The following is a 144,179-nucleotide window of genomic DNA, read 5'->3' as shown; positions in this document are numbered from 1 at the left end:
TAAAGTCATCCTTCTGTCTGGGATGACTGTCAAAAGCATGCTCTTTCTCAAATACCCTGTCCAATTTCAACCACAGGGCAGGTGAATCCATTCCCACTGAGAAGCAGTCAACAGGAAACAAAGGTGGTACTCCATGACCTCTAACAGGTCCCAATCTTCTGAGTCTCCATTCACCGAGCTGACTCTTCCTGAAACAATTGAGAGCATCTGTGAAATGGGCACCATTAGTTAGTTACTGACTTTGATTGCCAGTTATCTCTGTACTGATGTTTCAGGGAAGGAAGCAAGAAGGCTGCAAGCTTGTACTCTGTGCTCCAGACCTGGACAGGGTGGGAAAGAAACACTCAATAGAGGCAGTAAAGCTTCAGTATCATTGGCGTGGTCTGCAAGTGTAAAGCATTGGGAAAGACAGGACTATGGGATGGAGATGATAATTTACATGCGACAGTCAGGAAACTCACTAGTTCAATGTGATGGTTGGTTACTTCTAGAGTTTTAGAACATCCGACCTGATGTCTCCAGAAACTGATGGAAGACGACAACAACAAAAAGCATGAAATCTCAAATTAGGAGTAAAGTGATTGTTCACAATTCTAATTTGAACACTGAGACAAGGGAAGCAGGATGTTCCCTACAAGACTGAGAACATCCTAGTCTTTATAATGGCACCATGAATCAATAAGCAGAGAAAAAAACTTCTTGTTATTGTTGTTTGATTACAGGATGTCAGCCCTGGCAGTTCTGGAACTCGCTTTGTAGACCAGGCTGGCCATGAATTCAGAGAGATTGCCTCTGCCTCTCAAGTGCTGGGTTTAAAGTTGTACAGAACCTTGCGTGATTGAAGTTGAGTTAAGATCATCAGCACAAACCGGGTGTTGGTGGCCCGTGCCCTTAATTCCAGCACTCAAAGAGAATTCCTATGAGTTCAAGACTGCCTGGTCTACAGAGACAGTTCCAAGACCGCCAGGGCTACAGAGAAACCCTGTCATGTGTTGAAAAACAAACAAACAAACAAAAAAACAGAAAACAAAACAAAACAAAAAAAAGTAAAGAAAGAAAGAAAAAGAGGAAGAGATCAGCCCAGAGTCGAATAAATTTGAATGACTGACACCTGCCACATCTAGCCATTAAATCTTCCTTGAGTTCAAGGTCAAACTGAACAGAGTCTACAAACAGACTCAAATAATGACTTAATCAACAAAACCTCCTGCCTGCTTGTTACCCAGCAAAATCTCTTCCAGGCCAAGGCAGGATTGAGTAGGAAATCCTAATCTAAAAATAAATAATAAATAAAAAATAAATAAAATGAAAATCAATCCACAAACTGAAAGAAATATAAGTGATCCATGGCCATGAACACAGCTCTAGACTCTGCAGCCTGCAGGAGATAGGATGTCTTGATGGAGCAAAGGGATCTGAACACTGAATAACAGATTTTCAGTTCCCAGCAGAGGTAGGTAGTGACTCCAAAACTCCAGGATCCAAGCCTCAGGGCTTCTTTCGCAGCTTTGACCCTTATATACCTTTCCACAGAACCCTCCCCTTTGTATCCTCACTCTCCCAGCAGTACTCTGCAGTCTGTACAATTGAAGCTCTGCCCACTTCTTTCGGGATTTAGATGGTGTCTGGATGTATTGGATGAGATCCCCACGCATGAAAAGAACTAAGACTAGAGCCATATTTACATGCTCATTCAATTTGTTTTTGTTTGTTTTGAGACAGGGCCTCACTGTGTAGCTCTGGCTGTCCTGGAGCTCACTATGTACCAGACTGACTTGAACTCTGAAATCCTACAGCCTCTGGCTTTGGAGTACTGTAATTAAGGGTGCTCACCACCATGCCTGGAAAGTTGTAAGGCTTTAAAAGTATAAAAATAGCTGGGGAATAAATAAATGAATATAAAAATAGCTGGGCATTGGTGTCTCAGGCCTAGAATCCCTGAAATCCAAGTTCAAGCCCAACTTGTTCTACAGAATGAGTTCAGAATGGTGAGGGCTACACAGTGAAACTGTGTCTCAAAAAACCAATACTTGTGTGTGTGTGTGTGTGTGTGTGTGTGTGTTGTGTAACCAAAAGAGAAATCTTAAACTTATCAAAGATATTGTGTGCAGGCATAGAGGGGTTTGGTGGAAGACCAGGCAGGGAGGAGGTTGTGGGGCAGAGGTAGGCAGGGAGATGGAGCCTTGGCTTCTCCATCAATGGAAGGTGATTCAGATGGGATCAGCTCAGCACACAGCCTGGAGGATGGAAAATGAAGAAGGGGACCTGGCGTTGGTGGAGGAGGTCTTTAATCCCAGCACTCCAGAGGTAGAGGCAGGTGGATCTCTGTGAATCCGAGGCTGGCCTGTTCTACAAGAGTTAGTTCCAGGACAGACTCCAAAGCTATAGAAAAACTTTGTAGCAAAAAAACAAAAATAATAGTAATAAATAAATAAATAAAATGAATAATGGGAGCCAAGGCTCACATCAAGAGAAAAGGGGTGGGGAACTTCCTGACTAGGATGTTTTGAGGTGTACTAGTGGGAAAGCCATGGGGGGTCCCCAAATAACTATTCCAGTATTGTGGGAAAGCAGAAAACAAGAAGGAGGCAACTGGGGGAGGTCAGAGTAAGAACTCAGTGGGTGACTTAGATTTTTGCAAGTGCCATAATGAAAGTCCTAAGTTGGAAAGCTAACGTGAAATGCCAATGCTGATTTCTTGTTTGCAATAGTTTTAAAGATTCGTAGATTTTTATTTGATATATATGAACATTTGCCTGCACCTACATCACATCCGTGTATAAAAGGAGGCCAGAAGAGGGCACTAGATACCCTGGACCAGAGATACTGGGAACTGAATCTGAATCCTCTGGAACAAGTGCTTTTAGCCTTTGAGCCATATCTCCAGCTCCTTAATCCAGATTTTTTTTTTAAAAAAAAATAAAGTATAAGTTAGGTTTTCTATATTATTCTTGTGTGTACCTGCATTTAAACATCTCCTGACGCACCATAAGCATAGGGAGAAAACTTGAGGTCAGGTGACGAGAAAGACACAGTCAGTGACTTCAACTACAGAGCCTTCTAGAGATGTTCCCCACGGTTTGTGCCTTTCAATCATCATATTTAGGTGTGGGGTGCCTAAAATGGTCCTGGGTAACTGGAAAGATGAGGGCGAGACTATAGTGGCAGCAGAGCCCACCAGGTCCTGACCAGTCTGGACAGCACCATGAGAACACACCTCAAAACAGGAAGCAAAGGCTGGCATGAGGCTGGGCTGGTACAGTGGGTGTGCAGCCTGTACCTGCCTGGAGATTGATCCTAGATGCTTCTTAAAACTCTGTCTCCTGAGTCCTGGGATTAAAGGTCTGTGCCACTGTTCCCTAGCCTCTATAGGGTTAGCTTTGCATTCATTTATTCAGGCAAACTTTACATATTAAAATACAAATAAAATAGCACTGCATTCACCTTCCAAGCCTAAACAACCACACTCATCGCAAATCCAAACGTCAACATTTGTTTCCCTGTTCATTGTTCCTATATTTCACACTAATGACTTGTTAATAGTTTTAATCTAGAGAGAATAAAAGAATGTTCTCAGTGTCACCTGGGTAGCTGTCATTCGGGAGATTGGCTGGGGATGGACTGGGTTCCTATGAAGTCATTGAGTCAATTGGACCTGTTTGGAGGCCAATGAAATCAGCAGATGAGTGCAGCCTCCATCGCTGTAGCTGGCACCAGTGACTCCTGTGAAACCCTAAGAGCACACGAGTCACAGGTGCCCTAATCAACCACTGCCTTCCAATCCCAGGATTTGAGGGATCGTATTTCTTAATTCCCACCTGCTCATTCTCATGGACTTCTATACCACAACTTAAAACCCCGAGACAGATATTGGGGTTCAAGCTGAAGATAGGAAAAGCAAAGCAGCCAAGCTAATGGAGAGTTCTTACCTCTACCAAGGCTCAGACAAATAAAGGGGTGATCCTATCATCAGCATGACTGCAGACTGCAATGCTCCCCATCAAACCTCAGATTGCAATCAGCTCTTGTCTCCTCCTGCCTTATATACCTCTCTCCACCCAGCCATTTCACTCCTGTCTCCACCTCCCTAGTGCTGGGATTAAAGCCTGTGACTCCCATGTGCTGGGAACAGCTTCCTGGGAGGACTATTTCTCTTGTTAGACAGATTCAATTTCATGTAGCCCAGGGTGGTCTTGCATCCTGACACTAAAGGTGTATGCCACCACTCCCTGGTCTCTAATACCTTATTTCTGCACTCTGATCTTTTGGTAAACTTTATATATTAAAACACAAATAAAATATCACTGTAGAAGTTATAGTCCATAGAAAAGATGGAATCCAATGTACTATCATTAAGAGACGATTGTTAGGGGTGTGGCCAAACCAGGAGCCCATTAATGACACCTGAGCATCCAAGAGAATTGATGGAGCATTCCTAACATGTGGCCACAGCATCCAGAGTGGTGACTGGGAAAGGCTTTGTCTACTCTTAGGTTTAGACAGAAGAGTAATTTTGTGGAATGTTGGGATGACTCAGTGGGTAAGGATTTGCCACATAAGACCAAAGACCTTAGTATGATCTTCAGAAATTCCTGTGGAAGGAAAAAACAGACCCTTGAAAGCCATCCTCTGAGGCCAGACATGTTAGCAAGCACCTTTATTCCTAGCACTCTGGAGGCCAGCCTGGTCTCATAGTGAGTTCCAAAAGAAAATCAGCCTCTGACATTTGCGTGATCACCACTGCACACCTTGAAGGGCCATCTAGACTCCATGTGAATGAGCAGAGTGGGGATTCGGTAATCTGACCCCTCATCTCTTGAGACTAGAAATGTGGTCACTTATGATTCCCTAAAGGGACACAGTCTATCCTTAGCCAATGTCCAAGGATAACAGTAGCCCGAGGTGGCGCTCAGAACATCCTTTTGTCTCTCCATGTTTAAACTATTAACAAGATGTTTGACTCATAAACAGAAATAAAATTTTAAAAAATTAAGTAGAATTTTGGATTTAAGACGGGTATGGATTTTAGACTTGAAGGAACAAACAAGATCTGGTGTTCAAAGCCAGCAGGATAGGGAGGCTCAGGCAAGTGTGGATCACATATGACCCAGCACTGCATTGTAACGGCGTAAATGAATGCAGACAGAGTGTAAAAATATATATATAGCTTTAATGTAGAAATAGACTTACAGAACCACCGTTCCCGCGGAGACCAGGAAAGCAGAAGCGAGCGCTTGGAGCTTGCTCGCCAAATTTATAGGCAGACATTAGCCCGAGGCAAACACGCCCCTTAAGGGGCGGGACTTATCCCTACATCTCCCCTTTTTGTCTAAATAAGACAGAACTAAACCAAATACAACTACATACAATAACAACAAATAATAAATACAACAAACAATATTGAGAACAAAAGCTTTGCTAAACATTCTATCTCAAGAAGTCCAAATAATGTAAAGAGTAACTACAATTATATAATCTTCAACTCAGTCAAAGATCTGAGAAGGGAATAAACACTACTCAACAAACGAGATATATCCAAAATGTGCAACAATTGACAGAGACAACTGACTACCTGGGCAATCACCCAAAGTCTCATTTGCAACGTTGAGTCAACCAATTTTGGCTAAGGCCTAACATAACTGACATACCATTATTAAAGGCAAGGAACTTTTCAAAACTATCTTACCCTGTCTTGGCAGGATATGACAGTCCTGTTTTATCCATTGATGCACGCTCTGTATCTGTGTCAGTGGTTGAGGTATGGGCATTTCTTTGCCCAAAGGCCAGTTCTGCCAAATAGAAAGGCTCCAGATGGAGTGTTTTTGGTGCTCAACATTCTCTCGGGAATAGAGCGGTGTTGCCAGGAGCAATTGTGTCTCACTATCACGAAACTCTGAGTTAGATTAAAGGCCATTTTCTACAGCTCTTTGAAGAGGTTGAAGATTATCTATCTATACTGAGTATAATCTCTATATATCTAAAGAACCTGATTAGTCTAATTATAAATGACAAACTTAGATGACAATTAGTCTATATAATTCTCAATATCTATCTAACTTAAAGAATAAGACAATAAACGACTGTGAAACAAATGAGGACAATGACCTCCAAATATAAACAATGTACAAATATACATTGCAGTAGGTAAATATATATCAATACACAAATATTATATAAGTATCTTAATCAGAGGTAGAAATGTACACTGCAATATGGTAAATATATACAATATATATATCAATACAATATATGTCAATACATAAAAATGTTTTAAACAGAGGTAGAAACATGCATGCGTACAATAGTCCATATAATTTAACTTTGTTTCATTATACAAGAATTGATACCAATATATTTGTCTAAAAGCAGTAACTCACAATTATAAATCTATTATCCCATCATTCCCTCTTTTTTTTTTCAAAATGATCCCTGAGCTTATAAAATTCCTCCCCCAACCCTCAATCATATACTAATTATAATCAACCCCTAAATGATGTCCCTAAACCCAAGGGCAAACTTTACTGGGAGAGGGGACGTCGTTCTCTAGAATTACTTCCAGCTGTCATAGGGGCGACGTTCTTTCTGGGGGATCCTGTGAAAGTAAAATGATGGTTAAATTTCAAGATAATGTCTTTTAAAATTGCAAATAGTCTCTGAGTATTTTCGTGCAGGTCTGGCCAAAATGTTGTATAAGATGTGCACCATTTCAGCTAACCAAGTTGGAACTGTCTTGTGCAGCTGGTACCCAAAGTAGGTCTTGTAGTAGCGCTATCAGTATCATGACGTCATATCAACCAGGTGGAGTTGTTGTTATGGGGCCCCATCTTCTTCCTGGAAACTTCAAATGTCACTTCAGGAAAAACTCATTGTTCATTATGAAAAACTTAAACATTAATCATATAGACATATATAGACATATATATATATATATTCAATGAAAGACATGATAGATATATTCAATGAAAAGTATGATAGATATGAAGAAAAGCAAAGATGTTTTCTAAACTCATATTTCTTTCTGTCCCATATCATGGCTCTTGACATGAGACAGAAACTCCAGAAACTCTGGGTTTTTCTCTTACTAACAGGCTTGGAATTGGAGAGGGACTGAGCCAGAGTCCAACTTCAAAACCAGCTTTATAAATTTAGAAATATGGTTTAATATTACTTACACAACCCATTCAGTTGTCTTGATATTTCCTATTGGGCAGGTATTTTTCCATCTGTCAGTATCCAAACATCCAGGGTCCCTTGAATTTCTCAAAGATGAGTGTTTTCCTGTGGAGATAAGAACAGAACCCTGCCCCCATTCTATATGTTTTTCTTACCACCTGTATGAATATCATCGTTGTGGATGAGTTGTCATTTCTCCTTTCCAAGAGGTTTCTCCTCTTCAAATCGAAACTTTATTAATTTTGATGGTATCCACAATTTTTCTTCTCCTGTGGAAACAAGAGCAAAACCCCTTCCCCAACGTAGCACATCTCCTGGCTTCCACTGAGAGGTCAGCACATCTTTGAAATAAATCGGTTGATTTAGTTCAGCAGACTTTTCCATTATCCAATGTCTTTCTGCTGCTGTCGTTCCTTTCTCATTAGCGTTAAGAAAATTCAAGGTTAATAAAGCATTATGTAATCTATTTCTGGGGGTATTTTCAGTCCCTTTCTGTTTGTTCAGCATATCCTTTATAGTACGATTTGATCTTTCTATAACTGCCTGACCTGTAGGATTATTTGGTATACCTGTAATGTGTTTTATATTATAATAATCAAAAAAGCGTTTCATTTTCTTAGATACATATGCTGGACCATTATCTGTCTTTATTTGCGCAGGTATACCCATGATGGCCATAACTTCCAATAAATGTGTGATTACTGAATCAGCCTTTTCTGAGCTCAGGGCAGTAGCCCATTGAAAACCTGAATACGTGTCTATGGTGTGGTGTACATATTTTAATTTGCCAAATTCTGCAAAGTGGAACACATCCATCTGCCAGATTTCATTCCTTTGGGTGCCCTTTGGATTAGCCCCTGAAGGCAGTGGCGTTTGGTTATAGAAAGAGCAAGTAGGGCATTTCTTTACAATCTCCTTAGCTTGTTGCCATGTAATTGAAAACTCTTTCTTCAAACCTTTGCTATTAACATGATGTTTTTTATGAAATTCAGAGGCTTGTAGCACACTACCAATCAATAATTGATCAATTTCTGCATTACCTTGTGCTAGAGGACCTGGCAGACCCGTATGGGATCGGATGTGTGTTATGTACATAGGGCAAAGCCTGTTCCTGATCAAATCTTGAACCTGGAGGAACAATGAGGTTAGTTCAGTATCATCAGGTATAAATTCAGCAGTTTCAATATGTAAAATAACTCTTTCTGCGTATTGTGAATCTGTAACTATATTAATAGGTTCTTTAAAATCCCTTAGCACCATAAGAATGGCATATAATTCCGCCTTCTGGACAGAAGTATATGGACTTTGTTCCACCTTATCCAAGTCTTCTGATTTGTAACCTGCCTTCCCTGATTTATTGGCATCAGTATAGAATGTACGGGCTCCAGTTATTGGAGCATCACGGACGATTCGAGGAAGAATCCAAGAAGTTCTCTTTATGAAGTTAAGCCGCTTGCTTTCTGGATAGTTGTTATTAATGTCTCCCAAAAAATTAGCACAAGCTCTTTGCCATGGTTCATTATCTTCCCATAATTTCTTTAGTTCATCAGCAGTGAAAGGCACTATAATTTCTGCTGGGTCTATGCCTGCTAGTTGCCGAAGTCTCAGCTTGCCTTTTATAATTAACTCAGAGACTTTTTCCACATAAGTTTTCAGTTTCTTACTTGATTTATGTGGTAAAAAGATCCATTCCAAAATAATATCATCTCTCTGCATTAAAATTCCTGTAGGAGAAATTTTTGATGGTAGTATGACGAGAATACAATCGAGCTCTGGATTCACCCTGTCCACATGTGCCTGTTGTAATTTTTCCTCAATCATTGTCAGTTCCTTTTCTGCTTCAGCTGTTAATTCTCTGGGACTGTTTAAATCTTTATCACCATCCAAGGTTTTGTTCAAATGAATTATTAGATCAGGTGTTATTCCAATAGCTGGTCGTAGACTGGAAATATCTCCTAACAGTCTTTGAAAGTCATTAAGAGTCCGTAGGCAATCTCTCCTAATTTGTGCTTTTTGTGTCTTAATTTTTTGCAAACCTATTTTATAACCTAAATAATTAACAGAATCTCCCTTCTGAATCTTTTCAGGAGCGATTTGCAATCCCCATTTAGGTATAAGTATCTTTATTTCTTCAAACAGTCTGTTCAAGGTATCCATGTTTGAATCGGATAACAAGATGTCGTCCATGTAATGGTATACTATAGATTTGGGAAATTTCTTGTGTATTATTTGCAATGGTTGGTTCACAAAATATTGGCACAGGGAGGGGCTATTTAACATACCCTGGTGGAGGACGGTCCAGTGGTACCTCCTCGAAGGTTGAGAATTGTTATAAGTAGGCACTGTGAAGGCAAATTTTTCTCTATCTTCTTTTTGCAAAGGTATAGTGAAAAAACAATCCTTTAAATCAATAACTATGAGAGGCCATCCTTTTGGTAATAAAGAGGGCAAAGGAATTCCAGATTGCAGAGGGCCCATAGGTTGAATAACCTTGTTGATGGCCCTGAGATCTGTCACCATTCTCCTTTTACCTGTTTTTTTCTTAACCACAAATACAGGAGAATTCCAAGGGCTGGTAGATTCTTCTATATGTCCAGCATCTAATTGTTCTTGTACCAGCTGTTCTAAAGCCTGTAACTTTTCCTCAGCTAAAGGCCATTGCTTTGTCCATATTGGTTTCTCAGTCAACCATTTTAGAGGCAAGGCTGTTGGTATCTCTGAAGGGACATCAATTGCTTGTTCTTTTACAGCCCGAATGGCCGGTTTTCTCAGTTTGTAATATCTTTTAATATTATTCTCAGAAATATAGGCTCTAGATTTAGCAGGAATGTTAATTTCAGTATTCCATTGTTGTAATAGGTCACGACCCCATAAATTCATTGCAATATTGGCTACATATGGCTTTAATTTTCCTATTTGTCCCTCTGGCCCTATACATTCAACCCATCTCGTGCTCTGCCTTACTCGAGATAGGGTTCCAATTCCCAGGAGCTGAACATTTACATTTTGAAGAGGCCAATACGGATGCCAAGATTCTGGGGTAATGATACTTACATCAGCACCTGTGTCCAGCAGGCCAGTAATAAAAATGCCATTTACACACACTCTCAGTTTAGGTCTTTGATCATTTATAGAAGTTTGCCAAAACACACGTAACTTATCTTTCTGATCATTATTGCTTGTAACAGTAGGCATGGGGCTTCCTAATTGTCCTGATGAGGCACGTTCTCTGCAGAAACTGGATATGACTGAACCATGTTTGCCATGGGGGCCTTTGAGGCCCCCCCTCTCACGTTTCCCGGCTGTATCAGGTTGCCTTGTCTATCTCTTGTAGACCTGCATTCATTCGTCCAATGTCTGCCCTTTCCACATCTTCTACATAAACCTGAAGGCTGAGTCCTCCTATTTCTGTTATTTCTAGAAGATGCATTATTATTATTATTTCTGAAAATGCATTATTATTATTATTATTATTATTTCTGAAAATCCGTTGTTTACAATTCCTTTTAATATGACCCATTTTTCCACAATTAAAACATTTGGTATTCTGGTGTCTCCTTTTACCATTGGAAATTGCTTCTTCTACCCATGCTTCAGTGCCATAATCAAATGTATCAACATTGAGTGTATGCAAGACCCATTCTTCCAACGGTGCTGATCTGAGCTTTAAAGGACCCAAAATCCTTTTGCATTCCACATTTGCATTTTCATAAGGCAAAGACTCAATCATTATACGTCTTGCTTCTGGGTCAGATATTCCTATTTGTACAGCCTTAGTTAATCTTTGTAAAAAGTCACTAAAGGGTTCTCTCTGACCCTGTTTAACTCTGACAAATGATTCCATTCTCTGTCCTGGGTCTTGTACCCTGTCCCAAGCCCTTAAGGCTGCTGTAGTACACATGGAGAGTGTGTTTTCATCCAAATTAGCTTGTTCCTGAGGATCAGAAAAGAGCCCTTCACCTAGAATTTGATCTAGGGAAATGTCAATTCCCTTCCCTTTTTCCTGCTGTTCTAAGAGTCTAGCCTCTTGCCTGAATAAGCATTTCCATTTCAATTGCGGTCCACTCTCCAGTACTGCAGAGCTCAGCTGGAGCCAGTCCAAGGGGGTTGCTCTGCTTGTCGTGGCCCAAGATTTTAGCATCTCTTTAACAAAAGAGGCTTGCATCCCAAAAGTCATGACAGCCTGTTTTATTTCCTTGAGATCATTCATACGCACAGGCTCCCATGTATCCTCCTTGATGACCCTAGGGTTTTTGGAACCAATCACCTTCTCTGTTGTTATTACGGGAAAGGCAGGTAGAGCTGTAGGTAGAGCTTTGTGGAAATTGTCCCGGAGAGACTTACCCACAGATGTAGTTAAAATTTTCCTTTCTACCCTTTGCTCTTCTTCATCAGAATTTAGAAATTCCTCAATCTTTTCAATTCTATTCACCATTGCCTTCTGCAATGTCTGAATCTCCTGTCCAGAATTATGTTCCAAAGCCTTCATTGAGGATTCTAATGTATGAAGTTTGTCCGTTAGAGATAACATCTCATCTTTAGACATAATTTTTATGGCATAAACCGTGCCTTCTTGTATTGACAATCTTTCCGTCAATCTGTCATAAGCTTTAGACAAAATCCGATTGTCACATTCAGCAGTTTTGATTCTCTCAGTTAATGTTTCATTTCCTACAGAAAGGGACTGAATCTTATGGTCCAGATCAGCTGTTCCCTCTTCCATAGTAATGAATTTCTCCTTAACATCAGCCTGAAGAACTTCAACCTGATTCTTGAGAAGATTGTTATCAGCCTGGAGAACTTCAAACTGATTCTCGAAAAGATTGTTATCAGTCTGGAGAACTTCAACCTGATTCTTGAGAAGATTGTTATCAGCCTGGAGAACTTCAAACTGATTCTTGAGAAGATTGTTGTCATTCTCAATTGTTTTTAAGCGTTCAATCTCTACCTTAAGAATCCTGGATTCGTCTCGTAAAGACTTTATCATATTTCTATTATCAAACCATTTGGTGCCAATGAAAACTACGAATCCCAGAAGGATCCATATATGTGGGGTGACAGACACCTCTTGTAAAATCTCCCACATGGTACAATTAAAAAAATCATTAAATTCTTGAACAGTAATGTGTTCAGACATTTTATTTATAAAAGAAATTTTTTTTTACCTGCAATGATCGGTTCCTGCCAGTGGTGGTCTCTGTGTTTTTGGAGCCTGTCCTAGAACTAGCTCTTGTAGACCAGGCTGGCCTTGAACTCACAGAGATCCGCCTGTCTCTGCCTCCCAAGTGCTGGGATTGAAGGCGTGCACTACCAAGGCCTGGCAGGCCTCAAACTCACAGAGATCTGCCTGCCTCTGCTTCCCAAGTGCTGGGATTAAAGGCGTGCTCTACCACTGCCTGGCCGGCCTCAAACTTGTGATCCTCCTGCCTCTGCCTCCTTCAGCAAATCCTACCGGCGTGGGCCACCACAACCGGCCAAGTCACGTTGTAACAGACCAAATCTGACGCTGTGGCAGCTTTTGTTGCAAAACCGCAATTACTTGAGCTTCTGCTAATTCAGGCAGTGGGGTTCCGCTGCAAAACTTAGCCAAGGCAGGCAGAATGGGCCTGTGTCGCCGAGTGTGTCTCGGACTCGGCACTGGGGCCGGAGTCAGGAACTGAAAAACAGCACCGGGGAGGGTGCTGTGTTAGCTAGCGGGCTACCCGCTTGAGTCGGGGGCAAAATAGCCCGACGTTGGACGCCAAAATGTAACGGTGTAAATGAATGCAGACAGAGTGTAAAAATATATATATAGCTTTAATGTAGAAATAGACTTACAGAACCACCGTTCCCGCGGAGACCAGGAAAGCAGAAGCAAGCACTCGGAGCTTGCTCGCCAAATTTATAGGCAGACATTAGCCCGAGGCAAACACGCCCCTTAAGGGGCGGGACTTATCCCTACACTGCATGCTAATTTTAAATTGTGCACGTGTTTGAATGCAAAGGTGTGTGCATCAGTGTAGGTGCCAGCAGAGGCCAGAAGAGGATGTAAGGTCTGCCTAGAGAGGGACGTTCAGAGAGTTAGTTGCCAGTGCTCAACCTCAGTGTTAAGAACCGAACTCGGGTCCTCTAAAGTGCAATTAGTGCCCTTAACAATTGAGTGATCAGTCCCTCCAGCTCTAGGATTTACTTATTTAAAATGTGATATCATCAAATTGAAAATGCTTTGAAAATGTGTTAATAACAGGTTCATCTGGTTTTGCCAGGTCCCTATCTTTGAATAAAATAAATTGGGGTTGGTTGCAATAGCCAATGCCTGTAACATCAGCATCTGGAAGCTAAAAGCAGGAGGATCAGGATTCCCAGGACAGCATCAGCTGCATAAGGATTAGGAAGACAGCCTGAATACATGAAATCTGACCTAATAAAGCAAACCAAACAATAATTTAAGACTATGTGTGGCTCCCTTGTTGGACTACTTGCCTAGCATGCAGGAAGCCCTGGGTCTGGTCTGCAGCAAAAAGCACAGTGTAATGAACTGGGAATGGGGGTGAAATCCCGGCACACGGCCCCGAAGCAGCAAGATCAGAAGTTGAAGGCACTGAGGGCAACACAGTGAGCTTGAGATCATCCTAGGAAACAGCAGACACATGCTCAGATCAGAAAAGGGGAAGCTCTAGAGAGAAGGCTGCCTGGTTAAGAGCACTGGCTACTCTTGCAGACTACCAGGGTTCAGGAGCAGCACCCTCGTGGTGACTCACACCATCTGTAACTCCACTCAGTTCCAGGGGTGCCTGACACTGTGTTCTAGGCTCTTCTGGCACTGCACTCAAGGGGTTCTCAGGCATACATGGGGGCAAACACTCACACACTTACGATGAAAATAAATATTTAAAAAATGAAAATTTAAGGACTTTTATAATATAGATGTAACTATTGTAATCTGCTGGCCTGTTCTGTTACCTGGGTAACCTGTCCCTTTAAGAGACAAGCTCTGCCAACTCCCAACCTACTCCCCTTACAATCAGGCAAGGGAATCTCTCTCTCTCTCTCTCTCTCTCTCTCTCTCTCTCTCTCTCTCTCTGGTAAGGCAGATTCTGCCTCTCTCTCTTTCCCTCTCTTTTCCCATTCCCCTGCTTTCTGCTTCCCTTACTCCCTTATAAGCCAGTAAGTAAACTCAATACCCCATCTGTCTCTGTAGGGCAAATCTATCTTTCAGTCTCCTGCTGAGGCCTCAGGTCATGAGACTCAACAAGGCATCAGTGACCCCCCTCTGCCCCTCCTGGGACCAGTCTCGGGTCACTCACTGATTTTTTTATGAATGATAACAGTAATACAACCATGGTACTTCACAATGAAAGAAGTGCTGCCTTGTGTGGACATCAGTATCCATCTAAACCTCCCATATTCCCTTCCTTGTTCCATTTTAAATTCATGGTCTTTTATTAATTGCTGTTACATGCATACATGTAAATGTGTATACTATTTATTCTGAAGTATAACCTGCTCTGACAGTATATTACTCATATGTATGTTTTCAGGGCTGACTCTTCTGTACTGAATAACCAATTGGTGTGTCCTCCTTGCCTTGGATTGCCTAACTCTCCATTCTAAGTATTCCTTAGGGCTTTGTGTAGAGTTGAGGCCCTCAATTTATTCCTTTGGTGACTTTGGCATGTCTATTATTCTTGCACAGCTCATCTTTAGGCGATCTTGTTCGTGAGACTTCAATGTGTAACTTTTGATATTTTTAGGAGACACAGTCTCACAGTTAACTTTCTAGCCCTCTGTCCATCACAGTCTTTCTACCCCAGCTTCCACAATTCTTCCCTAGCCTTAAGTGCTGGAATAAATTTTACATGTGACAGCTGGGTCTCAACTAAACACAGATGCATTTTAAATAATTGGAAATATATTGTAAATGGATGTCTAGTACTCACAGCATGTTCCTATGCCTCTTAGTGGACTCTGTCAGTGTTGATGTAACATAACATAATTATATCAAATGCCAGATAATATATCATGAGACCTTCATCAGGGAGGTAGTGATGCACACACTTATTGTAATGGCCTGGTAGCTTCCCCTCTTCTCCTCTCTCTCTCTCTCTCTCTCTCTCTCTCTCTCTCTCTCTCTCTCTCTGTGTGTGTGTGTGTCTCTGCTCTTCTCCCTTCTCCCCTTTCACCCTTTCCCTTCCCATTCCATAACCCACTAAATAAATACTCACTCTGCATGGTGTGCCTATCCATCTCTGTCTCTCATCTGCCGTGGCTGCTCTCACCCACCCAGTCCCACCTTCCTAGGACCCATAGAGGCCTTTCGTGGTGGGAACTTGTTTCCCCTTGTGGCGTGCCTGGTGCTGCCTTTTGGGGAACTTCAGCTCAGCATTAAACCATTATATTTATAATAGCAATTGAGAGGCAGAGGCAGGTGGATCTCTATGAGTTTGAAACCAACCTGGTCTGCAAAGCAATGCAGTATATACAAAGTTGTTACCCAGAGAGATGCTGTCTTGGAAAACAAAAGCAAAGCAAAACAAAGACAAACAAACAAACCAGATGATGGAGCCAGCAACATGGGCCAGAGCTGGCCAGGGAGGATGAATTCCACAGGAGCAGGAGCAGAGTCAGACCAGGGATGCATGTGGAAGCAAGACTGGGCCAGCAACCTAGGCAGGAGCGGGCACAGGAAGCAACTGCTGAGCAAGGAGGCCTGATCCAGAAGACCGCTGCAGGTACATGCATGAATCTGGGACCTTTATGGGAGTAGACCTGAGTCAGCACCCCTGCAGGTCCAAGCATGAGTCTGGGACCTCCTTGGAAGTGGCCTGAGCCAAGGGCTCTTAGGGCCTGGTCATCAGTCTGTGACCTCAGAGGGAGTAGGCCTGAGCCAGGTCCTCTTCAATTCCAGGCACACATGAGTCTTGGATCTCTGAGGGAGTGGATGAGAGCCAGGGAGCTTAACAGGACCAACCCCAAGCCAGGTACCTCTGCAGGAGTGAAGACAGACAAGGGACATTTACAGAAACAGGTCTGAGCAAGCAACCTGGTTCGCACAGGTCTGAGGCAGCAAACTCCATGGGAGTGGAGGAAAGCTCTGGAGTGCTGAGCGACCTCCAGGAACACAGAGTGACCAATGGTAACTAGGACTGTGGCACTGACTGTACCATGAGGAACAACCATCTGAGCCTCGGATCCACTGGCACTTAGAAGATTAATCACCAGAGTAACAGACAGCCCCAACCACACCAACTAGAGGAAAAAAAAAGAGTAGAGAAGGTAAGAACACATGCAACACCAAAAAGAACAACACGACACCAGTAAAATCTAGTGACCCAACAACAAGACTTGAAAAACCAAATATAGATGAAACAGAATTAAATGACATAAAAAAATAACTGCAGAAGAATGCTTGAGACACTTAAAGAGGAAATGAGAAATTTCCTCAAAGAAATAGAGGAAAAGACAAACAAAAAATGGAAAATATCAACAAATCTCTTAAAGAAAACTAAGAAAAAGCAATCAAACATATGAAAGAAATTATTCAAGCCTTGAAAACTGAAATAGAGACAATAAAGAAAACACAAACTGAGGGAATTATAGAAACAGAACTAATTAGAAAATGATCAGGAACCACAAATACAAGTATAAACAACAGAGTAAAAGAGATGGAAGAAGAATCTCCAATGCTAAAGACACAATAGAGAAAATAGACTCATCAGTCAAAGAAAACATTAAATCTAGCAAAAGCTTAACACAATTTATCCAGAAAATATGGGACAACACAAAATGACCATACCTAAGAATAATAGGTATAGAAGAAGGAGAAGTTCAACTCAAAAGCATAGAAAATATATTTAACAAAATCATAAATGAAAACTTTCCCAACCTAAAGAATGATATACCTATAAATATATAAGAAGCTACAGAATACCAAAGAGACTGTATCCAAAAAAGTTCCCTTGCCACAGAATAAACAAAACACTACACATACAGAATAAAGAAAGAATATTAAGAGCTGCAAAGAGAGAGACTGCTGAGCGTCGAGATGTGAATGCGGGACATTCAAGGGAGTAGACCTAAACCAATACCCCGGTGGGCCTGGGCAAGAGTCTAGGACCTCCCAGGAACTAGGCTGGAGCCAGGACCTGTGTCAGCCTGGGTGTGAGTGAACCTGGAACCTCTGAGGAAATAGGCAGGAACCAGAGATCTCAGTGGGGCCAGACATGAGTCAGGGACCTCAGAGAAAGTAGGCCTGAGCAGGGTCCTCTGTGGGTTCAAGCATTGGTTTGGGACATCAAAGGAAATAGACAGGAACCTGGGACCCGTGTGGGTCCCAGAGTGAGTCTGAGAACTCTGAGGAAGTAAGCAGGTCCTCTGTGGGTTCGGGTACACCCGAGCCTGGAACCTCCCAGGCAGTAGACTGGAACCAGAAATCTTTCCGGGTCCAATTCCAACCCAGGGACTTCTGTAGGAGGGAATCCAGACCAGGATAAGCAGATACAGGTCAAAGCAGGTAACCTAAGTGAAAGTTGCCCTGAGGCAAGGAACTCCCTCTTGGGCAACTAATTCCACAGGAGTGGAACTGAAAGAGACTCCTAGGATGGAGAGGGCCTGAGGAAACAAGCTCCACCAGGAGCAGAAGCTACGAGCAAATCCATCAACAGGAGACAACCCAGTCTTGGGACACTGGCAGACTAGGATTGAGCCAACAACGTTACTCAAAGTCTGCAACCTCCACCGGAACTGGAGTGGGACTGAACCTAAGGCAAAAGAACAAGCTTCACATGGAGCAAAAGACAGGAACAAACCCAGTTCCGGGACACAGGTGGATCATGATTGAATCAGCGACCAGATCCAGAGTCAGCGATCTCCACCAGAACAGGTCCAACTCCAAGCCAGGGACTTCTGCAAGAGGAGATCCAGACCAAGATTTATAGAAACATATGAAAGCCAGCAGCCTAGGCCAAAGTAGGCCTGAGATAGCAAACTCCAAGGGAGCAGACCAAAGCACAGGAGCACTCATCTACCTCCAGGAACAGGAATAACCAATGGGGTAACTTGAACTGCGACACTGACTGTACCACAACGAACAACCATCTGAGCTTTGGATTCACTGGCACCTAGAAGATTATTCAACAGAATGTCAGACAGCCCCAAACACACCTAGTAGAGGAAAAGATGAGTAGAAAAGGGAAGGTCACATGCTACACCACAAAGAGCAACACAATACCAGAAAAAGCTAAAGACCCTATGAAAGTAAGACCTGAACAACCAAATATGTGTGAACCAAAAGAAAATGATCTAAAAAATAACCTCAAGAGTTTGTTTGAAATTCTTAAAGATGAATTGAGAAATTACCTTAAAGAAATGGAGGAAAAAACAAACAAAAAAATTGGAAGATATCGGCAAATCACTTAAAGAAAACAAAGAAAAGGAACTCAAACATATAAAAGAAACTATTCAGGACTTGAAAACTGAGATAGAAAAAATAAATAAAATATAAATTGAAGGGATTATGGAAACAGAAATCATGAGAAAAAGATCAGAAACCACAAATGCAAGTATGAACAACAGAATAAAAGAAATGGAAGGGAGAATCTCAAGCACTGAAGATAAAATAGAGGAAATAGACTCATCGGTTAAAGAAAACATTAAATCTAACAAGAGCTTAAGCCAAAATATCCATGAAATATGGGACAACATAAAAAGGCCAAATCTTGGAATAATAGGTATAGAAGAAGGAGAAGTTCAACTCAAAAGCACAGAAAATTTATTTAACAAAATCATAGGAGAAAACTTTCCCTACCTAAAGAAAGATAGGCCTATGAAGAAACAAGAAGATTACAGAACACAAAATAGATTGGATCAAAAAAAATTCTCTCACTACATAATAATAAAACACTAAACATACAGAGTAAAGAATGAAAATTAAGAGCTGCAAAAGAAAAAAGGCCAAGTAACATATAAAGGTAAACTTATCAGAATTACAGCTGACTTCTCAGTGTAGACAATGATAGCCAGAAGGCCATGGTCAAGCAGTATGCAGACATTAAGAGACCACAGATGCCAGCCCAGACTACTATACCCAGCAAAACTGTCGATCACCATAGAAGGACAAAATCAGATAGTCCATGACAAATCTAGATTTTAGCAATACTTAGCCACAAACCCAGCTCTACACAAAATACTAGAAGGAAAACTCCAACCCAAGGAAGATGGCTACAGCAACAAAAACACAAACAATTGATGATCTCACTATAGCAAATCCCGAAGAAGAAAAAACATGCACAAATTAACATCACCAACTAAATGAACAGGAGACAACAACCACTGGTCATCAATATCCCTTACTGTAAATGGACTCAACTCACCCATAAAAAGGCACAGGATAACAGTTTGGACATGAAAACTGAATCCATCCTTCTTCTGCATACAAAGAAACCACATCTCAACCTCAAAGACAGACATTGTCTCAGAGTAAAAGGTTGGGAAAAAATATACCAATCAAATGGACCTAAGAAACAAGCGGGTGTAGCTATCCTAATATCTAACAAAATAGACTTCAAGCTAAAATCAGTCAAAAGAGACAAAGAAGGACATTTCATATGAGTCACAGGAAAAAAATCCATCAAGAGGAAATTTCAATACTGAACATCTATGCCCCAAATAGAGGGCACCCTCATATGTAAAAGAAACACTTCTAAAGTTTAAATCATATATTAAACCTCACACACTAATAATGGGAGACTTCAACACTCTCCTCTCACCACTGGACAGGTCAATCAGACAAAAAATGAAGGTAAATAAGGGAACGAACAGATGTTATGACTCAAATGGACGGAAGAGACGTCTACAGAATATTCCATCCAAACAGAAAAGAATATACCTTCTTCTCAGCACCCCATGGAACCTTCTCAAAAATTGACCACATACTCGGTAACAAAACAAACCTCAACAAATACAAAAAATTGGAATAACCCAATGCACCTTATCAGACCACCATACTTTAAAACTAGAAGTCAACAGCAATACCAATTCCAGAAAACCCACAAACACATGGAAAGTAAACAGTGCTCACCTGAATCATCAATGGGCCAAGGAAGAAATAGAGGGGGAAATTAAAGACTTTTTAAAATTCAATGAAAATGACCACACAACATACCCAAATTTATGGGACACAATAAAAGCAGTGATAAGAGGCAAGTTCATAGCACTAAATGCCTACATAAAGAAGCTGGAAAAAAATCCCACACTAGTGAATTAATAGAACATTTGAAAACTTTAGTACAAAAAGAGGCAAATTCACCCAAGAGAACTAGACAGCAGGAAATAATAAAATTGAGAGTTGAAATCAACAAAATAGAAACAAGAAAACAATACAAAGAATCAACAAGACAAGGAGTTTGTTCTTAAAGAAAATCAACAAAATAGTCCTACCTTTATCCAAACTTACCAAAAGGCAAAGAGAGAATATTCAAATTAACAAAATCAGAAATAAAAAGGGGGACATAACAACAGACACAGAGGAAATATAGAGGATCATCAGGTCATATTTCAAAAACCTGTACTGCACAAATTTAAAGGAAAACTTAAAGGAAATGGACAACTTTCTGTATAAATATCACTTACCAAAATTAAATCAAGACCAGATAGGCAAATTAAAAAGACCTATAACTACTAAAGAAATAGAAACCGTCATCAAAAGTCTCCCAACCCCCCCCCCCAAAAAAAAGTCCAGGACCAGATGGTTTCAGCTTCTATAAGACTTTCAAAGAACTAATACCAACACTCCTCAACGTATTCCACACAATAGAAACAGAAGGAACATTGCCAAACTCTTTTTATGAGGCTACAATTACCCTGATACCCAAACCACAGAAAGACAAATACTAAGAGAGAGAATTATAGACCAATCCCACATGAACATTGAGGCAAAAATACTAAATAAAATACTAGAAAATCAAATCGAATCCAAGAACACATCAGAACCATCATCCACCATGACCAAGTCTGCTTCATCCCACAGATGCAGGGGTGGTTCAACATATAAAAATCTGTCAACGTAATCCATCATATAAACAAGCTGAAAAATAAAAGCCACATGATCATCTCATTGCATGCCAAAAAAGCATTTGACAAAATACAACAACCCTTCATGATAAAGGTCTTGGAGAGAGCAGGGATACAAGCAACAGATCTAAACATAATAAAGACAATATACAGCACAGCCAACGGCAAAGATCAAACTAAATGGAGAAAAACTCCCAGAGATTTCACTGAAATCAGGAACAAGACAAGGTTGTCCACTCTCTCCAAATCTATTCAATATAGTTCTTAAGGTCCCAGCTAAAGCAATAAGACACCAAAGGGAGACCAAGGGGATACAAATTGCAAAAGAAGAAGTCAAACTCTCACTGTTTGCTGATGATATGATAGTTTACATAAGTGATCCCAAAAATTCTACCAAGGAACTTCTACTTCTACAGCTCATAAACACTTTCCACAATGTAGCAGGATACAAGATTAACTCAAAAAAAATCAGTAGCCCTCCTGTACACAGATGATAAAAGGGTTGGGGAAGAAATCAGAGAATCAACATCCTTATCAAAAGCCACAAATAGCAGAAAATATCTCAGAGTAACTCTAACCAATTAAGTGGAAGACTTGTATGATGAGAACTTTAAATCTTTAAAGAAAGGAATTGAAGAAGACAACACAAAGTGGAAAGACCTCCCATGCTCTTGGGTAGGCAGAATTAACATAGTAAAAACAGCAATCTACTGATTTAACGCAATGCCCATCAAAATCCCAGAAAAATTCTTCAAAGACCTCGAAAGAATGGAACTCAACTTCATTTGGAAAGGCAAAAAACCCAGCATAGCCACAACAATCCTGTACAATAAAAGAACTTCTGGAGGCATCACCATCCCTGACTTCAAATTCTACTACAGAGCTACAGTACTGAAAACAGCCTGCTATTGGCATAAGAACAGACAGGAAGACCAATGGAACCGAATTGAAGAACCGGATATCAATCCAGACATCTTCGAACACCTGGTTTTTGACAAGGAAACAAAAAAATATCAAATGAATAAAAAAACATATTTAACAGGTGGTGCTGGCATAACTGGATGTCAACATGTAGAAAAATGAAAATAGACCCATATTTATCACCATGCACAAAACTCAAGTCCAAATGGATCAAAGACCTCAACATAAAGCCAGCCACACTGAACCTTATAGAAGAGCAATTGAGAAGTACACTTGAAAGCATTGGCACAGGGAACTACTTCCTAAATGTAACCCCAGAAGCACAGACACTGAGAGAAACAATTAATAAATGGGACCTCCTGAAACTGAAAATCTCTATAAAACAAAGGACATGGTCAACAAGACAAAATGACAGCCTACAGAATGGGAAAAGATTTTCACTAACCCCACATCAGACAGAGGTCCGATCTCCAAAATATACAAAGAACTCTAAAGAAATTGGACACCAAAAGATCACATAATACAATAAAAAAAATGGAGTATAGACCTAAACAGAGACTTCTCAACAAAGGAATCTAAAATGGCTGAAAACACTTACAGAAATGTTCAACATCCTTAGTCATCAGAGAAATGCAAATTAAAACAACTCTGAAGGGTCCATCTTATACTTGTAAGAATGGCCAAAATCAAAAACACTGATGACAACTTATGCTGGAGAGGTTGTGGGGAAAAGGGAACACTCCTGCATTGCTGGTGGGAATGCAAGCTGGTACAACCCCTTTGGATCTAGTGTCGCGATTTCTCAGAAAATTAGGAAACCTTCCTCAAGACACCGTAATCCCACTTTTGAGTATATATCCAAAGGATGTTCAATCATGTTACAAGGAAATGTGTTCATCTATGTTAATAGCAGCTTTGGTCATAGCCAGAACCTGGAAACAACCTAAATGCCTCTTGATCAAAGAATGGATAAGAAAAATGTGGTACATTTACACAATGGAGTACTACACAGCATAAAAAAATGACAGCTTGAATTTTGCAGGAAAATGGAAGGAGCTAAAACCATTATTTTGAGTGAGGTAACCCAGACACAGAAAAGACAATTGTCACATGTACTCACTCATAGGTGGTTTTTAAACATAAAGCAAAGAAAGCCAGCCTACAAACCATAATCCCAGAGAATTTAGACAACAGTGCAGACACTAAGAGAGACTTACATAGATCTAATCTACATTGGAAATAGAAAGTAGAAAAAGACAATATCTCCTGAGTATATTGGGAACATGCCTCTCCCCTCTCCCCTTCAGGGGAGGGGAGCAGAGAAAATGTAGAGATCAATAAATATCAATAAAAAAGAACATGATATAGACAAAAAATGCATGGAGAAAGTAAAAAAAGAAAACATGGCCTCACTCTAGCTCAAACAGGCCTGGAGCTCCCTGTTTCTTAGGCTGGCTTTTGACTCTGTAACTGTCTTCTTCTCTCAGACTCCTACATTCTAAGACTACAAACAGAGGCAACCAAACCCTGATTCATTTGTTTTTTAGGGCAGATGTTTCCTGCTCAGCCCAGACTTCGTGACCTTTCTACTAAGGATGCTTTGTTTTCTGTTTTTTTTTTTCTACACTGGGATTCAAGTTGAAATCTGAAGCCTGCCCCTGCCTTCTATGTACTGGGGTTTTAGACATGTTTCCACTTTAATAGGTTCCTAAGGACTTTTTTTTTTTAAATGTCTGACTATGGAGACCAGGCTTTCATCACAGAAAACTTAAATGCACAGAAAACCACCTGCCTCTGCCTCCTGAGTGCTGCCATATGCACCTAAGGCTTTTAAAATGAAAGCAAATGGAACCCATTTGTGATTGTCCTTGACCCTTCCTGGCCATGCCTACAGTTGTACAAGGAAGATAGGCAGGTTGGGAGTGAGACATTTCCATTGCCTTCCTTTGTGAGTCTTGAGTGATGACTGGGACTTTCTCATGAAAAAGGCCAGCTCAGCACTCAGGCTAATAGGTACTCCCTTCCTAGAATGGTTCCAAGAAACACTGTCTGGAACCAGAAGGTTGATGAACTTACTGTAGGCACTGCTAAGCATCTTTAGCTGCTGACTGTCAGAGAATTAGCAGCTGTGTGAAAAGCTGAAGTGATTGAAGTCCAGTCCACTGATGGAAGCAGAATTGAAGCATCCTTCTGAGTGTCTGAGCACCAGTCAACTCAAGCACTGTAGGGATAGGTCCCGCCCCTTGGGGGGCGTGTTCGCCTCAGGCTAATGTCTGCCTATAAATTTGGCGGGAATGGTGGTTCTGTAAGTCTATTTCTACATTAAAGCTATAGATATATATTTTTTTACAATCTGTCTGCATTTGTTTATGCCGTTACATTTTGGCGCCCAACGTGGGGCTATTTTGCCCCTGACTCAAGCAGTTAGGCCACTAACACAGCACCCTCCTGGGTGCTGTTTTTTAGTTCGTGACTCCGGCCCCAGTGCCGAGTCCGAGACATACTCGGCCACACAGGCCCATTCTGCCTGCCTTGGCTAAGTTTGCAGCGGAACCCCACTGCCTGAATTAGCAGAAGCTCAAGTACCTGCGGTTTTGCAACAAAAGCTGCCACAGCGGCAGATTTGGTCTGAAACAAAGTGACTTGGCTGGGCAGTGGTGGCGCAAGCCTTTGATACCAGCACTTGGGAGGCAAAGGCAGGCGGATCTCTGTGAGTTTGAGGCTGGCCAGGCAGTGGTAGCGCACACCTTTAATCCCATCATTTGGGAAGCAGAGTCAGGCCAGGCAGTAGTAGCGCGCGCCTTTAATCCCAGCACTTGGGAAGTAGAGGCAGGCAGATCTCTGTGAGTTTGAGGCCGGCCAGGCAGTGGTAGCGCACGCCTTTAATCCCAGCACTTGGGAGGCAGAAACAGGCGGATCTCTGTGAGTTCGAGGCCAGCCTGGTCTACAAGAGCTAGTTCTAGGACAGGCTCCAAAAACACAGAGACCACCACTGGCAGGAACCGATCATTGCAGGTAAAAAAAATTTTCTTTTATAAATAAAATGTCTGAACACATTAGTATTCAAGAATTTACCAGTTTTTTTAATTGTACCATGTGGGAGATTTTACAAGAGGTGTCTATCAGCCCACATCTATGGATCCTCTGGGATTCGTAGTTTTCATTGGCACTAAATGGTTTGATAATAGAAATATGATAAAGTCTTTACAAGACGAATCCAGGATTCTTAAGGCAGAGATTGAACGCTTAAAAACAATTGAGAATAACAACAATCTTCTCAAGAATCAGTTTGAAGTTCTCCAGGCTGATGTTAAGGAGAAATTCATTACTATGGAAGAGGGAACAGCTGATCTGGATGGTAAGCTTCAGTCCCTTTCTGTAGGAAATGAAACATTAACTGAGAGAATCAAAACTGCTGAATGTGACAATCGGATTTTGTCTAAAGCTTATGACAGATTGACAGAAAGATTGTCAATACAAGAAGGCACAGTATATGCCATAAAAATTATGTCCAAAGATGAGATGTTATCTCTAATGGACAAACTTCATACTTTAGAATCCTCAGTGAAGGCTTTGGAACATAATTCTGGACAGGAGATTCAGACATCGCAGAAGGCAATGGTGAATAGAATTGAAAAGATTGAGGAATTTCTAAATTCTGATGAAGAAGAGCAAAGGGTAGAAAGGAAAATTTTAACTACATCTGTGGGTAAATCTCTCCGGGACAATTTCCACAAAGCTCTACCTACAGCTCTACCTGCCTTTCCAGTAATAACAACAGAGAAGGTGATTGGTTCCAGAAAACCTAGGGTCATCAAGGAGGATACATGGGAGCCTGTCCGTATGAATGATCTCAAGGAAATAAAACAGGCTGTCATGACTTTTGGGATGCAAGCCTCTTTTGTTAAAGAGATGCTAAGATCTTGGGCGACGACAGCAGAGCAACCCCCTCGGACTGGCTCCAGCTGAGCTCTGCGGTACTCGAGAGTGGACCACAATTGAAATGGAAATGCTTATTCAGGCAAGAGGTTAGACTCTTAGAACAGCAGGAAAAAAGGAAGGGAATTGACATTTCCCTAGATCAAATTCTAGGTGAAGGGCTCTTTTCCGACCCTCAGGAACAAGCTAATTTGGATGAAAACACACTCTCCATGTGTACTACAGCAGCCTTATGGGTTTGGGACAGGGTACAAGACCCAGGACAGAGAATGGAATCATTTGTCAGTGTTAAACAGGGTCATAGAGAACCCTTTAGTGACTTTTTACAAAGATTAACTAAGGCTGTACAAATAGGGATATCTGACCCAGAAGCAAGACGTATAATGATTGAGTCTTTGGCTTATGAAAATGCAAATGTGGAATGCAAAAGGATTTTGGGCACTTTAAAGCTCAGATCAGTGTCCTTGGAAGAATGGGTCTTGCATACACTCAATGTTGATACATTTGATTATGGCACTGAAGCATGGGTAGAAGAAGCAATTTCCAATGGTAAAAGGAGACACCAGAATACCAAATGTTTTAATTGTGGAAAAATAGGTCATATGAAAAGGAATTGTAGACAACAGATTTTCAGAAATAATAATAATAATAATAATAATAATAATAATAATAATAATGCATCTTTCAGAAATAATAATAATAATGCATCTTCCAGAAATAACAGAAATAGGAGGACTCAGCCTTCAGGTTTATGTAGAAGATGTGGAAAAGGAAGACATTGGACGAATGAATGCAGGTCTACAAGAGATAGACAAGGCTACCTGATACAGTTGGGAAACGTGAGAGGCAGGGCCTCACAGGCCCCCATGGCAAACATGGTTCAGTCATTTCCAGTTTCTGCAGAGAACGTGCCTCATCAGGACAATTAGGAAGCCCCATGCCTACTGTTACAAGCAATAATGATCAGAAAGATAAGTTACGTGTGTTTTGGCAAACTTCTATAAATGATCAAAGACCTAAACTGAGAGTGTGTGTAAATGGCATTTTTATTACTGGCCTGCTGGACACAGGTGCTGATTTAAGTATCATTACCCCAGAATCTTGGCATCCGTATTGGCCTCTTCAGAATGTAAATGTTCAGCTCCTGGGAATTGGAACCCTATCTCGAGTAAGGCAGAGCACGAGATGGGTTGAATGTATAGGGCCAGAGGGACAAATAGGAAAATTAAAGCCATATGTAGCCAATATCGCAATGAATTTATGGGGTCGTGACCTATTACAACAATGGAATACCCAAATTAACATTCCTGCTACTTCTAGAGCCTATATTTCTGAGAATAATATTAAAAGATATTACAAACGGAGAAAACTGGCCATTTGGGCTGTACAAGAACAATCAATTGAGGTCCCTTCAGAGATACCAACAGCCTTGCCTCTAAAATGGTTGACTGAGAAACCAATATGGACAAAGCAATGGCCTTTAGCTGAGGAAAAGTTACAGGCTTTAGAACAGCTGGTACAAGAACAATTAGATGCTGCACACATAGAAGAATCTACCAGCCCTTGGAATTCTCCTGTATTTGTGGTTAAGAAAAAATCAGGTAAATGGAGAATGGTGACAGATCTCAGGGCCATCAACAAGGTTATTCAACCTATGGGCCCTCTGCAATCTGGAATTCCTTTGCCCTCTTTATTACCAAAAGGATGGCCTCTCATAGTTATTGATTTAAAGGATTTTTTTTTCACCAAACCTTTGCAAAAAGAAGATAGAGAAAAATTTGCCTTCACAGTGCCTACTTATAACAATTCTCAACCTTTGAGGAGGTACCACTGTACCGTTCTCCCCCAGGGTATGTTAAATAGCCCCTCCCTGTGCCAATATTTTGTGAACCAACCATTGCAAATAATATGCAAGAAATTTCCCAAATCTACAGTATACCATTACATGGACGACATTTTGTTATCCGATTCAAACATGGATACCTTGAACAGACTGTTTGAAGAAATAAAGATACTTTTACCTAAATGGGGATTGCAAATCGCTCCTGAAAAGATTCAGAAGGGAGATTCTGTTAATTATTTAGGTTATAAAATAGGTTTGCAAAAAAATTAAGACACAAAAAGCACAAATTAGGAGAGATCGCCTACGGACTCTTAATGACTTCCAAAGACTGTTAGGAGACATTTCCAGTCTACGACCAGCTATTGGAATAACACCTGATCTAATAATTCATTTGAACAAAACCTTGGATGGTGATAAAGATTTAAACAGTCCCAGAGAATTAACAGCTGAAGCAGAAAAGGAACTGACAATGATTGAGGAAAAAATACAACAGGCACATGTGGACAGGGTGAATCCAGAGCTCAATTGTATTCTCATCATACTACCATCAAAAATTTCTCCTACAGGAATTTTAATGCACAGAGATGATATTATCTTGGAATGGATCTTTTTACCATATAAACCAAGTAAGAAACTGAAACTTATGTGGAAAAAGTCTCTGAGTTAATTATAAAAGGCAAGCTGAGATTTCGTCAATTAGCAGGCATAGACCCAGCAGAAATTATAGTGCCTTTCACTGCTGATGAACTAAAGAAATTATGGGAAAATAATGAACCATGGCAAAGAGCTTGTGCTAATTTTTTGGGAGACATTAATAACAACTATCCAAAAAGCAAGAGGCTTAACTTCATAAAGAGAACTTCTTGGATTCTTCCTCGAATCGTCCGTGATGCTCCAATAACTGGAGCCCGTACATTCTATACTGATGCCAATAAATCAGGGAAGGCAGGTTACAAATCAGAAGACTTGGGTAAGGTGGAACAAAGTCCGTATAATTCTGTCCAGAAGGCGGAATTATATGCCATTCTTATGGTGCTAAGGGATTATAAAGAACCTATTAATATAGTCACTGATTCACAATACGCAGAGTTATTTTACATATTGAAACTGCTGAATTTATACCTGATGATACAGAACTAACCTCATTGTTTCTCCAGGTTCAAGATTTGATCAGGAACAGGCTTTGCCCTATGTACATAACACACATCCGATCCCATACAGGTCTGCCAGGTCCTCTAGCACAAGGTAATGCAGAAATTGATCAATTATTGATTGGCGGTGTGCTACAAGCCTCTGAATTTCATAAAAAACATCATGTTAATAGCAAAGGTTTGAAGAAAGAGTTTTCAATTACATGGCAACAAGCTAAGGAGATTGTAAAGAAATGCCCTACTTGCTCTTTCTATAACCAAACGCCACTGCCTGCAGGGACTAATCCAAAGGGCACCCAAGGGAATGAAATCTGGCAGATGGATGAGTTCCACTTTGCAGAATTTGGCAAATTAAAATATGTTCATCACACCATTGACACTTATTCAGGCTTTCAGTGGGCAACTGCTTTAAGTTCAGAAAAAGCTGATTCAGTAATCACTCATTTATTAAAAGTCATGGCTATCATGGGTATACCTACACAAATAAAGATGGATAATGGTCCTGCTTATGTCTCTAGAAAAATGAAACGGTTTTTTGATTATTACAATATCAAGCATGTTACAGGTATACCATACAATCCTACAGATCAAGCAGTCATAGAAAGATCAAATCGAACTATAAAGGATATGTTGAACAAACAGAAAGGGGTGGAAAACACCCCCAGAAATAGGTTACATAATGCTTTGTTAACCTTGAATTTTCTCAACGCTAATAAGAAGGGAACAATGGCTGCAGTAAGACTTTGGATAATGGAAAAGTCTATTGAACTAAATCAACCAGTTTATTTCAAGGATGTGCTGACCTCACAATGGAAGCCAGATGTGCTACGTTGGGGAAGGGGTTTTGCTCTTATTTCCACAGGTGAGAAAAAATTGTGGATACCGTCAAAATTAATAAAGGTTCGGTTTGAAGAAGAGAAGCCACTTGGAAAAGATACATAACAATTCTTGCATAAGGATGGCGAACATACTGATGGTAAGAAATACAGATAGGTTGGAGGCAGGGTTCTTTTCTTATCTCCACAGGAAAATACTCATCTTCAAAGAAATTGAGGGACCCTGAATATTTAATTACTGATGGATGGACACATTTTTGTAAGTATTAATTTATATATATATGTCTTATTAAACATTTCTTTATAAATATATAGAGCTGGTTTTGAAGTTGGACTCTGGCTCAGTCCCTCTCCAATTCCAAGCCTGTTAGTAAGAGAAAAACCCAGAGTTCCTGGAGTTTCTGTCTCATGTCAAGAGCCATGATATGGGACAGAAAGAAATATGAGTTTAGAAAACATCTTTGCTTTTCTTCATATCTATCATACTTTTCATTGAAAATATCTATCATGCCTTTCATAGAATATATATATATATATATATATGTTTATATTATTAATATTTAAGTTTTTCACAATGAACAATGAGTTTTTCCTGAAGTGACATTTGAAGTTTCCAGGAAGAAGATGGGGCCCCACAACAACAACTCTACCTTTTTGATATGATGTCATGATACTGATAGCTCTAATACAAGACCTGTTTTGGATACCAGCTGCACAAGACGATCCCAACTTGGTTAGCTGAAATGGTGCACATCTTGTACAACATTCTGGCTAGACCTCCACAAAATACTCAGAGACTATTTGCAATTTTAAAAGACATTGATCTTGAAATTTAACCATCATTTTACTTTCAAAGGATCCCCCAGAAAGAACGTCGCCCCCATGACAGCTGGAAGTAATTCTAGAGGACGACATCCCCTCTCCCAGTAAAGTTTACCCCTGGGTTTAGGGACATCATTTAGGGGTTGGGAGGTTGGGGGAGGAATTATATAAGCTCAGGGATCATTTTGGAAAAAAAAAAGAGGGAATGATGGGATAATAGATTTGTAATTGTGAGTTACTGCTTTTTGACAAATATATTGGTATCGATTCTTGTATATTGATACAAAGTTAAATTATATTGACTATTGTATGCATGCATGTTTCTATCTCTGTTTAAAACATTTTTTATGTATTGACATATATTGTATTGATATATATTGTATATATTTACCATATTGCAGTGTACATTTCTACCTCTGATTAAGATACTTATATGTTTGTGTATTGATATATATTTACCATATTGCAATGTATATTTGTACAGTGTTTATATTTGGAGGTCATTATCCTCATTTGTTACACAGTTGTTTATTGTCTTAGTCTTTAAGTTAGATAGATATTGAGAATTATATAGATAAATTGAGAATTATATATTATATAAATATAGTCATTTATAATTAGACTAATCAGGTTCTCTAGATATATAGAGATTATACTCAGTATAGATAGATAATCTTCTACGTCTTCAAAGAGCTGTAGAAAATGGCCTTTAATCTAACTCAGAGTTTCGTGATAGTGAGACACAATTGCTCCTGGCAACACCGCTCTATTCCCGAGAGAATGTTGAGCACCAAAGACACTCCATCTGGAGCCTTTCTATTTGGCAGAACTGGCCTTTGGGCAAAGAAATGCCCATACCTCAACCACTGACAGAGATACAGAGCGTGCATCAATGGATAAAACAGGACTGTCATATCCTGCCAAGACAGGGTAAGATGGTTTTGAAAAGTTCCTTGCCTTTAATAATGGTATGTCAGTTATGTTAGGCCTTAGCCAAAATTGGTTGACTCAACATTGCAAATGAGACTTTGGGTGATTGCCCAGGTAGTCAGTTGTCTCTGTCAATTGTTGCACATTTTGGATATATCTCGTTTGTTGAGTAGTGTTTATTCCCTTCTCAGATCTTTGACGGAGTTGAAGATTATATAATTGTAGTTACTCTCTACATTATTTGGACTCCTTGAGATAGAATGTTTAGCAAAGATTTTGTTTTCGATATTGTTTGTTATATTTATTATTTGTTGTTATTGTATATAGTTGTATTTGGTTTGGTTCTTTCTTATTTAGACAAAAAGGGGAGATGTAGGGATAGGTCCCGCCCATTGGGGGGCGTGTTCGCCTCGGGCTAATGTCTGCCTATAAATTTGGCGAGCGTGCTCCCAGCCATTGCTTCTGCTTTCCTGATCTCCGCGGGAACGGTGGTTCTGTAAGTCTATTTCTACATTAAAGCTATAGATATATATGTTTTTTACAATCTGTCTGCATTTGTTTACGCCATTACAAAGCACCTGTTTCACACCCACATCCTCATGAAGGGAGGGATTCAGTCCCAACCTTCCCAGAGCTCTCCAGATAATGTGCTGGCCAGCCTGCAGACCCTGGTCATAGAGAGCTGTAGCACCACTGAGTCCCAGTTCCAAGCCATTCTACCTGCCCTGGACAGCCGCTTCCAGCTTATAGCCTACAGTTAGAATGGAAACTAGTAAGCTGTGTGCTTTATGGAGTAGCTGCCAGACTGAGAAAGCTCGGATAAGGATGGTACCACATGCCCCAGTAGAGACTTAGTGACGGTTGCCACTATTTCCTAGACCCTGAGGGATTTCTCCAGGGCTGTTCTAAGTTGAGACAGGTATTGGGCGACCTAAAGCCATGAGGCTGGTTTCTCAAGTAATTTCACTGAGACTATATTCTTGGAATATTTCACTCTGGGACACAGTGGCCTTTGTAAAGAAGCTCTGTTAGGTAATGTTGGTTGGGCATTCACATAAACATTTGCAGGGTAGGTAAAAGAAATGTTTTGAATTCTTATTTTAAACAAGTTTTATGATATTTGATAAAGGAGTCATTTAATGTGTCTTGCAGAGTGAAAACTGCCCTTTATTGTGACTCCCTCGGTATTAGGCCATCAAGACGACTCTGCCAGTAAAGCCGCTTAATCTGCATACATGGAGACTTAGGTTCAAGTCCCAGGAACCATGTTAAGTTACAAGCTGAGAACCAAATTCACAAATTTGTACACAATGAGTGCCTACCCCCATCACACACACTAATAAATACACTTTTTTAAATAAAGAATGTTCTGGGTTATACGGGGACTAATTTTCCCAGTCTCATCTGCTGAACACAGTCATACGGGACATCCTGATGGGATGAGTGACTTACCAGATCTGGCCTAGATGGCAACCTGCACCCTAACTTTCATGGAGGGGAACATCTCATCTGAGTGCACATGTGATCCGTTGGAAGCCTCTGACCTGGGCTTGTAAGGAGCTGAGTTCAGACACTAGTTAAACCTGCTTTGAAAATCACATTTAGGGCTGGAGAGATGGCTCAGCGGTTAAGAGCATTGCATGCTCTTCCAAAGGTCCTGAGTTCAATTCCCAGCAACCACATGGTGGCTCATAACCATCTGTAATGAGGTCTGGTGCCCTCTTCTGGCCTTCAGGCATACACGCAGAAAGAATATTGTATACATAATAAATAAATAAATAAATAAATAAATAAATAAAAAGAAAATCACATTTACTCAGGGTGTGGTAAATTGTCACATAAGCGGACTTGAATTAACAGACTATTTAGATTAGCAGTAATTTATCAGATACAAAAGAAGTCTGTTAACCTCAGAAAACTACCAAAGTAATTATTCTCCCATGTATAGCTCGTTTAATCACTGTGTTTATTGGGCATCTTTATAGACAAAGCATCATGTAGAATTACCTACTGTGACAAAGATGGTGTCCTCCATAGATCTACCACCCACATTCTCTAACACCTTCTGAGCGCAGGTACACCTGGGGGAGAATTACATACAGCAAGAAGAGGGTACGAGCTGCATCTTAAGTGAGTGTCTAATGACGACCCTCTGTCCTTGATTTTGGAAGTAATCCACTGTCCATGGCAACACAGGGAGACACTGTCTTAAAAAAAGACATAAAAAAAATAGAATGGGATCCCCAAGCTGTGTGAACATCCAGGACAAACTTGCTTCTGGAGCTCCAGCCAACCATAGGATGATTCATTCTCATACACATCTTTGGTTTGAGCATTAAATACACCAAAAATAATTGAAAATGGTGTTGGCCTCTATTTGAAATGGGAACAGATAAACAGATTTGAAGAGCTTCCCCATGAGTAGTGGATTTAAAATTATAACTACACTAAAAGCATGTCCTTGGTGTAGTAAGGAAAAACCACTTAAAGCTTATTTTGATCCCAGCACGTCTGCATCCACAGATAGCAAAACTCACCAGGTCCTTAAGAAACTTCATTCTGGGTTTTCTAGATGGAATGTAGGCAATGATTTTTATCTCCAATGAGGAGACACCTCTACATAATTAAGATTCTTGGCATGCCTTTGGTTTCTCAATGTAACAGTCCCGACAGTTCTGGTACTCTGTAGACCAGGATGGCCCTGAACTCAAAGACCTTCTTGCTTCTGCCAAGGCCTGTGCCACAACTGACAGTCTAAATTCCTGACATTACTAATACTCTGTGAACACAAAACATCTTTTCTGCATCCCCAACAATCACTTAATTATGAAACAAACCAGACAGTACTCCTCCAGGCTCTCACTGCACCTTAGGAGTCACCAGAACAACGTTTAGAATTGTATAACTGTCTCTCTGATGTCAAATCATTTACAAATGCGCAGTTGTCTCTTATTTTAGCAGTCTCCTGTCCCCTCATCCCATTGTTCCCCATGTCAGCCACAGTCCCTGTGATCTGAACCATGAACCATTTGCACACCATTGCGGTCCAATATATTGACCATTGTGAGCCATGTGCTCTAAGATCCTCTAGATGAGATACCTGTGCATAAGTTTCTATGACATGTACTGTTTTAACACTGACCTTATTAGGGTGCTGGGAAAAGAAATGGGTATTGAAATGCTGGGAAAAAGTGGGCTCTGTGCTGATGGAGACACACTAGCAATGCCACAAACTCAGCACATTTATTATATGCAATCAAGGATCCACACGGTGAACATACACTCCCTACACTAGGGCTTCCATTCCCAGTACCAGAAGCAACCTTATCCTACTCATGGAAAAAAGTAATGTCTGGCCTCCAGGTCATAGGATCAGGGTTGAAAACGGACACAGTCGGTTCTTGTAGCAAAGAAAACATTCGTTGGCTGCCTTTTGGCCCTGAGTATATCGAGCACCTCAGGACAAAGTTGCCTGAATCTATCTCTAAGGTTTGTTATGAAATCATGGCATTCCAAAGGGACGGGATACATCTCATGGGTCAGCTTGCTCAACTTGGCTGTGTGATGTAGAAGGTTCTTGAAGACATGCAGAGAGATATAATTATGATAAAAATTGACCCTGGTAAGCTGGGAGCATTGGCTCAGGGCAGGCCCAATGGCATTGAAATGGCGGTCCCTCATGCCACACTCTTCCAATTCCAGGATTTGCAGGGTACTTGTGATTCTCTCAAAGAGAACCACAAGGGGCTTAAGGCATAAATGAGATAGCTCTACATCACTCAGTTTCAGATGTCTGAGCTCACAAAGATACAGGCTCTGGCTCAGGTAACCCAAGTCTGACGGTGAGAACCAGCAGCCAGTGATGGTCAGGGTCTCCAAGGGGATCTTCAGTCTCCTAGGGAAAGATCAAGGGATTAGTTATGCCAAATGGTATTGAAGAGGATTGGTAGGATTGAAAGCAAGGTAGATGAGGCTTTCCCCAAATTTAGTCTGTTCATGATAGATTTAGCATCAGACCAGCAGTGTCCCTAAGGGTCCCCTGACATGTTATCTTCCCCACCACAGCCAAGTCCCATTCCTCCAACTTCAAACCTAATATCGTATATTTAGCATGCAGTCAACCATTTTGGACTCTTAACAACCTTTCACACATGAGCAATTGCAGGTATGCTGGCGCCTGTTCCCAGATGTCTGAGCACAGAGCTCATTTGCTGGGTTATTCTACATCTCCACCACTGCTATATTCACAGTGGTCAGGCCATCAAGATCACACTAACCTAGAAAGAAAAGGATTTGTTTCCTATATTTTGAAGAACCCTCTCCATCCTTCCTTACCTGGGCCACTCTTCAAAGCAGCCTGCCAAGAAGTAGCAATAACTTATGTAGAGATTCTGGAGACAGGGGAGTTTGTTGAACTGAGAAAGCACCAGGCTTATCAATTCCTGCTTTACAGAAGCAGCCAACCTGAAGGGCTTCTGAATTTTTTTTAGCACAAGCGTGTGGAGATTTCTCATCTGCCCCAGGTAAGGAAAAAGGTGTGGCATGGATTCAAACTGCCACAAACTCAGTTGCAGCTCCCGGATACAGTCTGCATCTACCATTTTGAAGATCCTTTCGGCAGTGAAGACGGGTGAATTCCAACTCTTCAGCTTTCGGCAGCATAAATGAACAGAATCGTTTTGCTGCTGGGCCCACTGCAACAAGTATGTGTGCCATTCACTGAAACTGGCCTTCTTTTTTTTTTTTTTTTTTTTTTTTTTTTTTTTTTTTTTTTTTTAAATAATTTTTTTTATTAAGAAAAGAAGAAAAAAAAACATAAACAAAAAACAAGTTTCCACCTCCTCCCAGCCTCCCATTTCCCTCCCCCTCCTCCCACCCTTCTCCCCCTCCTCCCACCCTTCTACCCCTCCCCCCACTCCTCTCCCCCTCCCTCTCCAGTCCACAGAGCAGTCCAGGTTCCCTGCCCTGTGGTAAGTCCTAGGTCCTCCCCCCTCCGTCCATATCTAGGAAGGTGAACATCCAAACTGGCTAGGCTTCCACAAAGCCAGCACATTAAGTAGGATCAAAACCCCGTGCCATTGTCCTTGGCGTCTCATCAGCCCTCATTGTTCGCCATGTTCAGAGAGTCCGGTTTTATCCCATGCTTTTTCGGTCACAGTCCAGCTGGCCTTGGTGAGCTCCCAGTAGATCAGCTCCACTGTCTCAGTGGGTGGGTGCACGCCTCGTGGTCCCGACTTCTTTGCTCATGTTCTCCCTCCTTCTGCTCCTCATTGGGACCTTGGGAGCTCAGTCCAGTGCTCCAGTGTGGGTCTGTCTCTGTCTCCATCCATCACCAGATGAAGGTTCTATGATGATATGCAAGATATTCGTCAGTATTGCTCTCGGATAGGGTCATTTCAGGTTCCCAATCCTCAGCTACCCAAGGAACTAACTGGGAACCTCATGTTGGGCACTTGGGAGCCCCTCTAGGGTCAAATCTCTTGCTCACCCTAAAGTGGTTCCCTTAACTAAGAATTGTGGTTCCGTGCTCCCCTATCCACCTTTCCTTTATCCCAATTCTCCTGATTCCCCAAATCCCCCCTCCTTCCCTTCTACCTTTTCTCTCCCCATCTCCCCTTACCCCCATCCCACCCCACCCCCAAGATCCTAATTTTCTCCCCGGCAATTGGGTCTACTTCCCTTAGCCAAGAGGATAACTATATGTTTTTCCTTGGGTTCACCTTCTTACTTAGCTTCTTTAGGTTCACCTATTGTAGACTCCGTGGCGCTAATTTATGGCTAGAAACCAATTATGAGCGAGTACATCCCATGTTCATCTTTTTGGGTCTGGGACACCTCACTCAGGATAGTGTTTTCTATTTCCATCCATTTGCCTGCAAAATTCGAGAAGTCATTGTTTTTTACCGCAGCGTAGTACTCTAGCGTGTATATATTCCATACTTTCTTCATCCATTCTTCCATTGAAGGGCATCTAGGTTGTTTCCAGGTTCTGGCTATTACAAATAATACAGCTATGAACATAGTTGAACAAATGCTTTTGTCATATGATAGAGCATCTCTTGGGTATATTCCCAGGAGTGGTATTGCTGGGTCCAGGGGTAAGTTGATCCCGAATTTCCTGAGAAACCGAAACACTGACTTCCACAGTGGTTGCACAAGATGGCATTCCCACCAGCAATGGATGAGGGTACCCGTTCCTCCACAGCCTCTCCAGCAAAGGTTATCCTTGGTGTTTTTGACTTTAGCCATTCTGACAGGTGTAAGATGATATCTCAAAGTTGTTTTGATTTGCATTTCCCTGATTGCTAAGGAAGTTGAGCACGACTTTAAGTGTCTTTTGGCCATTTGAACTTCCTCTGCTGAGAATTCTCTGTTCAGTTCAGTGCCCCATTTTTTAATTGGGTTAATTAGCATTTTAAAGTCTAGTTTCTTGAGTTCCTTATATATTTTGGAGATCAGACCTTTGTCTGTTGTGGGGTTGGTGAAGATCTTCTCCCAATCAGTAGGTTGCCTTTGTGTCTTATTGACTATGTCCTTTGCTTTACAGAAGCTTCTCAGTTTAAGTAGGTCCCAATTATTCAATGTTGCCCTTAATGTCTGTGCTTCTGGGGTTATACATAGGAAGCGATCTCCTGTGCCCAGCTCCTGTAGGGTACTTCCCACTTTCTCTTCTATCAGGTTCAGTGTGTTCGGGCTGATATTGAGGTCTTTAATCCATTTGGACTTGAGTTTTGTGCACGGTGATAGATAAGGGTCTATTTTCATTCTTCTACAAGATGACATCCAGTTGTGCCAGCACCATTTGTTGAAGATGCTTTCTTTCTTCCATTTTATACTTTTAGCTCCTTTATCGAAAATCAGGTGTTCATAGGTTTGTGGGATAAAATCCGGGTCTTCTATACGATTCCATTGGTCGACTTCTCTGTTTTTATGCCAGTACCACACTGTTTTCATTACTGTAGCTCTGTAATAGAGTTTGAAGTCAGGGATGGTAATGCCTCCAGAAGATCCTTTATTGTATAGGATTGTTTTGGCTATCCTGGGTTTTTTGTTTTTCCATATAAAGTTGATTATTGTCCTCTCCAGATCTGTGAAGAATTTTGATGGGATCTTGATGGGGATTGCATTGAATCTATAAATAGCCTTTGGTAGAATTGCCATTTTTACTATGTTGATCCTACCAATCCAAGAGCAAGGGAGGTCCATCCATTTTTTGGTATCCTCTTCAATTTCTTTCTTCAATGCCTTAAAGTTCTTGTCAAATAGATCTTTCACTTCCTTGGTTAGATGTACCCCAAGATATTTTATGCTGTTTTTGGCTATTGTGAATGGTGAAGCTTCTCTGATTTCCCTCTCTGCTTCCATATCCTTTGTGTATAAGAGGGCGACTGATTTTTTGGAGTTGATCTTGTATCCTGCCACATTACTAAAGCTGTTTATCAGCTGTAGGAGTTCTTTGGTGGAGTTTTTGGGGTCGCTTATGTACACTATCATATCATCTGCAAATAACGAAAGTTTAACTTCTTCCTTTCCAATTCGAATCCCCTTGATTCCATTATGTTGTCTTATTGCTATTGCTAGAACTTCAAGCACTATATTGAAGAGGTATGGGGAGAGTGGACAGCCTTGTCGTGTTCCTGAGTTAAGTGGGATGGCTTTGAGTTTCTCTCCGTTTAATTTGATGTTAGCTGTCGGCTTGCTGTATATAGCTTTTATTATATTTAGGTATGACCCTTGTATCCCTAATCTCTCCAAGACTTTTAACATAAATGGATGTTGAATTTTGTCAAATGCTTTTTCAGCATCTAATGAAATGATCATATGGTTTTTTTCTTTCAGTTTATTTATATGCTGGATTACATTGATAGATTTTCGTATGTTGAACCAGCCCTGCATCTCAGGAATGAAGCCTACTTGATCATAATGGATAATTTTTCGGATGTGTTCTTGGATTCGATTTGCCAGTATTTTGTTGAGGATTTTTGCGTCGATATTCATGAGTGAGATTGGCCTGTAGTTCTCTTTCCTGGTTGAGTCTTTGAGTGGTTTTGGTATCAGAGTAATTGTGGCTTCATAAAAGGAGTTTGGTAATGACCCTTCTGTTTCTATCTTGTGGAATACATTAAGGAGTATAGGTATTAGATCTTCTTGGAAGATCTGGTAGAATTCCGCATTGAAACCATCTGGTCCTGGGCTTTTTTTGGTAGGGAGGTTTTTGATAACCTCTTCTAATTCTTCGCGACTAACAGGTCTATTTAGATTGTTCACCAGGTCCTGATTTAACTTTGGTATATGATATTTATCTAAAAAAGTATCCATTTCCTTTACATTTTCCAATTTTGTGGCATATAGGCTTTTGTAGTAAGATCTAATGATTCTCTGAATTTCCTCTGTGTCTGTGGTTATGTCCCCCTTTTCATTTCTGATCATATTAATTTGCAAATTCTCTCTCTGCCGTTTGATTAGCTTGGATAGTGGTTTGTCAATCTTGTTGATTTTCTCCAGGAACCAGCTTTTTGTTTCATTGATTTTTTGTATTATTTTCTGTGTTTCTATTTTGTTGATTTCAGCCCTCATTTTGATTATTTCCAGTCTTCTACTCCTCCTAGGTGAGTCTGCTTCTTTTTTTTCTAGAGCTTTCAGGTGGGCTGTTAAGTCTCCAATGTGAGCTTTCTCTGTTTTCTTTAAGTGGGCACTTAGTGCTATGAACTTTCCTCTTAGGACTGCTTTCATAGTGTCCCATAAGTTTGAGTATGTTGTTTCTTTATTTTCATTGAATTCCAGGAAGACTTTAATTTCTTTCTTTATTTCTTCCTTAATCCAGCTATGGTTCAATAGTTGACTGTTCAGTTTCCATGACTTTGTATGCTTTCTGGGGGTAGCATTATTGTTGAATTCTAACTTTAATCCATGGTGATCTGATAAGACACAGGTGGTTACTAATATTTTTTTGTAACTGTGGATGTTTGCTTTGTTACCGACTATGTGGTCGATTTTCGAGAAGGTTCCATGAGCTGCAGAGAAGAAGGTATATTCTTTCCTATTTGGATGGAATGTTCTATAGATGTCTGTTAAGTCCATTTGATTCATTACCTCCACTAATTCTCTTATTTCTCTGTTAGTTTCCTTTCTGATTGACATGTCCATTGGTGAGAGAGGAGTGTTGAAGTCTCCTACTATTAGTGTGTGCGGTTTGATGGCTGCCTTGAATTTTAGCAATGTTTCTTTTATGTACGTGGGTGCTTTTATATTAGGGGCATAGATGTTCAGGATTGAGACTTCATCCTGATGAACTGTTCCTGTTATGAGTATAAAATGCCCCTCTCCATCTCTTCTGATTGATTTAAGTTTAAAGTCAACTTTGTTAGAGATTAGTATGGCCACACCTGCCTGTTTCTTAGGTCCATTTGCTTGATAGGCCTTTTCCCAGCCCTTTACTCTGAGTAGGTGCCTGTCTTTGTGGTTGAGGTGTGTTTCTTGTAAACAGCAGAATGTTGGATCCTGTTTTCTTATCCAATCTCTTAGCCTGTGCCTTTTTATAGGTGAGTTGAGTCCATTGACATTAAGTGATATTAATGACCAGTGGTTGTTAACTCCGGTCATTTTTTTTTAGTCGTAGAGTTTGTGTGTTTCCCTTCTTTGTTTTGTGTTGGTGAAGGGTCTCTAGATGTCTGAGTTATTGTGGTCATTGTTGGACTCCTTGGTTAGTGATTTTCCTTCAATTACATTCTGTAAGGCTGGATTTGTGGCTGCGTATTGTTTAAATTTGTTTTTATCCTGGAAAATTTTATTTTCTCCATTTATAGTGAATGAAAGCTTGGCTGGGTATAGTAATCTGGGCTTGCACCCATGGTCTCTCAGTTTCTGCATTACATCTATCCAGGACCTTCTGGCTTTCATGGTTTCCATGGAGAAGTCAGGTGTAAGTCTGATAGGTTTACCTTTATAAGTAATTTGGCCTTTTTCCTTTGCAGCTCTTAATATTCTTTCCTTATTCTGTATGCTTTGTGTTTTGATAATTATATGGCGAGGGGATGTTTTTTTTTGATCCAGCCTATTCGGTGTTCTGTATGCTTCTTGCACCTTCATAGGAAAATCTTTCCTTAGGTTGGGAAAGTTTTCTTCTATAATTTTATTAAATAGATTTTCTGGACCATTGAGCTGCCCTTCTTCTCCTTCTTCTACTCCTATTATTCTTAGGTTTGGTCTCTTTATTGTGTCCCATATTTCCTGAATGTTTTGTGATGAGAGTTTGTTGGACTTGCTGTTTTCTTTGATCAGTGTGTTTATTTTCTCTATGGTATCTTCAGAATCCGAGAGTCTTTCTTCTATCTCTTGTATTCTGCTGGTTATGCTTGTTTCTGTAGTCTCTATTCGTTTACCTAGATTTTCCATGTCCAGACGGCCCTCTGTTTGTGTTTTCTTCTTTGCTTCCATTTCAGTTTTCAGGTCTTGAACTGTTTCCATTATCTGTTTGATTGTTTTTCCTTGGTTTTCTAGGGTATCATTCACTGATTTATTCAATTCTTCAAACTTTCTGTTATATTTCTCATCCATTTCTATAAGGGCGTTTTTTACATGCTGTTTAAGGGTGTCAATCACTTTCATGAAGTCAATCTTTTCTCCTTCCTCTTGATTAAGGGGTTCTTGTCCTCCCGTTGTGGGGTCGCTTGTTTCTGGTAGCTTCATGTTGCTTTTCAGCTTGTTGGGCGAATTCTTGCCTTGACGTCGGCCCATCTCTTCTTCCAAATGCTCCCTATGGATCTTCTTTTACCGGATTAGGTCTCCTTGCCTACCAAACGCTGTCTCTCCCCAATGTTGGCTCTCCCAATGCTGCGTCTCCTGGCGCCGAAAGATCAGGCCTCCTTGCTGGTTGGGCAGCTCGCAGACAAAGCGCCTACCCCGCTTGGTGCAGGCAGGCCACAGAAACAAAGGAACTGCTGCCCCCCCGGGAGCCCCGGGTACTCGGACTCAGCGCCCAGATAGGCTGGGCTGGGCGATGCCACGCGCCAAAAGAGGGCAGTGGGGGCGAAGTGGGGAGGGCTCTGGACGGAAGCTGGGTGGGCCAGGAAGAAAGAGGCAGCACCCGGGGAGTAGAGGCCCTGCAGAGAGCCCAAGCAGGACAGGGGGCCAAGAAACCCCCGAGCTCCCCGTCCCAGGCTGGCGCCGTGGGCCAGAAACTCACCCCAATGCTGGGTCTCCTGGCGCCGAAAGATCAGGCCTCCGTGCTGGTTGGGCAGCTCGCAGACAAAGCGCCTACCCCGCTTGGTGCAGGCAGGCCACAGAAACAAAGGAACTGCTGCCCGCCCGGGAGCCCCGGGTACTCGGACCCAGCGCCCAGATAGGCTGCGCTGGGCGATGCTACGCGCCAAAAGAGGGCAGTGGGGGCGAAGTGGGGAGGGGTCTGGACGGAAGCTGGGTGGGCCAGGAAGAAAGAGGCAGCAGAGAGCCCAAGCAGGACAGGGGGCCAAGAGACCCCCGAGCTCCCCGTCCCAGGCTGGCGCCGTGGGCCAGAAACTCACCCCAATGCTGGGTCTCCTGGCGCCGAAAGATCAGGCCTCCGTGCTGGTTGGGCAGCCCGCAGACAAAGCCGAAACTGGCCTTCTTGACATCAATATCGGTTACTACCACAAATCGCTTCTTCCCCCCAGATTTAGGACAGATCTTCACTGACCGTTTTAAAGCCCTAAAGCTCTGGAAGTCAAGGCACACATCTGTCAAATCAAGCACTCTGAGTTTCCGTGTCCTCTTTGTAAAACTGGAAAAAAGAAATCCCAGAAGATAAGACAAGATACGTTGTACAGTCTACTTCTGATCCACATCTCATATCTGCTTTCCCTTCCAAGTTTTTGCTTTATCCCTTTGCCTAGCTAGGATCAATCCAGGGTCTCAGACTCAGGGAAAATGGGTCTTTGCCAGTGAGGCATTTATAGCACAGTTTCACTTCCCTCCATTTTATTCCCATCAACCCCTGCCTCATTCCACCTGTGTATGTGGGCCTGACAGGGAGAGGCCTACTCCTCAGTGGCTATGTCTACTCTTGGGTCCTCCACATTTGCCACTGTATGCCCAGATGGAACTGGCCCTCTCCCCAGTTCCTTCTCTGCACCCGCAGAGCCTTCCTCTTTGTACCTGGGTACTGCTTGCTTACCTGGAATGAACCTTCTCTGTAATCAATGCATCTAGTCCATCAAGCAGAGCTTTCAAAGTCTCCAGGTCCTTTATCAGGGCCCCGGCAGGAAGGCATGGGAAAGGCCAGACAGGCACCAAGGCCCTCAGGATGTTTGTACATTTGTCAGTTATGGCATCCTCAAACATTGTTGGGAACAGCCCCACAGGAATGTCCTCCAGATTAGAAATGAGCAAGGTCTCCTCCATCCACAGCTTCTGTAGTGCCAGCTGGAGGAGTGTGGGTGGGGCCTGCTCACCCATCCTCACTGGCTTTCAGAAATAATGATCCTGAGGAAGCATGGAAGCAAAGACACCATTTAGAAAACTTAGGAAGTCTTTCTTCTTTCCATGTGAGGACCTCTCTGGGCAAGATCACTGCTATGGTGATTACTGAAAACATTCAAGGGCCTGCCTTAAAGATTTTCACTCAGGATTCAAAAGGAGAAACCACAATAGCATAGGAACTAAAGTCTGATGACTGTAGAAAAAGAATCTTCTCTCACAAGGTCTTTCCATTCTTGTGATCTTTATTTTTTTCTTCCTAATCATTTATAATTTCTTTCCTCTAATTCTATCTCATTTCTAATTCCAATTCTCTATATTAGAATACTCGGTTCCAATTCATTCTTGTTCTAATTTCTCTACGTTCTTTCTTCTTCTCCATCTTATTTCATCTCAATCTATGTCTTCTGCCGTTAGAAATTTCCAAGCATGCATTCACTAGCAACTTGTGAGTAATAAAAAAAAAATACTACAAGGAAAATTCCCAGGGACACAGGCATTCTTTGAAGATATGTAGCAAAACTTATCACCTCATTTGTAGTTAACCATAGCTGTTAACTGTGATGAGATCCTGGCTGTCTTTTAAAGGGAGAAAACTAAACCATTGCGAGATCTAAGGAAAAGACAAAGGATATGTGCATTATTTTACAATTCTTAGGTGTGATTAATAATATCTGGACATGCTTAGTCATTTAGGTGCTACTGGTCTCTTTAAAGACTACAACAGAACAAGGACAGACACTTGCAATACTCTCTAACTCATCATAAATCCTCTGAAGGAAGCCAGGTGATGGTGGCACCCACCTTTAATTCCAACACTCAAGAGCTACAGGAAGGCAGATCTCTGTGAGTTTAAGGCCAACCTGGTCTACAAGAGCTAGTTAATGGCAGGATCCTATAGCCAGAGAAACTGTGTCTTGAAAAACCAAAAAGGAAGGAAGGAAAGAAGGAAGGAAGGAAGGAAGGAAGGAAGGAAGAAAGGAAAGCAAGAAAAGAAGAAAAATAAATGCTTTGAAGGTCTGAGATCCTACAGAGCCATAGACCTGCGATTTTATAAGTAAAATCTGTGAACTTCCTTTGTGATCTTTCCAGAAGGATACATGTCTGACCAACTTGTTCTGTAAGGCTAATGATAGAAAACAGACTTCCAAGTTTTTCACCATAATGTAGAGGATATAGTATGTAGACGTAAAGTCAAAACAATCCCATACCAGTTTGGAATTATGATTAATAAAAGGGTTACTTATTTAAGGGGAAAACTTACAGATCACTGTCCTAGACAACAGCCCTCTATGCAGCCAGGAACAGAGTCTAGTAGCCAGAAGCAGAGTTGGAAGAGAGAGAGAGAGAGAGAGAGAGAGAAAGAGAGAGAGAGAACGGGGGGGGGGGGGGCTACTTGATTTTTAAAGTGAAAGAGACCAAGCCCAAGTGGGCTGATATCTTAAAGGCTATTGGCTGAAGGAGCGGAAGGGGCTCCAGCTGTACCTTCCGCTTTTGTTAAGTAAAAAAGTTCCATACACAATACAAAACAATATACACTAAGAATAGATTCAAGTAAGATTAGAATTACAACCTATCTCTTTTATTGGAAATGGCTTGGCTAGATGATAAGAGGGGGGTAATTATGACTATCTAATCTTCAACTCCATCAAAGGCCTGAGAAGGGAGATAATATTACTTGAGCAGGTAGAAAGTACAATCAAGTAGCTTCCAAAGTGAGCAATATATGACAGAGACAATTAGCTACCTGAGCAATCACCCAAAGTCTCATTTTGCAATATTGAAGCAAAGAACTTTAGCTATGGCCTAGCGTAATTGACAGACCATTTTCAGAGGCAGAGAATTTTTCAAAACTGTCTCATCCTGAGAAGGAAGATGCGGCCTACCCTGCCGAAAATGCTACCGAGCCATGTGGCTAACATAGATAAGAATATTGGGTTAACATAAGTTATAAGAGTTAATAAGAAGCCTGAGCTAATGGGCCAATCAGTTTACAACTACTGGAGACTCGGCGTAATTTTCTTTGGGACTTAATGACTGCGGGAACTAGGCAGAACAAGGACTGGGCAGGACAGAAAACCTCAGTCAACAATAGTAGATAGAAGTTAATCTTTTGGTTACCTAGAAATACATGTGTAGCCATAAGTTTGAGATGTAATCATGAGTTACATGTACAAATTACATGAAAATGCATGTTAATGGGGAGATATCAGAGCTGTTATTACAAAGTGATATTACAGATGAAAGCAATTCAGAGTTTTAGAGTCAGTGGTGCTGCTGGCTTTGCCAGGCAGGATTCCACAATCTAAGAGTCATTTCTCAGGTGGGTTGACATCCAAATCATCAATTGCCATAATTGTTATTTCGTCATGGCCACAATAGCTCATGATAAACGCTCCTGAAAGGTGATGGTGGAGGCCTCAGTTTTCACATTTTCATCAACTGCCTGTTGGTTTTAAAGTCATCCTTCTCGAGGGAGAACATGAGCAAGGAAGTCAGGACTGCCAGGGGTGCGTCCACCCACTGAGACGGTGGGACTGACCTAATGGGAGATCACCAGGCCAGTTGGACTGGAACTGATGGAGCATGTGATCAAACTGGATTCTCTAAATGTAGCTGACGGTTGAGGCTGACTGAGAAGCCACGGGCAATGGTGCTGGGTTGTGATTCTGCTGCATGGATGGTCTTTGTGGGGGCCTAGTCTGTTTGGATGCTCACCTACCTGGACCTGGGGGGAACAGGAAGGACCTTGGACTTCGCATAGGGTAGGGAACCCTGACTGCTCCTTGGACTGGAGAGGGAAGGAGAGGGGGGATGGAGGGAGGGAAGGGAAGTGGGAGAAGGGGAGGAGGTGGAAATTTTCAATAAAAAATATAAAATAAAGTCATCCTTCTCTCTGGGGTGTGAAGCTGGTCAAAAGCATGCTCTTAGCTCTTAGCTTCCTGGGCCTGGATGTAGTGGGGAGGGCCTTGGACTTCCCACAGGGCAGGGTTCCCTGCCCTCTCTTAAGGAGGGAGAGGGAGGGAGGAGGGTGAATGGGGGAACGGGAGAAGAATGGGAGGAGGGAAGAAAGTGTGGATTTTTGAATGGAAAAAAGAAAAAAAGATTGCTCTTTCCAAAGTACCCTATCCAATTCCAACCACAGTGCAGTTGAATCTATGTATACTGAGAAGCAGTCTACAGGAAGCAAGGAATCAGCCCGGATGGTTGCTTCTCCATGACCTCAAATAAAGCAAAGGAAACTCCTAATTTCTCATCTTCCAAGTCTCCACTCACCTAGCTGACCCTGCCTGAAACAATTGAGAGCATTTGTGAAATGGACATCATTAATTATTGACTTTGATTGCCAGTTTCAGAGAAGGAGGCAGGAGGGCTGTAGCTTGTACTCTGTGAAATGGTCTGTCCTGTCTCTTTAAGAGACAAGCCACTCCCACTCCCTCCCCATCCACTGAGGCAAGCTGATCTTCAGCTTCCAGCCTGAGTTCCTTTCCCTTTTCCATCTCTGTCTCTCCATCTTCTCTGCTCTTCTCCTTCTCCCCTTTCCTTTCCATAAACCACTAAATAAATATCTAAGCTCACTCTTCATGCATGCTTATCCATGTCTCTGTCTCTCACATGCAGTGTGGCTCCCAGCCTGGGACCAGTTAGTAGCCTTTGGAGACCTGCAACATGGTCTCGTGGCATGCCCATTTGTTGTCTCTCCTTGTGAGGGGCTGCAGGCACTCGGGGAACTGTGCCATACCTGCCTGGGACTGGCTGCTCTTGGGACACCTTCCACCACATGGCCCACTGCCATTGCTCAGGAACTTGCAGCATTTGTGCTGCTGCAGCCACTCAGGGATTCACAGCATTTTTCTTTTACCATTAGACTCTGTGCTCCAGAGATGAACAGGGTAGGAAAGAAACACTCAATAGAGGCAGTAAAGCTTCAGTATCATTGGCGTGGTCTGCAAGTGTAAAGCATTGGGAAAGACAGGGCTATGGGATGGAGAGGATAATTCACATGCAACAGTCAAGAAACTCACTAGTTCAATGAAATGGCTGGTTACTTCTAGAATTTTAGAACATCCGACCTGACATCTCCAGAATCTAATGGAAGACAACAACAACAACAACAAAAATAAAGTCTCAAAGAGTAAAATCATGGTTCAAAATTCTAATTTGAACACAGAGACCTAGGAAGCAGGATGCTTCCTGCAATATTGAGGAAATCCTAGTCTTCATAATGGGACCATGAATGAACCAGCAGAGAAAAAGAACTTCTTGTTATCATTGTTTTATTATAGTATGGCAGCCCTGACAGTCCTGGAACTCACTCTGTAGACCAGGTTGACGGAATTCCCAGAGATTGCCTCTACTTCCCAAGTGTTGGGATTAAAAATGTACCGATCTATGCCTGGTTTAAATTGACTTAAGATCAGCACAAGCTGGGTGTGGGTGGCAATTGACTTTAATTTCAGCACTAAAAGAGAATTCCTGTGAGATCAAGACTGCCTGGTCTACAGAGACAGTTCCAGGACAGCCAGGGCTACAGAGAAACCTGTCTTGTGTTGAAAACAAGAGGAGGAGGAGGAGGAGGAAGGAGAGGCAGAGAGCAGCACAGTCAAAGTCAAACCATTTGAATGACTCACACCTACAATTTCCAGCGCCCCCCCCCACTCTTCTGGGAGTTCAAGGTCACTATGAACAGAGTCTACAAACAGACTCAAATAATGACTTTGATATAAACAAAACTCCCTGGCTGTTTGTTATCCAGCAGAATCTCTTCCAGGTCAGGCAGGGTTAAGTAGGAAATCCTTATCTCAAAAAAAAAAAAAAATCAGCAAACTAAAAGAGAAATAAATGATACCTGGAGGTGAACCCAACTCTAGACTCTTCAGGTTAAGATAGGGTCTCTTGATGGAGCTAAGGAACTTTCCTGATCTAAATACTGATAACAGATCTCCAGTTCCAAAATGGGTAGGCAGTGACTTCAGAGAACTCCAGCCTCCAAGCTTCAGGTCTTCTCTGTCAGCTCTGTCCCTCATACACCTTTCCACAGAACCCTCCCCTTTGTAGCCACACCCTCCCACACCCTCCCAGCCAAAATCTTCAGTCTGAACAACTGAGGCCCTGCCCACTTCTTTTGGGATTTAGATGGTGTCTAGATGGATTGGATCAGATCAACCAATGAAAAGAACTAAAACTACTGCCATAGTTACCTTTTCATCTAATTTGGTTTTTTGTTACGTTTTGAGAAGGATGTCATTATGTAACTCTGGCTATCCTGGAGCTCACTACGTACCGAAGAGTCCAAGAATAAGAAAATAAAAACGTAGATTCAAAGATAAGACTATTAAAACAAAGAAGTAAAAAGTTATAAGTCTAGGAGAATGAGAACAAACCATCAGCAGCTTCCTCAGCAGCTTGAGGATTAACTATTAACAGCAGGTGATTTCGCTTTACAACCCATGATTATTCACAAGGCCAAAGCATCTCTCTGCAAACTGAGAGCTAGGCTACGGATATGAGCTGAGTCAACTTTTAGGTTATAGGTTAAGATATATGACCTCTGGGTTGTACATTATCCCTGCTATGTGAAACTGGCAGCATCAAAGGGGAGGCCACGGGGCTTCAGTAAACACTGCCCATAAGTATCAAGAAAGACAATAGGTTACTAGTTTAACTGAAAAACTGTTCATGGAGATTGTAAAGTAACACAATCTGTACGTGAATTTTACCTTGAGAATGTAAAAATTCCTTTGTTCAGACCTAATGCTTGGTGCCCCTACGATAAGAAGATGGGTTCAGCTTCTGCCACAGCCATAAAATCCATCTCTGGCAGTGGTCTCAGTTAGTTGAAAAGCTTTTGATGCCCCATGGAGATTTTTTTATTTTATTTTTATTTTTTCCTGGATTTCAGTTTCTGGAATAAAGTTTGTTTCTGGTTAATTAGACTTTGGTGGTCTGTCCTCATCTTTGCGTGGCTGCCCTAGACCCATCATGTGTGTAGCAGGCAGACTTGAACTCTTTGAGACCCTCCAGTCTCTGGCTTTGGAGTATTGTGATTAAGGGTGTTTGCCACCATATCTGGACAACTGTTAAGGCTTTAAAAGCATAAAACTAGCTGGGAATTGGTGGCTCATGCCATTAATCCCCAAACTCTGCCTTCAAGGCCAGACCGGCCTACAGAATGAGTTCCAGAATGATGAGAGCTACACAGAGAGTATGTCTCAAAAACCTAAACCTGTGTGTGTGTGTGTGTGTGTGTGTGTGTGTGTGTTGTGTTGTGTAATCAAAAGGGGAATCTAAAACATATCAAAGGTATTGTGTGCAGGCAGGGAGGGGTTTGTGGTGGGAGGGCAGGAAGGGAGGAGATTGTGGGGGATGGGTGGGCACAGAGCTACAGTCTTGGCTTCTCAATCAGTGGAAGGTGATTCAGATAGGATCAGCTCAGCACACAGCCTGGAGGATGTAAAATAAATAATGAGGCCTGGCAGTGGTGGGGCAGGCCTTTAATCCCAGCATTCTGGAGGTAGAGACAGTTGGAGCTCTGTGAGTTTGAGGCCAGCCTGTTCTAAAAGAGCTAGTTCCAGGATAGACTCCAAAGCTGTAGAGAAACCCTGTATCAAAAAGCCAAAAATAATAGTAATAATAAGTAAATAAATAAATAAAATGAATAATGGGAGCCAAGAAAAAAATGCGGGGGACCCATGGAGCACCAGAAGCAACCATAGAGTACCCATGGACCCCAGAAGAAGGCATTGGATACTCTGGACTAGTGATGGAGAAGGTTGATTACTGGGAAGTGAATCTGGATCCTCTGGAAAAAGTTCTCATAGCCACTGAGCCATATCTTCAGCTCCTAAATCCAGATTTTAAAAAAGTAAATATGAATTTTGGTTTTTTTTTTATTATTCTTGTCTGTACTTGCATTTAAACATCTCATGGCACTCCATAAGCATCAGGAGACACCTTGAGGTGAAGTCACGACAAAGACACAGACAGTGACTTCACCTGCGGAGCCATCTCAAAGATGATTCCAATGTTTTGTGTCTTTGGATGGTCATATTCAGGTGTGGGGTGTCTAAGTGTGGTCTCAGGTAATTGGGAAGAGGACGGCAAGACTATGGTGGCAGCAGAGGCCACCAGGTCCTGACCAGTCTGGACAGCATCATGAGAACACACCTCAAGACAGGAAGCAAAGGCTGGTATGAGGCTGGGCTGGTACCATGGGTGTACAACATGTACCTGGCCTGAAAACTGATCCTAAACTCTCCTAAAAAGTCGATCATCTCTGTTTCCCGAGTCCCTCACATAGTTTTCTAGGCTGCTTCCTTCTGATTGGAGGTGATGATAATCTTATTGGAACTCAAAGAAAATTTAGGATTATGGTCAAGTCCTGAGTATTCTATGAGGCTGAATCTTCTCAACAGCAGTCTTGAAACCCTTCTGGATGTAGAACTAAGAGGAAACTGAAACAGATACTCTGAAGCGTTGGATCATCTGGGCCATCTGTCCCTATGAGATATTTCAGGGGGTCTGTCTTGAACAATCCTTATTTTTTTTAAACCCTGAATGAACCCACAGCCTCTCACTTCATGTGGAAACAAAAGCAAAACTTCTCCGAAGTAACATATCCTTTGAATTAAAACTTTGAAGTCAAGTCTTTTTTCTAAAATATATCGGTTGAATTAATCCAGCAGGCTTCTACTCAAACATCTGTTAGCAGCTGTTCCCCCATTCTCAGCAGTGAAACAATTCAAAGACAAAACAGTAACAAACATTATCCAGATTCTCAGTGTATTTTCCATCTCTACGTGGTTTTTACTTTCTTATATTTTTATTTTCAATTTTTGGATTGTTAAGATAGATTTTCTGTGTTTCCGTGGCTATTGTGGCTCTCACTCTAGACTAGGCTGGCCTTACACTTAGATCTGCCTGCCTCTGCCTCCCAAGTGCTGGGATTAAAGGTGTGTGCCATTATGCCCAACCACTCACTTTTGATTTAAAAGACTTTATCCTTTTCCTTACATTTTAGAAAACATTGTAAGTCATTAAAAGCCTTTTTCTCCCATCTCAATCTGTCTTTACTGTATTTCTATCTTATTCTGACCACATGAGCCTTTAATCTGCTAAACAGCATGGCTAGGATTAAAGTTGCCACTTTGGCAGCTGGTTCTGCCCCATTCCATGGCTTCCTAATAATAATTTAGCTTATTGTGAATGCACTAGTGATAGCCATGTTTTTGTTATAACTCTGTGGAGTTTCAAAGTCCATTCTACCACAAAGAATCATGATGCCTATGGCTCATTAATGCCATTTCAGTGTTAGGTGACAGAGACTCTTAAAAGAGCTGGGAAGAAGCCAGGCTTGGTGGCATATGCCTTTAATTCAAGCACCTGATATCTGCTTTTTCTAAATTTAATTTCTGTTTCTACTTTAAACTTATCTCAATAGGCTTCCACTTGGCTGGCAGACACATCTAAGCATCAGTTTCTGACAACAACCTGCTCTGAATGGTGGCGAGTCCTGGACTTCCTAAAAGCTGGTGTGGACCAGTCCAGCTGATATAAACACTCCCTGCCTCTTCTTCGGAGTCTGATGAGTGCCACATTGTCTAAATTTCCCCCAGCTTTGGCTAGCCTTTCAACCTGCTTGGGTCTGGATAACAACGCCGCAATGTCAGCTTGAAGTAGTTGTGGAAAGGAACATGTCATCTCTGCACATAATAGGTTAAAAGGCTAAGACAAGGGAGACCTCCCAGAATGGGAGACAAGACCTCTAGCGCCTGTTGATATTCTAAAAAAGTAGGTCCAGAGTTGTCAATTAATGGATTTATTAATTTAAATAATTCCACATCTCCTTAAAACCAGGGGCAAGCAGGAACCAAGATTGGGTCCTGTCATTGGTGCTTGTGAAAGGGGAAATGTAGGAGCCAGCCATGATAGGCTAAATATGAACAGATCACCCAAAGGATGTTCTTTACTTCCAACCATTATCACCTGCAAAGGTAGGGCTTAGCCATCCATAAATTTAATAGAGTCCTGAGTCTCAGCAGTTAACCCTGAAGAAATACCTGGTTGCAGGAAGAACCACAAACTGAGATTACCTGAGCACCACCCAAAAACAGACTATCCAAAGGAAATGTCTAACATTCCAACCACCGTAGATAGGATCACCTGCCAGCACACACTCACCAGGAAATCCCTAGATAAATATCAGCCAATTAAAGGTCCTGAACCTCAGAAACCCCTCACCCACAACTTTACTACTATAAAAACCCCATTCTAACTGAGCTGGGGGCTTTCCGTTTATTCCAAATCATTGGACATGTGGAGAGACCGGGTTTGTACACTTGTATAAAATAAAGGCTCTTTTGCTTTTACGTATGGGTCTTGGTCTTGTTGCCTTTTGGGGACTTTGTGGATTTGGGCATAACAGTGACATGTCTTTAATCCCAGCACTCCGGAGGCAGCGTCAGGTAAATTTCTGTGAGTTCAAAGCCAGCCTGGTCTACAGAGTGAGTTTTAGGACAGAAAAACCCTGTCACAAAAAAGAAAAATAGAAAAAAAAAAAAAGAGCTGGAGTTTTTTGCTGCTAGGAAGCATCTCTTTAAAAACCAAGCCTACCTGGAAAAAAGACAAGTTACCAAACAGCTGCACCTGACTTTGTTCTTCATTACAGAACAAGGTGGCCAAAGCTTCTAGCTTCTGCTGCTTCCTGGGGCTGGAAGATGCCCCCCTTGTTCAATTACATCTTCCAGTTTACCAGCTTTTTGTTATTGCTGGTTTTCTCATGTGGGTGCGAGACAGGGTGGCAGCAAGGACAGGCACAGCAGGAGAAGCAGCTAAGCCAAGGAAGACAGGAGCTGGGAGTTCTCTGAACCCAGGTGGTGGCTAGGTTTGGGTTCCAATTCCTAGAGCTGGAATTCCAATCCCAACTTTGGCAAGGGTTGGTGGCTAAAAAGCCACAGGCAAATGGCCTTTCCGTTTTTTTTTTTTGGAAATTCATGTACCAAAAAGTGGGTGCCAAATGATACATGATTAGTAAGACCTCAGAGAAATTGGGATTCAACCTGAAGATCCAAATAGAAAAGCAGTCGCCACTGGTTCTTACCTGGACCTCAATCTGAAAATGGTGATCCTGCCTCCAGGAATCTCTGAATGAGATTGGGAGAGCTGTTGCCTTCCGTTTTATAATCCTTTCTAGGGCTGGGATTAAAAGCAAGCCCTAGGAAAAAAAAAAAAGCCAGTACCACTGGTCTTTAAGGCATGCACCTCCTGCCTTTTATGGCAACTAGTGATGCTACTGGGATTAAAGGGCTGTGTTATCACTGCTTGGCTGTAAGACGGACCAATGTGGCTGTTTAACTTTCCCGATTCCCAGAAGACTAGAGATGAAAATGATCATTTACATGCTGAAGGAAGGAAAGTCACTAGAACAATTCCACAGCTGTTTACTGTTTAAGAGCACCAGAACAGCTTCCTGAGTTCTTCTGATACTACTAAGACTGTAGGGGGGGGCAGAGTTATTAATTAAATGTCAACTGAGTAGATGGAAGCAGGCTGCTTTCCTCAAGTTTGAGGGCAGCATAGGCTCCAGAAAGAGGAGTCCATGCAGCAATCCGCAGGTGCAAATAACTTTGTTTCATTTTCTAGTTAGATACAAGGTAGTAACCCTGCCTGCCATTGTGGAACTCACTGGGAACCATGGCTTTCACGAGATTCCTCTGGAGACCAGGTTAGTCTCCACCTCAACCTGCTTTGGCTGCTAAGTGCTGGGGTCAACATGCCGACAGGTCCTGGAAGGGAACTCACTGAGTCAACTCCAACTAAGAGATCACCCTTCCTCTACCTTCCTCGTGCTGGGATTTAAGGCATGCCTGGCTTACATTGACAAAAAGGGGAGCACAAGCAAGGGGTGAGTGCCTCCCCTTTCTCTTTCAGCCTGAACAACCCTGAATTCAAGGTCACCCTGACAGTCTTGGTAGTCTCTCTTTTTTAATTTTATTTTATCTTTTAGTAGTCTCTTTCTGAACCAACAGAGAAATCACAAATCACCCAATTAATTATCATATATAAATAAGAACATACTGACATATTCAGGTTATCCAGTCCAAAGATCTCTGAGGTAAAAGAATCTATGTGAGAACTGACCTTAAAAACAGAACAAAAGCCAGGCGGTGGTGGCACAGGTCTTTAATCCCAGCACTCGGGAGGCAGAAATGGGGCGGATCTCTGGGAGCTCGAGGCCAGCCTGGTCTACAAGAGCTAGTTCCGGGACGGGCACCAAAGCTACGGAGAAACCCTGTTTAGAAAAACCAAAAAAAAAACAAAAACAAAAACAAAAAAATCCCCAAAAGTATCAGAATTCCCTGGAAACTAAAAGACCACACACAGTATTTGAAGCGCAGACAAGGCTAGACGAGGCTGCAGGAGATTAGAGAGCTGATGGATTTACCTGAGTCGGACACTGGTGAGAGGCCTCCAAGTCAAGGCAGGGAAACGTTGTAGCTCCAGGACCTGAGACTCAGAGGGCTTCTCTGGCGGCTCTGTTCTTTATAACCCTTCCCACTGAACCCGCCCCTCTGTAGTCACGCCCTCCCAGACTAAGCCTGTAATCTGATTCCTCAACTGAGTCCAATCTTGCTCCATTAGGGATTTAGTTGCTGTACAATCATATCTAAACCCAGGAAAAACTTAGATAATAACTGATTAATTTATTCACTGAAGTCAGCCAGAAGTGGTACGGGCCTTTTATCCCAACCCTTAGATGGCAGAAGCAGGCAGACCTCTAAATTCAAGGCCAGCCTGGCTCACAGAGTGAGTTCTGGCATAGTCAGGGCTACAAAGAGATCCTTCCGTCCTTCCTTCCTTCCTTCCGTCCTTCCTTCCTTCCTTCCTTTTTTTTTTCTGAGACAATGTTTCTATGGAACCAGCTCTTGTAGACCATGCTGGCTTCAAACTCACAAAGATCTGCCTGCCTCTGCCTTCCAAATGCTGGGATTAAAGGCACGTGGGACCACTGCCCAGCTGAGAATCTGTTCATTGAAAAACATTAACAAATAAATAAATAATCCATCCATTGATCCAGTACAGAAATACTGCATTGTTAACTTTACATCTATGGATCTAGCATTTGAATTTTTTGAGATGGGATTTTACCATGAACCAATGGTTAGCTGGCACTCATTAGTTTGCCCAAGGTGCCTTTCAACTCTCAACAATAGTCCTGCCTCACCCTCCCTTGTGTGAAGGTGTGAGAGATGCCACACCTGTCTGAGATTTCTTTTTACTTGAACAGCTTAGTTCTGAAGCAAGGCTGGCCTTGAACTCAGAGAGTTAGACCTGCCTCTAACTCTCCAGTGCTGGAATTAACTTCTTGTCCCCCCTTGCCTGGCTATAGGTCTTTATTTTTTTCTTTTATTCCCAATATTTTAATATTTTATCAAACATCGATTCTTCTCTTTTTTTATTATTATTAAAAATTTCCGCCTCGCATTTTCCTCCCCCTTCCCTCACTCCACTTAATAGCCTTGACGTTCAAGGACCTCCTAACCTATAAGCCAAAGGTGGGTTATTTGTCTGGAGAAGCTCTCTTTATCCTTCCTTACCTGAGACAATCAGCCAGGCTGCCAACTAGAGCAGGAGAATATTTGATATAGAGATGCTGGAGACAGTGGAATTTGTGTAATTGTGATACCAATTTGTTCATGCACTCCTCTTCCAGCTCTTCAGATTCACTGATGCTTGAAACCTTCATGTGCTCCAAACTGAGTGTGTGAATGTTTCTCACCTGTCTCAGGTACGGTCCAAAAGGACCCAGGCCTTCTATCCATATATATCTTAACTTCGGCTCCCATACACAGTGGGGATCTACAGACTTTTAAGAAGTCTATGGCAGTGGGAAAGTATTCTGATGTCAAAATCTCAAGCTTTCGACAGCATAAATGAACAGAACTTTTTCTCTGCTGGGCCCATCGCCACAAGTATGTGCTATTCATGGCACTCAATGTTCATTATTTTTGGGTCAGTTACCACGTTTAATTATTTCTTTACTCCCGAGTAAGGACACATCGCAACTGGCCTCTTCTGTCTCATGACCTGACAAGAACAGTTCCCTTATAGGTTCCAGTCCTTTTGCTCCAGAAACCAGGGTCCATATTTGTCAAATCCAGGGAGCAATCTCAGCAAATAACATACATATTTCAGTCTTCTCATCCACATCACACTTAAGCTCTCCATTCCAAAAGTTTGCTTTTTCCTATGCATAGAATCAAGGCCAGGGCTTCATGCTCAGGGAGGCATCCTCAGCCCTGTCCCACGTCCTTCCAATTCCCCTTACTCCCAGCCTCATTTCACATAAAACTTTGAGTGACAAATCCTCTTGAGGGATTCTTCAGTGGCTGTTCTCTTTTGTGTTCTCCACATTTACCATTATTTGCCAAGAGGCTGAGACCAGGCCAAAGCCTCTAAAATCCTCTAAGCAGATGCTATTAGAATTCTCAATCCTCTTTGACCAAATAGTCCTTGGCGCCACATGTTTTTCCTTGCACACACTGAGCCTCCTCCAACCGAGCTGGATCTTGCTTACCGGGGGCAAGGCTCCTCTGTAATCAGCACATCTAGTCCATCAAGCAGAGTTTTCAAAGTCTCCAGGTGTGGGGTCTTCATCAGGACTCCTACAGGAAGGCATGTGAATGGCCAGGCAGGCACCATGGCCCGCAGGATGTTGGTCTGATTTTTTCCTGAAGGCCATCTCAAATGTTGCTGGTGACAGCAACCAGGGCAAGCCCACCAGAGCAGAAATGGTCAAGGTCTCCTTCTTCAGTAGGGTCTCGAATGCTAGCTGCTGAAGTGTTGGTGGGGCTTGATCTCTCATTGTGACTGGTTTCAGGAATAATGATCCTGGGGAAGCAGGCAAAGAAAGAGACCATTAATGATTGTAAACTAGGAAGTCCTACTGCACACACAGGGAGCTGTCAGGGAAGTCAGTGCTGAGGCATTGTTGAGATCTCCGTTGACCAATTCTCATCACCTTCTGCTGGATATAAAGCAACAATTCACCTCTCTGTGGTTTGCAGTCTCCACAAAGAAAGAGGAGGACCACAGGAAAAGAGAAAAACAAAACTCAAAAGGAGACGACTAGAGATGGAAACGATTATTCACATTCTGGAGGAAGGAAACTCCCTAAAACACTGCCACAACTGTTTACTTCTAGAGCACCAGAATGGCTTCCTGAGTTCTTCTGAAACTAGTAAGACTGAAGGGGGTAGGATTTCTAATTAAATGTCAGCTGGACACTGAATGGAAGCAGGCTGCTTTCTGCAAATTCGAGGACATTATAGGTTCCATGATCAACAGATGCAAATACCCTGGCTGTTTAGAACTCACTGTGAACCCTGGCTGTCCTGGAAATCTCTGTAGACCAGGGTGGCCTCAAACTTAGAGATCCACCTCCCTGTGTCTGCTACATGCTGGGGTGAAATAGCATTCCAACACCTCCTGGATTGGAACTCGCTCTGTAGCCCAGGCTGATCTCAAACTCACAAGTATCAGCCTTCCTCTGTGTCCCTAGTGCTGGGATTTAAGGCATGCTCAAGAATACATGGTTTAGCGCTCTCTCTCTCTCTCTCTCTCTCTCTCTCTCTCTCTCTCTCTCTCTCTCCCAGTCTCTCTTCAGAGAATTGGTTACCGCCTCGCTCGCCTTTTCTCTCTCTCCCTTCCCCTTTCCTCATATCACCCACTAATAACTCTATATCCCACACCCCAAAGAAGAATACCTATCTTTAATTGAGAAAAAGATCAGCATTGTCACTGGGAGGTTGAGGGGTGGCGCATACTTTTAATCCAACATTCAGGAGGCAGAGGCAGGCAGATCTCTCAGATCAAGGCCAGCTTGGTCTACAGAGCTACTGCCAGGACAGCCTACAAAGCTATGTAGAGAAACCTTGTCTCACAAAAACATTGAATCAACTTTCCTTTGTTTAGTTGTTTTCCTGACCATTATCCATAACTTGTAACCAACACACTAAACAAAGATAGACCATAATCTGTAGTAGGGCTGCTTCCTGCCACCCGGCTATCTTTACCTGAAATATTTACACGGAAACTGTATTCTTTTAAACACTGCTTGGCCTGTTAGCTCTAGCCACTTACTGGCTAGCTCTCACATCTAGATTAACCCATTTCTAATATTCTGTGTAGCACCATGAGCTGGCTTACCAGGAAAGATGTTAACCTGCGTCTTTCTGGAGTGGGAGAATCATAGCGACTGCCTGACTTGGCTTTTTTCTCCCAGTATTCTTTTCTGTTTACTCTGCCTACCTAATTTTCTGTACTATTAAGGGGCCAAGGCAGATTCTTTATTTAACCAATGAAATCAACACAAAACAGAAAACTCTCCCCATCAATAATCCATTTTGGGGAATGGGGGCATAGTTTTCTAGGCTGCTTCCTGCTGATTGGAGGAGCTGATAATCTTATGGGGACACAAAGAAAATTTAGGATTGTGGTCAAGTCTTGATCGGATTATTCGGTGAGGCTGGATCATCTCAGCAGCAGTCTTGAAACTACTGCGGAGGTGGAACTCAGAGGAAACAGCAACAGAGGTGCTCTAAAACGTTGTATCACCTGGGCCATCTGTCCCTATGAGATATTTCAGGAGGACTCTCTTGAACAATCCTTATTTTTTTTTAACACTGAATGAACCCACAGCCTCTCACTTTATGTGGAACCAAAAGCAAAACTTCTCCAAAGTAAAATATCCTTTGAATTAAAAATTTTGAACTCAAGGCCTTTTTCAAATATCTAGGTTTGAATAATCCAGGAGACTTATACTCAAATGTCTTCTAGCACTGATTTTGGCTTTTTGAGATAGGTTTTCTGTGTTTCGTTGGCTGTCCTTGAACTCAGTTCTCCCTACCTTGCTTCCAGTGCTAGAATTAAATGCATGTGCCATCACACCCATCTCTTTTATTTTAAGGACTTCATCCTTTTTCTCTCGCAAGCCTACATATGTTTTTGAACCCATTGTAAACCATTTATAGCCTTTTCACCCCACATGAATCTGTCTTTTCTGTATCTTTATCTTATTCTGACCACAGAGTCTCTAATCTGCTAAACAGCATGGCTAGGATTAGTGCTGTGGCTTTGGCAGCTGGTTCTGCTCCATTCCTTGGCTACCTATTAATAGTCTAGTTTGGAGAGGGAGGGGGAGAGGAGTGGGAGGAGAGGGAGAAGGATGGGAGAAGGGGTAGAAGGGTGGGAGGAGGGGGAGGGAAATGGGAGGCTGGGAGGAGGTGGAAACTTGTTTTTTTTTCTTCCTTTTCTCAATAAAAAAAATAGTCTAGTTTCATGGTAAAGACACTAGCAAGTAGCCATATTTTTGTTATAAGTCTGGAGTTTCAAAGTCCAAGCCACTACCAAGAAGCCCGTGTACTGCTCATTAACACCATTTAAGTGGTAGGTGACAGAGAATATCAAAAGAGCTGGAAGGAAGCCAAGGATGGTGGCACAGGCCTTTAATCCCAGCACTAGGGAGGCATAGACAGGCAGATCTCTGTGAATTCGAAGCCAGGATATCATTGATATCCTTTAAAAAAAACTGATGGGAATTTATTGCTGGTAAGGCTTAGTCGGGAAGCCCCCCCCCCAAAAAAAAAAAAGTAAACCCAGCCTACCTGAAAAAAAAAAGTTACGAAAAAGCTGCACTTGACCATGTGGCCAGCGCTTTAGGTTCTGCCTCTTCCTGGGGCTGGAAGATGCCCCCTCACTCGATTACATCTTCTGGTTTACCAGCTTTCTGTTATTGATGGTTTCCTCATGTGGGTGCCAGTCAGGGTTGCAGCAAGGATAAGCACAGCAGGAGAGGAAGCTAAACCAAGGAGGATGGGAGCTGGGATCACAAATGCTTCTCCTGAACCCAGGTGGGTAGGTTTGGGCTCAAATTCCTGGAGCTAGAATTCCAGTCCCAAGCCTCCCTGGGATGGTGGCCAAAAAGACTCAGGCAAACAAATTTTTCATAAACTCGCGTACAAACCATTGTGTGCGAAATGAAGCAGGATTAGTAAAAACTCAGAGAGAAATTGGGGTTCAATCTGAAGATTTGAATAGCAAAGCAGCCAGTCTCTGTCTCTTACCTAAACCTCAATCTGAAAATGGTGATCTTGCCTCCAGGAATCTCTGAATGAGGCTTTGAGAGCTGTCTCCTTCCATTTTATAATCCTCTCTAGGACTGGGATTAAAGTCATGCACTGCTGGTTTCTATGGCAACTTGTGATGCTACTGGGATTAAAAAGGTGTGTTACCACTGCTTGGCTTTAAGACTCCCTCAAAATAATGTTTTCTACCTCTACCCATTTTCCTGCAAAATTCAAGTTGTCATTATTTTTTTCTGCTGTGTAGTACTCCATTGTGTAAATGTACCACATTTTTCTTATCCATTCTTCGATAGAAAGGCACTCAGGTTGTTTCCAGGTTTTGACTATGACACACAAAGCTGCTATGAACATAGTTGAGCACATGTCCTTGCGGCACGATTGAGCATTTTTTGGATATATACCCAAAGGTGGTATTACTGGGTCTTGAGAAAGGTTCTTTCCTAATTTTCTGAGAAATCACCACACTGACATTCAAAGGGGTTGTACCAGCTTGCATTCCTACCAGCAATGCAGAAGTGTTCCCTCCCCCCGCCCCCCAACCTCTCCAACATTAGTTGTCATCAGTGTTTTTGGTCTTGGCCGTTCTTTCAGATATAAGTTGGAATCTCAGAGTTGTTTTGATTTGCGTTTCTCTGATGACTAAGGATGCTGAAAATTTCCTTAATTGCCTGTTAGCCATTTTAGATTCCTCTTTTGAGAGTTCTCTTTTTAGTTTGTATTCCATTTTTTTATTGGATTATGTGATCTTTTGGTATCCAATTTCTTGAGTTCTTTTTATATTTTGGAGATCAGACCTCTATCTTATGTGGGGTTAGTGAAGATCTTTTCCCATTCTGTAGGCTGTCGTTTTGTTTGTTGACTGTGTCCTTTGCTTCACAGAAGCTTTTCAGTTTCAGGAGGTCCCATTTATTAATTGTTTATCTTGGTGTCTGTGCTGCTGGGGTTATATTTAGGAAGTGGTTCCCTGTGCCAGTGTGTTCAAGTGTACTTCCCACTTTCTCTTCTATAAGGTTCAACATTCAATTTATTCATACTGAGTGTATCTGAAAAACATAGTTTTTTTTTCTACGGGTTAGTGACCAGCCTCCCAGATGGACAGCCCAGATCTTAAAGTTGTCACGTCTACATTTATTTATTTATTTATTTATTTATTTATTCATTCATTCATTTATTCATTCATTCATTCGTTTATGATTTTTTTGAGACAGGGTTTCTCTGTAACTTTGAAGCCTGTCATGGGACTAGTTCTTGTAGACCAGGCTGGCCTCAAACTCACAGAGATCTGCCTGCCTCTGCCTCCCAAGCGCAGGGATTAAAGGCATATGCCACCACTACCCGGCCGATGTTTATTTTGAAATATACAATGAGATCTTGTTAAAACACTAGTCCTGTTTGCCTCATCTCAAATACTAAATAAGTCATATCATCACTCACCCACACACAGCAAAACACTTGCCCTAGGTTTGTCTTACTTTCTCTGTAGTCCATTTCCACTAAAAGAGCCTTGCTAACCTGCACTCGGCAGAACACTCCCACACTGAAATTGCAGGTTCTAAATTGCAATCTAAGTAGAACACTAGGAAAATGGTATAAGAAGAATTTACCTATAAACACAACATCACTTCCCAGTTTCTCTTTGCTTCAAAGATAATAAACAAGACTTCTTTATAGGCTCTATGGGCTTATAAAATGAGTAAAGCAATGTAGGGAATCAGAGATAAACCGGAAAAATGGGTCAAAACAGAGTATTGATCTGCTTGAATGGAGGACCAGGGAGGGAGATCATGTTTAGAAATCTAGTACTCGGCTTCTCATTAAAAATGAATTGCTGGACTTCCTGGTCATCCTACAGGGGCTATACTGCCCGATACCTCCTCTCTCTTCCTATCCCACCCAGCTTACATCCAGAACCCCCTACCCCCTGTCTCCCTCCCTCCCTTCCCTCTTTGGCAGCATAGCACCTCCCAGCTCAGCCTGCTTGGGCGCTGGGACCGAACCCAAATCGGGAGGGCCAAAGGGAGGGCAGTAGTTCCTTTGTCTCCATAGCCTGCCTGCAGCAAGCAGGGTGGGCCCTTTGTTTATGAGCTACCCAAGCAGCACGGAGATCCGATGTGGACACCAGGAGAACCATCACTGGGGAGTGAAATCACTGGGAAGGTACCTCAGTGGGCAAGAAGAACTGATCCTGTGAAAGAAGATCCATAGGGGAGTATTCAGATGAAGAGATGGGCAGGCGCCAATGCAAGAATTCACCCAACAATCTGAAAAACAACATGAAACCACCTGAACCCAGTGACCTCACAACAGGAGGACATGAACACCTTAATCAAGAAAAAGTAGAAAAAAACTGACTTTATGAAAGTGATAGAGGCCCTTAAACAGCATATAAAAAAAAACGCCCTTATAGAAATGGATGAGAAGTGTAACAGAAAGTTTGAGGAATTGAGTAAATCAGTGAATGATACTCTAGGAAACCAAGGAAAAACAATCAAGCAGATAATGGAAACAGTTCAAGACTTGAAAACTGAAATGGAGGCAAAGAAGAAAACACAAACAGAGGGCTGGCTGACATGGAAAATCAAGATAAATGAATAGAGACTACAGAAACAAGCATAACCAGCAGAATACAAGAGATAGAAGAAAGAATCTCAGATTCTGAAGATAACATAGAGAAAATAAACGCACTGATCAAAGAAAACAGCAAGTCGAACAAACTCTCATCACAAAACATTCAGGAAATATGGGACACAATAAAAAGACCAAACCTAAGAATAATTGGAGTAGAAGAAGGAGAAGAAGTGCAGCTCAACGGTCGAGAAAATATACTTAATAAAATTATAGAAGAAAACTTTCCCAACCTAAAGAAAGATGTACCTATGAAGGTTCAAGAAGCATACAAAACACCAAATAGGCTGAATCAAAAAAAATTCCCTCACCATATAATAATCAAAACACAAAATATACAGAATAAAGAAAGAATATTAAGAGCCACAAAGGAAAAAGGCCAAGTTACTTATAAAGGTAAACCTATCAGACATATACCTGACTTCTCTATGGAAACCATGAAAGCCAGAGGGTCCTGGATAGATGTACTGCAAAAACTAAGAGACCATGGATGCAAGCCCAGACTACTATACCCAGCCAAGCTTTCATTCGTCAGAAATGGAGAAAACAATATTTTCCAGGATAAAAACAAATTTAAACAATACGTAGCCACAAATCCAGCCTTACAGAAAATAATAAAAGGAAAATCACTAAGCAAGGATTCCAACAATGACCACAATAACTCAGACATCTAGAGACCCTTCACCAGCACAACTCAAAGAAGGGAAACACACAAACCCTATTACTAAAAAAGTGACTGGAGTTAACAACCACTGGTCATTAATATCACTTAATGTCAATGGGCTCAAGTCACCTAGAAAAAGGCACAGGCTAAGAGACTGGATACGAAAACAGGATCCAACATTCTGCTGTCTACAAGAAACACACCTCAACCACAAAGACAGGCACCTACTCAGAGTAAAGGGCTGGGAAAAGGCTGATCAAGCAAATGGACCTAAGAAACATGCAGGTGTGGCCATACTAATTTCTAACAAAGTTGACTTCAAACTTAAATCAATCAGAAGAGATGGAGAGGGACATTTGATACTCATAACAGGAACAATTCATCAGGATGAAGTCTCAATCCTGAATATCTATGCCCCTAATATAAAAGCACCCACGTATGTAAAAGAAACATTACGAAAACTCAAGGCAGCCATCAAACCGCACACACTAATAGTAGGAGACTTCAACATTCCTCTCTCACCAATGGACAGGTCAATCAGACAGAAACCTAACAGAGAAATTAGAGAATTAATGGAGGTAATTAAGCAAATGGACTTAACAGACATCTATAGATTATTCCACCCAAAGAGGAAAGAATATACCTTCTTCTCTGCAGCTCATGGAACCTTCTCGAAAATTGATCACATGCTCGGTAACAAAGCTAACTTACACAGTTACAAAAAAATATTAGTAACCACCTGTGTCTTATCAGATCACCATGGATTAAAGTTAGAATTCAACAACAATGCTACCCCCAGAAAGCCTACAAACTCATGGAAACTGAACAGTCAACTACTGAACCACACCTGGATCAAAGAAAAAATAAAGAAAGAAATTAAAGTCTTCCTTGAATTCAATGAAAATAAAGAAACAACATACTCGAACTTATGGGACACTATGAAAGCAGTGCTAAGAGGAAAGTTCATCGCACTAAGTGCCCACTTAAAGAAAACAGAGAAAGCACATATTGGAGATTTAACAGCCCACCTGAAAGCTCTTGCAAAAAAAGAAGCAGACTCACCTAGGAGGAGTAGAAGACTGGAAATAATCAAACTGAGGGCTGAAATCAACAAAATAGAAACACAGAAAACAATCCAAAGAATCAATGAAACAAAAAGATGGTTCCTAGAGAAAATCAACAAGATTGACAAACCCCTATCCAAACGAATCAAATGGCAGAGAGAGAATACGCAAATTAATAAGATCAGAAATGAAAAGGGGGACATAACCACAGAGGAAATTCAGAGAATCATTAGATCTTACTATAAAAGCCTGTATAACACAAAACTGGAAAATGTAAAGGAAATGGACACTTTTTTAGATAAATACCATATACCAAAGTTAAACCAGGACCAGGTGAACAATCTAAATAGACCTGTTAGTCGCGAAGAATTAGAAGAGGTTATCAAAAACCTCCATACCAAAAAAAGCCCAGGAACAGATGGTTTCAATGCAGAATTCTACCAGAACTTCCAAGAAGAGCTAATACCTATACTCCTTAATGTATTCCACAATATAGAAACAGAAGGGTCATTACCTAATTCCTTTTATGAAGCTACAGTTACTCTGATACCAAAACCACACAAAGACTCAACCAGGAAAGAGAATTACAGGCCAATCTCACTCATGAACATCGACGCAAAAATCCTCAACAAAATACTGGCAAACCGAATCCAAGAACACATTAGGAAAATTATCCATTATGATCAAGTAGGTTTCATCCCAGAGATGCAGGGCTGGTTCAACATACGAAAATCTATCAATGTAATCCATCATATAAATAAACTGAAAGAAAAAAACCATATGATCATTTCATTAGATGCTGAAAAAGCATTTGACAAAATTCAACATCCCTTTATGATAAAAGTATTTGAGCGATTAGGGATACAAGGGTCATACCTAAATATAATAAAAGCTATATACAGCAAGCCGACAGCTAACATCAAATTAAACGGAGAGAAACTCAAAGCCATCCCGCTAAACTCAGGAACACGACAAGGCTGTCCACTCTCGCCATACCTCTTCAATATAGTGCTTGAAGTTCTAGCAATAGCAATAAGACAACATAAGGGGATCAAGGGGATTCGAATTGGATAGGAAGAAGTGAAATTTTCGTTATTTGCAGATGATATGATAGTGTACATAAGCGACCCCCAAAACTCCACCAAAGAACTTTTACAGCTGATAAACAGCTTTAGTAATGTGGCAGGATACAAGATCAACTCCAAAAAATCAGTCGCCCTCTTATACACAAAGGATATGGAAGCAGAGAGGGAAATCAGAGAAGCTTCACCTTTCGCGATAGCCACAAACAACATAAAATATCTTGGGGTAAATTGAACCAAGGAGGTGAAAGATCTATTTGACAAGAACTATAAGGCATTGAAGAAAGAAACTGAAGAGGATACCAGAAAATGGAAGGACCCCCCTTGCTCTTGGATTGGGAGGATCAACATAGTAAAAATGGCAATTCTACCTAAGGCAATTTATAGATTCAATGCAATCCCCATCAAGATCCCATCAAAATTCTTCACAGATCTGGAGAGGACAATAATCAACTTTATATGGAAAAACAAAAAACCCAGGATAGCCAAAACAATCCTATACAGAAAAGGATCTTCTGGAGGCATTACCATCCCTGACTTCAAACTCTCTTACAGAGCTACAGTGATGAAAACAGTGTGGTACTGGCATAAAAACAGAGAAGTCGACCAATGGAATTGTATAGAAAACCCGGATTTTAACCCACAAACCTATGAATACCTCATTTTTGATAAAGGAGCTAAAAGTATACAATGGAAGAAAGAAAGCATCTTCAACAAATGGTGCTGGCACAACTGGATGTCAATCTGTAGAAGAATGAAAATAGATCTATATCTATCACCATGCACAAAACTCAAGTCCAAATGGATTAAAGACCTCAATATCAGCCCGAACACACTGAGAAGGATAGAAGAGAAAGTGGGAAGTACCCTACAACAGATGGGCACAGGAGATCGCTTCCTATGTGTAACCCCAGCAGCACAGACATTAAGGGCAACATTGAATAAATGGGACCTACTAAAACTGAGAAGCTTCTGTAAAGCAAAGGACACTGTCACTAAGACACAAAGGCAACCTACTGACTGGGAGAAGATCTTCACCAACCACGCAACAGACAAAGGTCTGATCTCCAAAATATATAGAGAACTCAAAAAACTAGACATTAAAATGCTAATTAACCCAATTAAAAAATGGGGCACTGAACTGAACAGAGAATTCTCAACAGAAGTTCAAAAGGCCAAAAGACACTTAAGGTCATGCTCAACCTCCTTAGCGATCAGGGAAATGCAAATCAAAACAACTTTGAGATATCATCTTACACCTATCAGAATGGCTAAAGTCAAAAACACCAAGGATAGCCTTTGCTGGACAGGCTGTGGAGGAAGGGGTACCCTCATCCATTGCTGGTGGGAATGCAATCTTGTGCAACCACTGTGGAAATCAGTGTTTCGGTTTCTCAGGAAATTTGGGATCAACCTACCCCTGGACACAGCAATACCACTCTTGGGAATATACCGAAGAGATGCCCTATCATATGACAAAAGCATTTGTTCAACTATGTTCATAGCAGTATTATTTGTAATAGCCAGAACCTGGAAACAACCTAGATGCCCTTCAATGGAAGAATGGATGAAGAAAGTATGGAATATCTACACATTAGAGTACTACGCTGCGGTAAAAAACAATGACTTCTCGAATTTTGCATGCAAATGGATGGAAATAGAAAACACTATCCTGAGTGAGGTATCCCAGACCCAAAAAGATGAACATGGGATGTACTCACTCATAATTGGTTTCTAGCCATAAACAAGGGTCACGGAGACTACAATTGGTGAACCTAAAGAAGCTAAATAAGAAGGTGAACCCAAGGAAAAACATATAGTTATCCTCTTGGCTATGGGAAGTAGACAAAATTGCCAGGGAGAAAATTGGGATTGTGGGGGTGGGGTGGGATTGGGGTAAGGGGAAATGGGGAGAGAAAAGTGAGAAGGGAAGGAGGTGGGAACGTGGGGGAAACAGGAGGATTGGGATAAATGAAGGTTGGACGGGGAGCACGGAAGCACAATTCTTAGTTAAGGGAGCCACCTTAGGGTTGGCAAGAGACTTGACTCTAGAGTGGCTCCCAGGAGCCCATGGTGATGTCCCCAGTAGTCCCTGGGGCAGCTGAGGATAGGGAACCTGAAATGACCCTATCCTATAGCAATACTGATGAATATCTTGCATATCACCATAGAACCTTCATCTGGTGATGGATTGAGATAGAGACAGAGACCCACACTGTAGCACTGGACTGAGCTCCCAAGGTCCCAATGAGGAGCAGAAGGAGGGAGAACATGAGCAAGGAAGTCAGGACCACTAGGGGTGCACCCACCCACTGAGACAATGGGGCGGATCTATTGGGAGCTCACCAAGGCCAGCTGGACTGTGACTGAAAAAGCATGGGATAAAACCGGACTCTCTGAACATGGCGAACAATGAGGGCTGATGAGAAGCCAAGGACAATGGCACGGGGTTTTGACCCTACTTCATGTTCTGGCTTTGTGGGAGCCTAGCCAGTTTGGTTGTTCACCTTCCTAGACATGGACGGAGGGGGGCAGACCTTGGACTTTCCACAGGGCAGGGATCCCTGATTGCTCTTTGGACTAGAGAGGGAGGGGGAGAGGAGTTTGGGGGAGGGGGAGAAGGGTGGGAGGAGGGGGAGGGAAATGGGAGGCTGGGAGGAGGCAGGTACTTTTTTTTTCCTTTTCTCAATAAAAAAAAAAAGAAAAAGCAAAAAAAAATGAACCTAAAAAAAATGATTGGCTGGGAGGAGGAGTGACAGGTCTTGTGTGGTATTAGTAAGGAGGTACACAGGTCTGGTTTTCTTTCTGAGTCTTTTGAATACTTGAAAATCAGCATTCAACATGGAAATGAACTGTGGTTCTTTGAGGAACTGGGTGGTTTTGGAGCAGTCGGATGCAGAAAATTTCTGGGTTAGGCCTGATTACTGGTTTTCAAGACACTGGAAGCATAGGCTTTGGTTAGCTATTTTGAACCTGTCACTTGTATAGAATAGGCCCCACTGTGTGTGCTGTGTGGTGCTCAATTGCTCTAAATAATTGCTTTTCCCTGACATGGACTCGGTGAAACAATTCCCAGGGCAGAGCCATGAATTCTGACTTTGTGAGTCCTACTGAACCAATGATGCATGTCTCACTGTGGATCATCCAACAAAATCCACTGACATCATTTCTAAAGGTGTTAACATAAACAAGTTGATATTGTAACCACGGGAACAAATTTTCTCAAACTGGCATCTTCCCAGGGGCATAATTTCCACAAAAATGAGTGAGTGATGTCATGAAACTAGCATAACTGTCCTTGTATCTTTTTATAAACCAAATTTCATCACATGTTTTTTGGAAATCAGATGCAGAGCCTCAGGGAAGAGAGTGCCAAAGTTTTCTCAATGGATAAGAAAACAACTGCACTCACACGAAAAGAAAGGATTCATGAATGCATAAGTAGCTTCTCATATGGCCACAGAAATAAAAGCAGGTGATGATAACCAGGTGCCGACTGGATGTGCTGATCTGCATGGAAGTTCATAATTCAACTGCCCAGGCTTAGAGCAGAAAAACATGCTTACTTTGGTTTTGTTCTTCTTGCTCCAGAACATTTTACCTCAGGAGCCCAGTTTCATTCATCCCAGGTGCTTCTGGAGAATGAAGCAGAATGAAGAGAACGATGGAGTCTCATTAACATATCATGCCTTCCTTACTAGTCCAACAAATAGAACAGATGCTGTGGAGTATTTGGAAGGCATTTTGCATGAAGAGTAAGTGCCTTTGTATTTTCTATGTAAATGTCATCATGGATATTCCATGAGGTGTCTAGTGGATGAACATCTGAACAATGCCTTGAATCTTCTGCCCCCTTCTCCCAACCTGCACAAAAATAAATAACACCACATTTTTTTTAGAGACTATACATTATTTTTCTACTTTCAATTTTTCCAGAGAATGTTCTATTTTTCTCCCAGACACCCTCCAAATTACCAGACTGGGTGCTGTGTGAAAAAGGACTCTATACCTTTTCCGTTATATATAGCCTGCCTCTACGCAGTTTCCACAGCACAGTAGCAGGTGATGCCTCATCAAAAGAAAGCCCATTCTGTTTCAATGAATGTCATCTTAAGTGGGTAGAGGTAATGGCCACATACTCACCTGATGGATATTCCATCAATGTGTGGGTCCTATGTTCATTGCTAGGACAACTAACATTTGTGGTACTGCTAGCTGTGGAGAGTTTGCGCATAGAGTTTCAGTTACTCTCTCAGATATTCTGCATGTGGTCACACTAAAACTTTTAAAGGTGCATTAAGATTGGAAGTAGGAGACCTGTCCACTCTGAACTTCCTATGAGTTCCTTTTCTCGATAGTTCACATATATACCTGCACAACCACTGGGCTTCAATTTCAAAGTCCATTTCTTCACTCAAACATTAGCGTAAAGAAGGAATGTATAGAATGTAAATGCTAGGTTTGCATTCTTTGAAAAGCGAAGCTGTCACTAATAGTGGTGACTGCTCACTTCTGCTGTCACTTGCTTTAGTGATAGCTGTGGCATTTGATAGTTGTCACTACCATACAACAGGGATAGAGGAGGTACCTACCAGCTTCACCTCTGCCATTATATAAGAGGCATGTGTCTTTTCCTTCCATGTCTAAGTTGTTTATTCTCTACCCTCAAATCACACTGACCTCTCTTGTTTTTTGTAAGTCCTTTTATTAATTAATTTATGCCCATTTTACCAACTTTTGAAATATACATATTTCGATTTTTTTTTTCGAGATTGGGTTTCTCTGTGGTTTTGGAGCCTGCCCTGGAACTAGCTCTTGTAGACCAGGCTGGTCTCGAACTCACAGAGATCCACCTGCCTCTGCCTCCCGAGTGCTGGGATTAAAGGCGTGCGCCACCACCACCCGGCTACATATTTTGATTTTATCAATTGTTAACAGCTGTTTTCAATCACAGAACTTCAATCCACTAGACCACTTTAGTGGCTCAAATCATAGATGTTTCTTAATACTTAGTTTACAGGACTTAGTGTTTGAGTTTCACAAGTTCTAATCTCAGATTCCTGTTGCAAGTTCCTGAAATTTTCAATATTATATTTTCTGTGTGGTAATAAATAATATTCTAAATTTTTCATTTAAAAAATATATAGATAAATACCTATTTTCATACATAAAAACAACACGGTGGTACAATTTCTAAGTGGTGAAGTGATTGTATTTAACTCAGATTGAATTATTCAAAATGAAAATGCATGTTTGATATTTAATGGACAGACGATAAGCAGTGAGTTAGGAGAAAAGAGAAATTATTATTCTTCTCATACATAGAAACACAAATTGATATCATTCTCTTCCAACTGACTACTTCCCCATTTTTATTACATGAAACTCCATGAATATTTTCCATTCAGTTTACAACTAAGGTCTTCTGTTTTGCAAACATGTAATACTGGCATATACAAATCCCAGTAGGATGCCAATGTTAGTGTAACTGGAAAGGTATCTGGGAAGATATTTTCCAGAGGAAAATTTATGTGGGTCAGATACACCCAGACTGAATATATGGCATAGTGGTGTAAACATAAAATAGGCAAACAATATTGGGAAAGAAGTAACTGCCCTTAATTTCTTCACTCAGAACCTGGGGCAGGTATAGAACCATGCCTTTGAGACGAGTCTAGTCTACAACAAAGGATCATTCAAAACCATGAATCCATTTATTATTTATGGCCTAAATGTGCATTAATACTGTCCATATACACAGATGCATACAGACATACATCTTTACAAAATACATCTCTGGTATTTGAATACATTTAAAAATATATCTTAAAAAAGATTTTATCCCTGAAAAAGGGAAACAATAAACAAAAAGAAAAAGATGAAGATGAATAGAATGGGATATGTTAAGTATATTGTCCACTGATTATTAATAATTGTAAGTAGAAGAGCCAAATTTATCCCTACTATTTTACACTCATCAGACATTTTGACTGCCTTAGCCAATTCAGTTAATTTCACAGAAAATACAGTAAATTCAATGGTTCACACATCATGTGCATCTTTATTGTTCAATAATTTAAGAATGAAATCATGACCATGTTTACTCTTTGGTCAAAGCCTGTGGCCTTTTCTTTACTGAAAAACCAGAGATGGACCAGGTTCTCGGTGAAAGATGACGATGGCACATCTTCTTTATTGGAGATACACGCTCATGATTTTTTTTTTTTTTTGGTTTTTCGAGACAGGGTTTCTCTGTGGCTTGGAGCCTGTCCTGGAACTAGCTCTGTAGACCAGGCTGGTCTCGAACTCACAGAGATCCGCCTGCCTCTGCCTCCCGAGTGCTGGGATTAAAGGCGTGCGCCACCACCGCCCAGCTCTCATGAAATTTTAAAGTTTTTTCAAGCTTCTAGCGTCTTATGTCATCTGAACATCACAACACAGAAGATTCATTTTAAACATTAGGGGTGGTTGGGAATACCATTCACTAACAGATAGTCCTTGTATTCATTGCACATGATTTTCTGTAGGTCTTTGTCCTATTAAACACTGTATCATTTTACAGAACACCAAAGAAAAACTTTCAGTTTGTATTGGCCTTCATGTTTTCCTTGGATGAAGTCATCAGGGACCCTGATCTTTTACCAAATATGTCTTTCCAATTTGAAACTATGCCAAGTTCGTGTAAGATTGTGCCACAATTACACAGATGCCTTGAACATTCTATCAACTCTCATGATATTACTCCTAATTATAACTGTATAAATTTGAAGACATGTGTAGTTATGATTTCAGGACCAAGCTGGGTAGTATCTTCTCTAGTTGCAAAAGCCATGGACAGCAACATTCCTCCGCAGGTGAGATTTTGTGTGGTTGTGGGTTTGCAAGAAACCCTGTCTCCATTGGTTCCATTCTAAGGTGCTAAGAAAAGTATGAGGAGGAGGCCAGCCTACACTTATTTCAAAGTGTGTAGTACATGGTTACTATTCAGAGACTTTAGGGGACTTCTGTATTTACATTTTAAAGTTTAGATGAGGGAAGATGTAACAGAAGGAGGGTGTTTTAGAACTCTTTGCAGAAAAGTGTGTTTAACAAGTCCTTAGCAGTGCATGCTACATTATGCTGCTCCATTTCCTAGATCCTTCAGCTTACCTTTGGACCCTTCCATCCTATCCTGAGTGATCGTGAACAATTTCCTTTTCTGTATCAAATGGCCCTTGAGGACACATCTCTACCTCTGGCCATGGTCTCCCTCATACTTCACTTCAGTTGGAACTGGGTTGGATTGACCATCTCAGACCATGATCAGGGTATCCATTTTTTCTCATATTTGAGAACAGAGATGGAAAAAAGTATGCTCTGCTTTGCCTTTGTGAACATGATTCTGCTCAACATGCATATGTACATGTCAAGAGCTGAAGTGTATTATAACCAAATCTTGACGTCATCCTCAAATGTTGTTATCATTTATGGTGAAACAGATAGTACTCTATCTGTCAGCTTTAGAATGTGGACATCTCGAGGTATACAGAGAATCTGGGTCACCACCTCGCAGTTTGATGTCACTACAAGTAAGAGTGACTTCTTGCCTGAATTGTTCCATGGGACTCTAGCATTTGCATACCACCATGCTGAGATTTCTGGTTTTAAAAATTTTATCCAGACAGTGAACCCTCTCAAATACTCAGATGAATACCTGGCAGGGCTGGAGTGGATGAACTTTAACTGTGGGATCTCGGCTTCTATGTGCAAGACACTGAGGAACTGCTCATCCAACAGCTCACTGGAATGGCTGATTGCACAGACATTCGACATGGCTTTTAGTGATGACAGCTATGACATATACAATGCTGTGTATACTATGGCCCATGTCTACCATGAGATGCTACTTCAGCCAATGGGCAATCAGGAAGTACACTTGCCTAACTGCCTGAAGGTGATATTTCTATTTGATAGTATTCATTGTTTTCTATATCAGTCTTTATTACATTCTCAGCTGTCCCATTCTAGTGGGTTAGGATATATTTCCCCATTTGGAAAGATTTTTGAACATTTTTTTCCTCTTGAGGAAGTAAATTTAGAGGTTTGGAAAAATCTCAGAAGCAAACGTTGTGGGGTGGGAGACACAATTTCTCAATGAAAACCCATGATTCTGTTATAGAGCACCTGACTATCTTCACCCCTGTTGTAATACTGGAAACATAGGAGTTTTCTTCATTAATTCTCTCCATGATAAAAAGATGAGCTTTTGTTCCTTAATTGTCAAATATGTGGTGATCAGTGTAAGGGATTATTTGCACAGGTGTTCTAAACTGATTCTGCCCCAACTCTGGCCTCTGGAAAACTCACGTGTGTGTGAGTAGATGGTTCTTATAGTGTATGGGTGGATATTTGTGTGTTTCTCTGTGCATCTGGGTATATCTGTTTGGATGTTAAATATTTGTTTCTAGCTATCTGCATATCTACCTGTCTGTATAAGTAAGAATAAATTGGTCTTGTGTCAATGTCTTTCTCTATGGGTGTATTTCTGTGTGTCTCTCCCTATGGGTATTTTTCAGTGCACGTGTCTACAAGTGTCCATGTGTTTTTTTTTGTCTGTTTTTGTGGTTGTGCTTGTACTTATGCATATTTGTGTTACTGGGTATGAGCGCCTTTTGGTGAATGTGTTGTAGATAAGTATGTCTGTGTTTCTGTTCCTCTGTATGTGTTTCTGTCTGTCTTTGCATTTGAGGATAAATTTGTCTCTGACAGTGTCTCCCTGCATGGCTCTTTATATCTCTGTATGTCTCCTTGTGCATATTCATCCATGAGTTTGTGAACATGTGTGTGGGCCTGTGTATGTTTTTTTTTGTTTCTCTTTCTCTGTGTGTGAGTACATAAGTCTGTCTCTGTGTGTCTGTATATTCATATCCTTTCTTGGGTTCAGGTGTATGTATGTGTAAACAGTATGTGCCTGTATTATGTATGTGTTTATATATGAATATGAGTCTGTGTATGTATGTTCATATGAATATTTAATACTTACCATTGGTGTCTTCATGTTTGTCTGTGCTTATGTTTGCTAGTTCCCCTGAAAAAAATAAAATTTTAGGACCATTATTATATTTCCATTTATCTACTTGCTTTCATTGACACATTCAATGAAGCCAAGTTGTTGACATTCAGCATGCTGGTGTTCTGCAGTGTCTGGGTCAACTTTCTTCCTGCATCCCATAGCACCAAGGGCAAGGTCATGGTGGCTGTGGAGGTCTTCTCCATCTTGGCCTCTGGTGCAGGCTTACTGGGGTGTATCTTTATCCCTAAGTGCTACATAATTTTGTTAAGACCAGAGAGAAATTCTCTTAAAAAGTTAAAGGAGAAAACATCTTTGTGAACTAACATTTCCTAAATTAAAAGTGAAAGCTGTAGTTTTGGGGAAAAAAACTATTATGATACAATGGAAGATGTATGTATTAGCTAGTGACTTTTACTGTTTCTTCTAATGAAGATGCCTAGAATTGACATACATACTACTTATCTGAACATAATCTCTTGGAATTTTCCATTAAACCACTTAATTAATAAGACCTAGCTATTGAATATTACTGTGTCAGGGAAGACTTTTTTTGCTCTAATATACATTCAGATTTAAAATAAACTACAAGTCCTTGTATTGATGTCTGAGTGAATGTGTGTATTTTACAGCCAGTGAGTATTGAGACTAAAGACTCACATCCTCCATCCCTATACTTTTCCCCAAATTCACTATATCTCTATTACCCTTCAAAAAAGTACAGGACTCCAAGAAACAACCACTCTTCAGGGATAAAATATACAGTGAGACAAGGCAAAAAACCCATTTTGTTAAGTGTTTCTGAGAAATTTGAGTCTTTCTTTTGAGAATATTCAGTTAGTTCGGGATCCATTTAAAATTACAATCTTTGGTTTTTGATATATATATATTCTCTTGAGTATTCAATATATTTTGGATATTAGTCCCTCTGTCAGATGTTGAGTTGCTAAAAATATTTTCCCGTTATTTAGCTTGCCTTGGAGGAGCTTTTCAGTTTGATGAAGCCCTATTGATGAGTTGCTGGACCTATTATGTACGCTATTGCTGTTTTCTTTCCAGAAATTCTACCAGTCCAATGATTTTGAGGCTCTTTCCCACTTTCTCTTCTACCATGCTCAGTGTTTCTCTTTTTATATTGAAAAGTTTGGTAAATTTGGACTTGAGTTTTGTACAGGAGGATCAGTATGGATATATTTATTTTCTTCTATATGCAGACATCCAGTTGAACCATCACTTTTTGTTGAAGATTCCATATTTTTTTCAAGTATGCTTTTCTGACTTGTCAAAACTAGGTGCCCATAGCTGTATAAATTTATATGTAGGATTTCAAGTGAATTCCATTTGATTGATTTGTCTCTGTTTATACCAATAACATTTTTTAATAGTGAAGGATTTTAGTACAACTTGAAATCAGGAATGCTGATACTTCCAGAAGTTCTTTTATCATTCATTATTATTTCAGCTATTCTGTTATTTGTTGTTTATCAATATGAAGCTGAATAATTTTCTTTGGATACCTGTGAAAATTGAGTTAGAATTATGCATTCTGATGGTAATCTTAGCTCTGTTTTTCCTGTTTGAGTTCCTAAAGTTTTAACTTACTGATATTTTTCACTTTGGGTCCTTTTACTAATTATTGACTTCATTTACATTTATTGGTCTTGGAATGTTTCTTTAATTTCCTTCCAACTTGTTTGTGTTTTACTGAATTAGATTTGTAGACAAATGGATGGGAACTAGAAAAAAAATCATTCTGAGTGAGGTAACCCAGACACAGAAAGACAAACATGGTATATGCTCACTCATAGGTGGTTATTAGGAGTAAAGTATAGGATAACTAACCTTCAATCCACAGCGCCAAAGAGTCTAGGTAACAAGGTAGACCCAAGAGGATTCCATTAATTTCACTGGGAATGGAAAATAGAAATTTTCTCCTGGGTAACTCGGGGGTTGGGAATTATCAGATGGAAGGATGGGAAGTGGAGGGAGTTGTTTGATTGGACCGAGTGTATGAGGTAAGTTAGAGGCAGCCTGGAGGATGAGAGTAAAAAAAGAGATGTCTTCATAGAAGGAACCATTACAGAGTTTGGGAGAACCCTGGTGCGAGTATGATCTTCAAGAATCCACAAAATGACCCCAAATAAGACTCCTAGCAATACTAGAGAGTGTGCATGAACTGGCTATCTACTGTAATTATACTGGAGACTACCCTAATTGCTCTCAGAGACACTCTATCCAGTAACTGATGGAAGCAGATGCAGAGGTCCACAGACAAACACTGCATTGATCTTGAGAGTCCTACAGAAGAAAGGGAGAAGAGATGGATTGGCTGAACCAGGTTAGTCATGATGGGGGAACCCACAGAGATAGCCAACCTGAGTCCACTGAGCCTAATGGATGCCATACCAAGAGTTACAGAGCTTGCATGTGTCCGAACTTGGCCTCTGCATGCATGTGTGTGACAGTTGTGTAGCTTGGTCTGTTATTAAATTTCTAAAAGTGAGAGCAGGACCTATTCTTGATGCTTAGCTGACTTTTGATAATATGTTCTACATGCTGAATTACCTTGTCTTGCCTGGACTTATGGAGAAGAGTTTAGTCATGCCTAAACTTGTTTAGTGCAAGTCCATGAGAGGCCTGACTCCTTCTGAATGGAGATGGAGGAGAAACAGGTGGGGAGTTGGGTAGATAGGTAGAAGGAGGAGACCAGAAGAGAGGAGGGGAAAAATAAATGTAAAATAAATGAAAGAATATTATCTAAATAAAATTGAAAAAAATCAATTTCTGACATAAGCTAAAATAAACCCCATCATATTCATACAGGCTATATTAAGGGCTTCTGCTATGTTGGAATATTTAAAGGCTGCAGTGGTAGTGTTACAGGGCACTAGTGGAGACATATGGTCCTGGCTGGTTGTCACTGTGTTCTATGGTGATGTCTAGATATCTAGGATTAGGAAGATTGCACTTTTAGGTTCTGATGTCTGTTTTTTTTTCTTTGATTAGTGGCTGTTTTGTTTCTTGCTTTCTGTTTCTTCTCTGACTTTTAGGAGAGTGTGATGGGTGTGTGGTACCTGGTAGGAAATTTTCTGTTGACCTGATTGGTGTGAATAGTGAGGGTTCCAGTTAAATTTTGTTTCTGGGCAGTAGACATGGCACTTAGGAATGGGGATGGATAGGCTAGGAGTCTGAAGTGTTTCCAAGGAAAGGAAGAAGAGTGTTCAAACAGGATATGTTCATTTAGTCTTCTTGAAATGAGGATACAAGGTAAAGAGAAGACATCAGAGGAGGTCTGGTATAAGACAGCGGATAAAACTGAGTATTTTCATAAGGAGGTATAGTGCTGAGTTAATGATCTACACATAGTCTACCTTCTTTCCTGGCAGCAGCAGCATTTTCGGTAGCAAGGCATGTCTTCTGGGCTTTTGAAACTGTGATAAAGCTAAGTAGAGTGGCTAGGAGGGAAAGATTCCTGGGGACCCTTGGGAGGTGGCACAAGGGCTAGAGAAGGCTGAAGAAGATGTTCCCTTTTGGAGACCCTTCCCCAACTTCATTGGTTATGGATGACCCTGGGTAGTGCCGCAGAAATCAGGACACAGGGGATGCAGAGTAGGAGATACAACTGCATACTTTATTGCAAAGCCAGTGCTCTTTTTATAATACTCAAATCACGATTCAAGCTAGGTTTCCATAATACATGAAAATAGTTTCATAGACTAGAAACTTGGTTGCAAATAATTTCAAGAGCTCCATGCCCTAGCTCGGTGTTATGGGAAAAACTCTTGTTATAATATACTATGTAAAAACACCTCATCAGAAGACAAACCACAACCTAATCAGAGCCTTTGAACTACAGTGCACATCTGTGTTCTCAAGGACTGACCATTGGCAAGGCACTCTACTGATGGGAGAGGTTTGCCTCCTCCCAACTTGGTTTGCCAAGCCTATCAGCAAGAATGCTGCCTCAAGTCTCCCTTGCACAGAGTTTTTATGCAGTTCAAAAGAGACCCTGTACAGTTCCCGAGCGAAGCTCAATGTGAGCCTAAGGTTATGTGTCTGTGGGAAAAGGGGAAGGTGCAGATCTTCACTCACCTACCTGGGTTCCTAGTGAGAATGGCCTGTGGTTTCGCCTTTTAGCTTCTTTTGAGAACATGTATTTTCAGTGGGAAATTGCACCGATGAATGTGGGCATTGGATTCTCCCATTTAGAACATATGGACTACATAGAGTTTGAGACAAATACAGGAAAATTCTTCTGTGTGGAGGGTAATAGATATTCTTTAGTAACTGAAATGAGGAATTCAGTTTTGTTGCTCTTCTCTAGATCCTGTTGAAAACTAGCAATCAACATGTATCATGTCCATAATCACTGACTCTGTGATGAACTGACGTTGTTGGGATGAGTTCTGGATATATAGGTAGGGACAAGACAGGACATGCTTTTTATGGGAGCATATTAAAACTTATGTTTAGATGTTACCTTAAATATTTCCAATGTTCTAGGCTGTGCCTGGAACTGTGTATTGATGTCTTTCTCACAATCATCAACTGTTTTATATTTGTCTTTTCACCTCATACATTGTCTGAAAAAAAGTTGAATAAAATAGTCAACTGACAGAATAAAAACACATCTAGGTTTCTTGAGACTTCACACTCTGGAGTTTTGTTGATAGTTGTTAATCCTTTCAAATAACTATTGAAATGCCCAGACATGCCTTACACTATATTTATTTATACTTATATGACAGCGTTGCTAGCATATACATGTGTGCACCATATGCAATCTTTGTGCCTTTACAGTTGTAATCTCCTAAAACTTGAGTTTTGCTAAGTTGTGAGCCATGATATAAGTGCTTGAAATCATACCTAGGTCTTCTATGAGACCAATCCCTCTTCTTAACATTAAGCTATCTCAACTGTGTCTATATAGTACACTTAGTGTTGTAGGGTCTTATGTCATATGCATGAACAGAGCCTCAGTCATCTCTTCTCACACCTCATGTCCCCCTGTAGATTGTGGAAATTCCCATACCTTAATATCACAATGAAACTCAGAATCACAGTTCAGAATCTTTCGAACATTTTGAGTATATATCCAAAGGATACTCAATCGTGCCACAAGGAAATGTGCTCAACTATGTTCATAGCAGCATTGTTTGTCATAGCCAGAATGTGGAAATAACCTAAATATCCCTCGACTAATAAATGCATAAGGAAAATATGCTATATTTACACAATGGAGTACTAGAGAGCAGAAAAAAATAATTGTATCTTGAAATTTGCACTCAAATGGGTGGAGTTAGAAAACATCATATTGAGTGAGGTAATCCAGACCCAGAAAGACAGTTATCACATGTACTCACTCATAAGTGGTTTTTTATTATTAAATATTTCTGCCTCCTCCCCACCACCACTTCCCATTTCCCTCCCCTTTTCCCGATCAAGTCCCCCTCCCTCGTCAGCCCAAAGAGCAATCAGGGTTCCCTGCCCTGTGGGAAGTTGAAGGACAACCCACCTCCATCCAGGTCTACTAAGGTGAGCATCCAAACTGCCTAGGTTCCCCCAAAGCCAGTACGTACAGTAGGATCAAAAACCCATTGCCATTGTTCTTGAGTTCTCAGTAGTCCTCGTTGTCTGCTAAAAATAAAGCGAGTCCGGTTTTAGCCTATGTTTTTTCAGACCCGGGCCAGCTGGCCTTGGTGAGTTCCTGATAGAACATCACCATTTATCTCAGTGTGTGGGTGCACCCCTCGCCGTCCTGAGTTCCTTGCTCGTGCTCTCTCTCCATCTGCTCCTGATTTGGACCTTGAGATTTCAGTCCGTCATAACTGCTTTTTAAAAATAAAGAAAACCAGCCTACAAATCACAATCCCAGAGAACATGGACAACAATGAGAACCCTAAGAGAGACATACATGGATCTAACCTACATGGGAAGTAGAAAAAGACAAGATCTCCTGAGTAAATTGGGAGCGTGGGGAACATGGGACATGGTTAAATGGGAGGGGAAAAGAAGGACGGTGAGCAGAGTAAAATGTAGAGATCAATAAATAAAATCAATAAAAAGAGCATTTTGTTGTAGATGCTTATTGAATAAGGTCTTCTGCAAGAAGAGCACATGTATCAAGTGCTGAAACAACAATCTAGCTCCTATAATATTCTTTTCACCTGTGTATCAAATCACTCCTCTCTCTTCTAAGTTCAACTCTTAGAACTCCTAGCATGCATGAAGATCCTCTTAACATCCTCTGCAAGGTAGAATGTTGTTTTATCTTCATCTGCAGACCTGAGTTCACTCTCTCACAAATATCCTGTATTTTCCTCTCACTACTCTATTGCCATCAAAACCATTCTTTCACCCAGATAGTAAAATAATAACTAAGACTTTATTTTGAGCACTTTGTATTTTCGAGCAGAAAGGTTCCTTCCACACCGCAGTATTACCTACTGGCTAGGTCTTGTGAGAGGAATGGCTGAGAGGCAAATTAGGGGAGATAGTGTAGACATCATTAATAGTCATGAGAGGAAACCATGAGAGCTGTTCTGAAAGAAATAGGTCTTGCAATAGAATCCAATATTTGTTGGTTATGAACCAACTATGGATCCAACAGAATTCATGAAATATGAGTTTAGGAAGAATGTTCCCTGATATTTTAAAGAGAGATTCTCTCTGGTCTTAATAAAATTGGAATGCACTTGGGAAAAAAGATGCACCCCAATATCCCTGCGATAGAAGTCAAGACGGAGACAAAACCACAGTCACCATGACACCGTCCTTGGTTCTATTGTATGCAGGGGGAAAAGTGACCCAGACCCTGCAGAACTCCAGTATGCTGAATGTGAAGAACTTTGCTTTTAGAATCTGTCAGATTGATTCCTAGGTAGGAAATGCACACTGAAGCTCCCCAGAGCCCAGCAAGAAAAAACAGATTTCACAGTACATTCTAGATGCTCTGATAAAATGACTTAGATTGGTGAATGCACAGAAGTTGAATTCATTAATCACAGTTTTGCTGAGTGTTTTGAAAATCAGATCACATGGACCAGTGCCCCCTGAGGTCACTGTCTCTTTTATGAATGAACCCCTCAAGAGAGATGAAGACTGTTTCTTCTACTTGGAGAATATATGTTATAAGTTTTCTGGTTTGAATTTGCCAGGCAATATAAATTACCATAGAAACAATACTAAATTTAATAAATAGATGTTGTTGAATATTATTTTAACTACACAAAGATGTGTTACATTTGGTTATTCTGCAGAATATTGCTGCAGCTATGTAAGATGTGTTACTTTTGTTTGTGCTGTGTTTGTTTAACGATAAAAAGATGTGTTGCATTTGTTTCACATGGCCTGTCTGCAGCATCTGATTGGTCCAATAAAGAACTGAGCAGCCAGTTGCTAGGTAGAGAAAAGATAGGTAAGGCTGGTGGGCAGACAGAATAAATAAAAGAAGGCTCGGCTGAAAAGGCAAAGACAGGAAGAATGAGAGAAGAAGGTGGAGAGAGCATAGGACATGCCCATAGCAAGAAGCCTGGCAGTCAACAGCCAGCCCGAGATAAGGGAGCAGTGAAAGGAAGATGGACAGAAGGGAGAAAGATAATGAGCCCCAAGGCAAAGGGAGATAGAAGAAAACAGGTCCCCAATCACCACTGGACCCAGCCTCTGATTTGGGCTATGGTATTCTACCAACGCTTTGGCTAAAACAGGGAACACAGGTATCAACAATCTGATATGCTAATTGTAACATTTCAAGGGCTATGCAAGTAACCATTGAGCTGTTTCACCACATAAGAGGCGTTAGCAATATTAACATGTCACACAAATGAAATGATAAAACTGTGAACAAGACATTTCTTGTACTAGCCATAAGTCGTCCTGCTCCTTCAGCAAATCCTACCAGCGTGTGCCACAAGGACCGGCCCAGGAAGCATGCAGGCTCACTCAGAGACCTTCTGCAGCTACTACATGGATTTCTTGGTGCTGCCTTGATGGAGGAAGGTCATTGGTTAAATAAAAAGAAACTGCTTGGCCCTCATTGGTTAGAAGATAGGTGGGAGGAGTAAACAGAACAGAACGCTGGGAGGAAGAGGAAGTGAGCTCAGACTCCACAGCTCTCCTCTCAGGAGCAGATGCCTCAGAGAGACACCATGCTCCCAGCTCCCAGGCAGACGCCCGTGAAGAAGCTCCGACCCCGGATGGATATAGGCTAGAATCTTCCCGGTAAGCACACCTAGGGGCACTACACAGATGATTAGAAATGGGCTAAATTAATATGTGAGAATTAGCCTAGAAGAGGCTAGATAGAAATGGGCCAAGCAGTAATTAAATGAATACAGTTTGTGTGTTGTTATTTCGGGCATAAGCTAGCCAGGCAGCCGGGGTGTTGGGGACGCAGCCCTGCCGCCACCATATTACTACACTGCCAGAAAGCCTAACGCATCCCTCTCCCTACAACAATGAGAAAATATTTTTACCAACTCCACATCTGACAGACGTCTAATATCCAAAATATATGGAGAACTCAAGATACTATAAATCAAAAACAAAGACTACAATATTAAATGGGTCCTGAACTAAACAGAGAATTCTCAAAAGGGAAACTCAAATTGCTCAGAAACACTTAATAAGATGTTCTTTTTTCCTTGTTTCACTGTACATTTTTTTTTCATGTAGAGTGGTTGTTTCTTGGAGTCCTGTACTTTCTTGAAGGGAAATAGAGATATAGTGAATTTAGGAGAAAGTATAGGGATGGATCATGTGAGTCTTTAGTCTCAATGCTCACTGGCAGTTAAAGACACATATTCACTCAGACATCAATAGATAGACTTTTAGTTTATTTTAAATCTGATTGTATATAAAAGAAAGAAAAAGTCTTCTACAATGCAGCAATGTCCAATAGGCAGATCTTGTAAATTAAGTGGATGAACGGAAGATTACAAGAAATTACGTTCAGAAAAGTAGTATGTGTGTCAATTCTTGACACCTTCATTAGAAGAAACAGTTCGAGTCACTAGCTAATGCATACAACTTTTATTGTATCATAACAAGTAGTTTCATATCAAAACTACAGCTGGCAGTTTCAATTTAGGAAATTGTTGTTCAGGAAGATGCTTTCTCCTTTAACTTTTTAAGAGAATTTCTTTCTGGTCTTAACAAAATTATATAGCACTTGGGGATAAAGATACACCCCAGCAAGCCTGCACCAGAGACCAAGATGGAGAAGACCTCCACAGCCACCATGACCTTGCCCTTGGTGCTATGGTAGACAGGAAGAAAGGTGACCCAGACACTACAGAACACCAGCATGCTGAATGTCAGCAACTTGGCTTCATTGAATGTGTCAGGGAGATTCCTGGCCAAGAAAGCCACAATGAAGCTCCCTAATGCAAGGGAGCCATGGTATCCCAAGACACAATGAAATGCAATCATTGAGCCCTTGCTACATACAATAATGATGTGACTGTGTTCACTCTTGGCATCAATTTCAATAAATGGAGGAGAAACTCTCAGCCAAATTGCACAGAGAATAATTTGGATGAGGGTACAGATGACAATGATGAAATCGGATGCCCTTGGAATCAGGTAGAACCTCATCCTTCTTCCGGGGATTGTGACTTTGAAAGCCAGAAGCACAGTCACTGTTTTGGCCAACACAGTAGAAACAGCCACACTGAATACTACTCCAAATGTGATTTGCTGCAGGATGCACTTAGCTGCATTGGGATGGCCAATAAAGAGCAAGGGACACAGGAAACAAAAGATGAGTGAGACGAGCAAGCTGTAGCTGAGATTCCGGTTATTGGCCTTCACAAGTGGAGTGTCATGGTGCTTTATGAAGATCCCAAGAACCACAGATGTGAAGGCAGTGAAGCACAAGGCCATTAAGGTCAGAGCCATCCCCAAGGGGTCTTCATAGGCCAGAAAGCTCACAGTTTTGTCAATGCAATGGATGTGTTCTGCATTGGCATACTGGTCCTCTGGACACTTTACACACTGATCCACATCTGATGGAGAAAAAAACTATGATTAGTGAATCCTGAGCATTTTTCTTTACATTTTAATAATTATGTGTTGAAATGAGCATTGCAATATCTGCACTTGTGCTGAGGAGGACATTGAAAGATAATGCTGCATAGCAATACTTCCGTTTCACAATACTCATTCCTTATCTCTTCATGGAATGAATCCAAACAATCACTACTTTTTCTATTAAATGCGTGTTAATGTCATCATTTGTCATGTTATATTGAAAGATGGTTTTGGTAGAAAGACAGGAGATAGAGAATGAGGGAGAAGGGAACAGAACAAAGGAGAGAAGGAGTGGATATTTGGGCCAAGAAGACAAATCTTTCTCTGATTAGAGTAGAAACAGGTAATTTATAAAGGTAAAAGGGTTCCCTGATTTTAGGATAAAGTGTTAAATTGGATTATCATGTTAATTAGGACAGTCATGAAGGATTTTTGTTAGCTTGACCTCACATTTTGATATCTGGACAATGATAGTCAATCTCAGGTGGAGGAAGTGGATGATTAAGGCAATAGATCTTGGTGACTAGCTTTGAGAATGTCATTGTCTTAGGTTTCATATTGCTTTGAAGAGAAATGATGACCATGGCAACTCTTTTAAAGAAAAACATTTAATTGGGTGTCCTATAGTCATAAGTTCAGTTTATTATCATCATGTTGGGATATGGTTGTATGCAGATGGACCTGGAGTTATAGAAGGGGCTTTGAATTCTGTTTTTATCCATTGGTAACAGGAAGTAAACAGACTCACTGTGTGTTTCTTAAGCATATGTGAAACCTCATACTCTGCCTCCACAGTGTAACACTTCATCCAATAATACCATATCTTCTCCAAAGAGACCAAATAACCTAATAGGATCACTTCCCATGATGTCATGGGGGCAAATTTTATTCAAGCAACCATAGTAATCTAATGGTTTATAGAAAGGCAAATGGAATGTGAGAGAAGGACAGGGTTTGTTAGAGATATACCTGCCATGCTTGGGATGGCTACAGTCCTTCCAGAATCACTAATTTTATGTGCTTACATGTAAAGTATCAAAAGAGATGGTGAATATGAGGTCAGTTGGGTTTATATGGTGTAAGTAGGAGGGGGAAATGAGAAAGGAAGGTTATATAAATATAATTTTGATGTTGGAAAATGCAAACAAAATGAAATAAATTAAATAAGTTTGCCCTTAGCTGTGTCCTCATCTGGTAGTAAGGATGCTCTATTCCTCAGTATGTTTCATAACAAGCAGCAACATGGAAGTTCCCATGAGTGGCAAGCAGTTGAGAGATCTGCCTCCAGGCTGCATCCCCACCCTTGATGTGAAACAATGGTTTGTATTCTGTCAATTATATTTTAAATAAATGTCAATTGGCCAGTAGCCAAGCAGGAATTATAGGTGGGACAACCAGACAGGAAGTAAAGGAAGGTCAATGACACCAGGAGAATTCTAGGAAGACAGAAGTCCATTCCTCTGCTGTCCTGGCCCAGCCACAGGCAGCAAGCAGGCACCTGAATATTCTCTCCTTGGCCAGTAATCCCATGTAACCTTAGAAGACTGCATAAGTACAAGTGCAAACTCAGCAGTTGAAGATCATGCATAGACAGGAGCCATACTAGATGGAAGAACAGACTACTTAGGCACTGCCATTACCCACACCTGTTAGAAAAACAGATGAGTAAATGCCAACACAAGAATACATTCAACAAGCGAAAGAGCATTATGTAAATGCTATTGATCTCAGCATTTCCTTCAACAGTAAGACCTGAGCATTCCAATACAGCTGAAATGTAAGAAAACAGTCTTCAAAATAACTTTAGAAAAATGGTAGTGGCTCTTAAAGGGGAAATAAAAAAATTCCCTTAAGAAATCAAAAAAAGGATAAAGAAAGTATTGGGAGACATCAATAAATCCCTTAAAAAAACAAATAAAGCTAAGAACAAACAGTCAAATAGGTAAAGGAAACAGTTCAAGACTTGAAAATTGAAATAGAACTATATACAAAACATAAACTGATGGAATTCAGGAAATGAAAAATATGGCTAAGTGAACAGGAACTACTGATTCAAACATTATGGACAGAATACAAGAGACGGAAGAGACAATCACAGATGTTAAAGATACAATGGAGGAAATAGATTCATAAGTCAAAGGAAATGTTAAATACAATCAATTCCAATCATAATATTCAGGAAATCTGTGGCACAATGAAAAGACCTACCCTAAGCATAATCAGGATAGAAGGAGAAGAATCTCAGTTCAGAGACACAGAAAATATATTTAACAAAATAAAAAAAAAATCCCAACCTAAAGAAGGGCATGTGTATGAAGGTACTAGAAGCTTACATAATACCAAATTGGCTAGACCAAAAAACAGTCCCCTCACCCCATAATAATCAAACACTAAGCAAACAGAATGAAGAAAGAATTTTTTTTCTGACTTACATATGTTTATTTAAAAACAGAAAAATGTGGTTATGGAGATAAAGCTGCCTTTTTATCCTACAACCATGAAGAAAGAATTTTAAGAGCTGCAGATGAAAAAGGCCAATAAACATATAAAGGCAGATCTATCAGAATAACACCTGACTTCTCAAAGGAGACCCTACAAGCTAGAAAGTCCTGGACTGATGTTTTACAGACAATAAGGGAACACAGATGCTAGTGCAGAATACTATGCCCAGAAAAACACTCAATAACCATAGACAAAAAAAGCAATGTATTTCAAGACAAAATGAGATTTAAACAATACCCATCCACAAACCCAGCAATACAGAAATGCTATAATAAAAATTCCAACCCATGGAAGCTTGCTAAATCCATGAAAACACAGATAATAAATAACTCAAAACAGCAAAACTCAAAAGAAGGGAAATTCAAACACTAACACCACCAAGACCGAAAAACCACCAAGAATAATTATTGGTGATCATTAACACTTCATAGTATCAATGAACTCAATTTCCCAATAAAAAGAGATAGGCTAACAGAATGGATTTGAAACCAGAATCTATGCTTCTGTGGGTTACAAGAAATACACCTCAACCTCAAAGACAGACATTACCTCAGAGTAAAAGGTTGGGAACAAAATTTCCAATCAAATGAATCAAAGAAACAAGGTGGTAAAACTATCCTAATATCTAAAAAAAATAAAAAATAAAAAATAAATAAAAAGAACCTTCAAAGTAAAATTACTGACAAGAAATGGAGAAGAACAGTTTATATTCATCACAGGAAAATCCATCAAGATGAAGTCTTAATTCTGAACAACTATTCCCTAAATACAAGAGTGCCAACATTTTAAAAGAAACATTACTAAAGCTTAAATCACACATCAGACTCAAAGGGACTTATGAGACTACTGTGAAATATTTTTACCAAAACACAAAAGAATGTACTTTTTTTTCAGCACCTCATGGAAACTTATCTAAAATTGACACACACTTGGTCATGAATAGAATCTCAACAGATACAAAGAAATTTGAATAACTCCTTGTATTATATGGAACAAGTATGGGTTAAAGTTAGAGTTCAGCAGCAATACAAGCCAAAAAAAAATGTACAAACTCATGGAAATGCTCCCAACTGAACCATCACTGGGTCAAGGAAAAAATATAGAAAGAAATTAAAGACATCCTAGCATCCAAAGAAAATGAATCCACAACATACCAAAACTAATGGGAAACTAGGAAAGTATAAACTAAGAGGAAAGTTCATAGCAGTAAGTGGCTACAGAAAGAATTTGGAAAACCTAGTGCTGTGGTGAAGATTCTACTGCAGGGAGATGATGAACTGAGAGCTTTGGCAAGCTGGGAAAACACAACATGTTACACTGTAAAAACAGTTACTGTTTGCATGTGACCCCTTTTTCAATGCATCACTTTCCAGAGTCAGAAACTCAGGGAAGATCTTGTGAGAGTTCATTGAGTGAATCTGTGAAGATGAAGTCACATTTGTATTTTGAGATGATAGGATGTTGAGATTCCCAACCTGTGAGATACATGCCATGGAAAGCTGCATACAGGGAGTGGAACTAGCAAAAGAGAGACATGTATAAAAATTTTCAGGAATAGAATTAAGTAAGCTCATCTTAGTTTATGGTGTCCCAGCCTTGGTAGAGGAGTTGATCTAGACCAGGGATGTTTGCAGAGGCAGAATTGAGCCAGCAACCTGGGTCAGAGCAGAGCTGAGACGGCAAACTCCACAGGAGCAGGTACAGGGGAGCAACCACTGACCAAGTAGGGCAGAGCCAGAGACCACTGCAGAATCAGGCATAAATCTGGGACCTTCCAGGGAGTAGACATGACCCAGAACCCCTGCAGGTCTGTGTGTGAGTCTGGGATCTCTGAGGGAGTAGGCCTGAGACAGGTCCTCTGTGGGTCCAGGCACACCCAAGTCTGGAATCTCTGGAGGGGTAGACAGAAACCAGAGACCTTTGCAGGACAAACCCTGAGCCAGGGTCCTTTGCAGAAGCAGATCCAGACCAGGAACATTTACAGAAACAGGTCTGAGTTGTCAGCCTAAGCCAGAACAAGCCTGAGACAGCAAAATCCATGGGAGAGGGGATAACCCCAGAAGCACTGAGTGACCTCCAGGAACACGGAGTGACCATTGGGGTAACTAGACCCATGGTAATGAATGTCCCACAAGGAACAACCATCTGAGCCTTGGATCCACTGGCACCTAGATTAATGACCAGAGTCACAGACAGCCCAAACCATACTATTTAGAATAAAAGATGAGTAGACAAGGTGAGGGCACATGCACCACCATAAAGCACAATACGCCAGTAAAATCCAGAGACCCTTCAACAGCAAGACAGATGAAGCAGAAGAAAAGGACCTAAAAAATAACTTCATTGGAATGTTTGAGACTCTTAAAGCAGAAATGAGACATTACCTCACAAAATGGAGGAAAAGACAGATAAAAAATTTGGAAGACATTAGCAAATCCCTTAAGAAAACCAGAAAAAAACAATCAAAAATATGTAAGAAACTATTCAAGACTTACTAACTGAAATATATACAATAAAAACACTCAGATTCAAACCGCCTCTGTGTTTGTTTCTGTTTGTCACCACCAAATCATATCCCACCTGGTCTTCCAGCACCCATGTCCCACAAGCTGGGTTGGTTGGTGGCAGGAGACTGTCAGTGAGACAAAATGGCAGTGTACAGAAACCAAGTGAAGATAGGGAGGAGGGATTATATGAGCAAGGGAAGTGTTGTGGGTCAATGGTCTGTACCCTGTCAATTTTATTTTAAATAAACACTGATTGGCCAGTAGCCAGGCAGGAAGTGTAGGTGAGGCACAGCAACAAGAATTCAGGGAAGAAGGAATTCTCAGTCTGCAGTTGTAACATGGTGCAGAGCAAGCAAGATGTGACTGTCTGGCCGAAAAAAGGCACTAAGAAACATGGCTAACATAGACAAGAATAATGGGTTAATATAAGTTATAAGAATTAGTTAATAAGAAGAGCATTAGATACTGAGACAATAGGTTAATAACTAATGTAGACGTCTGTGTGTTTCTTTGGGAATTAATGACTGAGGGAACTTGGCAGGACAGAAACCTCAGTCAACAGGGGAGGATAAAGATCATGACAGGGAAACCCACTGAAATAACTGACCTGAGCTCAAGGGAGTTCATGGAATCTGTACCAACACCTAGGGAGCTAGCATAGGACTCTCCTAGGCACTCTGCATGTGTCCAACTGTTGTGTAGGCTGGTCTGTTTATGGGATTCCTAGCAGTGGAGCCAGGATCTATTCCTGGCACATGAACTGGCCTTTTGGAACATATTCCCTGTAGTGGGATGGATTGTCCAATAAAAAAGGAAAGGTCTAGTTTCTGCCTTAACTTGGCATGCCAGGCTTTGTTGGCTTCCATGGAAGGCCTTATCATATCTGAATGGAGACAGGAGTGGATGTGGGGGAAAGAAGGGATTGAAAAAAGAGGAGGAAGGAGAAACTATGGTTGGTGTATGAAATAAATAAATGAAAAAACACCCACCATCTTATGAGCTTACTTAAAACAAGCTAGCAAATAAATAACAATGAAAACAAATGTAGAAGAGGAGCCGTAACTCTATCACTGAGGGTAGAATCCTCTCTACATATTTAGCATAAAAAAGCCCGACATCTTGATGCCATCAATTTGTGAACAGACAAGCTCCTTCCTTCTTCCTTTTCTGTGAGATACAGACCCAGAGCGTACTCAAGGGGGAAATAGATACAGATCTAGCACCATGAAGACAATAACAGAAGAATACTCAAGTAAGGGTGATAGCACAGTAAATGCCATTTACTCTTATGATTTTTTTCATTTAAAGCCAATTCATTAGATGTTGTTTATTACTTTGGTGTATCTTGTATGTCTGAGTGCATAGAGGCCAGAGGGTTGGCAAGGTCCTTCTTTATGTGTTGCTTTGATTGGATAATGAATGAAGGACTGCTTTGGGCCTGTGCAGGGAATAGAGGTAGGCAGGTAAAGCGAGGCAGAATGCTGGGAGAAAGGAAGTAGAAGGAGAGAGAAGCCATGGAGATGCTGCTAGGGACAGATGGTTGAAAACTTACCCAGTAAGCCACGGCCATATAAATATGGCTTTATATTTATAATAATGGTATTTATATTCTACATATAAATAGAAATAGGTTAAATTATTATGTAAGAGTCACTCAATTAGAAGCTAAACGTAATGGGCCAATTAGTGATTGAATGAATACAGTTTCTATGTAATTATTTCAAGTCTGGGCAGTTGGGATGAACATGCAATCTCCCACAACAGTCAGAAGACAGTTTCTAGGAGTTCATTACCTCTATTTATTACATGAGTCCTGGGGTTGAACTCATAATTAGCTGTAGTAGCAAGGGAATTAATTACTTTGCCATATTATTGGCCATTAATATGCTTTAAAGACTTTTATTTTATACAATCACTAGGAAGGACCTTGTTCAGATTTCTCTCACACTGCAGTTTGGATATCAAAACTGTTTCTTTGAGAAACTGACATATGCCATGAATTTTCAGTGAGTCAAAGATGTATGTCATAGCAAACAGTGTGACTTAAAGGGGCATTGATAGTGATCACATTCCAATAAATCTAACTTAGGAAAGGGGTATATTCTATCTGTGTAGCAGATTTTAGACCCTTTGATCATCCGTGTGTATGTTAGAGAGGATGATCAATGTGAAGGGTTTATCTTGGCAGGAAATACTCACTTGTCTCATTAGAAATTTCATTTTCTGGGCAAGGACTGCAATCAAAACAGCAGGCTACCATTCCCTCCTGCCTGAACTTTCTGAATCCAGGACCACAATCAGCACTGCACACAGAGGGTGGCATCTGAGGAAAATTAGACAAATGATGTTATCAGGAGATCTGCCTATTCATTATATAACTACTATAAATTACCTTGATAAAATATCAATAATTTTATATTATATATACCAAAGAGTGACCATATTTCACTTAGCATATTATAGAATGCCAATTTATGTGAAAGTGTAGAAACAATTTAATATAAAATTGATAGTGTCACATTGCTGGAAATTTAGGAAAAAGAATGAGTTGTTCACTCTGGACAAATAAACATGACAGAGCATGCAAAGAATTTTTTAAATTAATTTTTGCAACTTGACACAAAGTATATTTAAAATATAGAGGGAACCTTAACCAAAAAATTCATTCCATTTTATTAACCTGTAACCATAACTGCAAAACATTTTACTCATTGGTATTTGATGTAGGATGCTCAGTCCACTGTGGGCAGTTCTGTCCCTAGGCAGGCTGTATGAGAATTCAAGTGGAAGAAGCCAGTAAGCAGTGCTCCTTCAGGATCTGTACTTTAGTTGCAGTTTTCAGATTCCTGCCTTGTCTTCCCCCAACTCTAACCCATGAGTCAAACCAACCTCCCCTTCTCAGTTTGCTTATGGTCTGTTTAACCACAGCAATAGCATAGCAAGCTGGGACGAATGGAGAAATCAAATCTGAGATAGCACACATGAACTTCACTAAAATCATCCTGCAAAACATGACATAGTATAAAAAAAATAGAAAAAAGGCAGAGACTGACACATTTCTAGTGATGAAGTGCTGAGCTGATGTGCACTGAGCTAAAAGGTGGAGTGTTTCCTGAGAATAAAGTGCCTGACACAGGCTGCAGACACTGCAGAACATGGATAAAAGTCAAATAACTTGAAATTAATTGAATGATTTCTTAAAGTTTAAAATAAAATGCATTTTTAGCTGTCTTGGACTTGCTATGTAGGCCAGACTTGCCATAAAAAGACAGGGTTTTAACTGTCTCTGCCTCCCAAAAGTTTTGATTAATATATGTACCTCAACATACAACTGACCTAACTTAGGATTTTAATGGAAATTCTTGAGTTTCTCTTCATGTAGGATAATGTTGTCAAATGCTTTGCCACAGAAATCATTTTTAAAGTGATTGGGCTGGAAAATATTAATTAATCAAAAGAAAACCTGATTTAGTCAAGATGTGATCTTTCTTTTGTGTCTGTTTTTTTTATTTTCATTCTGAATGAATGCTGATATTATTATGTGCACTTTCTGCACATATTTGGATGATCCTCTAGTTGTATCCATGAGTCTGTATATGTGCCACGTTTACATCTGTATATGTTGAACCAAACTTGTATCTCTGAAATGTAGTCATCTTTACCAGAGGAGCAGATATTTCTGTTGTCTTGTTGAGGTTTTGTGCTTTTTTTGTTTAATTTTCTTTTTTGCAAAATGAGGTTGGATATTTACTTAATGAGTTATGGAAGGGTTATTGCCAATCTTGATGTTTATGTATTTTGACTAGAGAATGGGAAGATTAACAGTAAATTGGTATTGATAATTATTAACTGATTGTAATTGCTCATTGTTGTTATTGCAATACTTGATACTTTTAATAGTTGTTTATCTGTATGGTGTTCTAGTGCTGTCTTTATATACTTTGATCACTTGTGTTTATTTTATTTTTGAGGTTCTATTAGTTCTTCAGGCGTCTTCCATAATAGTGTTAGAATGGTTGTGAATTCCAATAATTTGTGTTCATCACTGAATTTTGCTCTCTCTCTCTCTGTATTAGTTACGGGTTTTAGGAGTAACAAACTTACAGAACAAAACTGTCTCTGTTTCTGTCTCCATCTCTGGCTCTCTCCTCTATATATACACATATGCAATTTATTAGAATGTCTTGTGATCTTGCTAACCCAATAATTGCTGGATATGAATGGAAAGTTCAAGAATCCAACAACTTTTCAGTCCATGAGGCTTAATGCCTCAGCTGATCTCCATTACACACTGGAATCCCAAAGAAATACCCTTAATGCCAGTGAAATAATGAACTTGGGAACAAGCAGACAAAGAACAAATGTTTTCTTTTTTATTTCCTTATATGTGATTCCAGCAAAGGGTGTATCCAGGATAAGTGGTGGATTTTCCTAAATGAAATGATCTGGATTAAAGTTGTGTCTTCCCAACTGAAAATCCAGATAAATCTACTTTCCACACTTAAAAGATCTCAATTAATAGCAGGTTCTCTTTGTCTCTCTCGGTCTCTGTCTCTGTCTCTCTTTCAGTCCGTTGGCCTTCCTTTCTATATATCATACATCTTTTCCTTTATTTTTTGTTTTGTTTTTAACTACAAAGTTTATCTTTCACCCTGACTGTCCTGGATTTCACTGTGGAGACCAGGTTGTCCCCCACTTCAGAGATCGACCTACCTGTGCCTCAAGAGTTCTGTGATTAAAGGCATGCATCATTCCTCCTCTTTGTAAGGTGTTTATTTCCTATCTCAAAGATAAGATATGCATAAGAAGTGGATCGTAGCCGGGCGATGGTGGCGCACGCCTTTAATCCCAGCACTCGGGAGGCAGAGGCAGGCGGATCTCTGTGAGTTCGAGACCAGCCTGGTCTACAGAGCTAGTTCCAGGACGAGCTCCAAAGCCACAGAAAAACCCTGTCTCGAAAAACCAAAAAAAAAAAAAAAAGAAGTGGATCGTCCCACTTCACATTAAGCAAAAATCCCTTTCAGTTTTGCTCTGCATATTTGGGTTTCATTGAATTCTAAATAATGTCAACTTGATACTCAAGAGGAGGCCACACAGTCTCCTTCATTTATGACAGAGAACTTTGTTGGGTAGAGTATTTGGGGTTTGGCAGTTATGAATCTAACTGCTTCAATTCAGAGAGTTCATGAAAAAATCTACTGTAATCCAGGTGGGGAATTTCTATGAAATGCACTTCTTCCCTGAAGCCTTCAACTTTGTCCTGTTCGTTTTTTTTTTATTTTTTAGTTTTTCGAGACAGGTTTTCTCTGTAGCTTTGGAGCCTGTCGTGGCACTAGCTCTTGTAGACCAGGCTGGCCTAGAACTCACAGAGATCCACCTGCCTCTGCCTCCTGAGTTCTGTTATTTTGAATTCAAAGTAAACTATATCAGGGGAAGGTTCTCTTCTGATATAATGTGGTTTGTATTTAAATGCCTCCTGTTTCTAGATAGCCACATGTCCCACAGTATTCTGGAAAGTCACTGTTACATATTATTGGATATACTGTTGATGATGCTTATGGTGTATCCTTCTCTTCTGGAAATAGGTTAAAAATTGGACACTTTAATTTTATCCTCTTGGTCTCACACATCTTTTATTTTTTTCTTATTTTTATCTTCATCATAGTTTCAGATCTCTATTTTCAGCCTGGTCTTTGAGACTTGCCACCCTGTCATCATCTTGAAGTATTCTGTTGGTGAGACTTTTCACTGATATTTCTAAATGATTTCATTTGTCTTTCCTTTCCATATTTTAGTTTGAATTTTTTTATTATTTTGTACCTTTCGGGATGTATCTGTCATATGCTCACACAGTTCCATATTGTGTGCAAGTTTTGTGAACTCCTTGCTTTGTTTGGCGGTTGTTTGACTTTCAATGTCATCTTTGAAGTTTTTGTTCAGTATATCATTGAACACACTCTTGTTTAAACTTCTGACTCTAATATTTGTTGCATGGATGTCTTCATAGTTTCTTCACTTGTTTGTGTATTGAAATTTGCATATCTAGGAGTATAGCCCTGGTTGCATAGTTCGTAATCCTCTGGATTCCTGCAGTGGATCTTTTCCTAATGCTCAAGGGAGGCTAACTTCCAACACATGTGAAACTCCATTGCTGCTCTCCGAATGGACATGTAGTTCAGTAGTTAACCCTCCAGATCAAATGTCCTTTTCCCTGACAATGACTCTCCTCATCACTCTGAGAAAGGATATTAACTGTAGATCTCATACTACCTGGGCAACCTGAGATATAACTTCAGATGAAGCTTGAAGTCTCTCTTGAAGTCAACTCCTTTAAAGTTCTAGCCACTTTGTAGTTTGGGAGTTTGATTGAGATATCTTAAAATCACCTTCATGAGAATTCTTATCTATAACATACATAGAACCCATAGAAGAATATATCATTTATAAATTTTCAAAAGCAAATTTCTTTACTACTAATACCTCCACACAAAGAGATAAGGAAACTAGATACACACTTGTTTGTTTTGGGTGAACTATGAAAGAATTCATGGGATCAAGAAATGTTCCTCTAGTGAGAAATTTCTTTTACAGTATAAGCTTCAGTGCTAGAGACATGGCTCAGCTGCCAATAACAATTGCTCCTCATGAGCAGATGCAAGATTCATTTGTAGTTCACCCTGTGTAGAACCAAGTTGTCTCTGGTTTCGTGGAAATCAAAAACATTTTTCTGACATACATATGCACCACACATTCCAGTACTGCACAGACTACATGCCGATAAAACTTATACCAACAGAAAAGAAAAAGACAGAAAGATAAAACAAGATTACAATTCATAAGGTTTCTAAATGGGTCAAAAGATGTTATGGCAATGCAGGGCTAGATGGATTCGCAATTTAGAACCTGTTGGCAAAAATGCTTAACGCAAATTATATAATAAAAATGAATGATTGGCATATGTTTATTTTACTCATCTCTTACAATTAGCCTCGGTCTCTCAGCATCTGTGTCAGAGGTTCAGCAGAAAAGAGGAAAACCACTTTGTAGTTATCAGAATGGGACCAGCAGAATTGCTCTCAATTGCAGGAAATAAAAGTTAATAGTGGTAACCACCAGGTTGCTATTTATTTTAAAAGCTTGAAACATGTTCTGGTATGATAAAAATCACAGTTTACATGTATGAAATCCTGAAACAATTCATAAAATGTCACATCAAGAAAGTAAAAAGAAGAAACATTTTGCAGGAGGCTAAAAAATGACTCCTAAAGTGACAATCTATTTTTACTAAGTTACATGGAAGCACAAGTGGACCACGTGACAGTGTTCCTGCAGTGTAATGTAAATGAGCACATCACGTCAGACCTACCTGTCTACTTCCTGTGGCCCACTCTAGAGCGTCTTCATATAAATGGAGCTGTTGACCATGTGGGAAATATGGGCTAAACATTCCTATCTTCACCTTAAGTCCAAGACCATGTGGGAAATTCCAAATCTGGAAAATGTCATACTCCGGCTGCAATTTTTCTTTCTGGTTCATATTCACTCTGTCCCCAACTGGATTAGTGAAGTGGGTCTTCCTAAGTAAGGAGAACATCTGAAAGACAGGCAGCATTCTTTAGTGAATGTACCCTTCCTTAAAGTCAGAAAATATATTCTGATTTCATCTTTAATGCAACTTTCTTGAATGTCTCCAGGTGAGAAATCCAAATGAAAGCAAGTAGGTAAATGGAAATATAATAACGGTCCTAAAATTTTATTTTTTTCAGAGGAACTAGCAAACATAAGCACAGACATACATGAAGACAGCAATGGTAAGTATTAAATATTCATAAGCACATACATACAGACTCATATTCATACATAGATACATACATAATACAGGCACATACTATTTACACATACATACACCTGAACCCAAGAAAGAATATGAATATAGAGACACACAGAGACAGACTTCTGCACTCACACAGAGAAATAGAAACCACAAAAACATACACAGGCCTATAAACATGCTCACAAAATCATAGATAAATATGCACAAGGAGACATACACAGAAATAAACAGTCATGCAGGGAGACATTGACACAGACAAATTTATCCTCAAATGCAAAGACAGACAGAAACACATACAGAGGAACAGAAACACAGATACACATATGTACAACACATTCACCAAAACATGCTCATACACAGTAACACAAATATGCACAAGTGCAAGCACAACCACAAAAACAGACAAATCACACATTTTGGCACTTGTAGACACATGCACTGACAAATACACATAGGGAGATGAAGGTGAAGGCGTAAGTCACAAACAATCCCACACCAGTTTGGAATTATTATTAATAGAATGGTTATTTATTTAAAGGAGAAAAAACTTACAGAACACCATCCCAGACAACAGCCCTCTGCACAATCAGGCCAGAAGTGGAGCAGGAAGTAAGAGAGAGAAAGGAGGGAAGTGGCCGCTTTTTTAAAGAGAGAGACCATGCCCCAGTGGGCTGGTATCTCAGCGGCTTTTGGCTGGAGGAGTGGAAGGACGTCCCCCTTTTGGTTAAGTAAGAGAAATCTAAACCTACTACGAAATTATATACAATAAGTACAAATATCCTATTCTAACTAGCTTAGGTCTTGTATAATATTAACTTGGCCAAGTCATGAGAGAAAAGTAACTGCATTTATATAGTCTTCAATCCCATCGAAGATCTAAGGAGGGAAATAATGTTACCTGGGTAATTAGGAAGTTCAGTAAAACAATTTCCAAAACATGCAACAAATCACAGAGACAACTAGATACCTGGGCAATGACCCAAAGTCACGTTTGCAGCGTTGAAGCAACCAACTTTGGCTAAGGCCTAACACAACTGACATACCATTTTCTAAGGCAAGCAACTTTTCAAAACTATCTTACCCTGTCTTGGCAGGATATGACAGTCCTGTTTAATCCATTGATGCACGCTCTGTATCTCTGTCAGTGGTTGAGGTATGGGCATTTCTTTGCCCAAAGGCCAGTTCTGCCAAAAAGAAAGGCTCCAGGTGGAGTGTTTTGGTGCTCAACATTCTCTCGGGAATAGATCGGTGCTGCCAGGAGCAATTGTATCTCACTATCACGAAGCTCTGAATTAGATTAAAGACCATTTTCTGCAGCTCTTTGAAGAGGTTGAAGATTACCTATTTATACTGAGTATAATCTCTATGTATCTAAAGAACCTGATTAGTCTAATTTTAAATGATAAACTTAGATGACTATTGATCTATATAATTCTCAATATCTATCTAACTTAAAGACTAAGATAATAAACAACTGTGTAACAAATGAGGATTGTAGTAGTGGGGTGGTGGGGCTGCATCCCCAACACCCCAGCCACCTGCTAGCTTACGCCCGAAATAACAACACACAAACTGTATTCATTTAAACACTGCTTGGCCCATTTCTAACTAGCCTCTTCTAGACTAACTCTCGCACCTGGACTAGCCCATTTCTAATATTCTATGTAGCACAGCTAGGTGCCCTTACCGTGAAGATTCTAGCCTACGTCCATCCTGGGTCGGAGCTTCATCGCATGTGTCTGCCCAGGAGCCGGGAGCATGGCGTCTCTCTGAGGCATCTGTCCCCGAGAGGAGAGCTGTGGAGTCTGAGCTCACTTCCTCTTCCTCCCAGCATTCTGTTCTGTTTACTCCACCTACCTATGTTCTAACCAATAAAATCGGCCAAGGCAGTTTCTTTATTAGCCAATGACCTTCCTCCACCAGAGGATATTGACCTCCAAATATAAACAATGTACAAATATACATTGTAATATGGTACATATATATCAATACACAAACAATATATAAGTATCTTCATCAGAGGTAGAAATGTATACTGCAATATGGTAAATATATACAATATATATCAATACAATATATGTCAATACATAAAAAAATGTTTTAAACAGAGGTAGAAACATGCATGCATACAATAGTCAATTTAATTTAACTTTGTATCTATATAAGAATCGATACCACCGGGTGGTGGTGTCGCACACCTTTAATCCCAGCACTCGGGAGGCAGAGGCAGGTGGATCTCTGTGAGTTCGAGACCACCCTGGTCTACAAGAGCTAGTTCCAGGACAGGCTCCAAAACCACAGAGAAACCCTGTCTCGAAAAACCAAAAAAAAAATCGATACCAATATATTTGTCTCAAAACAATAACTCACAAGTACCAACAAGTACCAATTTATTATCTCATTATCCCTCTTTTTTTTCCAAATGATCCCTGAGCTTATAAAATTCCTCCCCCAACCCTCAATCATGTACTAATTATAATCAACCCCTAAATGATATCCCTAACCCAAGGGCAAACTTTACTGGGAGAGGGGATGTCGTCCTCTAGAATTACTTCCAGCCATCATGGGGGCGACATTCTTTCTGTTCTTTCTGGGGGATCCTGTGAAAGTAAAATAATAGTTAAATTTCAAGATCAATGTCTTTTAAAATTGCAAATAGTCTCTGAGTATTTTGTGGAGGTCTGGCCAGAATGTTGTACAAGATGTGCACCATTACAGCTAACCAAGTTGGAACTGTCTTGTGCAGCTGGTACCCAAAAAAGGTCTTCTAGTAGTGCTATCAGTATCATGATGTTATATCAAAAAGGTGGAGTTGTTGTTATGGGGCCCCATCTTTTTCCTGGAAACTTCAAAGGTCACTGCAGGAGAAACTCATTGTTCATTGTGAAAAACTTAAACATTAATCATACAGACATATATATATATATATATATTCAATGAAAGGCATGATAGATATATTTGATGAAAAGTATGATAGATATGAAGAAAAGCAAAGATGTTTTCTAAACTCATATTTCTTTCTGTCCCATATCATGGCTCTTGACATGAGACAGAAACTCCAGAAACTCTGGGTTTTTCTCTTACCAACAGGCTTGGAATTGGAGAGGGTCTGAGCCATAGTCCAACTTCAAAACCAGCTCAATATATTAATAAATAAATGAACATTAATACATATTTAAATATAAGAGTAGAATAATTTTACTTATGAGACCTGTTTGATTTTCTTGCCCATTCTTATTGGGTTGTAAATAGTTTCCATCTGTCAGTATTCAAACATCCAGGGTCCCTTGAATTCTTTGAAGATGAGTGTTTTCCTGCAGAGATAAGAAGAGAACCCTGCCCCCGTACTATATGTTTTTCTTACCACCTGTTTGAATATCATCATTGTGGATGAGCTGTCATTTCTCCTTTCCAAGAGGTTTCTCCTCTTTAAATCGAAACTTTATTAATTTTGATGGTATCCACAATTTTTCTTCCCCTGTGAAAACAAGAGCCAAACCCCTTCCCCAATGTAGCACATCTCCTGGCTTCCATTGAGAGGTCAGCACATCTTTGAAATAAATTGGTTGATTTAGTTCAGCAGACTTTCCATTATCCAATGTCTTTCTGCTGCTGTCGTTCCTTTCTCATTAGCGTTAAGAAAATTCAAGGTTAATAAAGCATTATGCAATCTATTTCTGGGGGTATTTTCTGTCCCTTTCTGTTTGTTCAGCATGTCCTTTATAGTACGATTTGATCTTTCTATAACTGCCTGACCTGTAGGATTATTTGGTATACCTGTAATATGTTTTATATTATAATAATCAAAAAAGTGTTTCATTTTCTTAGATACATATGCTGGACCATTATCTGTCTTTATTTGTGTAGGTGTACCCATGATGGCCATAACTTCCAATAAATGTGTGATTACTGAATCAGCCTTTTCTGAGCTCAGGGCAGTAGCCCATTGAAAACCTGAATACTTGTCTATGGTGTGGTGTACATATTTTAAGTTACCAAATTCCATAAAGCAGAACACATCCATCTGCCAGATTTCATTTCTCTTAGTACCCTTTGGGTTACTCCCTGCAGGCAACGGTGTTTGATTATAGAAAGAATAAGTAGGACATCTCTTTATAATGTTCTTAGCTTGTTGCCATGTAATGGAAAATTCTTTCTTTAGGCCTTTACTATCGACGTGATGCTTTTTATGAAATTCTGAGGCCTGCAACACGCTTCCAATCAATAACTGATCAATCTCAGTGTTGCCTTGTGCTAGAGGACCAGGCAGACTTGTATGGGACCAGACATGTGTTATGTACATCGGAAAAAGCCTGTTCCTGATTATGTCTTGTACCTGGATAAATAATGAAGTCAACTCTGTGTCATCTGTTATAAATTCAGCGGTTTCAATATGCAAGATAACTCTTTCTGCATATTGTAAATCTGTAACTATATTAAGAGGTTCTTTAAAATCCCTTAGCACCATAAGAATGGCATATAATTCTGCATTCCGGACAGAATTATAAGGGCTTTGTTCCACCTTACTCAATTCATCTGACTTGTAACCTGCTTTCCCTGATTTATTTGCATCAGTATAGAATGTATGGCCTCCAGTTATTGGAGCATCACGTACAATTCTAGGAAGAATCCAAGAAGTTCTCTCTTTTTTTTTTTTTTTTTTTGGTTTTTCGAGACAGGGTTTCTCTGTGGCTTTGAAGCCTGTCCTGGAACAAGCTCTGTAGACCAGGCTGGTCTTGAACTCACAGAGATCTGCCTGCCACTGCCTCCCGAGTGCTGGGATTAAAGGCGTGCACCACCATCGCCCGGCTAAGAAGTTCTCTTTATGAGGTTAAGTCTACCACTTTTGGCATAGTTGCTATTAAATTCTCCCAAAAAATTAGCACAAGCTCTTTGCCATGATTCATTGTCTTCCCATAACTTTTTTATTTCTTTTTTATATTTATTTATTTATTTATTTATTTATTTATTATGTATACAATATTCTGTCTGTGTGTATGTCTGCAGGCCAGAAGAGGTCACCAGACCTCACTACAGATGGTTGTGAGCCACCATGTGGTTGCCGGGAATTGAACTCAGGACCTTTGGAAGAGCAGGCAGTGCTCTTAACCTCTGAGCCATCTCTCCAGCCCCCCAACTTTTTTATTTCTTTAGTAGTAAAAGGCACTATAATTTCTGCTGAGTCTATACCTGCTAGTTGACGAAGTCTCAGCTTACCTTTTATAATTAATTCAGAGACTTTTTCCACATAAGTTTTTAATTTTTTACTTGGCTTATTAGGTATAAATATCCACTCTAAAATAATATCTTCCCTCTGCATTAGAATCCCTGTAGGAGAAATTCTGGAAGGCAATATGACTAGGATGCAGCTAAGATTTGGGTTCACCCTATCCACATGTGCCTCCTGTAATTTTTCCTCAATCATTGTCAGTTCCTTTTCTGCTTTGGCTGTCAGTTTTCTTGGACTATTCAAATCTTTATCACCATCTAAGGTTTTATTTAAATGAACTATTAGATCAGGTGTTATCCTAATAGCTGGTTGTAAACTGGAAATGTCTCCTAACAATCTTTGGAAGTCATTAAGAGTCTTTAACCAGTCTCTTCTAATTTGTGCCTTTTGCGTTTTAATTTTCTCTAACCCTATTCTGAAACCTAGGTAAATAATAGAGTTTCCTCTTTGAATCTTTTCAGGGGCAATTTGTAATCCCCACCTAGGCAAGACTTTCTTTACTTCTTCAAACATCCTTTCTAAACTATCTTTATTTGAATCAGATAACAAGATGTCATCCATGTAATGATAAATGATGGACTTGGGGAATTGTTTACGAATTATTTCCAATGGCTTACTTACAAAATATTGGCACAATGTAGGACTATTGAGCATACCCTGTGGGAGGATAGTCCATTGATATTATTAGGCTGAGAATTATTATAAGTAGGCACTGTGAAGGCAAATTTTTCTCTATCATTTTCTTGTAACGGTATAGTGAAAAAACAATCTTTCAAATCAATAACTATAAGAGGCCATCCTTTTGGTAATAGAGAAGACAAAGGAATTCCAGATTGTAGTGGGCCCATAGGTTGAATTACCTTGTTGACAGCTCTTAAATCTGTCACCATTTTCCATTTACCAGATTTCTTTTTTACCACAAACACAGGAGAATTCCAAGGGCTGGTTGATTCTTCAATATGGTGAGCATCTAGTTGCTCTTGCACCAGCTGTTCCAATGCCTGTAATTTATCTTTAGCTAGAGGCCACTGTTTGATCCATATTGGCTTCTCAGTTAGCCATTTTAAAGGTAGGGCTGTTTGTACCTCTAAAGGTTTGGTATTTGCTGTATTTTCTTGTACAGCCTGAATGATTGGTGACCTTTTTTCATAATACCTCATCATATCTTTCCCAGAATTATGAGTTCCTGGAACTACAGGAATGTTAATCTAGGTATTCCATTGCTGTAGCAGGTCATGGCCCCATAAATTTATTGCAATATTGGCTATATATGGCCTTAGTTTTCCTATTTGCCCTTCAGGCCCTATGCATTCAACCCATCTTGTGCTTTGTTTTACACAAGATAGGGTTCCAATTCCCAGGAACTGAATGTCTACCTCTTGAAGAGGCCAATTCAGATGCCAAGATTCTGGAGTGATGATACTTACATCCACACCTGTGTCTAATAAGCCTTCAATAAAAGTGCCATTTATACAGCCTCTTAGCTTTGGACTTTGATCGTTAATAGAAGTCTGCCGAAATATACGTTTACTCTGTCCTACTGGGTTTTTTGTCTCATCCTCCACGTGTAGTTCATCATTTAGACCAGTATTACTTTTTACAGCAGAAATTGGAGCTTTTAATTTTCTTGGTGAGGCATATTCTCCACTGTGACTGGGAATGACTGGGCCACTGTTGGCTTTGGGGGCCTGCAAGTGGCCCCTCAAAGAGTTTCCTGACGATATCAGGTTGCCCTGTCTGTCTGTTGTTGACCTGCATTCGTTGGACCAATGCTGGCCTTCAAAGCATCTCCTACATATACTTGAAGGCCGAGGTCTCCTATTTTTGTCATTCCCAGAGGAGATATTATTCCTCGAAATTCTTTGCCTGCAATCCCTTTTCAGATGTCCTATTTTACCACAATTAAAACACCTGGCAGTTTGATGTCTCCTCATTGCTTTGGAAATCGCTTCTCTTACCCAAGATTCATCATTATAGCTAAACATCTCAACATTCATCATATGCTGAATCCATTCATCCATAGTTGCCGATCTAGACTTTAAAGGCCCAATTATCTTTTTGCAATCCATGTTTGCATTCTCAAAAGCTAGAGATACAAGGAGTATTCATCTAGCTTCTGGGTCTGTTACCCCTATGTCCAGAGCCTTAATTAATCTTTGCAAAAACTCAATAAAGTGTTCTCTCTGTCCCTGCCTAATCCTGATATATGATTCAACCCTTTTTGCTGGATCTTGTATCCTATTCCAAGCATTTAAAGCTGCTTGGTGACATAGACACAGTACTTCTTCATCATAAAGAGCTTGGACCTGTGGATCAGCATATTCTCCTGCACCAAGAATTTGATCTTGGGAAACCTCCACACCTTTTGCTCTTCCTTGCTGTTCCATATGTTTGGATTCTTCTCTGAAATAGATTCCAAACATCAAGGAACGTACATTTTCTAAAACTGCAGACACTAACTGATGTAAATCATGGGGGTTTAGCTCTAGCATTAGAAGCCCAAGTCCTTATCATTTCCCTAACATATGCAGAGTGCAAGCCAAAATTAACAATAGCTTGCTTAATTTCTTTCAAATCATTCATTGCTATTGGCGTCCATCTACCTTTTTTGACTCCCTTTGAGCCTTTAGAAGTTGACGCTTTGTCAGAATTAAGCATAGGGTATGTCGCTAAGACCCTGGATAAGCCAGTTCTAATAGCTGGTGGCGGCATTGTATCCTGTCCTTGTGCCTCCTTACTCTGTTCACCAGCTCCAACAATTTCTTCAATCTTTTAAAATCTTTTTATCATTGTCTCTCTTATATCCTGAATCTCCTGACCTGTATATGTTACTAGTGATTTCACTGAGGTATCAATTTTTTGGTCCCCATTCTGCACCTGTGATTCCAAAGCTTTAATTTTTTCCTTCAAAGATGACATGTCCTCCTTAAACTTTTCTTGTATATCATGTAGATTCCCATCTTGGAGGTACATTCTGTCTGTTACCTTATCAAAACTTTGTGATAATGTCTGAACATCAAATTCAACAGCCTGAATCCTTTCAGGTAACTTTCTAGTACCCTTGGATATGGAGGCAATTTTGTCTATTATAGTATCCACTTGTTCAGATAACCTCTGATTTTCAATAATTTTAATCCTGTCAATTAGTTGTTCATTATTAGTTTGTAAAGATTCTATCGTTCTTAGGAGTGCCATATTCTTCTGTTCATTATTAGTCTGTAAAGATTCTATCATTCTTAAGAGTGCCATATTCTTCCTTAATGATAGAATATGCAAAAGAAAACTGAAACCTAGTAACAAGCAAATTATGTTATCCCCATAATCATATAAACCTTGTATGATGTAATCCGTTGTATTAGTAAACAAAGCAGTAAAATTTGCATTAGAAACAAAAACTGCCATATTACCTATTATCCAGCAGGTGGCGCTGTTGCCGAGTCACGACGAAAACGGGGTCCTGTTTCAGTGTCTGCCTTAGTTGATGTTAAAAACTAGAAAATGCGAGTTTCTTAACAAAGTAAATGTAATTAAATCAATTCCATAGACGGAACCAGAAACCCAGAATCGAGGGGTAGAGAAGAGCAACCTGGAAGCCGCTTATGCCTCCACATGACAGAGTCGCCCCGAGGGGTTGCAGCTTTTGGCAACTGCTTGTGCTCTGGTTCGCGCCACTCAAGCGCTGCGCTTGCAAGGGAGATTTAACAACGACTCAGAAAAGAGCAAACTACACGGGCCTGTGGAGTTTAAATCCACGTGGAGAGGCAAACGATAGGGTACGTGGGGACTTGAAGTCAATCTGAGGTGTCTAAAGGGAAAAGATAAAGAACTGCAGCAAGAAAAGATACTGCTTGATAATTTATGTTAAACTGCTGGCTCCACACACAAGGCACAGGCCGCAAGGCACAGGCCACGGCTGAGGGAGGGAGGGCTCACACCAAGCTGAGCTGGCGGCAGGCAGCTGAGAAGGGGAAGGAGGGGTCCTAAAACCAAACGTTGGGTGCCAGATGAAGGTGAAGGCGTAAGTCACAAACAATCCCACACCAGTTTGGAATTATGATTAATAGAATGGTTATTTATTTAAAGGGGAAAAAACTTACAGAACACCATCCCAGACAACAGCCCTCTGCGCAATCAGGAAGGGAGTCTAGTCACCGGAAGCGGAGCAGGAAGTAAGAGAGAGAAAGGAGGGACGTGGCCGCTTTTTTAAAGAGAGAAACCATGCCCCAATGGGCTGGTATCTCAGCGGGTATTGGCTGGAGGAGTGGAAGGACCTCAAACAACAGAGAGAGACACACAGAAACCCACCCATAGAGAAACACAAAACCAATTTATTCTCACTTATAAAGACAGGCTGATATGCAGATAGATATAAACACATATTTAACATCCAATCAACATACCCAGAAAGAACAGAGAAACCTACAATCATCCACCCATCCACTATAAGAAGCATCCATTCACATACACTTGAGTTTTCCAGAGCCCCGAGTTGGGACAGAATCAGTTTAGAACACCTGTGCAAATGATGCCCTACACTAATTACAACATATCTGACAATTAAGGAACAAAAGCTCATCTTTTTATCATGGACAGGATTAATGAAGAAGATTCCTATGCTTCCGGTATTACAACAGAGGTGAAGATAGTCAGGTGCTCTATAACAGAATCATTGATTTTCATTGAGAAATTGTGTCTCACACCCCACAACGTTTGCATTTGAGATTTTCCAAACCTCTAAATTTACTTCCTCAAGAGGAAAAAATGTTCAAAAATCTTTCCAAATGGAGAAATATATCCTAACCCACTAGAATGGGACAGCTGAGACTGTAATAAAGACTGATATAGAAAACAATGAATACTATCAAATAGAAATATCACCTTCAGGCAGTTAGGCAAGTGTACTTCCTGATTGCCCATTGGCTGAAGTAACATCTCATGGTAGACATGGGCCATAGTATACACAGCATTGTATATGTCATAGCTGTCATCACTAAAAGCCATGTCGAATGTCTGTGCAATCAGCCATTCCAGTGAGCTGTTGGATGAGCAGTTCCTCAGTGTCTTACACATAGAAGCCGAGATCCCACAGTAAAAGTTCATCCACTCCAGCCCTGCCAGGTATTCATCTGAGTATTTGAGAGGGTTCACTGTCTGGATAAAATTTTTAAAACCAGAAATCTCAGCATGGTGGTGTGCAAATGCTAGAGTCCCATGGAACAATTCAGGCAAGGAGTCACTCTTACTTGTAGTGACATCAAACTGCGAGGTGGTGACCCAGATTCTCTGTAAACCTTGAGATGTCCATATTCTAAAGCTGACAGATAGAGTACTATCTGTTTCACCATAAATGATAACAACATTTGAGGATGACGTCAAGATTTGGTTATAATACACTTCAGCTCTTGACATGTACAAATGAATGTTGAGCGGAATCATGTTCACAAAGGCAAAGCAGAGTATATTTTTTTCCATCTCTTTTCTCAAATATGAGAAAAATTGGATACCCTGATCATTGTCTGAGATGGTCAGCCCAATCCAGTTCCAGCTGAAGTGAAGTATGAGGGAGACCATGGCCAGAGGTAGAGATGTGTCCTCAGGGGCCATTTGATACAGAAAAGGAAATTGTACATGATCACTCAGGGTAGGATGGAAGGGTCCGTAGGTAAGCTGAAGGAACTAGGAAACAGAGCAGCATGAGGTAGCATGCACTGCTAAAGACTTGTTAAACACACTTTTCGGCAAAGAGTTCTAAAACACCCTCTTTCTGTTACATCTTCCCTCATCTAAATTATAAACTGTAAATACAGAAGTCCCCTAAAGTGTCTGAATAGTACCCAAGGACTAAACAGTTTGAAATAAGTGTAGGCCTCTCCTTCTCACATTTTTCTTAGCACCTGAGAATGGCAACAAGGGAGACAGGATTTCTTGCAAACTCACACCACACAAAAGCTTACCTGCTGAGGAAAGAAGCTGTCCATGACTTTCCCATCCATAGAAGATACTACCGAGTTTGGTCCTGTAATCATAACTATACAGGTCTTCAATTTCTTACAGTGATAATTAGGATACATATAATCAGTATCTTGAATATGGTGAGTATGATAATATTGAAGGCAACTGCGATACTGTTGTATAGTCTTACACCACCTTGACAAAATTTCAAATTGTAAAGACATATTTGGTAAAAGATCAGGGTCCCTGTTGACTTCATCCACGGAAAAAATTAAAGCCAATACAAACTGATAATTTTCCTTTGGTGTTCTGTAAAACGATACAGTGTTTAATGGGACAAAGACCTACAGAAAATCATGTGCAATGAATACAAGGACTATCTGTACTGAACGATATTCCCAACCACCCCCAATGTTTGAAATGAATCTTCTGTGTTGTGATGTTCAGATGACATAAGAAACTGGAAGCTTGAAAAACTTTAAAATTTCATGAGAATGCATCTCCAGTAAAGAAAATGTGCCATCGTCATCTTTCACAGAAAACCTTGTCCATCTCTGTTTTTTGAGTGCGTGCTCAAAAGGTAAAGATAAGACCACAGACTTTGACCAAAGAGTAAACCTGGTCATGATTTAATATTTAAATTATTGAACAAGAAAGATGCACATGATGTGTGAACCATTGAATTTACTGTATTTTCTGTGAAATTAACTGAATTGGCTAAGGCAGTCAAAATGTCAGATGAGTGTAAAGTAGTATGAACAATATTTGGCTCTTCTGCTTACAATTAGTTATAATCAGTGGGCGATATACTTAACATATTCCATCCTACCCATCTTCATCTTTTTGTTTCTTGTTTATCTTTTTCAGAAATAAAATCTTTTTTAAGATATATTTTTAAATGTATTCAAATACCAGAGATGTATTTTGTAAATATATATGTCTGTATGCATCTGAGTATATGGACAGTATTAATGCACATTTAGGCCATAAATAATGAATGGATTCCATGGTTTCGAATGATGTTTTGTTGTAGACTAGACTCGCCTCAAAGGCATTGGGCTATACCTGCTCCAGATACTGAGTGAAGAAATTAAGGGCATGTACTTCTTTCCCAATATTGTTCACCTATTTTATGTTTACACCACTATGCCATATACTCAGTCTGGTTGTATCTGACCAACATAAATATTCTTCTAGGAAATATCTTTCCAGATATCTTTCCAATTGTTATAAAAGGAGCAGCAGGTCGCTTCCAACCACTCAGCTCCCCACTAGCTTTACCAGAAATAATTACACGGAAATTGTATTCATTTAAAAATTGCCTGGCCCATTAATTTAACCTCTTACTGGCTAGCTCTTACATGTTGATTCAACCCATTTCTAATAATCTGTATCGCCACTTGACTATGGCTTACCAGTATGAGTATAGCCAGCGTTCTTCTCGGAGAGAAAACGCATGGCGTCTTCCACACTGCCTTCTTCCCAACATTCTGTTCTGCCTACTCTGCCCACCTAATTTTCTGCCCTATCAAAAGGCCAAGGCAGTCTTTTTATTCAACCAATGAAAGTAACACATAGACAGAAGACCCTCCTACACCATCCAATTACAATAACAATAGCATCCTACTGGGATTTATATATGCCAGCATTACATGTTTCCAAAATAGAAGACCTTAGTTGTAAAGTGTATGGAAATTATTTATGGAGTTTCATGTAATAACAATGGGTAAGTAGTCAGTTGGAAGAGATTGATACCAATTTGTGTTTCTGTATATGGGAAGAATAGTTGTTGTTTCTTCCTAACTCATTGTATATAATCTAACCATTAAATATCAAACATGCATTATCATTTTGAATAATTAATTCAAGTTAAATACAATCACTTTACCACTTAGAAATTGTAGCATTTTAGTGATTGTATGTATGAAAATAGGTATTTATCTATATTTTCATAAAATAATAAATTTAGAATATTCTTTATTACCACACAGAAAATATAACACTGAAAATCTGGATAACTTGCAACAGGAATCTGAGATTAGAACTTGTGAAACTCAAACACTAAGTCCTGTAAACTAAGTATTAAGAAACATCTATGATTTGAAACAATAAAGTGACGTAGTGGATTAAAGTTCTGTGTTTGAAACCAGATCTGAACAATTGATAAAATTGAAATATGTATATTTCAAAAGTTGTTAAAATGGGCAGAAATAATTAATAAAGTGACTTACAGAAAAACAAGAGAGGTCAATGTGATATGAGGGTTAGAGAATAAACAACTTAGACATGAAAGGGAAAGACACATGCCTCTTATATAAGGACAGAGGTGAACCTGGTAGGTACCTCCTCTATCCCTGTTATCAGGTAGTAACAACTATCAAATGCCACAGCTGTCACTAAAGCAAGTGACAGCATGAGTGAGCAGTCACCACTATTAGTGTCAGCTTCGCTTTTCAAAGAATGCAAACCTAGCATTTACATTCTATACATTCCTTCTTTACGCTAATGTTTGAGTGAAGAAATGGACTTTGAAATTAAAGGCCAATGGTTGTGCATGTTTCTATGTGAACTATGGAGAAATAGGCTCTAAGGAAGTTCAGAGTGGACTGGTTTCCTACTTCTTGTCTTGATGCATTTTAAAAGTTTTAGTTTGACCACATGCAGAATATCTGAGAGAGTAACTGAAAATCTATGTGAAAGCTCGACACAGCTAGCAGTACCACAAATGGTAGTTGTCCTAGCATTGAACATAGGACTTACACATTGATGAATGTCCATCAGGTGAGTATGTGGCCATTACCTCTACCCACTTAGGATGACATTCATTGAAACAGAATGGGCTTTCTTTTGATGAGGCATCACCTGCTACTGTACTGTGGAACCTGCAAAGAGTCAGGCTATATGTGATGGAAAAGGTACAGAGTCCTTCTTCACACAGCACCCAGTCTGGTAATTTGGAGAGTGTCTGGGAGAAAAATAGAACATTCTCTGGAAACTTAAACGTAGAAAAATAACATGTAGTCTCTAAAAGAATGTGGTGTTTTTTTATTTGGGTGCAGGTTGGGAGAAGAAGGCAGCAGATTCAAGGCGTTGTTCAGATGTTCGTCCTTTTGGCCCCTTGGAATTTCCATGATGACATTTACATAGAAAATACAAAGGCACTTACTTTTCATGCAAATGTCCTTCCAAATACTCCACAGCATCTGTTCTATTTATCGGGTCAATAATGAAGGTATAATATGTCAATAAGTTGCCATCATACTCTTCATTCTGCTTCATTCTCCAGAAGCACCTGGGATGAATGAAACTGGGCTCCTGAGGTAAAATGTTCTGGAGCAAGAAGAACAAAACCAAAGTAAGCATGTTTGTCTGCTCTAAGCCTGGGCAGTTGAATTATGAACTTCCATGCAGATCAGCACATCCAGTCGGCACCTGGTTATCATGACCTGCTTTTATTTCTGTGGCCATATGAGAAGCTACTTATGCATTCATGAATCCTTTCTTTTTGTGTGAGTGCAGTTGTTTTCTTATCCATTGAGAAAACTTTGGCACTCTCTTCCCTGAGGCTCTGCATCTGATTTCCAAAAAACATGTGATGAAATTTGGTTTATAAAAAGATACAAGGACAGTTATGCTAGTTTCATGACATCACTCACTCATTTTTGTGGAAATTATGCCCCTGGGAAGATGCCAGTTTGAGAAAATTTGTTCCCGTGGTTACAATATCAACTTGTTTATGTTAACACCTTTAGAAATGATGTCAGTGGATTTTGTTGGATGATCCACAGTGAGACATGCATCATTGGTTCAGTAGGACTCACAAAGTCAGAATTCATGGCTCTGCCCTGGGAATTGTTTCACCGAGTCCATGTCAGGGAAAAGCAATTGTTTAGAGCAATTGAGCACCACACAGCACACACAGTGGGGCCTATTCTGTACAAGAGACAGGTTCAAAATATCTAACCAGCCGGGCGGTGGTTGCGAACACCTTTAATCCCAGCACTCGGGAGGCAGAGGCAGGCGGATCTCTGTGAGTTCGAGACCAGCCTGGTCTACAGAGCTAGTTCCAGGACAGGCTCCAAAGCCACAGAGAAACCCTGTCTCGAAAAACCAAAAAAAAAAATCTAACCAAAGACTATGCTTACATTGTCTTGAAATCCATTATTCAGGCCTAACCCAGAAATTTTCTGAATCCTACTGCTCCAACACCACCCAGCTCATCATAGAACCACAGTTCATTTCCATGTTGAATGCTGATTTTAAGTATTCAAAAGACTCAGAGAGAAAACCAGATCTCTGTGCCTCATTACTAATTCTACACAAGACCTGTCGCTCCACCTCCCAGACAATCATTATTAATGAGAAGCCGAGTGTTAGATTTCTAAACATGATCTCCCTCCCTGGTCCGTTCAAGTAGATCAATACTGTGTTTCGACCCATTTCTTCTGGTTTATCTCTGATTTCCTACATTATTTTTCTCATTTTATAATCCCATAGAGCCTATAAAGAAGTCTTGTTTATTATCTTTGAAGCAAAGAGAAACTGTGAAGTGATGCTGTGTTTATGTGTAAATTCTTTTACCATTTTCCTAGTATTCTATTTAGTTTGCACAGGAACCCTGTAGTGTCAGTGTGGGAGTGCTCTGCTGAGTGCATGCTGGAAAGCATCTTTTAGAGGAAATGAACTACAGAGAAAGTAAGACAAACCTGGGGCGAGTGTTTTGCTGTGGATGATGACATGACTAATTTCGTCTTTGAGACGAGGCAAACAGAACCAGTGTTCTCCTCAGATCTCAATGTATATTTCAACATAAACATGGACTGGGCAGTAGAGGCACACGCCTTTAATCCCAGCAATGGGGAGGCAGAGGCAGGCAGATCTCTGTGAGTTTGAGGCCAGTCTGGTCTACAGAGTTAGTTCCAGGACAGCTAGGGCTGTTACACAGAGAAACTCTGTCTCACCCTTCCCCCACAAAATCCCCCCAAACCAAAACAACAACAACAAAAGAAAAAATAGAAAGGCTAGAAGCAAGGAATAGTGGTACATACCTTTAAGGCTAACACTGGGGTGTCAGAGGCAGGTCAATCTCTTTGAGTTCCAGGCTAACCAGGGCTACATAGTGAGTCCCTGTGAAAATCAATTTAAAATAAAAATAATCGTAAAAATGAACACACTAGAGAGGCAGTCTAGTTTTAAGGTGATAGTCTATACTGATAGGTTCAATCCCCAGCACTAAGAAAACCAATAATAGAGAAACTTCTCATTAGCCACTTTAGGAGCCTGGTGAGCCTAACTCACTGCACCTGGAAAATGGTCTCTGCAATGGAGACCCTAACAAGAGGCTCTTTCAGCTTTATTGTCAGAAGGACTCCTGTACCAGAATTGGCCCCTTTAGGGGAAGAAAAGCATGAGAAGCAGGGACCACTTTCACCACTGTTCAGTGGGTGAGCATAGATCAGGGACACAGTTTTGTAGAACCCTAGAGACCCTGCCTTGAATAGTAGGAAAACAGAACTAAAGAGTACATCGAAAAGGCAGAGGCAGGCAGATAGCTGTGAGTTCAAGGCCAGCCTGGTCTACAGAGTGAGTTCCAGGATAGGCTCCAAAGCTACACAGAGAGACCCTGACTCAGAAAACCAACAAACAAAATGTAGAAGTTGGGTGGGGCATCGTGCTGCCATAGTCTTAACACTGAGGGTTGAGTGTGCTACAAAAAAGGCCCTGTGTCCAAAAAATAAATATACTTGAACAGTACTCCGGGGTTCTTTGCTTTAATCCTAGTACTCAGGTAACAGGGTCTTGGGGATCTTTATGAGATACCGGTCACCTACAAACCAAAAATCTAGTGACCAACCACCCATTAGAATTGCTTCATAAATAAGAAAAACAAAAGCTGGCATGTGAAATACTGTGCAGAAAGCATTTGCTTGTCTTTGACAGGCTTTCCTGTAGCTGGGAGGAGACTTAGCAGATCCAGGTGCATGAAACCTGGGCTCCCACATCCAGTTTTATGCTGTGTTGAGAATCCGACATGCCTCCTAGGCAGGCATTCTCCAAAGTGAAAAACCAGGCCCAGCCCAGGAAGCTTGTATTTTTCACACTGTAGATATCTATTGTCAAGTCACTTTATGACTTCAAGTCCTGTGTTTCTCTTGAGACAGATTTATGTATCAAGATGGGATTCCATCATGTATCTTTTGACCTCAAATCATGCCATGATTGTCAATGTTTATCACAGAGCGCAGTCGCTATTCAGCTTTTAAGCTTTGACTGGAAAGAAAGTCATAAGGCAATATAATAAGGCCTGTGTTCCCAGCACTTCAGAGGCAGTGCCAAGGGGATCAGGAGTTCAAGGCCAGCCATGAGAGCCCATTGAGTTTGAGGCTCATAGTGGGTTTCATTAGGCCTTTCCTCAAAATACCGCCAAAACAATGTCAGGCACCAAAAGGCTAAGCGAATATCTCTGGGTTGAACATGAAGCTGAATTTGAGTAAAATTGAGTGTGAGAGGCAGAAGGTCTCTCCCCCGATCCAGATGCGTCAGACAGTAGCCAACTCCCAGCAGATCATGGCAGTGCCTCTTGGCCCCAAAGACCCCAGCTCTCAGCTGGGGTCCCTGGCAACTTTTAGTGACCTTCACTGCTCCCCATGTCAAATCCAGAAGCAGGAACCAGTAACATTTTGGAATCCCACCCACTTTATCATGATTGAGCTTTAGCTTTCTCATGTTTGATGGAATTGGACATCTGATTTGGAAGGAAAGAAATGAGAGTGTGAAGATCAAGCTGCAGAACTGTGAGTTTCCCTCAGGAGGGACTGTCAGAGTTCTGTGTATAAGATGAGCAAGGTTTAACATGATGCCAACGTTAGAAAAGCCATCCCTGAAGATGTAAGGGGCATAATTCAACACATCGAGATATGAATGAAGAATGCTGGGTGAATGCAACTGTGATCTCAACACTGAAGGCAGAGGCAGGGGCATCAATACAAGTTTGCTGCCAGCCTGGTCTGCATAGTGAGTTCTAGGCCAACTGGACTATAATTAGTCCCTGTTTACGAAAATGCTTAGTTTTTTTTTTATCTTTTGAGTCTTGCTTGTCCAATCTGGACAGCATACTGTCAGCAGTTGACAATTAAAGCAAACTCCATATGGAATATCTTCAATGCCCATTATCCTTTTTTGAAATAATTTGGTGCTGCCATGAGTAGACCTGTCTCGCTTTTATGAAATGTCTCGTGTGACTTAAACATCTTAAATGCCATATTTTGTAAGTCTCTGAAGTGTTTGTATACCAACCATTTAAAATATATCTCAGTCTGATCTTAAGAAACAAAGCTAACAAGGCCACACATTTGTCTGCTACATGACTAACTACTAACCTGTGTATTTTAATTATCCAAAATAGTTTTACTAATAACTTTCAAGGACTAGAAATTTACATCACGTTATTAAATGAGCTGCATAGGTATAATACCTTAAACATGAGTAGAAACATATATACAGTATAATAAAAATAAACTATAATTTGTGTCAATATACAAAAATACCTTAGACAAGAGTAGAAGCATAATAGAGTATGACGAAATAAACCTAAATTTGTATCCATAAACAAAAAACCATACCAATGTAAAACATTTAATACTAATAGTTGCTTTTTTAGTTTAACGGCAGATTTAATAATCTACCCTTTTCTACGATTCTCCCTATATACCTCTGTTTTCTTTTCAGAATGAGTTCCGTGAATTTAATCCCCTTTTCTTAGTTTCTTTCTTGCCCATGACAAATAAGAACTTATAACCAGCCCTGCTAAGCAATCACTAACATACATAATCCACCAAAAGACTACTCGCTGCACCTCTTGGGAGCGTGGGCATCCTCTTCCTAAAATTACTTGCTATTGTCTGGGGGTGATGGAATCTTCAGGGTACTGAGAAAATCAAGATAATGGTCAAGCCCTGGGAGAACTAGCTGTAGTCTAGTCTCAGTGTGATGGGGAGGAGGGCGTATCTTAAGTCCTGACTGGAGCAGTCTAGGAGGTTGAACCTTCTTTGCTAACCATTTTGAAGTTGTCACGAGCAGTTTGTCATCTAAAGTGATCTTTGGGTGATGTTTGGCAGCTTATTGTCATTGCCACAATCCAGGTGGAATCATCATTGTGGGGCCCCTTCATCTTCTTAGAGACTTCAAAGGTCATTGCCAGGAATGGTCATGGGTCACTCACTGCAGAAAACTCAAACATTTTAAATATCATATGCAATAGATCAGAGAGACATTAAAGGACCATAATTTGCTAAATACATCTGGGGTACACAAGCTTAATTCCCAGTTATCTGCTTCAGAATCAGCCCAAAATCATGCACAGGAAGCTAGATGAAGCCTATTTCTAAAATTAGTAGCCAGCCACTAAGGCCAGCTGGCCTGGGTCTGAAAAAGCATGGGATAAATCCGGACTTGCTGAACATAGCGGACAATGAGGACTACTGAGAACTCAAGAACAATGGCAATGGGTTTTTGATCCTACTGCACATACTGGCTTTGGGGGACCCTAGGCAGTTTGGATGCTCACCTTACTAGACCTGGATGGAGGTGGGTGGTCCTTGGACTTCCCACAGGTCAGGGAACCCTGATTGCTCTTCAAGCTGATGAGGGAGGGGACTTGATCGGGGGAAGGGGAGGGAAATGGGAGGCGGTGGCGGGGAGGAGGCGGAAATCTTTAATAAATAAATAAATAAATTTAAAAAAACAAAGTCGGAAAAAATAAAAATAAATAAATAAAATTAGTACCCAGGTCAGGCAGTGGTGGCACACACCTTTAATCCCAGCACTTGGGAGGCAGAGGCAGGCAGATCTCTGAGTTCGAGGCCAGCCTGGTTTATAAGAGCTAGTTCCAGAGCAGGTTTGAAAGCTACAGAGAAACCCTGTCTTGAAAAAACAAAATAAATAAATAGATAAAACCAGGCTGACTTATTGTTGCCTTCCAACTGTACAGGCTGAATGACATCAGCCAGGCCCACCAAGCTCCTGTGTGGATGGATTCCACCTACCTGAGTCAAATAGGATCAGTCTGGACTAGAGATATCATCCCTGCAGCACCAGACTTGAGGACCAATGCTGGCTTGGGGGCGGCATCCACCCATATGATAGTAATGATATCAGGCAGGCAGTAGTTGTCTTCTTGCAAACACAGGTTTTGATGCCCCTGGCTGGCCTTCATGTGGCTAAAAACTGCCTGAGCCAAATGGCATCACGAAGGCCTATAGATGTCTATATGCTTGCCAAGGTCTTGTGGACCTGGCATGGCCTCTTATTGGCTAGCCACCATCTGAGGGGAATGACATAAGGTGGGCACATGAATGTCTTTCTGCCAGTCAAGGTCTCGAGGACCAAGGCTGGCAAGTGGGTGATTGACAGCTGCCTAAGTCAAATGGCATCAGATGTGTTGTGAATGTCTTCCTGCCAATCCAGGTCTCAAGGACCCATGTGGGCACGTTGCACGCTTCCACTCACTTGAACTGAAGGGGATCAGGTAGTCCAATGGATGTCCTCATACCAGCATGGGTATTGAGGTCCCAGGATGGCCTGTGGGTAGCTAGCACCAACCTTAGCTAAATGGCATCAGGTGAGTAAAAGATGTCTTTCCATCAGTCCATGCCGTGAGGACCCAGCCTCTCCTAGTGGTATCTTCCAAATCGTGTGATCTGAATGGCATCAGGCAGGCCAGTGTTTGTGTTCATGACAGTTTAGGATTGAGTGGAATGGTCCAAAGGGGGTTCATGGATATCTTCCTGCTAGCCTTGGCCTTGAGGAAGCCAGCTGCACTCTGAGTGGCTTCCACCCCCTTAGCAGAATGGCTTCAGGTGGCTGGAGAATGTTTTTCTCATCATCCCAGGCTGTAAAGACCTAAACTGACCTTTCAGTGACTTTAACCCACATGAATGGAAACTTCTGAGCGGGCCTGTGGATGTCTTCTCATATACCAGGGACCTGAGGTCTCTAGCTGGCCAACAGATGGTTAGCACCCACCTTAGATGAATAAAATCAAGTGGGCTGTGGGTGTCTTCCTGCTTTCCCTGATCTTGAGGACCCAGCCTGACCTGTGATTTGCTATCACCGTCATGAGGAGAATGGGAGCAAAGACCCACGTATGTTTTCCAGTCAGTCTTGGGTTTGGGGAAACTAGCTGACTAGTGGGTGCCTATCACTAGGTTGAGTCAAATAGCTTCAGGTGGGCCATGGATGCCTTCCTACTAGTCCAGGACTTGAGAACTCATGCTACTCTGTGGGTGACTTCCAACCCCATGAAATGAATGGCATCAGGCATGCCTTTGGATATCTTCCAGGCTGCTCAGGCCTTGAGGACCCAGGCTGGCCAATATGTAGCTAGCACCTATCTGACCAAGATGGTGTCAGGTAGTCTGTGGATGTCTTTGTGTCAGTGCAGCCCTTGAGGATTCATGCAGGCATGTTGCAGGCTTCCAGCCACCTGAGCTGAATGAGATCAGGCAGACCCGTGGATGTCTTAGTGCCAGCCCAGACCCTGAAATCCCAGTCTGCTGTAGAAAGTCCCAAGTTACCTGCCCACTTGGGCATGGCCTCTTAGAGTATAAATGCCAATGTAAAGCACCTGTTCCCTCTCTTCTGGCTGCTGGATTTGGTTCCTGTTCCCTGTTTGTACAGAGGACTGTAATCTGTGAGTCTGCCCCTTACTAAATAACCCTTTATTATACTCAATTCTGAGCTGATGTGAGATTTTGTTTTAGTGTCCATCTTCATCTGGTGTCCATTCTGCAGGACACAGAAGACAGTGACCGACAAACTGCCAATATAGCTGGAATTGTCTTGGAAATTTTCTGCTTCATGGAAAAGTATTCTGGACATTATAGGCCTGTAGGCTGAAGATGGATGCTCCAATGTTACAGAACTTTGGGTGACTGTCCAGGCAGTGAAATGGCTCTGTCAATTCTAGAGTTGTAGAAGTTGCTTACAATGAACTTCCTGTTTACATAGGTAATATTATATCCTTCTGGAGTCTTTGATGGAGTTCAAGAACATATAGTTTTAATTATAGTTTTCCTTAGTTATGATTAAACATAAAGTAGATATGAACAATGTAATTGTAATTTTGCTTGATATCTGTTTTGTTATATGTAATTTTACTATGTTAATGTTAAAAACTTCCTTTTTATTTAAACAGAAAAGAGGAGGTAATGTGCGATTCTTCTCCATATGCTGTGAATACGACTGAGTAATAAAGAAAACTGGCTTGGCCTGATAGAGTACAGTAGAGCTAGGTGGGGAAAACTTAACTGAATGCTGGGAGAAAGGAGGTGGAGTCAGAGAGCAGCCTTGTAGCACCACTGGAGATGCCAGAACTTTACCTGGTAAACCACAGCCTTGTGGAGATACACAGATTAATAGGAATAAGTTAAATTAATATGTAAGAGTTAGCCACGAAGAAGCTAAAGCTTATGTGCCATGTGGTGATTTAATTAATACAGTTCCAGCCTGTGGGTGGCTTGCTGTGATGTGAGCTAGAATGCAGGTGACTTATGGATACCTTCCCACATATCTAAAGCTTAAGAACTCCTGCTGGCCTGTTGGTGGCTTCTGTCCACCGAAGGGAAATGGCCTCAGGTGTGCCCATGGATGTTTTCAGCACCAGATGGGCTGTTGATGTCTTCTCACCAGCCTAGGCTTTAGTACACAAGCTGGCCTAGGGAGGCTTCTAACAGCCAGAAAGAAATGACATCAGGTGGTGGCATGGATGTCTTCCTGCCAGTCCAGGCCCTGAGAACATATGCTGTCCTGTTAGAGACATATGCCAAATAAGGTTAGGCAGGGAGGGGGAGTCCTACTGAGAAAAGGAGTTCTTCATTTTGGGCCAAGTCTAGAGATGTCTGTGGACATAATGAACTAAAATCTTAAATGCAGGCTTCTTCAACATCTTCCTGTCTTATTTTCTGATGGAGAGGTGTGATCCTAGGCTTTGAGAGTCTTATAACCTGTATCAGAGGGGTCCAAGGTCTGATCCTGGACCATGACTTGGTAGGTAGTAATTCTAGTAATGGTGGTAATCTTTCATTGGAGAAATTGTATCAGGCAGGTAGCAAGTATCAGAATAAAACATACCACAACTAGGGGGTTAATAAGTGGCAGGAGCCAGGAAAACAAAATACCATTGAGCTAACTTAAATGTACAATGGGTTAAAATTTTGAAAGAAAGTTTTTATGAAGTTTTTTTTTGAGGGTTTAAACATTGTTTTCAACAACGTTTGATTCATTTATATAAAAGCAGGTTTCTTCTCCCAATACTATGCAAGCTCCCCCATGTCCAGCAGTTATTGAGTCTGCTACTCTTCTGTTTTGGAACATGACTCCAACAAAAGAACTCATCGGTTGCTAGAAGGATTCAAGGCTGTCAGTTGTGGATGCATTGCCTGATTGAGGTCATTTCTAAAGTCTCCAGACATGCGTTGTGTCTGGGTGACAGCAGCTGTCGCGGTCCCTGGAGGCCCAAGGGAGATGGGAAGCCCTACTAGTAAAGGGTGGATCATCTCTTGTCATTTTCTGGTTTGCAGCCGTAGTGTTGGATCCTGTTTCTCACAGAGATAGACCTGTGGAATAATCCCAACAGGGTATAAAACCCTGTCAGGGTCATATCTATGCAAGGGGATCTTTCCCTTGTCTCTTCCTGACATGAGAAGAAGACGGGGTAATGCACAAGTTAGGCTAGAAACAGTGTCATTGGCAACACATCGCTGGTCCGTTCTTATAGGCCTAGGAAAAAGACAAAGGGGTACGGTAGACATTTGACTACAAAGGAAAATGTCATGAAGGTTGAGGCAGGTGTCATTTCTTTTTGTTTGTTTGTTTTTTCGAGACAGGTTTTCTCTGTAGCTTTGGAGCCTGTCCTGGAACTAGCTCTTGTAGACCAGGCTGGCCTCGAACTCACAGAGGTCCACCTGCCTCTGCCTCCGAGTCCTGAGATTAAAGGTGTGCGCCACCACTGCCCAGCTGCAGGTGTCATTTCTTTTGGTCATCTTTATTACAGACGTGTTTGTGGCACTGAAGCAAGCACTGGATGTGTGCTAGAGAAACGGAAGAAATAGGGAAACTGTGGTGCCTAGAAAGAAAATGGCCCCCAAAGGGAGTGGAAATATTAGGAGGAGAGGCCTTGTTAGAGGTGGTGTGGCCTTCCTGGAGGAATTGTATCACTGCTGAGTGGGGCTTTGAGGTTGCCTATGCTCAAGCTCCTCCCATTGTCATAGACCACTTCCTATTGCATGTAAGATGTAGGACCCTCAACTACCTCTCTAGCATTATGTCTGCCTGTACAGCACCATGTTCCACCATGGAGACAATGCACTGAACCTCTGAATTGTAAATGAGCCACTCCAATTAAATATTTTCCTTTATGAAAGTTGTCACAGCAAAGGCACAGCCTTATAAACCAGTTGGAAGAACAGATGTGTGACTGGCCTTCCAGCTGAACTGCCCCAACCTCTAGACCTCAAGACCCAGAAAAATATCCCTGCCCCTCCCACTCCTGTCTCAGAAGGAACAAAGCAGCTTGGTCTTGTTCCCAACTCAGGTGGAACTCCACTGCCCTCGTGCAATCCCCAAAAGCCAATCCGCAGGTGAGAGACCTGCCTTCAGGCTGCTGGACCCACTGGATTCAGTTTCCTCAAGACCCTCTCCACTACCCAATCCTACCTACCGCATCATCCTCCCTATAACCAGCCCTCCCTGCGACTCCATCAGACTACATAGGCACAGGCGCAACCCACAACATTTGGAAGAACAGACTCCACAGGCAAAGGTACAACTCACAGCAGGCAGAAAAACAGGATGATACGCAAGATCCCGGCATCCAAACCCTCACAAAGCTCAGCTGAGAAAACCGTACTGGACATGAAGACTTGCCAATCACCAGAACCCCTGGCAATTCAGGTCAGAAGTCAATAAAGAAAACATATAATAAAGGAACAAAGCATCCATCCAAAAAGGCAACATGAGAATCAACAGCCATAACTATAATCATCCCAAAACCACATGCATAAACACCAGAGCAAGAACACACTCAACAACAGAAATGATCGTATGGCACCAGCAGAAGCCAGGGGTTCTACAGCAAGACCTGCACATTCTGATGGAGTTGAACACAGGACAATAATCTTAAAAAACTTTATGAAGACTATAGAAGCCCTTTAAAAATGAAGAATTCCATTAAAGAAATCTGGGAAAAATAAAAATCACAAGAAATCTCTAAATCCTTTAAAGAAAGCCCAGACAAAAGCAATCAAACTGGTAAAAGAGACAGCTTAAGACGTGAAAACTGAAGTAGAAGTAATAAAGGAAATACAAACCAAGGGAATTCTGGAAAAGGAAAATCTGGGTAAGCGAACAGGAACTATAGATGGCAGAAACAACAACAGAATGCAAGAGATGGAAGAAATAATCTCAAGCATTGAAGATATGATAGCAGAAATAAATTCATTGGTCAAAGAAAATGTTAAGTCCAAAAAAATTCCTAACACAAAACATCCAGGAGATGTAGGGGACACCATGAAAATACCAAACAAAGAATAATAGGAATAGAAGAATGAGAAGAATCCCAGCTCAAGGGCACAGAAGATATATCCAACAAAATTATAGAGGAAAACTTTCCCAACCTAAAGAAGGACACACCTATAAATGTTCTAGAAGTTTACAGAACACCGAATAGACTGCACCAAAAAGGAAATCCCATTGCCACAAAATAATAAAAACACTAAACATGTGGAATAAAAGAATACTGAGGGCTGGAGAGATGGCTCAGCGGTTAAGAGCATTGCCTGCTTTTCCAAAGGTCCTGAGTTCAATTCCCAGCCACCACATGGCGGCTCACAACCATCTGTAATGAGGTCTGGTGCCCTCTTCTGGCCTGCAGGCAAACATGCAGACAGAATATTGTGTACATAATAAATAAATATTTTTTAAAAAGTTGTATTCTTTCCATAAAAAAAGAATACTGAGAGCTGTAAAGGAAAATGCCAAGTAAGCAAAGACAGACTTAATGGAATCATACCTGACTTCACAATGGGGACCCTCAAAACCTAGAAGGTCTCGAACAGAAGTTTTGCGGACACTAAGAGATCACAGATGTCAGCCCACACTCCTTTAACCAGTAAAACTTTCACTCACCACAGATGGAGAAAACAAGATATTTCCTTACAAAACCAGATTTAAACAGAAAGTACTAGTAGAAAAACTCCAACCCAAGGAAGTTAACTGTTCCAAAAAAAACACAGGCATTAGATGATCTCACATCAGCAGAAACCAGAGTAGGGACACACACACGCTATCACCACCACCACGACCAAAACCCAAACAAAACAGGAATTAACAATCACTGGACTTTAATATCTCTTAATATCAATGGACTTGATTTGCCTATAGAAAGACACAGGCTAGCAAAATGTATAATATAACAGTATTTGGAGCTAGAGAGATGGCTCAGTGGTTAAGAGCACTGGATGATATTCCAGAGTTCCTGAGATTAATTCCCAAAAACCATATGGTATCTCACAATCATCCGTAATAAAATCTGGACCCCTCTTCTGCCATGTAGGCAGATATAGAGGCAGAACACTATATAAAATATAAATGAATAAATCTTTTAAAAAAGAAGAGAGCCAGGCAGTGGTGGCGCACACCTTTAATCCCAGTACTCGGAGGCAGAAGCAAGTGGATCTCTGTGAGTTCGAGGCCAGCCTGGTCTACAAGAGCTAGCTCCAGGACAGGAACCAAAAAGCTAAGGAGAAACCCTGTCTTGAAACAAAATAAAAAAGAAAAGTGTATACATCCTTCTACTGCTAATAAGAAACACACCTCAACTTTAAAACAGAATTACCACAAAATAAATGGTTGGGAAAAGATTTTCTAATCAAATGGACCTAAGAAGTAAGCAGGTGTAGCTATCCTAATATTTTACAAATTAAACTTCAAACTAAAATTAATAAAAAATATTAAAGGGACATTTCATATTCATCAAAAAGAAAATCCTTCAAGATGAAGGCTCAATTCTTCATCTATGCCCCCAATACAAGGGCACTCACATTTGTAAAAGAAATCTTGAATCTAATACAAATCTCATACATTAATAGTGGGAGACTTCATTTTTACCAGTGGACAGGTCTGCCAAACAGAAAATTAATGGAGAAATAAGGGAACTAACAATGTGAGGAATCAAATGGACATAACAGATTTCTACAGAACATTTCAACTGAACACAAAAGTATATACCTTCTTCTCAGCACCTGATGGGACCTTCTCTAAAACAGACCACGTACTTGGTTACAAAGCAAATCTCAACAGATTCAAAAGTATGGAATAAAAATCTGGAAACTCAAGAAACTAGGCATCAAGACACAAAATAATCTCATAAAAATTGGGGTACATATTTAAATAGACAATTCTCAACAGAAGAATCTCAAATGGCCAAGATACATTTAAAGAACTGTTCAACATCCTTAGCTACCAGAGAAATGAAGATCAAAACGACTCTGAGATATCATCTTATACTTGTCAGACTGGCTAAGATAAAGCATGTTAATGACAGCCTATGTTGGAGAGGATGAGGGGTAAGAGAGACAATCCTCCACTGCTGGTAGTAGTGCAAACTTGTACAGGCACTTTGCAAATCAGTATGGCAGTTTCTCTGAAAACTGGAAATCAATCTACCTCAAGACCAAGCAATTCCACTCTTGGGCATATACCCCAAAGGATGTTCAACCATACCACAGGTCACTTGCTCAACTGTATTCATAGCAGCATTATTTGTAATAGCCAGGACCTGAAAACAACCTAGATGACACTCTATTGAAGAATGGATAAAAAAATGTGATATATCTACACAATGGTGTATTATTCAGCAGAAAAACATTTATATCATGAAATTTGCAGGCAAATGAATGGAACTAAAAAAAAATTATCCTGAGTGAGGTAACCCAGACTCAGAAAGACAGAAATGGCATGTGCTGAATCCTAAGTGGACAGTAGATGTAAAACAAAGGATGACCACACTACAATCCTCAGCTCCAGAGAAGTTACATAGCAAGGAGGATCATAATTGGGACACATGTATCTCCCTGGGAAGAGGAAATAGATGAGATATCCTGGGAAACGGGGGGAGAGAAAAGAGAGAGAACGAGGGGATTGAAACATGAGGGATTAAATGGCTGAGATGGGGGCAGGATGGAGGGGCAGAGTAAGGAGAGAGATATTTTGATAGAAGAGACTGTTATGGAATAGGGAGAATCCTGGTGCTAAGGAAATTCCCAAGGATCCACAAGTCTCCTAGAAATTCTGGAGAGGGTGCCTGAACTGGCCTTCCCCTGTAATCAGATTGGTGACTACCCTAATTGTTATCATAGAACCTTCATCCAGTACCCAATGGAAGTAGATGCAGAGATCCACAGCCAACCACTGGGCCGAGCTCTGGGAGACCAGTTGAAGAGAGGTTAGGATATTATATGAGCAGGGGGCAGAGGGCAAGATCATGATGGGAAAACCCACAGAGACAAGTAACCTGAGCCTGTCGGAGGTCATGGACTTTCGATGGACCGCTAATGAGCAGGCAGAGGACCGGCCTAGGTCCTGTGCATGTGAGTGACAATTGTGTGGCTTGGTCTGTTTGTGGGGATATACGAAAGGAAAAGGGGGGAGGTGCAGGTAAGTTCTTGTTATGTAGCCTTGTCTTCTCCAGTACTGGAAGGTGTTTTAGATACTTAGATATATTCAGCTCAGCACATGCTTGAAGATGTAAAATATGAATTTAGGTTGAATTCCAGTGAGTGTAGGTATGCAGGTTGGCTGTTGGGTAGAGGGAGTCTTCTTGATTGGGACTTTTTATATGTGTAAGTGCAAAACCAATAGGGGCGTGAATAATGAACCTTTCAGCATTGTAGGAGGACAAGAAAGAAACAGAGAGAGGAGAATGGGGGAAGTCAACGAATAAGAACAAAGTAAATTATGTGTATGTGTGAGAATGCCATAGTGAAATTCAACAGTTCAATTGTTAAATGAGGTTGTTATAGTTCATGTAGGTTATTTGTGTGTGTGTGTGTGTGTGTGTGTGTGTGTGTGTGTGTGTGTGTGGTTGTTCTAGTTCATGTAGGTTATTTGTGTTTGTGTATGTATGTGTTAGGATTTACTTTTTTATTTTACAAGTGTTTGCCTTGGTGGCAGGTGAGAGCCCAAGGCAAGTGAGGGACAGACAAAGGGGTTATGCAGAAAGAGTTTAACTGAGAAGTTTACTGACAGAAGGGGAGAGGGCAGGGAAGGGACCAATCTCTGGGGACAACATCTGCAGAAACAGGAGAGGGAGAAAGAAAGTGAAATGGGTGGAGATGCATCTTTTACAGGGACATATTACTGTCTGCCATGCATACAGGCAGGAAACAGGGTGTGACGCTGTCGAGAACCTAAAAGGCTGCAACAACTGAGAGTGGCTTCAGATCTGAGCAGATGGATTGATGTAAGACTCCTATTGGATGGCATTTGACATCTCTCTACCAGGGGATATGCTAAAGAAAGTGCTCTTCCTAGCCAGTATACAAACCCTTCTGGGTGTATGAAGAAATACATATCTTGGGGTTCCACTGTGCCCATCCCACTGTGAGATTAGGTCTCTGAATGTTGGTGTATTGTACATAATGTCAACTTGAAATTCTAGCAAGGGTCAAATACAAGGACATTGTCCCTCTTGGTTATCACTTGATACCCAATATAACGTGGGAATGTAGTACCCTTGAACATTCCTTCAGTCATGGTTTAGGGAAATAAGCCCATAATAACTGTGATGAATGAGTGGAGGATTCTATTCATCATTTTCTAACAACAATAAGCCTGATTAAGAAAAATGTGGCACCAAATTACACAAAGGGAATAGGGTAGCTTCAGGGACAGCAACACCAAAATACAGAAAATACAGTTGCAGGGCTAAAGTGCACTTCTTAGAGACCAAGAAAATGAAACATGCCCAAGTAATGAATATTTTTTAAGGATTATGATTACTATTATATATATATTATTATGATGCAGGGTTCTGCCTGTCACACAAGAAGAGGAGACCCGATCAGAGGATTGAGCTATCATGTGGCTGCTAGGAATTGAACTCAGGTCCTCTCAAAGAGCAGTCAGTGCTCTTAACCACCGAGCCATCTACTCAGCCCCTCTAAAAGATGTTTTTATGTGAAGGTCACCAGCCACAACCACAGGGTAGGAGCTTTGAAGAATAAGGCCCCACTGCTATGAGGCTTACAAGCCGGGCCTCCTGGTAATGGTTAGCAATCTTAGAACTCAGACGACTAGACTGAAGGGTCTGAGGTCATGTGCCCTGGGTCCCAAAGAATTTCATGGCCCATACAGCTTTGAGACTTACAGGTGAGTAGGATGAAGAAAGAAAAAAACAGAAACAGAGAATTCTGGGAATGAGTGGACTGTGTGCTGTGAAGCTGACACCAGCAAACCAGAATCACAGCACATTTATTTGGTGCAGTGGACAGAAGGGCACTGCTACTCATGGTAGGGGTGGGTCCCTGTGGGGAGCAGTCTAACGGTTCAATAATCCAAAGGATTTCAACCATAGCTCATAAGAGTATTCCCTCGGCATCACAGGGCAATGTGCCGCAGCAGGATTTCCCCAGCAATGGCTGCCCTTCAGGTCATAGGCATAGCGCACACAACATTTACGGCAAACGGCTGCGTTAAAACAGACTGCCTTGAGCTGTCTTTCAGACCTCAGTATATCCAGAAGCTCAGGACCAAGTTCATCAAATCTGCGTACAAGCACACGGCATCCATCATAGCACTCCAGAGGGACAGGGTATGTCTCTTCGGTTAGCTTGTTCAGCTTGGCTGTGTGGTGAAGCACTTGCTTCAGCACGGGTAGAGACAGTTCATTCATATACAAATTGATCATGAAAAGCTGGGAGCATTGACTCAGGGCAGGCATCAAAGCACTAAATTGAGAATCCTTCAGCCGACATCCGGCCAGGTCAAGGGTTTGCAAGGTGTCTTTTACTCTCTCAAGGAGATAGCCAAGTGGCTTAATACTCCTGTCCAACATTGTGTAAGATAGGTCGAGATGTTTAAGTGCAAAAAGGTTCAGGCATTGGGACAGGTAATCCAAGTCTCTCTGTATGATGTAACAGAGAGTGATGGACAGGGTCTCCAAGGGTTTCTTCAGGCACCTAGAGAGAGAATGAGATTTCTGTCAGATGGAGTTGAAGAGGATGGTTAGAACTGACAATGTAGCAGATGGTACTTCTCCCGCATCCATTCTGAAGGAGGTCAACGCCCATGACTCTCCCTTTTGTGGTCAGCTCACAAAAATCACAGAAATCTAGCATGGGCCAGGCTCAGGCCACAGGAGAAAAACCAGCGATTTTCCTATCAGGAGGATTGAATATGGAGACTGTAAGGACTACCTACCCCCAAGCGAGCTTCAGTGACGCCATAGCGGTTTCCCTGTAGGGTCCCCTGACGTCCTTTCCTCAACACTGCCATGTCCTGGTCCCACAACTTCAATGCAAGTGTCACCCATTTCCCACTAACTCAGTCCCTTTCTATGCACCCATCAACCTTTCTCTAATGAGCAATTATCGGCACCCTTGGGGCTGGTCACAGGTGTCTTAGCACAGAGCTCATCTCCTTGGGTGTACAAGGTTGATAGTGCATAGCCTGACGTTCAAGGACCTCCTAACCTATAAGCCAAAGGTGGGTTATTTGTCTGGAGAAGCTCTCTTTATCCTTCCTTACCTGAGACAATCAGCCAGGCTGCCAACTAGAGCAGGAGAATAGTTGATATAGAGATGCTGGAGACAGTGGAATTTGGGTAATTGTGATACCAATTTGTTCATGCACTCCTCTTCCAGCTCTTCAGATCCACTGATGCTTGAATCCTTCTGAATGTACAGCAAATGGAGTGTGTGAAGGTTTCTCATCTGTCTCAGGTACGGTCCAAAAGGACCCATGGCTTTTATCGATATATATCTCAACTGCAGCTCCCTTACACAGTGGAGATCTGCAGACTTTAAAAAGTCTATGGCAGTGGGAAAGTATCCTGATGTCAAAATATCAATCTTTGGACAGCACAAATGAACAGAATTTTGTCTCTGCTGGGCCCATCGCCACAAGTATGTGGTACATTCATTGCACCCACTCTTCGTGATTTTTAAGTCAGTTATGACATTTAAATATTTCTTTACTCGCGAGTAAGGACACGTCTCCACTGTCTTCTCTCTCGTGAACTGATAAAAGATTTCCCTTTCACAGGATTGACTCCGATTGACACAGGAATCCCTATTTGTCAAATCCAGCACTCTGATTTTCCCGCGGCTGTGGGAGAAACAGGTAGCAATCTCAGCAAATACCATACATATTACAGTCTTCTTCTTATCCACATCTCACAACAGCTCTCCCTTCCAAAAGTTTGCTTTCTCCTATGCATAGAATCAAGGCCAGGACCTCATGCTCAGTATAAAGAGAACTTTACCAGGGAGGCATCCTCAGCCCTGTCCCACGTCCTCCCAGTCCCCTTAATCCCAGCCTCATTCCACCCGGAACTTTGAGTGACAGACACCCTTGAGGGATCCTCAGTGGCTGTTCTCGTCTTCTCCACATTATTATTGCCAAGATGGCTGAGACCAGGCCAAAGCCTCGAGAATCCTCTAAGCTGATGCTATTAGAATTCTCAACCCTCTTTGACCAAATAGTCCTTGGCCCCACATGGTCTTGCTTTGTACACACAGAGCCTCCTCCAACCAAGCTGAATCTTGCTTACCGAGGGCAAGGCTCCTCTGTAATCAGCACATCCGATCCACCAAGCAGAGTTTTCAAAGTCTCCAGGTGTGGGGTCTTCATCAGGACTCCTACAGGAAGGCATGTGAATGGCCAGGCAGGCACCATGGCCCGCAGGATGTTGGTCTGATTGTTCCTGAAGGCCCTCTCAAATGCTGCTGGGAACAGGATCCAGGGCCAGTCTGCCAGACCAGAAATGGCCAAGGCCTCCTTCTTCAGTAGGGTCTCGAATGCTAGCTGCTGAAGTGTTGGTGGGGCTAGATCTCTCATTGTGATTGGTTTCAGGAATAATGATCCTGGGGAAGCAGGCAAAGAAAGAGACCATTAATGATTGTAAACTTAGGACGTCCTTCTGCACACACAGGGAGCTGTCAGGGCAGTCAGTGCTGAGGGATTGTTGAGATCTCCGTTGACCAATTTTGATCACCTTCTGCTGGAGTTAAAGCTACGATTCACCACTCTGTGGTGTGCAGTCTCTCCAAAGAAAGAGGAGGACAACAGGCAAAAAAGAAAAATAAAACTAAAAAGGAGAGGACTAGAGATGGAAACGATTATTCACATTCTGGAGGAAGGAAACTCCCTAAAACACTGCCACAACTATTTACTTCTAGAGCACCAGAATGGCTTCCTGAGTTCTTCTGAAATTAGTAAGACTGAAGGGGGTAGGATTTCTAATTAAATGTCAGCTGGACACTGAATGGAAGCAGGCTGCTTTCTGCAAATTCAAGGACACTATAGGCTCCATGCATCAATCGACAGATGCAAAGACTTTTTTTTTCTTTTTCAATTTCAAAACAAGATATTAACCCTGTCTGTTTGGAATTCACTGTGAACCCTGGCTGTCCTGGAAATCTCTGTAGACCAGGGTGGTCTCCATCTCAGACATCCACCTCCCTGCGTCTGCTACATGCTGGGATGAAATAGCATTCCAACACCTCCTGGCTTGAAACTCACTTTGAAGCCTAGGCTGATCTCAAACTCACAAGTAAGTATCAGCCTTCCTCTTCTTCCCTACCTCTGGGATTTAAGGCATGCTCAAGAATATGTAGTTTGGCTCTCTCTCTCTCTCTCTCGCTCTCTCTCTCTCTGTCTCTCTCCCAGCCTCACTTCAGAAAATTGGTTGCTGCCTCTCTCTCCTTTCCCCTCTCTCCCTCTCCCTTCGTCTTTTTCCTTACATCACCCGCTACTAAGCTCTATATCCCCCACAAAGAAAAATACCAATCTTAAATTGACAAAAAGATCAGCATTGTCACTGGGAGGTTGGGGGTGGCACACACCTTTAATCCAACATTCAGGAGGCAGAGGCAGGCAGATCTCTCAGATCAGGGCCAGCTTGGTCTACAGAACTACTGCCAGGACAGCCCACAAAGCTATGTAGAGAAACCTCGTCTCACAAAAACATTGAATCTAATTTCCTTTGTTTAATTGTTTTCCTGACCATTATCCATAACTTGTAACCAACACACTAAACAAAGACAGACCATCCATAATCCAATTTTGGGAAATAGGGGCATAGTTTTCCAGTGTGTTTCCTGCTGATTGGAGGAACTGATAATCTTATGGGGGACACAAAGAACATTTAGGATTATGGTCAAGTCCTGATTGGATTATTCGGTGAGGCTGGATCATCTCAGCAGCAGTCTTGAAACTACTGTGGAGGTGGAACTCAGACGAAACAGCAACAGAGGTGCTCTAAAGCGTTGGATCATCTGGGCCATCTGTCCCTATGAGATATTTCAGGGAGTCTCTCTTGAACAATCCTTATTTTTTTTTAAACACTGAATGAACCCACAGCCTCTCACTTCATGTGGAACCAAAAGCAAAACTTCTCCAAAGTAAAATATCCTTTGGATTAAAAATTTTGACCTCACGACCGTTTTCAAATATCTAGGTTGGACTAATTCCAGCAGACTTCTATCTACTCAAATGTCTTTTAGTGCTGATTTTGGCTTTTTGAGATAGGTTTTCTGTGTTTCTTTGGCTGTCCTGGATCTAACTCTAGACCAGGCTGGTCTTGAACTCAGTTCTACCTATCTCTGCTTCCCAAGTGCTAGGACTAAAGGCGTGTGCCACACCCATCTCCTTTATTTTAAGGACTTCATCCTTTTTCTCTCGCAAGCCTACATGTATTTTTGAACCCATTGTAAACCATTTATAGCCCTTTCGCCCCATCTGAATCTGTCTTTCCTGCATCTCTGTCTTGTTCTGACCACAGAGTCTCTAATCTGCTAAACAGCATGGCTAGGATTAGAGCTACAGCTTTGGCAGCTGGTTCTGCTCCATTCCTTGACTTCCTAATATTAATAGTCTAGCTTCATGGTGACACTAGCGGTAGCCATGTTTTTGTTACAAGTCTGGCGTTAAGGTGCTAGCCACTACCAAGAAGCCCGTGTACTGCTCATTAACACCATTTAAGTGTAGGTGAAAGAGAATCTCAAAAGAGCTGTGAGGAAACCAGGCATAGTGGCACAAGCCTTAAATCCCAGCACTAGGGAGGCATAGAGAGGCAGATCTCTGAGTTCGAAGCAGGGTGTCATTGAGTTTGTGGACAGCCAAAAATACAAAGAAACCCTCTGGGAGTTTATTCCTGCTAAGGCTTAGTCAGAAAGCTCCTTTAAAAAAAAAAAAGAAAAAGTAAACCCAGCCTTCCTGAAAAAAAAAAAAAAGAAAAAAGATGGTTATGAAAAAGCTGCACTTGACCATGTGGCCAGCGCTTTAGGTTCTGCCTCTTCCTGGGGCTGGAAGATGGCCCCCTCACTTAATTACATCTTCTGATTTACCAGCTTTCTGTTATTGTTGGTTTCCTCATGTGGGTGCCAGTCAGGGTTGCAGCAAGGATAGGCACAGCAGGAGAGGAAGCTAAACCAGGGAGGATGGGAGCTGGGATCACAAATGCTTCTCCTGAACCCAGGTGGGTAGGTTTGGGCTCAAAATCCTGGAGCTAGAATTCCAGTCCCTGAAATGGTGGCCAAAAAGACTCAGGCAAACAACTTTTTCATAAACTCACATAAAAAACAATCGGATGCTAAATGAAGCAGGATTAGTAAAAACTCAGAGAAATTGGGTTCAACCTAAAGATCTGAATAGCAATGCAGCCAGTCTCTGTCTCTTCCCCAAAGCTCAAGCTGAAAATGGTGATCTTGCCTCCAGGAATCTCAGAATGAGGCTGTGAGAGCTGTTTCCTTCCATTTTATAATCCTCTCTAGAGCTGGGTTTAAAGTCATGCACTGCTGGTTTCTATGGCAACTAGTGATGATATTGGGATTAACGGGCTGTGTTACCAATGCTTGGCTGTAAGACTGACCAACGTAGCAATTTTACTCTCCAGAGGCAAGATTTATTAAAATACAATCGAAGCTGGTCTGTGGTGGCACACGCCTTTAATCCAAGCACTTGGGAGGCAGAGGCAGGCGGATCTGTGAGTTCGAGGCCAGCCTGGTCTAAAAAAGCTAATTCCAGAACAGGCTTCAAAGCCAGAGAAACCCTGTCTCGGGAGAACTTGGGGAAACGGGATGATTGGGATAAAGGAAGGTTGGATAGGGGAGCACAGAAGCACATATCTTAATTAAGGGAGCCATCTTAGGGTTGACAAGAGACTTGGACCTAGAGGGGCTCCCAGGTGCCCAAGGTGAGGTCCCCAGTTAGTTCCTGGGGCAGCTGAGGATAGGGAACCTGAAATGATCCTATCCTATAGCCATACTGATGAATATTTTGCATATCACCATAGAACCTTCATCTGGCGATGGATGGAGATAGAGACAGAGATCAACACTGGAGCACTGGACTGAGCTCCCAAAGTCCCAATGAGGAGCCGAAGGAGGGAGAACATGAGCAAAGAAGTCAGGACCACAAGGGGTGCACCCACCCACTGAGACAGTGGGGCTGATCTATTGGGAGCTCACCAAGGCCAGCTGGACTATGACTGAAAAACCATGGGATAAAACCGGACTCTCTGAACATGGCGAACAATGAGGGCTGCTGAGAAGCCAAGGACAATGGCACGGGGTTTTGATCCTACTTCATGTTCTGGCTTTGTGGGAGCCTAGCCAGTTTGGATGTTCACCTTCCTAGACCAGGAAGGAGGGGTGAGGACTTTGGACTTTCCATAGGGCAAGGAACCCTGACTGCTCTTCAGACTGGAGAGGGAGGGGGAGAGGAGTGGGGGGAGAGGGAGAGGAGTGGGGAGAGGGGGAGAGCAGTGGGAGGCTGGGAGGAGGCGGAAATTTTTTTTTTCAAACTACTACTAAAATGCCACAACAGAGAAGACTATAGATGGGAAGGAAAATTCACATTCTCGAGGAAGGAAACTCACTAGAACAATAAATACCACAACTGTTAATACTTCTAGAGCACCAGAACAGCTTCCTGAGTTCTTCTGAAACTAGGAAGACTGAAAGGGGCAGGATTTCTAATCAAATGTCAGCGGATAGCTCATCCTTTTCATTTGGACACTGAGTAGATGGAAGCAGGCTGCTTTCCTCAAGTTTGAGGACAGTATAGGCTCCAGAAAGAGGAGTCCCTGCATCAATCAGCAGATGCAAATTACTTTGTTTCATTTTCTATTTAGATACAAGGTAGTAACCCTGCCATTGTGGAACTCACTGTGAACCCTGGCTCTCCTGGAGATCCCTCTGGAGACCAGGTTAGCCTCCACCTCCCTCTGTCTGTTCCATGCTGGGCTCAAATAGCATGCCAACACCTGCTGGAATGGAACTCACTGTGTTGACTATGCTGACCTGAAACTCAGAGACCACCCTCCCTCTGACTCCCTTGTGCTGGGATTTAAGGCATGCATAAGAATGCATGGCTTTAGGGCCAAAGTGGCCCAAGCCTTTAATCCCTCAGGCCTTTCAATAGCCAGGCTGTGGTGGTGGCACATGCCTTTAATCCAAGCACTTGGGAGGCAGAGGCAGAGGCAGAGGCAGGCAGATCTGTGAGTTTGAGGCTAGTCTGGTCTACAAGAGCTCGTTCCAGGACAGAGGCCAGAGAAACCCTGTCTCGAAAAGACAAAAAAGAAAAAGAAAAAAGAGAAAGTTGGAAGTACACTTGGAAGCATTAGCACAGGAGACCACTTCCTAAATAAAAATATTCCCAGCAGCACAGGCAGGACATCCTGCAACTGAACACTTCTGAAAAGCAGGAAGAGGACAAAGGTCAACAAGACAAAACTACAGCCTACAGAATGGGAAAAGATCTTCACTAACCACACAGACAAGTCTGATCTCCAAAATATACAAAGAACTCAAGAAACTGGTCACCCAAAGAACACATAATCCAATAAAAAAAATAGAGTACAGACCTAAACAGACAACTTTCAGAGGAATCTAAAATGGCTGGAAGACACTTAAGGAAATGTTTAACACCTTTAGTCAACAGAGAGGTGCAAAACAAAACTCTGATATACTATCTTACACCTGAAAGAGTGGCCAAGATCAAAAACACCAATGGCAACTTATGCTGGAGAGCTTGTGGGGAAAAAAGAACACTTCTGCATTGCTGGCAGGAACGCAAGCTGGTACAACCCCTTTGGATGTCAGTGTGGTGATTTCTCAGGAAATTAGGAACAACCTTCCTCACGACCAAATAATACCGTTTTGGGGTATATATTCAAAGAATGCTCCATCATGCCAAAAGGATGTGTGCTCAACTCTGTTCATAACAGCTTTGTTTATCATAGCCAGAACCAGGAAAAAACATAACTGCCCCTCGATCGAAGAATGGATAATGTGGTACATTTACACAATGGAGTACTACACAGCAAAAAAGAAAAAATAGCGACAGTTTGAATTTTGCAGGCAAATGGATAGAACTAGAAAACATTATTTCGAGTGAGGTAACCCAGAAACAGAAAGACAATTATCACATGTACTCACTCATAGGTGGTTTTTAAGCATAAAGCAAAGAAAGCCAGCCTACAAACCACAAACCCAGAAAACCTTGACAACAATGAGGACACCAAGAGAGTCTTACATAGATCTAATCTACATGGGAAGTAAAAAGTAGAAAAAGACAATATCTCCTGAGTAAATTGGGAACATGAGGACCTTGTGGGAGAATTAAAGGGTGGAGGGGAAAGGCAGGGAGGGGAGCAGAGAAAAATGTAGAGCTCAATATATATCAATAAATAAACCTCCAAAAGCAAAAGAAACAGAATTCCCTACAAACTAAAAGAACACACACAGTATTTGAAGCACAGACAAGGCTAGACTGGGCTGCATAGATGGTGGAGCTAAGGGACTTACCTGAGTTGGATACTGGTGATAGGCCTCCAAATCCAGGCTGGGAAACGTCGTGTCTCCAGGTTTCAGAGACTCTGAGGGTTTCTCTGGCCACTCTGACTCTTTATAACCCTTTCCACTGAACCCGCCCCTTTGTAGTCACGCCCTCCCAGACTAATTCCATACTCTGATTCTAAAACTGAGTCTAATCTTACTCCATCTGGGATTTTGTTGATGTTGGATCAGATCTAAACACAAGAAAAAACTTAGACTGTAACTATGATTAACTTATTCATTAAAAACAGCCAGAAGTGGTACACACCTTTAATCTCAACCATTAGGTGGCAGAGGCAGGCAGTTTGGAGTTCAAGGCCAGCCTAGACTAGAGTCTAGGATACACAGAGAATCTTTCTTTCTTTCTTTCTTTCTTTCTTTCTATATATTCTTTCCTTTTTTTTCTGAGACAGTGTTTTTCTTGTAGATTTGGAGCCTGTCCTGAAACTAGCTCTTGTAGACCATACTGGCTTCAAACTCACAGAGATCTGTCTGCCTTTTGGCATGATGGAGCATTCTTTGAATATATACCCCAAAACGGTATTATTTGGTCGTGAGGAAGGTTGTTCCTAATTTCCTGAGAAATCACCACACTGACATCCAAAGGGGTTGTACCAGCTTGCATTCCTGCCAGCAATGCAGAAGTGTTCTTTTTTCCCCACAAGCTCTCCAGCATAAGTTGCCATTGGTGTTTTTGATCTTGGCCACTCTTTCAGGTGTAAGATAGTATATCAGAGTTTTGTTTTGCACCTCTCTGTTGACTAAAGGTGTTAAACATTTCCTTAAGTGTCTTCCAGCCATTTTAGATTCCTCTGAAAGTTGTCTGTTTAGGTCTGTACTCTATTTTTTTTATTGGATTATGTGTTCTTTGGGTGACCAGTTTCTTGAGTTCTTTGTATATTTTGGAGATCAGACTTGTCTGTGTGGTTAGTGAAGATCTTTTCCCATTCTGTAGGCTGTAGTTTTGTCTTGTTGACCTTTGTCCTCTTCCTGCTTTTCAGAAGTGTTCAGTTGCAGGATGTCCTGCCTGTGCTGCTGGGAATATTTTTATTTAGGAAGTGGTCTCCTGTGCTAATGCTTCCAAGTGTACTTCCAACTTTCTCTTTTTTCTTTTTCTTTTTTGTCTTTTCGAGACAGGGTTTCTCTGGCCTCTGTCCTGGAACGAGCTCTTGTAGACCAGACTAGCCTCAAACTCACAGATCTGCCTGCCTCTGCCTCTGCCTCTGCCTCCCAAGTGCTTGGATTAAAGGCATGTGCCACCACCACAGCCTGGCTATTGAAAGGCCTGAGGGATTAAAGGCTTGGGCCACTTTGGCCCTAAAGCCATGCATTCTTATGCATGCCTTAAATCCCAGCACAAGGGAGTCAGAGGGAGAGTGGTCTCTGAGTTTCAGGTCAGCATAGTCAACACAGTGAGTTCCATTCCAGCAGGTGTTGGCATGCTATTTGAGCCCAGCATGGAACAGACAGAGGGAGGTGGAGGCTAACCTGGTCTCCAGAGGGATCTCCAGGAGAGCCAGGGTTCACAGTGAGTTCCACAATGGCAGGGTTACTACCTTGTATCTAAATAGAAAATGAAACAAAGTAATTTGCATCTGCTGATTGATGCAGGGACTCCTCTTTCTGGAGCCTATACTGTCCTCAAACTTGAGGAAAGCAGCCTGCTTCCATCTACTCAGTGTCCAAATGAAAAGGATGAGCTATCCGCTGACATTTGATTAGAAATCCTGCCCCTTTCAGTCTTCCTAGTTTCAGAAGAACTCAGGAAGCTGTTCTGGTGCTCTAGAAGTATTAACAGTTGTGGTATTTATTGTTCTAGTGAGTTTCCTTCCTCGAGAATGTGAATTTTCCTTCCCATCTATAGTCTTCTCTGTTGTGGCATTTTAGTAGTAGTTTGAAAAAAAAAATTTCCGCCTCCTCCCAGCCTCCCACTGCTCTCCCCCTCTCCCCACTCCTCTCCCTCTCCCCCCACTCCTCTCCCCCTCCCTCTCCAGTCTGAAGAGCAGTCAGGGTTCCTTGCCCTATGGAAAGTCCAAAGTCCTCACCCCTCCTTCCTGGTCTAGGAAGGTGAACATCCAAACTGGCTAGGCTCCCACAAAGCCAGAACATGAAGTAGGATCAAAACCCCGTGCCATTGTCCTTGGCTTCTCAGCAGCCCTCATTGTTCGCCATGTTCAGAGAGTCCGGTTTTATCCCATGGTTTTTCAGTCATAGTCCAGCTGGCCTTGGTGAGCTCCCAATAGATCAGCCCCACTGTCTCAGTGGGTGGGTGCACCCCTTGTGGTCCTGACTTCTTTGCTCATGTTCTCCCTCCTTCGGCCCCTCATTGGGACTTTGGGAGCTCAGTCCAGTGCTCCAGTGTTGATCTCTGTCTCTATCTCCATCCATCGCCAGATGAAGGTTCTATGGTGATATGCAAAATATTCATCAGTATGGCTATAGGATAGGATCATTTCAGGTTCCCTATCCTCAGCTGCCCCAGGAACTAACTGGGGACCTCACCTTGGGCACCTGGGAGCCCCTCTAGGTCCAAGTCTCTTGTCAACCCTAAGATGGCTCCCTTAATTAAGATATGTGCTTCTGTGCTCCCCTATCCAACCTTCCTTTATCCCAATCATCCCGTTTCCCCAAGTTCTCCCGAGACAGGGTTTCTCTGGCTTTGAAGCCTGTTCTGGAATTAGCTTTTTTAGACCAGGCTGGCCTCGAACTCACAGATCCGCCTGCCTCTGCCTCCCAAGTGCTTGGATTAAAGGCGTGTGCCACCACAGACCAGCTTCGATTGTATTTTAATAAATAAATCTTCCCTCTGGAGAGTAAAATTGCCACATTGGTCAGTCTTACAGCCAAGCAGTGGTAACACAGCCCTTTAATCCCAATAGCATCACTAGTTGCCATAGAAACCAGCAGTGCATGACTTTAATCCCAGCCCTAGAGAGGATTATAAAATGGAAGGAAACAGCTCTCACAGCCTCATTCTGAGATTCCTGGAGGCAAGATCACCATTTTCATTTTGAGCTTTAGGTAAGAGACAGAGACTGGCTGCTTTGCTATACAGATCTTTAGGTTGAACCCCAATTTCTCTGAGTTTTTACTAATCCTGCTTCATTCAGTACCCAAACGTTTTTTATGTGAGTTTATGAAAAAGTTGTTTGCCTGAGTCTTTTTGGCCACCATTTCAGGGAGGCTTGGGGCCGGAATTCTAGCTCCAGGAATTTGAACCCAAACCTACCCACCTGGGTTCAGGAGAAGCATTTGTGATCCCAGCTCCCATCCTCCCTGGTTTAGCTTCCTCTCCTGCTGTGCCTATCCTTGCTGCAACCCTGACTGGCACCCACACGAGGAAACCAACAATAACAGAAAGCTGGTAAACCAGAAGATGTAATTAAGTGAGGGGGCCATCTTCCAGCCCCAGGAAGAGGCAGAACCTAAAGCGCTGGCCACGTGGTCAAGTGCAGCTTTTTCATAACCATCTTTTTTCTTTTTTTTTTTTTCAGGAAGGCTGGGTTTACTTTTTCTTTTTTTTTTTTTTTTAAGGAGCTTCCTGACTAAGCCTTAGCAGCAATAAAGTCCCATAGGGTTTCTCTGTACTTTTGGCTGTCCACACACTCAGTGACACCCTGGCTTCGAACTCACGAGATCTGCCTCTCTATGCCTCCCTAGTGCTGGGATTTAAGGCTTGTGCCACTATGCCTGGTTTCCTCACAGCTCTTTTGAGATTCTCTTTCACCTACACTTAAATGGTGTTAATGAGCAGTACATGGGCTTCTTGGTAGTGGCTAGGACCTTAACGCCAGACTTCCCAAGAAGCTGTTCCCAGCACATGGGAGTCACAGGCTTTAATCCCAGCACTTGGGAGGTGGAGACAGGAGTGAAATGGCTGGGTGGATAGAGGTATAAGGCAGGAGGAGACAAGAGCTGATTGCAATCTGAGGTTTGGTGGGGAGCATTGCAGTCCACAGTCATGCTGATGATAGGATCACCCCTTTATTTGTCTGAGCCTTGGTAGAGGTAAGAACTCTCCATTAGCTTGGCTGCTTTGTTTTCCTATCTTCAGCTTGAACCCCAATATCTGTCTCGGGGTTTTAAGTCGTGGTATAGAAGTCCATGAGAATGAGCAGGTGGGAATTAAGAAATACGATCCCTCAAATCCTGGGATTGGAAGGCAGTGGTTGATTAGGGCACCTGTGACCCGTGTGCTCTTAGGGTTTCACAGGAGTCACTGGTGCCAGCTACAGCGATGGAGGCTGCACTCATCTGCTGATTTCATTGGCCTCCAAACAGGTCCAATTGACTCAATGACTTCATAGGAACCCAATCCATCCCCAGCCAATCTCCCGAATGACAGCTACCCAGGTGACACTGAGAACATTCTTTTATTCTCTCTAGATTAAAACTATTAACAAGTCATTAGTGTGAAATATAGGAACAATGAACAGGAAAACAAATGTTGACGTTTGGATTTGCGATGAGTGTGGTTGTTTAGGCTTGGAAGGTGAATGCAGTACTATTTTATTTGTATTTTAATATGTTAAGTTTGCCTGAATAAATGAATGCAAAGCTAACCCTATAGAGGCTAGGGAACAGTGGCACAGACCTTTAATCCCAGGACTCAGGAGACAGAGTTTTAAGAAGCGTCTAGGATCAATCTCCAGGCAGGTACAGGCTGCACACCCACTGTACCAGCCCAGCCTCATGCCAGCCTTTGCTTCCTGTTTTGAGGTGTGTTCTCATGGTGCTGTCCAGACTGGTCAGGACCTGGTGGGCTCTGCTGCCACTATAGTCTCACCCTCATCTTTCTAGTTACCCAGGACCATTTTAGGCACCCCACACCTAAATATGATGATTGAAAGGCACAAACCGTGGGGAACATCTCTAGATGGCTCTGTAGTTGAAGTCACTGACTGTGTCTTTCTCGTCACCTGACCTCAAGTTTTCTCCCTATGCTTATGGAGCGTCAGGAGATGTTTAAATGCAGGTACACACAAGAGTAATATAGAAAACCTAACTTATACTTTATTTTTTTTTAAAAAAAAATCTGGATTAAGGAGCTAGAGATATGGCTCAATAGCTAAAAGCACTTGTTCCAGAGGATTCAGATTCAGTTCCCAGTATCTCTGGTCCAGGGTATCTAGTGCCCTCTTCTGGCCTCCTTTTATACACGGATGTGATGTAGGTGCAGGCAAATGTTCATATATATCAAATAAAAATCTACGAATCTTTAAAACTATTGCAAACAAGAAATCAGCATTGGCATTTCACGTTAGCTTTCCAACTAAGGACTTTCATTATGGCATTTGCAAAAATCTAAGTCACCCACTGAATTCTTACTCTGACCTCCCCCAGTTGCCTCCTTCTTGTTTTCTGCTTTCCCACAATACTGGAATAGTTATTTGGGGACCCCCCCCATGGCTTTCCCACTAGTACACCTCGAAACATCCTATTCAGGAAGTTCCCCACCACTTTTCTCTTGATGTGAGCCTTGGCTCCCATTATTCATTTTATTTATTTATTTATTACTATTATTTTTGGTTTTTTGCTACAAAGTTTTTTCTATAGCTTTGGAGTCTATCCTGGAACTAACTCTTGTAGAACAGGCCAGCCTCGGATTCACAGAGATCCACCTGACTCTACCTCTGGAGTGCTGGGATTAAAGGCCTGCTCCACCAACGCCAGGTCCCCTTCTTCATTTTCCATCCTCCAGGCTGTGTGCTGAGCTGACCCCATCTGAATCACCTCCCATTGATGGAGAATCCAAGGCTCCATGTCCCTGCCTACCTCTGCCCCACAACCTCCTCCCTGCCTGGTCTTCCACCAAACCCCTCTATGCCTGCACACAATATCTTTGATAAGTTTAAGATTTTTCTTTTGGTTACACAACACACACACACACACACACACAAGTATTGATTTTTTGAGACACAGTTTCACTGTGTAGCCCTCACCATTCTGAACTCATTCTGTAGACCAAGTTGGGCTTGAACTTGGATTTCAGGGATTCTAGGCCTGAGACACCAATGCCCAGCTATTTTTATATTCATTTATTTATTCCCCAGCTATTTTTATACTTTTAAAGCCTTACAACTTTCCAGGCATGGTGGTGAGCACCCTTAATCACAGTACTCCAAAGCCAGAGGCTGTAGGATTTCAGAGTTCAAGTCAGTCTGGTACATAGTGAGCTCCAGGACAGCCAGAGCTACACAGTGAGGCCCTGTCTCAAAACAAACAAAAACAAATTGAATGAGCATGTAAATATGGCTCTAGTCTT

The 144,179-nt window shown here is 41.3% G+C and overlaps 4 protein-coding genes across 4 annotated transcripts; 1 reads left to right on the top strand and 3 right to left on the bottom strand.

Moving 5' to 3' along the window:
- Positions 1 to 35,036: 35,036 nt before the first annotated feature.
- Positions 35,037 to 44,096, bottom strand: LOC121448470 (oogenesin-1-like). Its single transcript, XM_041652520.1, has 4 exons — positions 43,816 to 44,096; positions 43,266 to 43,422; positions 36,000 to 36,397; positions 35,037 to 35,559 (listed from the first exon to the last, which is right to left on the bottom strand). The coding sequence occupies exons 1-4, from the start codon at positions 44,094 to 44,096 to the stop codon at positions 35,037 to 35,039; spliced, it is 1,359 nt and encodes a 452-aa protein (XP_041508454.1).
- A 6,682-nt stretch (positions 44,097 to 50,778) lies between these two features.
- On the top strand, positions 50,779 to 76,758 carry LOC121448467 (vomeronasal type-2 receptor 116-like). The gene is made up of 5 exons (XM_041652514.1): positions 50,779 to 50,982; positions 70,288 to 70,451; positions 73,259 to 73,550; positions 73,832 to 74,629; positions 76,717 to 76,758. Exons 1-5 carry the CDS (start codon positions 50,779 to 50,781, stop codon positions 76,756 to 76,758), a joined length of 1,500 nt encoding a protein of 499 aa, XP_041508448.1.
- Positions 76,759 to 84,844: 8,086 nt separating this feature from the next.
- Positions 84,845 to 113,162, bottom strand: LOC121447992 (vomeronasal type-2 receptor 116-like). The gene is made up of 6 exons (XM_041651489.1): positions 112,966 to 113,162; positions 109,802 to 110,108; positions 108,726 to 109,523; positions 98,150 to 98,377; positions 92,983 to 93,106; positions 84,845 to 85,749 (listed from the first exon to the last, which is right to left on the bottom strand). Exons 1-6 carry the CDS (start codon positions 113,160 to 113,162, stop codon positions 84,845 to 84,847), a joined length of 2,559 nt encoding a protein of 852 aa, XP_041507423.1.
- Positions 113,163 to 129,393: 16,231 nt separating this feature from the next.
- Positions 129,394 to 131,912, bottom strand: LOC121448457 (oogenesin-1-like). The gene is made up of 3 exons (XM_041652497.1): positions 131,626 to 131,912; positions 130,602 to 131,180; positions 129,394 to 130,033 (listed from the first exon to the last, which is right to left on the bottom strand). The coding sequence occupies exons 1-3, from the start codon at positions 131,910 to 131,912 to the stop codon at positions 129,394 to 129,396; spliced, it is 1,506 nt and encodes a 501-aa protein (XP_041508431.1).
- Between the last annotated feature and the right edge of the window lie 12,267 nt (positions 131,913 to 144,179).

Source organism: Microtus oregoni, unplaced genomic scaffold (genome assembly GCF_018167655.1).
Source record: "Microtus oregoni isolate MIOR12 unplaced genomic scaffold, Mior012 000005F_ref0000423, whole genome shotgun sequence".
Classification (NCBI taxonomy): domain Eukaryota; kingdom Metazoa; phylum Chordata; class Mammalia; order Rodentia; family Cricetidae; genus Microtus; species Microtus oregoni.
The sequence above is the reverse complement of the archived record's forward strand: the minus strand, read 5'-3'. Positions and strand labels throughout refer to the sequence as shown.

Coding starts and splice junctions, on each gene's coding strand:
- LOC121448470 (XM_041652520.1), bottom strand. CDS start 44,096: ATGGGTGAGCAGGCCCCACCCACACTCCTCCAGCTGGCACTACAGAAG. Junction 43,423..43,815: donor ACAGAGAAGGTTCATTCCAG/GTAAGCAAGCAG, acceptor TCTTTTTTCCAG/TTTTACAAAGAGGACACGGA. Junction 36,398..43,265: donor CCGATATTGATGTCAAGAAG/GCCAGTTTCGGC, acceptor AAAAAAAAAAAG/AAGGCCAGTTTCAGTGAATG.
- LOC121448457 (XM_041652497.1), bottom strand. CDS start 131,912: ATGAGAGATCTAGCCCCACCAACACTTCAGCAGCTAGCATTCGAGACC. Junction 131,181..131,625: donor ACAGAGGAGCCTTGCCCTCG/GTAAGCAAGATT, acceptor TTTCTCCCACAG/CCGCGGGAAAATCAGAGTGC. Junction 130,034..130,601: donor AGCCTGGCTGATTGTCTCAG/GTAAGGAAGGAT, acceptor TTCTCTCTCTAG/GTGCCTGAAGAAACCCTTGG.
- LOC121447992 (XM_041651489.1), bottom strand. CDS start 113,162: ATGCTTACTTTGGTTTTGTTCTTCTTGCTCCAGAACATTTTACCTCAG. Junction 109,524..109,801: donor ACAGCTTCTTTCCTCAGCAG/GTAAGCTTTTGT, acceptor TCTGTTTCCTAG/TTCCTTCAGCTTACCTACGG. Junction 85,750..92,982: donor TGAAATTTCTAATGAGACAA/GTGAGTATTTCC, acceptor TTTCTCCATCAG/ATGTGGATCAGTGTGTAAAG.
- LOC121448467 (XM_041652514.1), top strand. CDS start 50,779: ATGGGAGCCAAGAAAAAAATGCGGGGGACCCATGGAGCACCAGAAGCA. Junction 50,983..70,287: donor TAAATCCAGATTTTAAAAAA/GTAAATATGAAT, acceptor TTCTTGCTCCAG/AACATTTTACCTCAGGAGCC. Junction 74,630..76,716: donor ACTTGCCTAACTGCCTGAAG/GTGATATTTCTA, acceptor CCCGTTATTTAG/CTTGCCTTGGAGGAGCTTTT.